Genomic DNA, 121,896 nt, shown 5'->3' on the forward strand with positions numbered 1-121,896 from the left:
ACAAAAACCAACCCATCTCGTAGCAGCAAAGCTTAATATTTCATTCAATAAAATTAGAAGAGAAGGAGCATTAAAAAAAAGGAGCACTAACGCCACAAGTCTTATGTTGACAACGTGAATGCAGATATAGGAAACTCCGAAGGCAGTCGTAATATTTACCTAGCAGGCTAGGCTAACGCTGTTGCGCTAACGTTAGCAAACGTCGCCGTAGCATTAGCTAGCTGTTTAAACTTGTGAAAAGCCAAATGACATCCCCGTCCAAGCTGTGTTTCACTTTCCCTCCAATATTATTATAAACATAATAAAGACACCTGGACTCGGTCGAAACCAAAAGCCATATGACTATGGCAAGATCACAAGCATTTAGGTACATGGAGTGCTAGCAAAAAAGCTAACACTAGCATAGGGCATGGCTAACTTCAAACTTCATTCATTTCTAAAGCAGGGTTAGAACTGTTTTGACAGAATGGTACACATTAACGATGGTATTACTATATTTGTCCTATGTAATTTGTTATCATAAGTCAAAGAGAGAAATTTACATTTACCTCCCACAATAATGAAAAGTCACTTAGCCTCCAGTTTGCTCTTTTCACCTTCAGCTCCCATACTTTTCGCCTTTTTGGTTTACGGGGGACTTGGCATTTTTTCAGTGATTTGTCATTTTTTAAATAATTTATTACATTTTTCCACTATTCCCTGCACTACGTCAATGGGAATCAGATGAATGTTGGTATCCAACATGGAGTCCACAAAACACGTGACCACCTCGGAACCAATCGCATAACGGGAGAGCTCAGAACATTCGATTCCCTAGTTGGCTAAACTCTCTCTAATATACGGCACTGTTCTAGGCTAATGATGGAAGCCCTCTAGTGGACAGAACGTTCACCAACCACATGTTGGTAGTGGCATTGGCAATGCATGACCCTGACTTGTGTAGTAAATATTAATCATAGGCTGAATTTGAGCATTTCATATTTGAACATAATTTGAATATCTGACTATAAATCAAGGACTCTTTGTGTGTGCGTATATGTGTGTCTTTCAAACGATTCTGCTTTTATAAAAGGTGTCACACGCAGCACGCTGTTGCGAGGCTGTGTACAGCAGTGGGGGCGGGGAGTTGCTACATCTCTAGACAAGTCTCGCATTGCCAGATCTTCCTCCTGGACGGGAAAAAAATGTGCTCTGGTTTATTGGCATTTCTTTAAACCAATCACAATCGTCTTGGGTGGTGGTAAGCGCCGGACAGAGCCACGGTGCCTCTGCAAAATAGCCTCGGGAAGGAACTTGTTTTGGTGGAACATGTGTACGTTCAAAAGTAGTTTTAGTCGTGCAACAGAAAACTCAGATTGGACAGATAGTCTAGCTAGCTGTCTGGATTTACCCTGCAGAGATCTGAGGAGCAGTTAACCATAGTCCTCATAAATCCACCGGAGTTTAGAACGCCAACACAAAGAAAGAGGAAGGGGACAGACATCTGGCTGAAAATGAGGGACATCCAGCTAAATTTCCTGCAGCAACTGAACAATCCCGTAAATGAAACGTTGTGGATATAGACTACCTCGTAGATCAGACCGGAGATGTGCTTCACTCCACTGCGGTGAGACAGACAGAGGATAGCGGGTTTGGTGATCCCCTGGATTTTATCACAGAGGACTTTACGGTTTCTGCTCGCCATCCACAACGTTACTACTGCATCGCTTCCCGATTTCCTTAACTAAGGTGCAGCTGAGTTAATCGCCATCCCTAGAAAATACTGTAGGTATGATCGCAATTGCTGCAGAAGAGGTTAAATTATCCTGACTTTTAGGCCATAATATGGGTCACAGTTACTAAAATGCACCTTAATAGCATATTTTTATTAGACCCTCAACACTGTGTATATGCCCACATCCTTTAAATTCCACACAAAGTTTTTAACCACCTGATGACATCATCAGGGTTATTTTCTCAGACTTGGCAAAGCTCCTCCAGAGCCACAGAAAACATCATACTACTGTTTTCACAGGCTGAGCAGTAGAGTTTAGATTATCTGCCCAAGCCTGAGCCTGAACCGGACCGGACCCGACCCACGGAATGGGCCGGGCCGATTTTTTCCGCCGCTATCCTCGGGCTAATCATTACTTTATTAGCCTTATTCGGAGGGGAGAAAGCTCTGCCTCTCTAGCTTCTCCCATAGCTTTGGGTATATGTCCTGCACTGACTTGAGTGTGAGGTAAACTGTGCTTAAATCGTGTCTCCCCAATCTGCAGCACTGTTGTCGGCCAGTGCATCAGCATGCAGACCGTGGTGAAGGACAGTATTAATTAGGTGATCGAGACAAGAAAGTCTCCTATATGGTTCCAGGGCTTTGATTATGTTGCTGCCTTGATCTGTTACCCACATTATTCGGCTGAGGGAGCCAGGGTCCAGTTCCTTTTTACGTTTCTTCATTCGGATCCATTCCATTCTGAATAAACAATCCTTGTTGCATTACCGGTATAAAAAAATTGTTGGGTTTAAATCAGGCTCGGGCTCATAATTATAGTTAATGTGTCGGGCTGGGCCGGGCTCGGACGCAACGTGCACGGGTAGGGTCGGGCTTGATTTTTTGGGCCCGATCTAAGCTCTACTGAGCAGTACTCCTAATTGACATTACATAAAAGATCTGTGGAGGTTCCCTTTAAATATTGATTTTTGTTTCACTATGTCCATCTAACAGTAGCTCAACATTATTAAACGCTCCCTCCCAGTTTCCTCCCAGTAAGAGAGGGAGCTACCGACTTTGAGTAGTGTTGGGTGAAGGGTGTTATTTTGGGTCTCGTGAGGCATTCAAGGACAGGGTGGCTGTTAAGAAGTCCAGCCAGTAGTCTGACCTGCATTAATGCATTAATATACCGTAGACCCTGGTGAGGAGACAGAGGAAGTGATATAAGGTCCAGATGATGCCTCTCCTTTTGATTTTATATTAATTTTTTGTTCCACTGTTTGGGAGGCAACATCTGTGTGTATGTGTGTGTGTGTGTGTGTGTGTGTGTGTGTGTGTGTGTGTGTTTTTACAGTATATAAACAGTATTCCATGAAGGCAGGGAGACAAATGATGTTGGTAAAAGAATAGTGGGATCCAACAGTTTGAAACAGTGATCAACGATGTGTGCACATAGTTGTGTATATTGTGTAATACAGTGAACACCCACACAGAAAAACAGCTGTGTATGAGGCATAGCTGGAAAAATGTGATGACTAAATGTAAATCTAACACCTTCGATATCTATTTGCCTTTTAGATTCTGACTTTAGCCTGACATGCAATGGAGCAACACAGATGAGCAGAATCTTCACTCCAAAGACCTCCAAATGGACTCAACAGATACAAATCTATATATTACTGTAGTCCACTCAGGCCTAGTCCACGTGTACACAGTAGGGCTATGCCTATCGTGATGGCTGGCTGCCCACCCTGTCAGACACACGCTAATCCTATTCACGGCCGCTGGACGGGAAATTGACAACTGTGTCGGTCTTAAACTAGCAAAGAGACTTGCGTCGAGCTTTGCGCTGTGCTGCGCAGGGTGCAAGATAGGGCCCCTTAAGTGGAAGCTACTTTTTTTCCCCCTTAAGTGCAACCTATTTGTGAAAAAGACCATCGCTTTCAGCAGACTGGATTGGTTCTTAGTGATACAGTCTCTCTCTCTCTCCCTGTCAGTAGTAGCTCGCTATACCTGGACTATTAACGTATCAGCATGCGGTAGTTGAGAGAGAAAAGGCTATGAAACGCTATCACACTTTCCTTTCTCCCCTCATTGGACTAAGTTTATGGACACTGCTGTGCATCAATAAGTAAGTCTGAGGTCCTGTGGGTACGGACGATGTTATGTAGGATTCATGAATGTACGTTAGCAACAGTAGGCTAATTCACGAGGGTGCTATTTTACGTGTGAGCAAATATTGCGCATTGGTTCATGTGCGCTGCAAAAGTTATGTTTCTGTTTATTGAATGCATTATTCAGTGCAAATATAACGGAGAATGTAGTTTAATCTTAGTAATGATGATTTATTAGGTTATTACTGTTGCTCTGTTAAAGGCAAACGTTCCACTGTACTGTTGTTACGCAAATCACGGACATCTGATTGAGTCTAGACTTTACAGTGCAGTAAAGTGAAAGTGGGTCAAGTTGTAATTTACTGCCCCTACCAGCAGGCAGCAGCATAGCCATGTAATACTGTCTATTTACAGAGGGCATTTCAATGTATGTCTGATTGGTTCTATGTTAACTGTTAGCCCATAGTAGTAGAAAAATAGTTATGTAAAGAGATATAGTAAAATAAAAAGTGCCTAAAAAGTCCCCCCCCCCCAACGATATCATCGTCCATCACGATGTTTTACTGTAAACATCGTCAACTGCCAATTTGGGGGACATCGCCCAACCCTAGTACACAGGTATTTTTAACGTAGCTTTTTCTAAGCGTTTAGGCCTTTCGTCCACACAAACTTCATTTTATGTCACTGAAAACAGATCTTTTGGAAGAATCCTGCCAGGGTGAAGATCTTCAGAAACGTTTTCCGTGCTGTCGTTTAGACAGGGAAAACTGAGTTTTTGGCTTGTAACGTCAGAGTGTGCCATTATCTTTTTTGTGAGGCATCACAAATGAGGCAGCATGTTGTGCAATGGTGGACATCACCAAAACAGTGCTAGTTCTAGCCTACAGTTTTTAAAGATTCTTTTGGCATGTTAGGTCTTTATTTTTTACAGGACAGCTTACACATATGGGGGAAAGAGAGGGGGAATGACATGCAGCAAAGGGCCGCAGGTCGGAACCAAACCCGCTGCCGCTGCGTTGAGGACTGAGTCTCTGTATATGGGCACGCATTCTACCAGTTCAGCTACCCAGGCACCCAGTAACAGAATTTTTACATGTTTACACAATGTACATGTTCAGTTCTTCCGCTATATTGAGGAACAGAGGCGTCAGACTGCGCTACAGCGATCGGGCCAGGTAGCCTTCTGTTAGTGCCGGTAGTTTTGTTTTTCAGGCTTCTCATTGGTCAATATCTTCTTATTCTTCTTTGCGTGATTGGCCATGGGTTATGGTTATTACATACAAAGTCAATGCAAAGACGCTGATTAAACGTGGTGGCAGGGTGCAGCATGGGCCATGGACGAACCCAGTACATTTTGTAGGTTTAGACAAAATGTAAACCTGTAAAAATGTACTGGGTTCGTCCATGGAGCATTATGCCACTCCACTATGCAAGATAGGACATTTGTGCTGCATTTATGTGGTGTTGGAATAATCAGTAAAATTATGAGTAAAATTCACACCGCATTACCATTGTGAGTGAGGGCATGCCTTGGCAAAAGTCTGCGCTTTAGATATTGCGAGTGCCCTTGTAGTTTACCATGGTATTACCACAGGAAAACCTCAAGTTAGGGCCAACAACTGCACAAACAGACATTATCTCAGTTAAGGTCACAGAGAAAGGATCAAATCCCCATACTGATGGGCTAAAATGTTGTTAGACTTCCAAGATGGCACAGGTCTAAGCACAGTATACAGTTTTTGACTTAGCCTAGCATCTGTGAACTATTTAGCTAACTGCAGCTAGCTTTTAACAGGAGCTGAGTGCCTCATTCAGATACTACTGAATTACTACTCGCATTACACTGCTCCCTCAAGGTAAGTGAGGTTGAAGCTCCATCCACTTCTCTTTAAATGCATCTACTTTGGACCAAACCCAAGCCACACCACTTTGGTTTTCCTTGGATGTGCCTGAGGGGCTAATGACGCATCGCTCTTTCATCCCTCTATCTCCATCTCCTCATACCTCACTAGCAATCGCTACCAGGTGGGGGATGCTTGGTGGTCAGGTCTGTGGAGTGTGTGTGTGTGTGTGTGTGTGTGTGTGTGTGTGTGTGTGTGTGTGTGTGTGTGTGTGTGTGTGTGTGTGTGTGTGCATGGAGTAGACCAGATTTTCTCGCGTCATCACTTATTGCCCTTGTATCTACTTCTGAGGAACACAAAGAGCAGGAGAACACTTGGAAATGAGACATTAGACCAGCGTCCGTCAATTGGCGGCCCACAGGCTACATCCGGCCCGTCAAAGCTTTCAGTTCAGCCCGCAGAATGATAATGAATACAGAAAATGTGAAGAGGAAAAAATGCGTTCTGGTATACAGTATTATGAGCATTCACAGCAGGTAACATTCCACAGGGACAGCGCAAACCCAGCCCCCTGTATTTGCATCTCTATTCACATACCGATTAGTTTCGGCATTGCGGATCTAAGTCATACTGGACAACACCCAGGTAAACCAGACAAAATGCCATGCAGATTCAAGCACAATTCATTTGGATACAAGCGCTGATTCTGAACAGCGATGCTGCACACACAGCAGAGCCGAGAGGTGTGTGGGACAGCATGCAGCACCTGTACCCACGCTCGTTACTATAAGTACAATAAAACCTTTGTGAGTAAAAAGTCAATACTTATCAATACCCACTTACCTGTCTACAGGCATAAACATGTTGGAAGCGATATTTCAATCTGCTCTGTCTGCGCAGTCCACTCTCATCTCGCGTTTTACACAAAAAGCACGCTACTCGAAAAACGAAAGCTGTCGGTTTGTAGTCCAACTGTTTATCATAGTTTGACACGAATCTTGAAATTTGGACAAATCCTTGTAAACTCAGCTGCTGGCTAAACAAACTATCTTCTCCGCTGGAGTGGTGAATCTATGGATGTATTATAAGACCACAACAAATGCATGTGGCTACTTAATGTGCACATAATGACGTTATCGTCATTTTCGATGAAAATTTCGTCAAGATTTCGTCATTCTTGATGATGATGCCGGTTGTATTCTTTTGCAACAGCATCGTTTCATTACAGATGAGGCACACAGGTTTAGTGTTACTGAAAGTCAGCAAAACGAATGCTTAGCCTACTTATCAGGCCATTCTTCATTAAAGCTGGGGTTTTCCACATCAACTTTTCACTTCAGGCTCTTTCACAGTGACATTTTTACCTGACAACAGGCCTTTCTTCCTGCAAGCGTTTTCCACCAATCACAACACTGTATTCGACAACGACGTTTATATATATATATAAAATACTATATACTATACTTCGGGACCTTCGGTACCTTGCAACTGCCTCCGGAGTCGTCTGGGATAACATATCCCGGAAAGACATCAGTCGGACGGCTTCCCTGACCACCGGTGTCCACCACGGTGTTCGTGGGTTATCGCCCCCTTGAGGCACCTAAGACCCTAAGACCACAGCTCCTCACCGCAGCTTCAGCAATGGAAACTTTGAACATTGTCCACTCGGGTTCAATGCCCCCAGCCTCCACAGGGATGCACGAAAAGCTCCGCCGGAGGTGTGAGTTGAAAGTCTGTCAGACAGGGGCCTCTTCCAGACGTTCCCAATTTACCCGCACTACCCGTTTGGGCTTACCAGGTCTGTCCAGAGTCTTCTCCCACCCCCTGACCCAACTCACCACCAGATGGTGATCGGTTGACACAATCAAGACGATCCCAGACGACAACGGTGTCTCTTCACCCGAGTGTCCAAAACATACGGCCTCAGATCAGATGAAACGATTATAAAATCGATCATTGACCTTTGGCCTAGGGTGCTCTGGTACCAAGTACACTTATGAGCATCCCTATGTTTGAACATGGTGTTCGTTATAGACAATCCATGACTAGCACAGAAGTCCAACAACAAACAACCACTCTGGTTTATATCAGGGAGGGATGGATGTCCCTCCCTGATGGAGAGATGTCCGCCACGTAGCTTTTTCGGGCTGTGCCCGGCCGGGCTCCGTGGCAAACCCGGCCACCAGACGCTCGCTGACGAGCCCTCCATCTGGGCCTGGCTCCAGACGGGGGCCCCAGGCTTCCTCCGGGCAGGGTCACTTTATCCCTTCCTCGATGTTTCATAGGATTTTTGAACCATTCTTTGTCTGGCCCCTCACCTGAGACCACTTTGCCATGGGAGACCCTACCAGGAGCACAAAGCTCCAGACAACACAGCCCTCAGGTTCACAGGGACACACAAACCTCTCCACCACGATAAGGTGATGGTTCCCGGAGAACATTATGTTGTTAATAAATGTTTTAAATTTCACAATGTGGCTGTCTAAATTATAAATCTAACATTAATGCAGTGCATGAAATCTGAAAACAAATTTCCACACTGGAGTGTCCACAGTTCCCCTATTTTTTTACAACAAGCACTGTCAGAGAGAGCTGGCAATCATAGAACGTTATCACACGTCAGCAGTCCTAACTCTAGTTGTGAAAATGAAACATGACTTCTGACTATGAGAGCCCTCACCTGCAGGCAAACACCTGGACCTGTGACGGTAGAGAGAGGTCTGCACACAGTCAGAGAGGGAGAGAGAGGAGATGGACTGGAGACAGACAGCAGGCTGGGAATGTTGGCCTGAAGCAAGGAACTGTGGGATACAAATACTGTATAAAGGGAAGAAAAAAACGGCGAGACAAAAGGAAAGCTGAAGAGTAAAGAAGAGCGGGTGAATGAGGAAAGCCAAAGTGGAGCAGACAAAGGGAGGAGAGGAACAAGAGGGAGAACAAAGGGAAAGAGTGGATAGATGGTAAAGGGAAGAGAGAAGCAAACAAATCCAGCAGCTAAATGTTAAGAGTGAAAATAGAAATGCTCAGTCACACCAATTATTTATGTTGTGACTTTTACAATAACTCCTAGTGTCATAAAAAAAAAATCCCTCTTTATGGATGAGGTAACTCATAATTAGAATATTTTGGGCGGCACACGAAGGCAGCAGCTGTAGTGCTGGTAACAGGAGGGCTGCGTATCAAATCTCAGCTCTGATAGTTACTATGGCATTTCAACACACACACAAACTGGACCCAGATGTCCAATAGTGATGATGTCATCAGCAGGACCGTCAGTATTGACAGGGCTAGAATAATGGAGCCAGCTGCTCAGAAAACTAAGTGCTTCATTGAGTCAAAGCCTGTGTGTTTAAATACAGTGTTATGAAGTACCAAATATTTCATTTTGAAAATGTTATTACCTTCACTAAGGAAGTTATGCTTTTGGTTTAGGTTGTATGTTTGTCTGTCAACAGGATCACAGAAAAACTACAGGCCCGATTATCATTAGCTTGGTGGAAGGGTGAAGCATTAGCCAAGAAACAACCCATTACATGTTTGAGCCGATCTGAATCACGAGGCATTAACAACGATTACTACCTACCGTAATATTTTTTCCCTCGCTGCTAATCGTTCAAAAACAACATGTCCCACAATTCCACAAGTTGCAATGCATCAATCACAATCAAGTGAGAGAAAGTCCCCTTCCTCTTTCTTTGTGTTGGCTTTCTAAACTCTGGTGGATTTGTGAGGACTATGGTTAACTGCTCCTCAGATCTCTGCAGGGTAAATCCAGACAGCTAGCTAGACTATCTGTCCAATCTGAGTTTTCTGTTGCACGACTAAAACTACTTTTGAACGTACACGTTCCACCAAAACAAGTTCTAGGCTATTTAGCAGAGTCACCGTGGCTCTGTCGGGCGCTAAACACCGCCCAAGTCGATTGTGATTGGTTTAAAAGGAATGCCAATAAACCAGAGCACCTTTTTCTCCTATCCCAGAATGCTGTGTGGACTCGCCAGACCTTCCTTCGCAGTGCTGTGGAGGAAGGTCTGGACATGCGAGACAAACAATCATGTAACCGGAGATCAGACTCCATATCGCGGCATGAGAGTCCTGGTAACGTTACAGAAAAACAGTAAACATCACTGGCTATCGCTGCCACAAAAAAGTTTTAGACACTATGAAGGTAAAAAACGTAACATGAGCACTGAACTGCCCGGGAGTTTGGGTAACAATAGGTGATCGATTCCTGCAACAATAAAGCAATGTCGCTTCATCTCTCGCTTCATGTCTTTTCTTTCTCTCTTTTTCTCCGGTGTCCCCTCAACCCTCTTTCTTGTGATGCATTGTTGGTCCCGTTTGATTCACAGTAAATAAGCAGGTTTAGATATTTGATTAGTTTTTGGATGGAAAAACGCTAGATTTAGTTGTGCCCGTTTAACAATATTGCCTTACCTGAGTCAGCATTCCCACAATCATTTTTGTAATATATCGCAATATGTTTATAATCGCAATTGTATTGTATTGTGACAAAAGTACTGGGATAACATTGTTTCGTGGGGCCTCTGGTAATTCCCAGCCCTAGGTAATTGGCTTTTCCTGCCGTGATATCAACAGTAACAATACAGTAACCTTCTTGACCATCAGTACTTTAGTATTGTTTAGGCTATCTTGTGCAAAACCGAAGTTCTCAAGGAAAATATTCCAGCGTTGGCTAGAAACTATTCAACGTGATCTATGTGAGGTGTGTGTACACAGTGTAAAAATAGAGTACTGTAGATTATGGATAGACCGATTATTTGCCTGATAACCGATAAAGTTAATAAATTAACTTAAAGCCTACAGCTCTGTGTCTGTCCCTCTGCTTCGGTTTCACTCACCACTGAGTCTGACTTCATGTCCCCCCCACAACACTATCTGACTCTCTGTTACTGGGTATTATGTTGAAAGTTGCTCATTTATTAAATAATTGCTTAAAGCATTTCAACAAAGTTTTGTGTTGGAATTTGTAACATTCCAAAATCTTAATTTTGACTATAAGATTTTCATTTTCACTATAAATGCATATCGGTTCCAAATATCGGTTATCAGCTTCATTAACTACTAATAATCGGTATCGGCCTTGAAAAGCCTGTATCAGTCAATCCCTACTGTATATCACTAAATTCATTTTCTTGCAGTTGAGGATGGAACAAACCATCAAAGTCTGCATTGAAACTAGCTGGCTTGTCTTGGCTCCAATCTCCTCTGTGTCTGCAGGTTACTTTGGTGGCTCAGAGCGCCATTCTTTCTACAAGCCAACAGGATGTATACCATTTGTCTGCCTGCCATTGTCCATTGTCACGTAGACTGGCTGTGGTGAAGCAGGCCTGGCCTTCCATGCAACCAAAGAAATCACACACACACACACACACACACACACACACACACACACACACACACACACACACACACACACACACACACACACACACACACACAGCAATATAAATATAAAGAGTTCTTGGAATTCAGGGCAGAGCCAGGTCAGCTAAGGTAAGAGAAGTGGAGACAATGGTACAAAAGTGGTCCAAATCATATTCTACACAAACTCAGAGGGGAATGTCTTTTTGGCAATGACTGAAATATGTCCGTAGCACCGAGTATCCAAAACAGTCAAGTTCTTGTACAGGTGCAACATTTATTGTAACATATTTCATGAAAAAAAGGTTTTCTCTAAAGTAAAAAAAAAGAAATAAAAAAAATGCTATTGGTAACAAAACTCAGGTATCGTATCAGCTAGGACCGTAACAGTATGTGTAATGGTCCCGAACCCTTTCTGTACAGGAGGTTTGGTCCGGTGTGCAACATTGGTTCGGTATGTCCTGTGACACAAACACATCAGAGCAGTCTGTTCATGTCGACTACACGCACACACGGAACACACTTCAAATTCTGGAGCATGAGTTTTACTCATAGACTGTAGCCTATAACAATAGTGGACGTAGCATCCGTGAAGACACCATTGGTTTGTGGACTGCTGTTTTGAGGCCTCGAGCTTGGCGACACGGGCGTTGCCATCTCGTTTTTTTGCAACCGGATGTTATGATTTTTGACGAGCTGGTGGAGCTGGGGAGGAGCTAGTGTTGTTTATGTTTGCTATGATGCCGTGCTAAGCTAAATGCTAAAGAGGGAAAGTTGCCAATTTTCAACCCTTCTGAAGCGAGTCATCCAATAGGAGTTTTACCGGTGGATACACACAGACCTCCGGGTACTGAATAAATGAATGAATGAATAATTTGTATTATTGGGTCATGCATACAATAAAATATGCCCAGCCCACACAGACTTACAAGACACCATTACGTAGGACAAAGGACCTGATGCCAAAGTAACCACATACCCTAAACAAATAAACCTTGTAGTCTTTTTTGCCAAGCTTTAGAAACAAAAGTCGGCAACTTATAAATATTAAATTTAAACAACCACTCCAGTTGGTTATCAACCATGCACCAGAACATTTCAGGATTTTGGGCAGACATTTCATGTAAGATGGTAAGGTACAAGGTAAGGTGTTCTTAACTCATCATAATATGGACAATAAAAAAAAAAAAAAAGGTGATTCGTTCTCAACTTCTCCTAGTTCACATAGTTCGCACAACCTTTTATCTTCTTGGATGTTTTTGAATCTACCTACTTCAAGGGCAAGGGGAAGGATTCCTGTTCTCAACTGAGCCACCAACGACCTCTGACTTCTCGATAACTTTGCTGTAACATATAGTTCAGGACCATAATAATGTTTGATTTGAATATATGTTCGTAGTTTTGGTTTTAGCAGAATGTCTTTTGACCATATTTCTTCAAATCTTGTAAGTACCTTACTTCTGATTGTGTACATGCTGCAAGTTAAAACATATATGTCATTAGTCCACGTGGAATTGTGTGCTTTGGCCCAGAGAAACACCTATTATCAGACATGTTAAGCAAACGATTCCATAGCCTTATCATTTCACATTTTCTCATTATTGAACCAGGAATCCAACCCATATGACCTTGAACAGCCGAAATAGGAGCAAACTTATGAACTCCTAAAAAATAGTGAGCAGTCTGCTGTTTTAGATCCTTCAAACCCTAAATCCCAGGTGCATAAGTTAATAAGTTACTGGAGACATTCATCTGCATGTACGGTATAACAGAAAATAGGAAAACGTTCCCTCAAGTTACCAGCTAACGCTAGCGGTAGCTAGCTACCTTGGTTGGCAGAATGCCAACACATTTCTCGACCAAAACCTTCCAATGAACTTTGATGAAGTGAAAACATTTGAGATGAAAACACGAACAACACCCAAAAACAAGTTGAGGTCTATTTTAATGTCCACAGTGTTAGCATGGTTAGCATTGCTAAGCCTCTGTCCTGGTTGACAGGTCCTAAAGCATCCCCTTCTTTATCCTCTATTTTAAAATAAATGGGACCCTCATTTACTAAATGAACATCATGCTGTTTTTTCCCCCTCGAGATCATTAAAAGTATGTCTTCTTTCTTTCTTCTTTGAAGAAGACTTAAAACTAGCGATAAGACCATAAACTCATTATGCAAATGATTTAGTTAATACAGTTTTTGCTGATTGCTTACACACTGAAAGTGCATGCTTAGACTAAAGCATATAACCTTAGCTTTTGTAACCATGCCTTAAACAGAGGCACAAAAAGTACAAACACGTTTTCTGCTTTGCTTTTTTTGCAGTTCTGCAACAAACTTCTTGCAAAACACTACACACCGTTTCTTACATTAGACACTTTGTTCAAGAATGAAAAATCTCGCAATTATTGAGAAAACACTTCTCTTCAAAATACAAAACACTATCGGAAATTGGGGAAATATCACCTTGTGTGCCGCCATTAGTCTACAAGTTCTCCATCACCGTGCCACTCTAGGTCCCTACTTGACCCCTTACTCCCCATTTCTCAATCCGATTGAGAAATTCTTCTCACCGTGGCGTTGGAAAGTGTATGACCGCCAACCACAAGGCCTCTTCTGCAAGTAATGGAAGAGGCATGCAGAGTCCAGAGTTGGATATTTTGGGTGATATTTCCCCCGTTGCCTGGCCAGGGATGATATTGCTTGTGATGTGAATGAGGTGATGTTTCCAGACCCTAACACAAGGGGGGGCTCCATAAACCATCCACCATCCTTTACAAAACATTTTTCTTTACCATTGTAATTTTACTGCAATTATTTTTTTGTTTGTTTGTTTTCAGTAATATATTTATTACTGTACGGTAACTGTACTTTTTTTGTTGTAAAAACCTGCAATGGGAAAAAAGAAAATGTATACTTTTTTCTGATGCCATTCTATTTTTACATTCATTGAAATGTAACTAGTTGTTCTGTACTGGAACAATTTTTCACAGAAGCCTGTATAAGAAAATAGGTATACAAAGTGCTAAAGAGAGCAGTGTTTTGTATGAAGCACATCAGTGTGTTGTTGTTGCTTTGAAAGAGTAATTCAAGTGTTGCATGTGTGTATCAATTTGTTTCATCTTGACAGAGAGGTGAGATATTTATCTCCAAGAAGCTGTGTGTTATTTGGCTTGTGTAAAGAGTTTTGACACAATGAGCCACATTCCGCAACACGTGTGTAAGCAATCGGCAAAAACTGTACTTTCTGCACTTGTTTTGTATTTGTTGTACCGAGGTACATACTGAACCGTGAATTTTTTGTACTGGTATGGACGCTGTTTATCACTGCACTGAGATTTATTACTGGTGATAATTAAAAAAAGAATCATCATTGGCTTTTTTACTGAGCTAGGAAAATCCAGTTTCTCTCATTGTGCACCTGCAATCTGGAACAACATGCCAAAACAGCCATTTGTGTTGAACTGTCTCGGCTACCATAATTAACTGTATACTCAAGATACTAATTTCCAACAACACTTAGATATAAAAAGAGACTAAATGCTGTAGGCTAGCCTAAATGTATATTTAAATAGAGGGCTAATGATGGTGGCTAATGCTTTATCTGAAGTCATTTTCACTGACACATTTTGATAATATTACCAAGTCCAGCGTAATTACATCTCATGCTTTGTCTGTTGGGTTGCTCTGTTGTATTTGACTAATTGGATTTTTCCTACAGCATTGAGCTGCTGGAACACCCTCCTCCATCCACAGTCTGTAGCATGAAATCAGGAAGGGGCGGGATTCCACTTCAAAGACTTGGCGGGGGCAGGGGCAGCTCCAGGGCGGACTGGAAGACCTTTGGTCTGTCCCCGACAGATCAGCCAACTTTCTGTTATTGCCATTAGCACCCAGTGCTGGGGTTTGTGCTGGCTGGGTTGGGGTTGCTGTAGTCGCTAACTGGGGGCTAGCTGTGGCTGTGTCCTTGCAACACATTCTCACTCACATTACGTCAAAATGTGACGCTTGGGCAGGTGCCTTTCGCGCCATCCACCACCCCAACCTGCCTCAGTCTTTCATACTACTCTCTACTGTTGTCTCTCTACATACTACTCTCTACTGTTGTCTCTCTACATACTCTCTACTGTTGTCTCTCTACATACTACTCTCTACTGTTGTCTCTCTACATACTCTCTACTGTTGTCTCTCTACATACTACTCTCTACTGTTGTCTCTCTACATACTCTCTACTGTTGTCTCTCTACATACTACTCTCTACTGTTGTCTCTCTACATACTCTCTACTGTTGTCTCTCTACATACTACTCTCTACTGTTGTCTCTCTACATACTACTCTCTACTGTTGTCTCTCTGCATACTACTCTCTACTGTTGTCTCTCTAGCTCTGAGCAGCACTAAGGACTACTATGGCGATTTAGAGGACCCGCCAGCCTCTTTAAGATAGCAAGTTTAGGAAAACTTCGGTTTCCCAGTCAGTTACAGTAGTACAGGCGAGAGAGTGGTGGATAAGACGAGGACTGTGTGTCGGCGTTGTTCAGCAGTTGTTGGGTATGTGAGTGGAAATACATCTAACATGCTAACGCATATCCGACACCATCACCCAGAGAACAAGCCACAAACTGTATCCAAGAACAGTTAAATCAGTGTAAATTACGTTATATTAGACACAGACTGCTGTTGTAGATTAGTGTTGCGTTTCCAGTGTCGCGGCTCCGAACCGTAACGTTAGTTGGGACAGACGCCTTGTTTCTTCAGGCTAACTACAGTGGGGCAAAAAAGTATTTAGTCAGCCACCAATTGTGCAAGTTCTCCCACTTAAAAAGATGAGAGAGGCCTGTAATTTTCATCATAGGTACACTTCAACTATGAGAGACAAAATGAGAAAAAAATCCAGAAAATCACATTGTAGGATTTTTAATGAATTTATTTGCAAATTATGGTGGAAAATAAGTATTTGGTCAATAACAAAAGTTCATCTCAATACTTTGTTATATACCCTTTGCTGGTATTTTGGCCCATTCTTCCATGCAGATCTCCTCTAGAGCAGTGATGTTTTGGGGCTGTCGCTGGGCAACACAGACTTTCAACTCCCTCCAAAGATTTTCTATGGGGTTGAGATCTGGAGACTGGCTAGGCCACTCCAGGACCTTGAAATGCTTCTTACGAAGCCACTCCTTCATTGCCCGGGCGGTGTGTTTGGGATCATTGTCATGCTGAAAGACCCAGCCACGTTTCATCTTCAATGCCCTTGCTGATGGAAGGAGGTTTTCACTCAAAATCTCACGATACATGGCCCCATTCATTCTTTCTTTCCTTTACACGGATCAGTCGTCCTGGTCCCTTTGCATAAAAAAAGCCCCAAAGCATGATGTTTCCACCCCAATGCTTCACAGTAGGTATGGTGTTCTTTGGATGCAACTCAGCATTCTTTCCCCTCCAAACACGACGAGTTGAGTTTTTACCAAAAAGTTCTATTTTGGTTTCATCTGACCATATGACATTCTCCCAATCCTCTTCTGGATCATCCAGATGCTCTCTAGCAAACTCCAGACGGGCCTGGACATGTACTGGCTTAAGCAGGGGGACACATCTGGCACTGCAGGATTTGAGTCCCTGGTGGCGTAGTGTGTTACTGATGGTAGCCTTTGTTACTTTGGTCCCAGCTCTCTGCAGGTCATTCACTAGGTCCCCCCGTGTGGTTCTGGGATTTTTGCTCACCGTTCTTGTGATCATTTTGACCCCACGGGGTGAGATCTTGCGTGGAGCCCCGGATCGAGGGAGATTATTAGTGGTCTTTGCAGTGGTCTTTCATTTTCTTATAATTGCTCCCACAGTTGATTTCTTCACACCAAGCTGCTTACCTATTGCAGATTCAGTCTTCCCAGCCTGGTGTAGGTCTACAATTTTGTTTCTGGTGTCCTTTGACAGCTCTTTGGTCTTGGCCATAGTGGAGTTTGGAGTGTGACTGTTTGAGGTTGTGGACAGGTGTCTTTTATACTGATAACAAGTTCAAACAGGTGGCATTAATACTTATAATGAGTGGAGGACAGAGGAGCCTCTTAAAGAAGAAGTTAAGGTCTGTGAGAGCCAGAAATCTTGCTTGTTTGTAGGTGACCAAATACTTATTTTTCCGAGGAATTTGCAAATAAATTCATAAAAAATCCTACAATGTGATTTTCTGGATTTTCTTTCCCTCATTTTGTCTCTCATAGTTGAAGTGTACCTATGATGAAAATTACAGGCCTCTCTCATCTTTTTAAGTGGGAGAACTTGCACAATTGGTGGCTGACTAAATACTTTTTTGCCCCACTGTATATTAGCTTTAGCCAGGCAGGTAGCAGCTTTCTGGGGTGAAAAATGGCAGGGAGACGTTGTGATAATGTTGCATTAATCAGGTAATTTAGTTCGTCTTTGCAGAGAACAGAGATGCTGTATTTTCATATATAGCTGATTGTCTTATTTTGTTTACAAGTTACAGATGGAGTCTGGAGATGATGTGGGGTACTTATTGTTTACCGTTTACATCTTACTTTACAGCTAGCTCAGGGAGACTGTATGGCACTAGGTGGTACAGCCTGAGACATGCACAATAAAAAAAATTGCCTTCTGCATTTTTTTTTGCTTTTCCCTCCATTGTACCAAACTGAACCGTGATGTCTGAACCGAGGTATGAACCGAACCATGACTTCTGTGTACCGTTCCACCCCTATTGTTTACATACTACCCTCTACCGTTGTCTCTCTACATACTACTCTCTACCGTTGTCTCTCTACATACTACTCTCTACCGTTGTCTCTCTACATACTAATCTCTACCGTTGTCTCTCTACATACTATTCCCTATCGTTGTCTCTACATACTACTCTCTACCGTTGTCTCTCTACATCCTACTCTCTACTGATATGATACTAATGATATTTTGTTTTAGCATGTGCGCATGCGTAATAGTCACATCGCTGGAACATGCGATGTGAAGAAGGGTAGCACACAGTTTACACGAGTTTGTTGTATGGCAAAAAGGGTACTTTGTCAGGAGTGTTATAAAGTTGTGGCCACAAAACAAGGAAACACCACCAATTTGTCTGATCACTAAATTGGCACCACAAAGCTCTTTACGATGAATACAAAGTCAAATCTGGATGTCAACCAAAACAAAAAACTATTTGCAGTGCCTTTGCCAGTGTGACACCTTACCAGAAAGGCTCTCAATAACAGAAATAAATAACAGACGCAATAACGTTGCCAATACACACCCTTGCCAAAGAGGGATTTAAGAACATGATCCGAACGCTTGACAAGCGGTATGTTATACCATCCCGCACATATTTTTCCCCAAGTTGCGATAAAAGAGCTGTATGAAAAATGCGAATCCAAGATTGAGGCTGAGCTGTCACAAGTGGAATACTATGCAGCTACAACAGACTTGTGGTCCAGCAGGACAACAGAGCCCTACATAAGTCTGACAGTCCATTTCCTCACAGAGGACTTGCTGTTTGCAGACAGCATTTTTCCAAGATACAGGATACATACTGCTAAGTAATACTCTGTTTAGGAGATTTAATACAAAGTTTTATTTCAACTTTATTTGTTTAGCCATGATGATGACCAACACTGTTTTACTTTGGCACTTTGGCTAAGAAAAGTTGACTTAAAAACAAGATTGTGAACCAAATTGCTTATAAGTTGTTTTATAAAAAAATATTTATTTTAAGTTATATTTTTATAAACCAATCAGGGGGTTGGTGTAAAGCTGCTGTTTTATTTAAAAATGTGTACTGCTTATTTTGTTTACAGAAATATGTTCTAATTTTGGAATAAAATATTAAGTGACCTTTTTGTCACTTGTAATGAAGCTTGTTTATTAGTGAAATTATTAATATAATGAAATGGTAATTATTGACTGGATTGATGGCTCGCAATATATATCAAAATATTTGCAATGTAATTTTTTTCCAATATCGTGCAGCCCTACTCTCTACTGTTGTCTCTCTACATACTACTCTGTACCGTTGTCTCTCTGCATACGGTCGAGGTGCTGCTCTTTGGGATAATTCACAGTAAGTACAGAAACTAAACTAAAAAAATATATAACATACATAGGTATACTCTTTTTTAGACATTTTAATGCAGAAATATTACATATTATATATTTAACATCCTCAAAATTCAATTCACAAATTATTAAATTGATAAATAAATAAATACATTTAGTTTGCCCTTTTCCTCTCAAAGTGGGAGCTCTCTGGAGGTCCCAGCATCAGCAGTCGACAGAGATCCAGGCTCCCAGCTGCCACTTTTGAGCAAAACCTGTGCCTTTTCTGCATCAAGTTATGGTGCAAATGTCTTTAATCATGTAAAGGAAATTATATATTATAAAAGGTTTTTGGTGTGGGTTGCACTGACCAGTTTTGATGGTTGTACCCCCTGTAAATTACGCCTATGCTGATGATGCTGATGGCCTGCAGTCTCCAGCCCGCAGCCTGCCAATTAATCACACTCCTCCTCCTCCTTCTCCTCCTCCTCCTCCTCCTGCTGTTCACTCCTATCCTTCCACATGGTCCTTTGTACCCCTTACAGCCACATTCACAACACTGACACTCCCGTATTTTCTACTGATTTATCTGTATACTTCAATTTATTTATTTTATTTAACAATTCTTTATATAGGCTATCATATAATTGCATTAACATTTTTATTATTATTAGGGGTAAGTAACCAGATAGAGGTTATTAAAATATGGTTTATGACAATGAGTTCACTGCATATACTGTGTATAAAGGTTCACTGTAAAAGTCACGAATAAATCCCACAAAGACCATCTAAAGAGCTACTGTTAAGGAAACTAATAAAAATAGCAAAGTAACCTAACTTACACAAAGTGAAATATGAATATAAACCACTGTACCTATTAAGATACAAGTCCCCATAGGGATTATATGTCAATACTAGGCAAAATTCGCCTTAAAAAAAAATGTTGACAAGAAATATACCAGCATCTATAGGCTACATCCTGTCCCATCACTCCTCTGAATGAACCAGTGAAGACAGCGCCGCGGGCCAAACTAACAGCTCCCTAAAACAAACCAACAACTTGTGACTGAAAGCAGAGCGGTACAAAGTGTTTTAAAGCAGCGAACTGCCTACCTTTGTCGTGTTTCTCCTTTTCCATCTTCAAAATAAATATCCCTCTCGCACCGGTGACAATAGAGGCAGGGCGGGTGCGCTGCCTGCTGTCAACCCCCAGCAGTGAGCCAATTGTAGGCAACGTCACAAGAGGCGGGGCTTGTGCATCATCGCCATGTGGGAGCTGGCTCGTTAAGTGAATGGAGAAAATAAAGAAAAGAGAAATTACATTACAGTACAGATGTATCTCCAGCAAAATACACGTGAAGAATCCAAACTAAAAGTAGGCCTATTCACTAGACAAAAGTGTTATTTATTTTTAATGTTTTTTATTAACATGTAAGCAGAATTTTAATGTTGAAGCTGGTTGAGGTAGAGCTAATTGAATCTACTTTATATGCTGTTGGGAAGTTTGATCTATATAAAAAAAACTTTCAGACAAATGTTGCAAAATAAAATGTACAATGTTTCCCAGTGAATTGAAGTGCAGAAGTATAAAATACAAGCGTAGCCAGGAAAGGCTTTCTGGCAGAAAGCCCTGAAGGCTAACTTCTCCCGTGTGAGGGATTTAATGCTCTTTGGTGTCTGAATATTTTGGCATACATTTACTGTAAGCGCCACAGCTAAGCAAGTGGATGTTTGTGCTGTAAAATGAGTATGGCTATATTAGGGGGTGCGTGTAGGAGCAGCGCTGTCTGTGGTACTGAAAACAGAGCTATCGACAGACAGACAGACAGACAGACAGACACACAAATAGACTGACAGACACACACACACACACAAACATACAGACAGAGAGAGAGACGGCAGACAGACAGACAGGCAAACAGACACACAAACAGACAGACAGACAGGCACACAAATAGACAGACACTCACACAAATATATAGACAGAGAGACAGACGGGTAGACAGACAGACAGACACACAGACAGACAGACATGCAAACAAACAGACACAGACAGACAGACAGACAGACACACACACACACAGACACAAATAGACAGACAGAGAGACAGACAGACACACAGAGACACAAATAGACAGACAGACACACACGCACACACACACAGACACACAAATAGACAGACAGACAGACACACACACACACACAGAGAGACAGACAGACACACACACAAACAGACAGAGAGACAGACAGCAGATAGACAGACAGACAGAGTGCTTTTTAGCAGCCTGGGGCGGCTTTTTGTAGTTTTCAATGAGAGTGAAGCATTTTGCTTGCTGCTTTGCGTTGCTGAGCGCCCCACGTTTTTCTGCTCTACGCGCCTTAAGTTTTTGCAGGAGCGCCCTAAACGCCTCAAGTTGAAAAAAACTAGAATTCATGGTGGAAGTGTGTGTTGTGCCACGCATTTTGCTCTGAGCATGCTTGCTTTCGGTGGTTGAAAATAGAACTTCCAGCTTTAATTCCATTTCATCCACAGACAGAAGGGAAGGACAGGAAGGTGAAGGGATTCTGCTTTTCTTCAGTGGTTCTTCTCCAGCTTAAGATGAGTTTTCCATCTTTCACTATTGGAACAACATGATGACGTCAGAGGTCATACACTCAATTCTCCATCTTAAAAAACATCCACACACGTTACACACTTTCTTATGTTTCTTATACTTAAATGTATAATCACAAACTCAAGCACTCCAGCCCATAGGGACACTGTAGTTTGGATAAAGCACTTTAATAGCAGATGAATATTAGAAAGGACATGACGCTTTATAACAACAGTTAGTGTGTTACTTACAGGAGCAACATTGATTTGACACTCAGATTAAACTCAACATTTGATATGTTTTTCTTCAAAAATCTCTCTTCTCTGATGCTATTCATTCAACACTACACCCTTAAGATTTCAAAATAAAATCCCTTTCTCAATACAATTAAATAAATACCTAACACAGGCTAATGTAAGCAGCTGACCCGGGCATTTCAGTTTAACCAGAAAATAACAAATCACTCAAACCACATTGATGATAATGTTTTCATACATTTCAAACCCCATTACCTATCCTCATGCACGGCTGAAGAGTTATACACAATGGCTTGTACATGGTATATGTCCACTATATGTTCACATACATCTTGCAGTATGTAAGTTGGCGAGTTGATCGATTTACGGTTCAGAAATCATCAAGCAAAGCTGCTGGACTTCAGCTTAAATGTGGAGCTTTTACTGTACGCAACAATGCTCGCAAACAACATACATCCAAAGAGTTAAATCTCTATCTGAGAAGATATAACACAGCTAGAGTATTGAGTTTTAAATCAAGCAAGACCCCACTTGTTATGCATAAGTGCTGCTGCAGGTCTGTGAAGCTTAACAAAGTCAGCATGGGCTTTTTTTCTGGTAACAAAGTCATGATTTCTCTCAGCTGCATCTCATGATTTAATGACAAGTCAAAAATAGCTTATAAAAATAATTTCAATTGTTTGTGTGATGTGAGGGCATGCGTCTCGGCAATACTGCATGTTTGACACCTTTACATACCCTGAAGCCCTGAAACTGTACTGTACTGTGTGTTCCCCCCCCCCCACCCCATCTGTGATTCACTGCCATGTTGTGGCCACTTTCCAGCCTGGGCTCTGCTATCCGTGCTGATTTACCAGATGTTTATGTAAGATATGGGATGGCATATTGAAACTACCTGGCCAGACTTTCTCAACTTCACTGATAGAAAAAAAAAACATGAAGGAAAATTGAAAACAAAATTGGATGACAAGGTGCTTTTGACAGTTTTTGAAGAAAGAGATCCCAGAAGTTGGAGTCGTTTCTTATCTCCGTCTTTGGCCTTGACATGCTTGCACAGTGACTGTGCAGTCTCTTCACTGTCCCTGAAGTAATAGCGGGGGTGTAAAAATGAACTGCCTCGACAATGTAAAAGTCACTCAGTGGAGGGAGAAAACTTAAAACGATGGAGAGACAGCAAGAGAGAAAAGGCAGAGCAGCAAACAAATGATGTGTAGAGACAGATAAGACGATGAAAAACAAACGAGTTACTGATGAAAAACCCGAGATAGAAACAGGTAAGGTGTAAGAATCTCCTCCAAGTTGTATATTCTCTGTATCGTGTGTTGAAAAAAAAAAAAGAAAGAAAAAAAAACAGTTAAAAAAAAAAGAAAAGAAACCAGTGGTAAGGTGAAGTAAAAGAAGGTGCACATATAACAGTCCGGGCCACAGCAACCAAGGGGAAGGCCTGCACGACAACTAGTTTGTAATGTGTAAGTCATTATTTTGCCAGGGTGTATGAAAGCATCCAGATCAGCCGGGGAGCACGCATAAACCACATGGGAGGCGAGGAGCATCAACACAGGCCATGCAAACGCAGCTCCTCGCCCTCTTCTGTGAGGCTGTTGGTCAAACATTGGCACCACATAGCATACAAAAAGCTCTAGTTGCTGCCTCAACACCGTGGAAATGTTCGGGCACGGAGCGCCTCCCCGTGGCGTCACAGGCAGATGGCAGATGACAGATGGCAGATGGCAGATGACAGATGGCGTGGTGGTTTACAGGTGGAAGTAGGGTTATCATGGCGGTGCATATGTAGGGATTTCAAATGGGTTGGCTTTCTTTTGTGCTTCCTCCCACACAGGATGGATGCGTGATGAGATGCTTTTCCTTCGGTCTAAAAAAGGCGCGCCCTCTTCTTCAGGTCGTTCTTCTTCCAGAGGGCCAGGCGGTCAAACTGCTCCAGGGTCATGCCGAAAACCTGCTGGAAGTCCTCAGGAGACAGGTGTCTCTGGAAAAGCAACAAGAAACATATACTTAGCACAACAGACTTGTATTGTACATGAAGCAGGTCATCATTTTAAGAAACTGTCCTCACTACTCATTTGATGTTTTGAAGATGAAGATGGTTTATACCACTATGGATGGATGGATGGGTGGGTGGTCTAACTTTTAGCCTTCCACCTCAACATTGGTGTCTTTTTTACCACAAAGGGGATCCCAAAGTTGTAGTTGCATAAACTTAAAAAAAGGCACTGCCACGGTGTCTTTTCCCGACTTAAGGGGGTGCCAGATCAACCAAATGCTCACATTGGTCATTGTGAATGTATTGGCAAGCAGCTATTATCCAGAGACCTTAACACATATCAGTCCTTTAGTTCTCATTTGAAACAAGGGCTCATTGATAACTTCACCTGCCAGCACTAAACCTGATCCCCCTGCTGTGTCCTCCTGGTGTCACGGTGTCTGTAGTCTATATCCACAACGTTTTATATCGTGGATTGCTCCGTTGCCGTGGGAAATTTCGCCAGATTTTTGGCCGGATGTCCATCACCTTCCCCTTTCTTTGTGTTGGCATTCTAAACTCCGGTGGATTTGTGAGGACTATGGTTAACTCCTCAGATCTCTGCAGGGTAAATCCAGACAGCTAGCTAGACTATCTGTCCAATCTGAGTTTTCTGTTGCACGACTAAAACTACTTTTGAACGTACACATGTTCCACCAAAACAAGTTCCTTCCTGAGGCTATTTTACAGAGGCACCGTGGCTCTGTCCGGTGCTTAGCGCCGCCCAAGACGATTGTGATTGGTTTAAAGAAATGCCAATAAACCAGAGCACATTTTTCTCCCATCCCGGGAATACTGTGTGGACTAGCCAGAACCTCCTCCACAGTGCTGTGAAGGAAGGTCTGGCAATGCGAGACTAGTGTGTCTGTGCCTTGCATCTTATTATGCTTGCTTGGGTGTGCTTCTGATAGAGCTCGTTCAATGTCTCTCATGTGCTGCTTCATATGTGTTGTATGCATTGTTGTTTCTGCTTCTTTGTTTTGTTTTTCGGGTTTTTTTGTGTGTGATTGATAGACCTGTTAGCTGCTAGAGTTTGTCTAGTTTATTTAGTGCTGTATGCTTTAACTAACATATAACTGTCGAACACTGCTTAATGTGCTGATGCAAGCCTCACTGTATGTGCTATATGCTATTGCTATGCTAACTCCTGACTTCATGCTGCTGCCTCTTGTTTGTATTGCATGCTTCATGTACAACATGTTTTGGACTACTGACTTTTCTTTATGCACATTTTATTAATGTTTTATAGCAAAGTGTTGCTTTTTGCTTGGTTAATGTGTATTTTTTTCAACCCCTCTTGTTTTTTTTATTTGCTTTTTTGTCATCCTATATCTGGCTAGGGACTGCAGATGAAAACTAGCCTTTTGGCTACATCTGGCATAGTTACAGAAATATTTAGTAATATGCACTGTCCCTGTCAAATAAACTAAAGATAAAGATAAACATGGGTAGTATGAACTAAGAGGCTCAGCTAGGCTAACTTAATAACCTAGATAACTTGGTATGGCTAGAATCACAAAGATGAACAGGTGCGTATGTTAAGAAAAAGTTATGCACAACAATTTGTATGATATCCTACGGTTGTTGAAGTTTCACTGGGCTTCTCTCTGTGAACCACATGTTCTTCTGTGGTTTTTGGCTCAGTCAATCAAACACTTTCACTTAAACTCACTTCTGCTGTGTGATAAATCAGTAGCAGGTTACTCTCCGATTGGAGTCACATAGAAGAAATTCATCCGATCTAACATCATGTTTGTGTTCACCACATCAGCAGGCGTTATTAGGCCTTCTGTAGTGAGGTTTAACACGCCAAATTCTGTGCCTGAGAAGTTAGTCCAAACTAAACTATCCAAAACCCAGCTCAGAACAAAAACTTGGCATGGTATTGATTTAGACCCAGAACAAAAGCCCACGGAACTTTATTGTAAAACTTTGGCAGCACTGTGTCAACTGTGCGTCTTCATGATGATAGTGATCAAAATAAAGGCAGGCTATTGCTGTGTGGAAGCCAATCACCTGGTTGCCATAGCAACCAGCAGAGGGATGAATGTAGAGTGATTTTTGGTTTTCACCCTGAGGGAAAAACATTGAGATCCCTTTAAATCTGCACCTGCCATGCTGACAGCATAATAACATGACAGGGAAATGACAGAGAAGACAATCTCTATTATCAAGAAACTTTGATTTTCAAAGTGTTACACAATAAGGTTACCATTACTAGTATCATTTTATAGTTTTCTGTCTTAGATGATGGAAGCTAGTTTTCTATCCCATCACCTTTCTTTTGTGCATTAATAATTTAATAATAATAAATAATAATTTCATATTGTAGGTTATACTAACTCATTGTTATTGACAGAAAAGGGGAGAGAGAGGGGGGACAACATGCAGCAAAGGGCCGCAGGTCGGATTCGAACCCACGGCCGCTGCCAAGGACTCAGCTGACGTGGAACGCACACTCTACTGGATAAGCTAAAGGTCGCCCCTGAGTCCAGTGTTGGTGTAGTTTGGGCCATAGGTCTGGCCCACAACAGAGTCCTGCCCCTGAGCTCATACTTTGTGATGACCTAGGAACTATTGGGGTGGAGTCTGCAGTACTGTACAGCATGCGGACTGTAAGCTGGCTCTTGTAGCTGCTAGTATCAATTCAGGACTTGGGATAGGAATTTCTATTGACATCATTAACATTTATTTGTCAGCTATGTAGCTGACTTCCCATCTAGTCATGAAGGTGAAAGAAACGAGGGATGAGAAATGAGCTAAGCCTAACTTTGAATTTCTGATTTAGCTCAGTTTTTACGTTTAAGTTTAAAACTTTATGGCAACATTTTTTAATCTTTGGCATGAGAATGGCTAGTTAAGTCAAATCGATGGAAAATATGTGCAACAACTCAGCTATTGACGACTTCATCAAAAAGTGCATTATCAACAAGGATATTGGATCAAGACACACACACACACACACACACGCACACACACACACACACACACACACACACACGCACGCACGCACACACAAATTAGAAGGGTATTTCCAAAAATGTTGAACTGTTCCTTTAAGTTATGCCTCTGCACTAAAGCTTGCCAGCTGATATTTGTGTGTGTCTCCTCACACAGCAGCCATCAGTAATGGGTTGTATTGCCACATGGGGAAGTGTCCCCGTCTGGGCTCTGAGTTGAGTTCTGATATGTATTTAGCTGCTGATTACTTTAGGTAAACCAACAGCACTTTGGGGTCGAGGTTCAGGGTAGATGGGTAAAACAGAAGGCACACAGAGAGTTCTCATGTTAGGCTTACTGAAGGTTTCAATATTTTAAAGGGAGTGTTTGGGGGGAAAAAAACTATGTTTTCAGTGCTGCACCGCAAGACCACAATTTAAAGTTTTTTAATGATGTTTTAATCCTATGTGGAACTTTACTTGAAACTATGACTAACCAAAATATGTCCTGTTTTCAAACTGAAGAAACGTAATGAAAGTTGTGAATGTGTAAATGTGTGGCGTAAGAATAACAGCTGCAGGAAATTAGTTATTACAGGACATTAAGTCCAATCGTGCTTTGTTTTTTTATTTCAAGACTTAAAACTTGGCATTACCCAAAGGAACCAATACTACTGCCAATTATATTCACATTCAATAAAATCCCACAATTTATTGACTTTATTTAGCATGTCACAGCTAGAACTCACAGAGTTTTCTCCACACTGCCAAAAGCATTACACCTAAGGGCATAACTTTGGGTTCAACATTGGGGGGGTTTGAGATCTCCAACTATCTAGGGAGGTCCCGAGACATGTATGCATGTACTAAAAAAAAGAATAAGAACATAAGAACAAAAATATTTATTAATTTATCTTATTTTTTAAAAGTAAGTGCTGTAGTACAACTAGCAGGAGACAAGTTATAATTGAGGTAAGTTTGGAGACACTACCTTATTTAATTATTAAATTAATACATATTTTTGTTGTATCTCTTTTCAGTGTTGTAATTTGTAGACGTCCCTAAGCACTCTTGCTGCCCGGTAGCAGTAGCAGCAGAGAGCAGAAGCCAGCAGGCAAGTGTTATTTAAATAAACTCCTGGTGTACTTACAAACTTTCCAGTCCATCGTTTTATGAGTACATAACCTATTTGTACTACTGTAGAAGTTTGGTATCATTTCGGGCATTATTAGTGGGGTAATTTACGAGATACAAACCTGGATCCGTTAGCGCCTGCACTAAGCTAACCAGCTGATAACACTAACTCGCCCAATGTTCGATACAGGTGAAAAAAGCTTCTGGGGGGTTGTTTGGCTCGAGGTCATGGTGCAAAGGACCCTAGGGTGAAATTACTCCGAACCATCACTTTAAACGACGTGGGCGCTGGATGGGAAATTCCTGTGTCAGTCTTAAACTAGCAAAGACACTTGCGTCGGGTCTTGCACTGCGTTGCGCTGCGCCGGGTGCGAGCTAGGGCCCAGTCTATAAACATAATTTGTGCATAAGTGTAGAATAAATGTAGAATGTGAAAGAGAAGTAGCTGATAGCTATGAATCCTCATCTTGTGGAAAGATATCAAACTTTTCCCTTAGTGTCTACTATAATTATATTTTTTGTCTGGATTCCCTTTTGACTCAGAGCTGATTGGACTCTGACCTCCTGTTTGAAGCACACTGAGGCATTCAAATCCTGAAAAACAGCTCGGGACAAACATTGCACAAAAGCCCCTGTCCACACATTTTGGCCATGCAGTATATCTATTTCTTAAAAATAAAAAAAGCAGCAGATGCAATCATTTACCCACCTTTACAAAGATTGGAGACTGGACTTCTCCAAGCTTTGGCTTAGCTGTCTGGCTGCTTTACCCAAACTGCATGCAAGTCATTCTTTAAACCACAATTGAACATTTTCTCAGGCTTTTTAATGAGCATGGGAGAAGAAGATTAGAGCTCACCTCCAGTCTGGTGCGATCTACTTCTCTGGGAAGCTTCACCTTCACTCTATGCGTCACTGCCAGAATCTCATAAGGGTAGATCTGGCACACACAAAGTAAGCATTGTGGGAGATTTATTAGACAAAGCTGCCAAGAATAATATTCGTAAAGTATCAACAAATGAGGGATATTTACCTTGTATTCTGAGAGGGACGAAAAGAGAGAAAGAAAAGAATTAATCTGGCGGAACAATGAGTTTTATTTCAATAGCAGACCCATTATGAAAACTACCATTTTAAAACCTGAAAGAACACCTCGTGGACTCAAATCTCAGAAATATTGTGTACACACACACACACACACACACACACACACACACACACACACACACACACACACACACACACACACACACACACACACAACTCTGCAGCTGGAAATAAAATGACATCACCTCTCTGTGCTGTTACCTTAGTAACTGATCTAGAGCCAGGGCTGCAGGCTCTACATGCTTGGTCACAATGTAATCAGGGATTGTAAACTGACCTTAAATGACGCGGGTCTTTCACATTTTATGGTTTAAGATTTTAGCTGATACTATCATCTGGAGGGAACGGTTCTCTTTTGATGATTCGCAACAATGCAGTTGGGAAGTTACTTTGGGAGTTGGAAGTTTTTGTTGGAAGGACATGAAACTCTCCCAGTTCACTCATCAGTACAAAATATGAGTAACTGTGTTAAAACAGAACCGGTTCTTTGATTCAAAAAGCCAGAGGGACTGTACACGATGGTGCATATTAAAACTAGATTAGCATAGCTTTAACTCCTACGTAGCATATCTATCTAAGATATGCTGTCTTGCATGATTTGGCCAAGAGAGAGCACATACTGGTTGAATAGTACGGTAGAGGCTTAATCAAACCCTGGGGCTCTCAGGTCAACACATTCTCATGGGTTCGTTTGTTATCCTACGAAAACTTATGCGGAACAATTCGTCTGATATTCTACGGAATTACGAGCGCCGGCCGGTCAAGTGACGATCGGCCATGTCACAATTTAGTTGAGAAAAGGTGACTGTGAGCCGGGTAAAGAGTACCGTGAGGTACAGTCGTTTCAGAGGTCGTTGCAGTTAAATTTAGCAGACAAAAGGTGACTGTCCTGCTGCGACGACCAAAACGACTAGTTAAGATTAGAAAAAAGATTGTGGTTTGGATTCTTTGTGTGGAACACCGATGCCCTTAAAGCTATAGTGCGTAGTTTCCGTCGCCCCCATGAGGAATTCTAAGTAATGACAACAAAACTGTTGGCACGTCCACATGACACAAACCTTCCGTGATTCCCCCCCCTCCTCCATGCAGTTGCTAGTAGCCAAAGAGGACAAAGAGGATTAAAAAAACATGATGTACTCTTCAGAAGATGTCATTATCTTCACTCGAGTTTCTGCGTGTCACCGGACGCCACTATCTTCTGAACATAGTCATGCTGAGAAATCCAGAGAGAGTTGTGTGGAGCTGGTAGTCTTCATTAGCTTTGTAGCTACTCATTTGGTAATGGCTTGAATGTAACAGATATTCATTAATATCAAAAAGTTACGCACTAAAGCTTTAAGTAGTACTCCAGGGACATGAACACTCGTTTCCTAGGTGAAAGTCTTATGTTTTCTCCTTAACTTCTTCCGGGACATGAACTCCGCTCCCCCGATTGAAAGCCCTGTGTTTTAGGACCCAAATATCCACCCCCACTTCCTCCCTACAGGGACCAGAGCGCTCTTATACAGCAGCAGTTAATGCAATGCATACAATAATGAATATGTGGAATACATAGGAATTACAGTGCATTACTTTTCGTAGCTAGAGATAGTAGATAATGGCACACGCTTGCAAACCGCTGACATTAAGAACAGAACAAAGATCAGGAGATTAACATCGTTAATTCATTTTCCCTCTCACCTCTCATGACTCCCCAGCTCTCAGAGTGTGGGTCCACTTCATCCTCCACCATCTCAGCAGCCTATAGGAACATACACACATGTAAACATAGACCCATTACACCAGTCTTTCTCAAACCTTTTACACCACATCTGTCAAACTCAAGGTCAAACTCAGGTGAAGCATCTCTTTTTGACAACTGATGTTCACAAAGTGATCAGGAGCAGTTTTGGGTGTAACGCGTTACAAAAGTGACGCGTTACAGTAACGTAACTACTTTTTCGGGTAAAAAGTAGAGTAACGCGCTACTACTGAAAATTTGGTAACGAAACGTAGTTCCTTTTTTCAATTCGGCGCAACCTTACTTTTCCCAGGTACAGATTTGACAGCGACACTGCCTTCTCAGCTGTGCGCTCACAAGCTCCACACGGGACGTGACAGAGGCTGGTAGCAGAGTAATCATGGCAAGCGATAAGCAGCCAAAGCTTATTTTTGAGTGTTTTAAGTTCTGTGGCTTTTTGCTGGACGGCGCTCTGAGCCAGGCAGACACAAAGCTGACAACCTCACAGATGGATGCAGCGGACCGCTGTGGACTTGTGTCGGTTGAACTGACACACAAGGATTTCCAGAAAAGAGGCTGCATGTGTCTACGACAATGCACAGACCATCGTGGCTGCGCGACCGGTACAAGACGATACAGACATTACATTATATATGTATACGCTAACACTGTGTAACGCCGATGACCTGCTGATGTGCATTCAACCTGCGCTGGACTTGTTCATAATGAATCAGCCGTCACTCTGTGAGGAGAGAATCCAGTCTGCAATGTAGTTCAGACACTTCACTGATAAATCATAGATTGGCTTTATGGTCAAAGATAGTTTTTGTATAATTAACTTCAGTCTCTGTCAGAGACACCTGCTTTTAAAAGTAACGTAAAAGTAACGAGTAAAGTAAAAAGTTACTTTCCATAGGGGGTAACTAAGTAAAGTAATGGATTACTTTCTTAAGAAGTAACGAGTAACGAGCAAACACTACTTTTAAAAAGTAACTTCCCAAACACTGATCAGGAGATATTCATTGTTTTGCTTAATTTGCTAAATTCTATGATGGCTAAGGAACTTTTTAGCTGACTTTTGTAGCGTAAAACATGTTGGAAAAAAGAGACACATTTTAAAAAAGTGACAAAAACGTCTGAGAAAGCCACAAAAAGTCGGCAAAAACTACAAAAAATGTTACAAAAGTGTAGAAAAAAAGCAACATGCAGTAATAAAGTCAACATATTTGACTTTTTAAATGAAACAAAAGCATATCAATACACTTTACATGTCTGGCCCTGACATGTCTGTCTCTTTTTACAGTGTGGCCCTAAGTAAAAATGAGTTTGACAGCCCTGTTTTACATCATGTACCACTTCAGAAAATATTAGGCTCTCTAAGTACCAACATTATGGCCCATGCTGCCATGCTGCACTTTCTCAATCCCGCTCCAACTGAATCCAAATTTGAGGTAACTCGGGTCATATCTCTGTACTATTTTGCACCTAGTTTGCTGCTAGTAGGTGTTGTTGAGACTTCACCACTGCTGCTTCAGTAGCACTAGCTCGTCCACTATAGTTTCAACAACTTGAAATATTCTCTACTCATCCCAACTTCTCTTCTTAATAGTTCCTGTTTGGAGCCACGATTGCAGTGTTTTTGAACCATTAATTTTACCTCTGCTTACTATCTTGGATCACAGCATAACTAATCATGGATGTATGTGCACTCCGTCCATGAACGTAACTGCATAGCAAGCTGATATCGAAACAAAAATATAACACTTAAACAAACACTTATTTGAAATTACTTTTAACTGATTATTATTGAAAATGTTGTAGTAGTTCATTGTATTATTTTTGAATTCATTTATTTCATTTTTGTTTTTAATATATCAGAGATTCCATCCGCGTACCACTAGAGGGAGCTTGCGTACCACCCGTGGTACTGGTACCACAGCTTGAGAACCGGCGCATTAGACCATCATTGAGATGTCCTGACCTGCTCCATGCAGCCAAGAACATTGCTGGTGTTAACCAAAGTCGGGGTTCATCTGAAAGCCTTTTGGTCACTGCTTTTGCCTTTGATTTGCTCCCATTCTTTCAGAATGACCAATAGGAAGTGAGTGTGACACATTCTCTTAAAAGTGAGCTTACATCACTTGGTTTGGACAGACTGAAAGAGAGTGAAGAACTGATGTTAGACAGTGTTTGATTTGTGTCAACTCAAAGAGCTAATCGGGCTAGAGGCCAGCTATTCAAACCAATCTAAAAATCATATTTAAAATTCTATGCTATGCTATGGATTGCGTTAAAGTGTTAAAGTCTGACTTAAATCACAATCGGCCATCCCATTTCCCAGTAAAAAAATAATGTACTTTTTTTATTATCATCAAAAGAAAGAAAAGAGAGCTTTGCAGAAACATCAGCAATACTTTCCATGTAATTGTTTGATTGACAGTTGAACTGATAGTGGCTAGATAGTGGATAGTTGCTCTAGCAAACCAAGGACAGAGACCATTTCCAGATAACTTTTTAAGCTATGTTTTGTGCTACAGCTGATTAGCTAGTTAGCGACCTAGCCTGCAAACTGTGCACTTTTCTGCTGGCGGTGTCACCAAGCGCCAATCACCAAGGCAGCGCCACCTTTTAACGGAAAGACTCACGCTGTCACATAAGGAGAGAAACAGGAAAATGCTAAAAAGCTGTTGTTTAAGCATCCAGATCTGACATAAGGCACATATGATATGTGACTATTCACTGTCAGTGTGGTAAATGGCTAAAAGATGCTGGTGACAGTTACTACTGACGGATAGCTACAGTAGCTTGGATGGGAGGCTGCAGTACAGTCATACGGTACAGCAGCATCAGACGTTGTCTCCAACTAAATCTCAGCGTAGCCTGGATCACAAAGATGGCTATTTACAGGTTGGTTATTTAGAGAAAACACTTAGCCTAAAAATATCTGATGATTCAATGAAATATGTATCGATGTCCAGATATGTCATATCCGGCCACAGAAGGTACAGTATTGTGAATGCTCAAGCAAGGTTGCAAAATAAATATTAGACTAGATGTCTATAAAACAAATGTATGTTTAACAACAAACATGCATACAAACTTATCAAAATTATAGTCCAAACACACGTCAAATTGCATTGACATCTATAGGCTCTTCAGTTTTCTATCTCCCAAAAAGGGCCATGGTCTTGACGTTTTGCAAAGTATGTGTCGGTCTGGTCTATGCTTGTAGATAGGAAGTCTTACTGTACTGCTTTATACAAATACAGTTTGAAATGAAATGATTCATCGGCTTAATGTACAGAAGCTCTGTCTCTACATAGACAGAAAATCAGGTAAAATGATGTTGGTTAAAATGTGTATTCTTGACAAAACAGTGGCAAACCTTGTGGGATTCCCATCAGCCTCAGCTGCATTTTGTGTTCCGTGCTAATTAGCTAACAAACTAAGATGGTGAACATGGTTACTTGTGAAACAGCAGCATAATGCATGTTAGCACACTCACTGATGTTAGCATTTGGCTCAAAGCACTACTGTGGCTGAGACCAGCATCACAGAACCGGTGTGTCTGAAGACACAAGGCATGTAATGTAGTACATGTGTAGTACTTGTGTGTGACTGATGACAATCTTTGAAATTGGTCCATTATTAAGCGTGAACGATGTAACCGGCAGCCACAGAACGGGCTGCTATGTAACCCTATGGGGCAAATGTTCAGTGTCAGTTTGCGTCCACTAAAAGTTCTGTTTTTGCTGCTGACAGGCTCAGATTATTATTCTAAGTGTCTGACAACATTATGGAAATGATCCCTACAGAGAAAGACCTTTTTGGATTAGGATGGGACCAAGATCTTGGTTGTAGCTGTCGCCGTGGTCCTGCTGCACTCCCTGCTACACCCTGCTACGCTCTGCGGTGCCCTGCAGTGTCCTGCTGAACCCTGCTGCGTCCTGCTACGTTCAGCTATGCTCTGCTGTGCCACGCTACATCCTGTAACGCCCTGCAGTGCCCTGCTATGACATTAACTACCACGACTACCATTTGTAGTCACTGTTCCATTATCTTTATTGTGACTATTATTGCCACTGTTCATCACACCCCCAACCGGCACCTTCAGAGCGAGGTTTCTTCCTAAAAGGGAGTTTTTCCTCACCACTGCCGCACTAAATGCTTGCTCTTGGGGGAATTACTGGAATTGTTGGGTCTTTGTAAATTATAGAGTGTGGTCTAGACCTATTCTATCTGTAAAGTGTCTCGAGATAACTCTTGTTATGATTTGATACTATAAATTAAATTTAATTGAATTGAATTTTAAAGGGAAGTTTGGGGTCCCGACCCCGGATAAGCGGATGAAGATGGATGGATGGAATTTTAAAACCTCTTTGAGCCCATTCTGTTTAACCAGAAACAGCTCTTAGATCGCTAGCGCTAAACCCACCAGACTCTATTTAAAAAAACAGTACTTTTAGCGTGTATAGAGCCAACATATTTTCTCATGTAAATCGGTAAACTATGTGTTTTATTTCAACAAAAACTAGAGTTGTGATGGTTGGAAAAGTGGAAAGACGATCCAAATCGGCTTTTTATAGTTTTATTTTGTTTCTGTCGACTTTGAATGAAGTGTATTTTACGATGCTAAAATTACTGATTACTTACATGGAGTCTGGTGAGTTTAGCGAACGCAATTTTGCAGATGTTTTTATGTTTAAAAAAACTCTTTCTCTCTTTAACAGAAACGTCGACCTCCTCAGATCTCCTTTCCATAATGTTGTCAGACACTTAGAATATTAATCTGAGCCTGTCAGAACAAGCGGCAAAACAAGCACTTTTGTGAAGGTAAATACATGCTGGATAATTGCCGTATTAACTTTCATTGTAGCTTGTTTCGCCGCTGCCGACTGCAGTGATCTTGCTTAATCAGTCCTTCCAGAAAAATGTTTGTATGTCATTTTTTTGTGATTGTTGTGGGAAAAAATCCTTGATTATGTGGCACGTTTTCTTAAAAAATGCGATGGAATATGCGGGATATTTATGCAATTTTATGCGATGAAATTGCGGGAACTTGTGCAAAAATTGTGGTTGTGTAATTACGTCACTTCCCATGGCAACAGGGGAAAATGGCTGCTCTCGTGTGAAGTAAACGCAAAATTTTTCAACTTTCTGCTAAGATATATGTGCAACGAAAATGCGGGGATTATGAAATCATGCAAGCCCCGCATTTTTTGCGCGGAAATCGGCAATTTATGCGGCGAAAATGCACCGTATTTTAAAAAATGCGCCCCCCGCATAAATATGCGGACTTTAGCTGATTATGCATTGAATTATGCAATTGCATAATCACGTTTTTCTGGAGGGACTGCTTAATACTGGACCAATGTCAGAGTTTGTTGTTCCCATCAGTCACTTAGACACAGACACATAGGAAAATAGGGTCCAGGTTGAAAAAAACGGTTACCCTTTAACTTGAGATTGAGCCCTATGTCATTCTGTATACGAGCAATGTGCTTTCACAAAAAGATACCGTAGATATTGCAAATATGTTATATAACCCCACATTTAATAGAAACAACAAACCTCCCTTCATTCTTCAACACACTAAATCAACAACACTAACCAGTAATGCCAGCAAGTGAAAAATAGTTTCATATAATTGAATCTGTCGTAGCTCTTGAGCTTTCATTTCCTTCTCTGTTCTGTTTTGTCTGCCTGTCCTCTATCCATCAACAAACACAGAGGGAGAGCAGCAATATTACATCAGTGGATGATAGACTAAATACCCCCCAATATAAACCAGAGCCCTGTCTGTGTGGAGTGAAGGACACAGACTGACCTCTGTGTAATCTGATACTAAAGCTGTGAGAGAAAAGCTTGGCAAAGTTGCAAAACTTTTTAAATGGTCTTAAATGCTACTCTGAGCTTTCCTGTGTTGATAAGTAACGGTGCTGGTCCATTTTTGCAACACGACTGAAGTGTGGTGTCGCGATGTAGTACATCCATGGTTGATGCTTCACGCCCCTGACCGGCAGCTGATTGGATGTCACGTGGGTCTGGCTACTCCCGAATTTCAAAACGACCATCATGGCAGCTCGTTCAGAATAAGATCTCATATTTTACGAAAATAGTTCACCGAAACGTGTTTCTGAAAACATTTTAAGCAAGAAATAGGCCATACCGTTGCTGAATCTGTCTTTATTTTCGTCTACTTCTACTGGATAGTCGCATCGTGTTCAACAGATTCATTTGCATAAAGATGGGCATTGGCCAGCAGGCGGGAGAGTGTGGTGTAAACATATACTGTAAAGATGACGGCCTATTTGACTACTGTAAAAACAGCTGGTAAGAGCCTGGATAAGAAACAGCTGTTATAGTAACATTATTTCCCAAACTGTGTGTTGTAAATATCCTACAAAGTTAAACCACTTCAGACTTCTCTACTTTTCATGGTTGTAAGCACACTTTTCCTGTACAATGAGGAATAATAAGGAACATTTCATGTGCATTTGCTTTAGGTTTTACCTCCAAATAAAATGGTTTAGATAACGTGGGACCAATTATCTGGTTGCTTGTGTTTTTAGCAATATCTAGGTACTTTTGTGACTGCAATGTTAACATAAATTATAGAACTGGTGGGCAGAGCTACCAAAACAAAACTCAAGTTTTAATAAACTGCAGTTGTCCGTAAAATATATAATCCTTAGGTTTTTCATGAAAACAATTTTTTTCTCAAATAAGATCAAATCAAACTTTCTATAGTTTTCTATAGTCTACCATCTTTTTAGCAATATCCATTCAATCCATTTACATTCTATAATTAGTAGATTCAAATTGCCTTCATAGGAAACGATGCAGCATGTAATCTAGTGTTATCGTTTGTAGTTTTCATCTCGTTGACATCAGCCTCACTGTTTACTGGTCACTCTTCTACAGCCATATCACGGCTGTACTGTAACATTTCTAACAGCTGTCGCTTCCCATTAAAAGTGTTTGACTGATGAAACACAGCGTGGCTCTTATTGTAAAGCAGTTAGGAAATGCAATGTCACCGCTGACCTCCATCCTTCATCGAGGTCTACAAACACACAGTGATCAAAAAGTCATTTTTGGCTTTTTTGTTCTTTTCATTTTTAAACAGCATATCAGTTTTAAACATTGCATGGAGCAATGGTTGCTGCACAACTATTTTGATAGTACCACTGGGGGGCAGCCAATGTTGGAAATGTGAAAATAACATAATGGCTTTAAATGTGTGATTTCTGATTTTATATCCATCCACATCACATTTATTTCTTCACCTTTTTAAACAACCAAAAAGTCATGTTTCAATCAATACCAATCAATTCTTTTTTTTTTTTTCTTTTTTTTGGCTTTTTTTTTTCATTTTATTAGACAGTGATAGTGATAGACAGGAAAGGGGGGACAGATAGAGGGGGGATGACATGCAGCAAAGGGTTGCAGGTGGGTTTCAAACCTGGGCCCCTGCCAAGGACTCAGCCTACATGGGGCGCACGCTCTACTGAGTTAGCTAGAGGTCACCCCAACAGCAATCAATTCTTGACTTTTTGCATTGTGTGCAATCCTCTGTTTGTTCCTTAGGGAGCCTGTTCTTAGCCTACTAAGTCACATTTCTTACTTTCAATATTTTAAAGCAATTTTGAAATTTCACAATAGTGGCTCTAACTCTTACTAAAACAATAACTTGTCTTTGGCTGATCTGTTGAAGTCACAGGAAGCACCATGGACTGTGAGATTGTGGGTTATTTGGCAGCTCACCTTGTAGATGCCGTTCCTTCCATAGCCAGGTAAGGATGCAGACTTATTGTAGGGGAAATCTGCCAAGATAAAAAACAATATTTTAAAATTCCCATTTCATGCTTGAGCTACCCGTCAATATCTATATTGTTTGTTTGATTCATTCATTCATTCACCAGACTGAACCTGAGATTAGCTACTCACTAGGCTGGGAGGTGTCAGTGGGCAGACTGCAGGTCGATTTGCGGGGGTCCAGGTCTTCGGGACCAATCTGTCCATCAATCTCACTCTTCAAGATCATCCAACTGGTCCTCTACACAAAGAGAGAGAGAGAGCGAGAGAGGGGGAGAGAGAGAGAGAGAGAGAGAGAGAGAGAGAGAGAGAGAGAGAATGACTGACAGATGATGGCAAAGTATGAGTTAGTAAATTAGTGAATGTATGTACAATATTTGCAAAGACAATTACTTTAAAAGAGAGAGATAAATGCACACACACACAAACACCCACACAGACCCACCTTGCCATCCTCCCCATCCTGCCAGGATGTTCTAGAAGCTGTAAAACAGTCAGATGTTAATGTTCTCTGTACTGCACTATTAACTCTACAGTCAACCCCCCCTAGACCATGACATAATCTGCTGGGGACGCCATCTACAGGCAGCTAGGTGGATAGCACTGACATTTTGGTAGTCTGATATTGGACCCATTGGTCACCAGAGCAAGATATCTTAACAACTAAAGTCCAGATTACAATTAAAGTTGGTCACGGTATCTATAGTACCATTAGGGTCATTGCAACTAATGAAAAACCCTGGCCTTGGTCAAAACTTTCCCTTGACTTTGATCTATGACTCCTTGTCTTGATAAAAAATGACTGGATTTCCATGACATTTGAATGATGGTTGTCAGAGGATAAAATCCATTTGTTGGTGACCTCTTGCCCTTTACTTCCTCTTGCCCTTTACTTCTTTGTCACCATCAACCCAAGGTCAGACATTGTCAGAATGTTGTTTGTTTTGTCTTATATTGTGGGGTGTAATAAGCATGGCAGCCTCTAGGGACTGCTAGTGAGCCAATATAGTTTTAGCCTTGTGACTTTATGTCCTGTAGCTTTAAGTCCATTACTAGTCCAGCAGGTGTCATGGAGAAAAATGTAGTCATTCAGGCAGGCTAATCTTGTTTTCTTGGGCACAGGAATGACGGTGGACTTCTTGAAGCACGTGGGAATGGCAGACTGAGCCAGTAACAGGTTTAATATCATTGTGAACACTGGCACTAGTTGGCCAGCACACAGTGCCGAGGACCCTTCCACTGAAAACATCAGGTCCTGCTGCTTTCTTAGTGTTCCCATGCTTGAAAGCCCTCCTGACATCATGTTCAGAAAGGGAGATGGGTGTGAGAGGTGCACCCACCCATCCATAAACCTCTGCTTCTGCTGTTTCTACTCGTTGGCTGCCGATGGCCTCAAAGCAAACATTAAAGGTATTTAGCTCACTTGTTTTAGACGCATCATCATCATGATGCTAGGTGGGATATTCAAGGGTTTAGGTTACTATTTATGTAAATTTATGGGTTAAGGAACAACTATGGTTTATTACCATTTGGGTTTTATAATCGTAGCTCTGGCCAGTGTTTTTATCAGTTCTGATAACCACCCAAAGTACTTCCTTAACAATCCGAGAGAACACATTAATTGGGCAGCAGTGCCTTTACTTTCTTTTGGACAATGTTAAAGACATAAGATAACATAACATCAGAGAACTTGACCAATGGGCAAAACTCCCACAATCATAACTTTATACAGCTCCAAGGCTAAACCATTAGGACCAGTCTTTACTTGGAACAAAGTAGATAAAGATTTCTTTCTCTTTTTTTGGCAGACGGCACGCACCTTGTCAGTGACCTCATGTCTGCTTGTGTGCATACAATCAAGATACTGATAGCTGGTTCATACATCTGTAGGACTATGCCATATGCAGCTGATTCACTTGTCATATCTAATACAGATGAATATTTCCTTGGGGGATAGAGATGATTAGAGCTCCTTGGACTCCTATGCCAATATGTTATGAATGACTCTGTCATGTGCACATATATCTTCAGCTACATAGAAAACTGTAAATCATAAATTAGAACACACAAACAATGATTAGGGGAGAGACACCGAGATTGAAACAGTGATCAGTACAACACTAATGCCACCATACAAAATGAATCATGTGCCCAACCACTCACAGTAGGAAACACAGTCAAAACAACAAATGAGCAAGTGAGATGAGTGCAGACATGCATGAACAGGGTGAACAAATTAACACCCAAGAGCCCCAATTCCAACAATCAGCCCCAAATGGGTTGGATTATAAAAATGACTAATGCTAATTGCAAAGGCAGATCAGCTACTGGAGCCATGTTTAAAGCTATAGTGCGTAGTTTCTGTCGCTCCCATGAGGATTCTAAGGAATGACAACAAAACTGTCGGCGCGTCCACATGATACAAGACTTCCATGATCGCGCACCATCCCCACCCCTCCTCCACACAGTTACTAGTAACCAAGGAGGACATGGAGGATTAAAAAAACATGATGTACTCTTCAGAAGACGTCATTATCTTCACTGGAGTTTCTGCGAGGGAAAGTCTCCGGACGCAACAATCTTCTGAACATAGTCAAACTGAGAAATACAGTGGAGCTGATAGTCTTGAATAGCTTTGTAGCAACTCATTTGGCAATGGCTTGAATGTAACGGACGTTAATTAATTAATAAAAAGGTTTCGCACTAATGCTTTAAAGTCTGCCCAAGACAGCCCAATCAGTGATGTCACAGAAGGTGTTTCGCATTTGCCACCTAATGAAAAACATCTCCTGTGACATCACTGATTAGAGGTAGTTAAAAATGCAACATACATAAATGTGTTAACATGTAGAGGCCAGGGTCAATGGTCTGCTTTCTTTCATAGAAACCTTAGGGCTGCAAAATTGTTTTTTGGTTTGTTTAATCATTTAATCTAAATTGCCTGCAATCCTAATGTTCAACCTTGATAGATTCTGCACTTGGCTAAGTTGCTTTTACTACATAGAATGGGTGCAGTACTCTTACACCAGCCCTATGCATATAGATCCATGGAGCCATGGAATCTACTAAATGAGGCCAGGCCATAGAGAAAAGGGAGGAGCACTGGGATAAACAGATGACGAGATGACTGGCAGGCGACATGCAACACATCGTGCAGAGACCAGACCAGAGAAGGAAGTGTTAAAAGGAAGTAGACTGTACCATGCTGTTTGTAGATGGGGGGTTTTCTATAAAGATTATCTTTGACCAGAGTCTCTGAAGATGTGAACAGACGCAGAGGAAAGAAAATGGAAGAAGCCAACATGGAAGGGAGAGAGAATGAAGAAAAAAGAAGCATGAGTTAGCAGTTATTGAGTGATGAGATATTTTAAAGAAGCAAAAGGGGGCCGCAGTACAGCTTGATTCAACACATGACGTTTGTCATTTTTCAGAAACATCAGCACTTTTAATATTATTCATGCAAGATATTCAAAATAATATATAATAATAACAATACATTGGTCTTGTAATGGGACGTTATTTGATGCAGAACAGTTTAATTACACTCAAAGAATAATATCAGAAACCACACATGGTCCCCAGGCATCAAACAGTCTACTTGTATTAGCATTCTTTAGAGATTTCCAGTTAAAATTAATAATATAAGCAGAGAAAAAGTTGAAAGATAATAAGTCTTAGTAAGTAAGATAAGTATTGTTGCATTAACTGTACTGCCTGTTGAAGTTCCTCTGGGGGATAATGTGGACAGTCTGTTTTTCCCTGAGGCAGATCTTATCCATCTCATGCCATGTTTCCACTACGTGGTATGGCTCTGCTCCACTTCACTCGCTTCTCCCTATTTGGTTTTGCACAGTGGATAGTAACCACGGCATTCTCAGCTGATCGCCATAGCACCCCGACACTTGCTGAATCCTTTCATCGGCAACCAAACAGAGGAACATCTGCACTCCATCAAATGTACGCCGTAGTGTATGGTGTAGTTTTGCTGGGCTGGCAATTTCTTTTGTGAAATGAATACAAATTTGCGCCCGCTATTGACGGTAGCTTGGCTATTTAAAAGCGGCGTGTTTGTGCAGACGATTCTCCCTGACCAATCAGTGGCCTGCAGTGTTTTTTACTTTTATTCCAGCATCGGTTCAGCTTGCTGGAACCTTGACCGAGGTAGTACTCAAAAAGTACCAGGTACCAGGTACTATCCATAACTTTTGCTAATGGAAAACCAAAAAAGAGCGAGTCAAGTTGAGTAGAGTAGAGCTGTACCATGCAGTGGAAACACAACTATAGTGTCAGTGGACCCAGACAAGCCTCTGACAGAGATGCTTAGTAACAACTGTCACACATCAAGCTGCAGAAGAAACATGACTCACAATAAAACAACCCATGTAGGTCATTTCCCTGGCTTATTTCAGTGCCTGCCAGTATCTGAAACAATATCCATATAAAAGCAATAAGGACAATGACTATGAAAGCCATTAAGTGGATAATCGTTGGCAGTTTTTTCCACTTAACTTGCTTCCAACATGGGAGGGTTTTTTCCCTCTACATGACTGACAGTGTAATAGTCAATGAGAACAATATGTTGGATCAAACAGATTTTCCTCTGTTAGACACTGGAAGCAATGAAGGATATACTGTTTGTCAACTCCTGTCCAAATGTTAAGTAAAATGAATTCTAAATGATGAAATCTCATGTCAGATCATTGCTGTGAAAAAAAAAATTGCTTTAAAATGAGCAGACAGTAGGGACATTGGGAATTAAAGAGTCCTCAGATATACAGAATATAATCCATAAACCAAAGGCAAGAAGTCAACTGTTATAGAGTTTACTATAGAGTACAAAGACATGGGGCATAATGCAAGAACCGCTCATACCGACAGATCCAATCTAAGGAGGCTCAAATGAGTGATTTTAAGGGATATTTTGCTGATTTAAAACCAGCAGCAGATGTCCACCGTTTTACGTCATCCAGCCATTACACAGAGCTGGATTTAATTCAGCAAAATATTTCTCTAAGGGAACTTGGCATTCAAAATGTTTACTCATACTTATAATTTTGTCTTAGGTACAAACTGACTGACAGTGCAAGTCATGTACTGGACGTCTTAAAAGTTGTAATTGGTCTTTGCACAGAGTGCATCATGAATAAATGGCATGCAAATGCAAAAGGTTTAGGAGAAGAATACGAAAATGTTCTGGCATGATGACCCATATCCAACAACTGGTGATAGCTTCACAAGACTTATCTGAATGTACCTGGAGAGAAAGGGGTCCAATGCACTGGAAAATAAGTCTTATCCGGTTATTTGTTAAACATTTTTAATATTAATGTGTTGAAGTTTTAACAATGCTGCAGTAATGTAGACATGTAGTGTGGGCAGTACACCCAGCACACTTTTGATCTCATTAAGAAAATTACTGAATTACTTTACTGATTACTTCCACCAAAAAGTAATGCCTTCCTGTGATAAGTAACATTTTAGTTACTTTTCAAATGTCTACTTTGTAATGCTTCCATTGGTAATGTGTCTCTAGGTTTCATTTCAGTAGCATACTGATGTTATCTCTGCCGGGATCATCAGTCAGTTGTGAATCTGTTTGTCCACAGCTAGTCTTGCATACTACTAAACCCATCAGCCCAATATCTTTGGTGCACATTTATTACTGTGTGCTCAAGGACCTCTCATGCTGAAAAGTCTTTGTCGGTTAACTCATCTAATAGTGGCGATACACTGAGCGACTTTGTGGTTAACATGCCAGGGCAATGTGCTTGCCAACAGGAGTTAACGTACACTGTGGGGTACTTTGTAAGGTGTTACAATAACTACTGTTGGGTGAGTTAGAAATGCAACTGATATAAACTTTCAGCTACAGGAGCTTTTCAGCTTGGTGTTAAGGTATTGGTTTATCATCTTACCTAAACCTTGGTGCCAAATCAGTTAATAACACCTACATTTATAAAAGAGATTCTAAAAGTTAATGTAACAGTTGGCACCAATTATTTTAGGAAAGCTTGTTGTTTACTGTAATTGGTTACAATCTCATAGTTGTAATTCACCTCTGTGTCACTAATGACAACCTACTCTATAGAATATGTAAAGATTTAGGAAAACTGTAAAGTTGAGTTACGTTACGTTAAGTGGTGCGGTTATGGCCTACCTGGTACGTGGAAATGCCGGGGAGCAGCCACATATGTAGAAGTAGAGGAAGGAGATTTGCCATCAGAATAGGTGGATAAGCTGGGGGTACTCCGACCACTTTCACTTCCTCCAGTTGGGGATGGAGTTGGTTGGGCATTGGATATGAAAAGGCACAAGGGAAAGGGTTTGGGAGAAAACAAAGGGTGTTGTGGGGGCAAAAAGGCAGCGTTATGGTAGGCATATTGATAGCGCTCCAATACGAAGCAGTGATTATTATATTGATGCTGATGACTCCATAACCCAGCCATTTACTGTATTAAATTTATTGTACTGGAAAAAATGTCTTGAAAAAATTCACTGAATCTTTGGTAGAGAATCCTACTGGCCTGTTAAGTGATAAGACACAAAAATCATCCTGTAGAATTTGGAATGCTACCACTTTTGCATTGATGTTATGCTATTTTGTCCCTCAGCCCAAATCTTTTTTCCCAGTGACGTCCTGTGTCTCTGCAGAGGATCCGCAGTTTGTCCTGGGGTCTCCTACCAACCTGTCACATCTGGAACACCACCACAGGAAGGCATGCTAGGTGCCTGAGCCACCTTGTGTGGCTCCTCTCATTGCCACGCAGCAGCACTTTAGATTGAGACCACCCATCCTTCACAGAAGCTTTACTTACACCTCCAATTCTATTTTGTTTTACCCAAAGCCTATGACTAAAGGTGAGGGTTGGAATGAAGACTGGTCAGCAAATTGATATCTTTGCTTTATAGCCAAGCTCTTGTTCACAACCACAGTCCAATTACTTCTGCTGATGCTTCTAAATTGCAGTAATGTCAACATTTTACCCCCATGACAGCTCCACTTGAGAGGAGTTAGGATCTGCAAGTGCTACCCTTCAGCTGGATTGAGCAACCCACCTTTTGAGGTGCCAAACAGGGTAAGAAACTTGGAGATGCAGATCTGGGCTGCATGACACTTATGTGGACATGTAAATGGCAGAGGGATTCTAATTGTAGGGTAAGAGACAATGCATTCACAATGATACAAAAAACTGTCATTGGAAACTGTTTGAAAAAGGGCAGGCACTTTCAAAAACAATACCTGGCAGGTGAGGGACATCACGAGAATCCAGCTGCCGTGCAAGGTAAAAGCAGGACTGCTTTACAGTACAAACTGCTTTACACTGCATTGAAGCGGCTGAAGTGACTCATTCAGAAGTTGTCCTGAAACCCAGCCCATTTTCATACCTATAGCAGACGATAGGACTGCTGCTTTTGGAAAGTCCCTAGAAATGTTGGGAAACAGCAGTCGAAGAGGAGCTGTTGTTGTTTGGAACAGCTCTTCATTTGAATTGTAAAACAGCTCTCAGCTCTATTCCTGTATTCAACAATGACCTCCCACTTAGCTTTAGAGCTAAATGCTTAAGTTCTTCCAAACACAATGGGCAATGGGCCTGTTAGTGGTAGCACTAGCACCAGAGCAATTATTTACCTGGAAGGGATGGATGATCCTGGAGACTTTGTTCTCATCACTTAAAGGTTTACACTACAAAATCACATTTCTGAGTAACATTATGATTATTAAGTTTAGGTGCCAAAATAATGCCACTGAAAGTAACCCTATGGGTTATATTACATTTGTCCACTTTGTATGTGTTTGTGTAATGGTGAGAGTGTAACGCACGTTCACATTTAGTGTGTTGTGTATCTATGATCACAACCAGGGTTCACCCCATTGTGTTAGATCACAGGCAGGCTGGGGGATGGAGTCACTGACACCCTTTAGGCCAAAAGTAATAAACACACTACATCCAGAGTTTCAAGGAACAAACAGAGGTTGAGATTGAGATTGTGCATGAGAGAGAGTGAACGCTGATTGAACACACACTCTTCTCCCCTCAGACAGAGAGGAACCAGCAGCAGCCATCTGGATGCAAGTGGATAAGATCACAGCATACACAGCAGTGCTATCATTGCTGGTCTGAGTGATCTCCTACACATACACACAATCACACACACATGCCCATAAACACACACACACACACACACACACACACACACACACACACACACACACACACACACACACACACACACACACACACCAAAGTACTATTAGTGCAGGTCTAAAAGTAGGGCAGATCCTCCCTAAAAACATCTGGAGCTAAAGTGTTGGAGGCTTGATGTTTAAGGAGGGGATGCATTATAATTTATGTGAACAGATTACACATTTGACAAAAAAAGGTGGAGGCCATTCATTAATCAAAAACGTATAATCCAATAACAAGATATACAAGACAGTTTTGAGATAATTAACAAGAAATCAGGGAAATAAAAACAAAAACATGCATTATTCGTCCTTGCAACGTATTTTACTAAACTCTTCCTCAATTTACATTGACAAACAACACATCTAAATAGAGTGTCGCTTACGTCTTTCTATGACAGTAACTTCTATGGGGAAACCTGGTAGCTCATTTAAGCAGGAAAACAAATAGCCCTTTTTCACGGCGTGTTAGCAGCCATTAGGCCCTGAACAAGTCCAGCGGCGCACTGTGCTTCATGCCACTGGCAACCAGACCCCCAAATTATCACTCGGCCCGCTCTGGCTTTTTCATTCATCCGTTCCCCCTTCTCTTTTTCATCTTCCCCATTGGAGAACTCTCCTCTCAGCCTCTCCACCCTGTCATGGAAAAACCGGCAAACCCCTGGACTGCATGTTCATGATTTTCTGTGCAAATGTTCGAGTGGAAGCTCATGCTGTTTCCCACTCTACCTCCTCCTTTTAATCAGCTAAGGTCCAAGCAAGCATATGTCAGAAAAATGTATTCTTACTGGAAGGGTTCTGTATAGTACAGAAATGACATGCCTTTTGAGGCAAAAGTTCTCACCCTACATAAGAACTTCTTGGTGCTGTAGCATCATTTCCTGAAAATGTAATAACGCCTGAAAAAGTAATCAAATTTGCATTTAACTTGATCGAAAGCAAAATAAAAGCCAATAATGTCATAATTTGACCAATAATGTGATTAATGTCCTGACTGATATTGTAATAACATTTTTACCAATAATGTAATACCTTTCAGGTGGGTAACTTGTTTTCAAAACTGATGATGTAATAACTTTGACGGATAATGTAGTGATGTAAAAAGAAATGTAAAGTGTGAAAGTATACAAAATGAATAACACTGTTAGTGTCATGTTAACCTACACTGACATCTGACACTGATTTCATGTTCGGAAATGTAAACTGTAGTAACTAACTACAGATGCTAATTGGTACGTTGTTATCAGGTAAAGATGCATTAAACTAAAGTCCCTATCAATGGGAAATGAACCAGCCCATCCTCATGCGGATTGGTCATTGTGGATGGTCCATTAGACCAGAGTGGATCGTAGACTAGACGCCATCAGAAGATGACAAAAGCTGCAGAAGATGGCTCAATTCACACAAGCAAGCAATAAAGGCAAACAGTTGATTCAATCTCCATGAAATGTTCGTTTTCATCTGAGTCAACAGTGATTCTTATTGAATGAAGTGTCTCCTTTGTTTGCCTTGATTTTATGAAATGTCTGCATTCAAAAGATGTTTCAAATTGAATTTGAAAATAAAAATAAAATGACCTTAATACTTAAGTACATTTAAAGCTATAGTGTGTAGTTTCTTTCGCCCCCGTAAATTCTAATAGTACGTGTCCATATACACATGGTTTTCACGGCAGGGATCGCCCCGCTTCCCAGCATTGTACGCTAGTGGGCTCAGTGGTGACGTAAAACGCTTCACTCCAGCTGCTGCGCGCAAAAGTCTCCGGGCTACACCATCTAGTAAACAAAGTCGTACTGAGAAATACAGAGAGAGCTGTGTGGAGCTGATAGTCTTAATTACCTTTGTAGCAACTCATTTGGCAATGGCTTGAATGTAACGGACGTTCATTTAGATAAAATAGTTGCGCACTATAGCTTTAAAAGTAGAATAAAAATGACCCACCTGTAATTTTAATAAATTCCCATTAATGTAATAAGGTATTACATCATCAGTAAAAATGTTATTACAATATGTCAGTACATTTCATTACATTATTGGTCAAGTTATTACATTATTAGGTTTTATTACATTTTCAGGATTTTTTATATGACTATTGGGTACTACGAACCTCAAAGTGTCTTTTTCTTAGTCACCAAAACACAAAGCCTGCACTCTCCTTAAGATTTGTCATGTAAGGAAAAAAACCAAAGGGATAATGTTGACATAACAACAAAGAAGTTTTCATTCAGGGAAAACAACAGGGTGGATTAGAAGTCAAAGGCAGGCAAACAATTAGCTCAACAATTTGAACAGACAAGCACAGGAATTAAATCACCCTTAACCTTCCTCCTAATGTCAAATGTACCAGGGTCAAATTAAACCATGCACGACAACAACCACTTCCACAAACACAAGTGAACAGGGCAAGCAGAATGAGAACTGTGAGTGGTCCTATCAGTGTACCTTGATACACCTCCATGAAACTCGACAACACCACCATATTGGACAACAACATCACAAAACCTGCTGACCATTCCACTGGGGGAGGGGAGACACAGAGAAGAGAAAGACTAGTGGTGTTTTTACCGTCAGGAGGAGGTAAACTGAGATGCAGGGATGTCCTAGGTTTAGGGTCAGGTAGGGGGTCCTGTTTGAACCCTGAGGGGTGAGGGAGATCAGGGGATGGTGAGAAGATGAAGCAAAGGGATGTGGTTGGATAAGCCTTTCTGCAGATGTTACAGTGTGCACAGGGAATGTGTACAGTACTGGTTTGTGATGTTGATTTCAGGGACGTGTGGTATCCTATGAATAGCATTAGCAGTTTCATGGCTATGGCTCAGCAATTAAGGAAAACAAATCTTCAGAGATCAGTGGTTACAGACCCAAATGTGTCACACAGCAGGTCAGACGTTCTGTTTCACATTATGACTCATCATTCTATGGTGAACTGAAAGCCCCAGAGGGTGAGTTTCCAACACATGGTTAATTTGGTGCTTAACCACAACCCATGCCAAGTGAGGTCAACTCAGTGGTCGTATCACAGCACTCCATTCTTTAGGACCTTGATCACAGTCAAATACAGACAGGACTGGCACTTTGCTGCTGTAGGGAAACCCGTTTCATAGTTTAATGTTTTTGATCCGAAATCTAAGGTTTGCATGCTTCTGTTCTGGTTGGGGAACACATTGGAAACCCTGCTCTAGGGGATCTAAAATTAGCTTTTTGGTAGATTCTGTTTCTGTCTGAGGTTTGACAACAGCAATGATTCCAACAAGTTGTCCATTGTCTGTATTGGACCAGGTCTGGGTCTCAGCGTGCTTTGATACCTCTGAAGTAAGGGATGTAGTTGTGCTGCTGCAGCATGGCCAGGGTGGTCGGGTTCAGGTGAAAAGACAAGCCTGCACTGCCACCTACTGGTGTGGGCGAGAACTTGCCACCACCACTACCACTCCCTTCAGCCCCAGCAGAACAGTGCACAGGGAGGGAAGATGAGTCCCTGGCCCAGTTGGAGGGGTACTTAATGGCACCCAGGAGGTTTGGAGGCAAATCGAGAGAGCTGGAGTCACAGGCCTGGCTGCTGTGTCTACCACCAAGGTACACCTCTGGCCCTGAACGTCCAATCATATCACAGGAAACAGGAATGTTGCATCAATGGATAACATTGTGAAGGTACTCTGGGCCAGATGTACGTACATTTGCGAATGTAGTGTTAGCAGCACCATGGCCAACCCGCAAAAAGTGCACGCTGTGATACTTCAATTCACGTCGTAATTACCAAACCTGCAGTTCATCGGGTAATCAGCACCTTTCTCCGCCCACTATACTGTAAATTGCGTGCATCTTTCTATCATGGATCAGCCACCAAGTCAGTCAAAACAGCGAAAACAAAGATTTTGCGATAACAAAGTTGATCTGCTTGTTTATTAGGTAACAGCTTGATGCGTGTTATTTCGGCATTATTGGTAGGGAAATTTATGTATTGACTAGTGCGCTGTAGCAAAGCGTTAAGTACTGGTGCTATGATACGGCTGAGTGCAGACTGCCATCTTCCCACTGCTGATGCTATGACTGTTTAAAATGATCCTGATGCAAATATTTGTAATGTAGCGAGGAGTTTAACAACTGCTGGAGTGGAATTCAAACGTTGAGTCAGAGATTCAATGTCATCTTTGACAGTAACTGTAATATTGCATGGCTGCTTAATCTGTAACGCTTAATGATTTTGTGTTCACTCAAATGAAAAAGTGTGATCCTTGTGGCAAAAATCTTTTCAGCTCATCTCCTTGGCCTATGTCTTCGTCTTGCTCGGATTACTGCTGCCATTTCACCAGGAGGCATATGCGAGGAAACCCGCATGCGGCTGGTTTACACCTGCTTTTAAGAGACAGAGAATTTTCACCGAAAAAAAGAGGCGCGCTGTCACAGGCGTTTTTTGTACATACATTTGAATACATAATTAGGCGCACTTTACGTTTCTCCTCCCATCTCTTTATGGGAAACTCCCACTTTCCCCTTGACCCTCCCGTGAATGCATATACATGACACGGAAAAGCGCAATTTGCCATTTTAAGTCCCCGCGACCGACAGTCTGCACTTCTACCTCAGTGCGGCCTGTTTGTACATACCTCGCCATGCTTTTACGCGCACGTTGCGAAACAAATACACCTGAAGTGGGCACAAAAGCGTTAGTACATCTGGCCCTCAGTGTCTTCATAGGTAAGATTTTTTTGCAATAGGGCATAGTACATATTCGGGGGGATACATTTGTGGTCCATTAACAAAAAGCTCAACAACACATAGTGACGACTTTTATATTTAGATCTAATGTAAATTTGAGAACATTTCGCAATCATGATATTTTGGTTATGTACAAATGAGAGGCCCAATTCCTATTTAATAAAGCAAGCCCTATCATCATCTTCCAAATAAAATTGAAGAATTGACACAAGGCACTGGCATACGTTCTGATATGAACGACTGATGAACTATGACTGAAATGAACCTCCCCCAGGAAACACTTCATTTCCTGCATTCTGGCAAATTTGCACTGCATCCATTTCTGTTGGAAATGTCTTTACTTATGTGAAATATTTTAGGAGTTTTGGGACTTTTAGGCTAAAAAGACTTGACACTTTTTATTAAGGAAAACACACACAAAATTCACCAGCCTGGTCACACACTGCTGTGAGATGGCATCCCATTCTTCAACCAGCATTTGTCGCAAGTCAGCCAACGTGGTTGTGTTGGTCACTCTGGCACGAACAGCACGCCCAAGCTGATCCCATAAGTGTTCAATGGGGTTGAGGTCAGGACTGCTGGTTGAAGAATGGGATGCCATCCCACAGCAGTGTGTGACCAGGCTGGTGACCAGCATGAGGAGGAGGTGCCAGGCTGTTGTGGCTGTTTATGGTTCTTCCACACGCTACTGAGGCTCCTGTTTGTGAAATGAATCAATTGTTAAATTGCCAGTATGTCTTGTTTCTTCAAACTTCAATCATCCAATCCACCAAACACCAAACGAGTCAATGGCAGAATAAGCTGTTTGGCATTGGCAGAGAAGATTTGGCAAATTTTTCATAGGCGCAACCCCCATACTCAGCTCTGCTGCTCATCCCACAAATGCATGTTCCTTACAAATGGGACACCATTTGAAAGGGAACTAAACAGGCTTTCCAACGGTATAAGATTTATTGCCAAAAAGCATTGTTACCACAGAGAAATAATCTACCAAACACAAATTTCCTTACTTTTTGTGCTATCTCACTTTTCTTCTGATGGTCTGAAGTTGATAAATTTGTCGCTAGTCGCTTTTTAGAAATAAAGTCGCTAAATCTAGCGAGAAAGTCACCAAGTTGGCAACAGTGCTCGCACAGCAGCCATCAGTGGTGTTGACTGGCTATTATTCGTGAAGTGTAACCAATCAGATGGTGCTGTGAGTGGGAAATTGAGAGAGTGGTGACCAGAGGCAGAGAGGCGTCAGCATACCAGGCCTCCAGGAAGTGCGTGATTACACATTAATGCTGCATTCACTGTAGAGGGAATTATTTCCACTGGACATTTTGACCAGAGAGATTAAAATATGTCGGACTATCCTGGTAGAACAATAATTGGGGCAACACTGCTATGAGGATTTCTGGAAAATATGTGTCATTGTTTTGTGGTGTTAATTGATTTCCAGTAGTAAATATAGGCCTACATACATATGCATTAAGCAAGCATTTCTGTCCAGTGCCATGTTGATAAGAGTAATTCAATACATGCGCCCCCTCCAAAACCCAATTCTATGATCATGAGTAATGTGATCCTTCATAGATTCAGAAATACAAACTCATATGTGGAGGATTTCACATAACAGCAGCAACACATGGATAATGCTCTGTGTGATACCTGGTCGGCTGTAATTGGTGGGGGAACGACACGGGGTGTACCGTCCGTAGCCCCCCAGGGAGCTGTTGGAGCTGGGGCTGGAAGGCCTCCTCTGACGGGGGGACTTCTCCCCATCGCCCTGGACGCACAAACACATCAAGTAAAAAAAGTCAGTGCTTTCAGAACATTACCTCACTCACTCTGTAATCACATTCCTGCCTGCCGGACCTCCTGTTTCATTTGGACTTTTTAAAGTTTATTTCGTCAATAAATCATTGAACTCTTCCTGCTGCCTCCTCGTGCGTTTGCGTCCAACCCTGCATCTCTGAGTATTGACAGTGTGTGCCAAACAAAAGTTAAAGCATGTGACTTTGGATTATCCACATATTGCAAATTCTTCGCAGTAGTATCAACATATTAGTATACTTTTATTTTTTGTAATTTAGATAGATTCCCCTGTAAACATCGAACCTCATTTTAAAAAGGGGCCCTATCTTGCACCCAGCGCAGCGCAAAGCCCGACGCAAGTGTCTTTGCTAGTTTAAGCCCGACGCAGTTGTCGATTTCCCGTCCAGCGGCCACGTCGTTTAAATAGCAAACGCACCTGCGCCTATCTGTGGCCCATGGGCATGCAGGTCTTACAGGGAGGTGTGTTCAGGTGCATTCTGGGCGTATTGCTATCTTGAGGCAGCGGAAAGTGATCGCGCCATTGACCAACAAAAACCTGGTCTAAAGTCAATAACGCAGCATTTCATTGTTATTTTAACAGCGCATTAGTTAAATGTGCCTAGGCTCGTGTGCAGCGTGCACACACTATGCTTGTTACACACACAGGGACGCGCAGCAGCACACATACATGCAAAAGATTAAAAATAAAAATATTAAGCGGCAAATGTGCCATCATAATAGCAATGTGCCAAGGTACAAACGCGCCTGGCTTTTAAAGGGAATGGGAGATGACACTCTGATTGGTTACGCCCAAAACACACCTATGAATTAATGAAGACACAAAGTACAACCCTTTTGAATCATGCGCCTGGCGCATGGACCCTTTTTTCCGCCGTCAAACTAGCAAAAGTGGATTCGTACACGCGCCCTACACACACCTGCGCCAGGTGCTTCACGCCATGTGCTTAGATAGTTAAAATAGGGCCGAAGAACCTTTAGGCAAAGCTTTACCCTGTGATAGTTCTCTGTGACATTTATCAGACTAAACTACTTTTATGGGAAAGTTAATCTCTTGTTTTTTGATTTCACACGTTTTGATTGTTTTTATTTATTTAGGGTGTGTGACATCCCCAGTGAGTCCAAAGGCCCATCCCAATTCCAAGTTTGTACATCACTCGTTTACTGCGTTTACATGCACAGCACTAACTGGGGTATGATCTTATCCGGTTAGTGAATAACAGGGTTATGCCAGTTCTTACCGTATACATGAGCAGGAAGAATGGGGAGAATGACAGAAGTAACTCTACCTCCAGTACAGTGGGTGGCACTCTGCTAATGCACAACTAGCTTCTTATTGTGGTTGACCGATGTCAAAATTACGCTCGATAGTGTTTTAAGCCCCCAACATCTCCTTCAAGGCAGCACTGCGACCGTTGACTTCAAGGCACCTAACCCTAACCTTAAGCCTAACCATAACCATAACCATAACCCTAACCCTAACCCTAACCATTGCCTAATCCTAGTGCCTTCCAGGCAGCGCTGCCTGGAAGGAGACGTTGGGGGCTTAAAACACCGATAAACCAAAATTACATGACCAGCCACTAAATTAGTAAAATTTAACAACTTTATCTTTCCTTCACACACTCCTGTTACACTCTTGAGGAGTCGAGCCAACGGGCATTTAACAGAATAAGACTTGGGGCCTTTTCCAGTTCCCAAATTTGTATGTAAACAAAGAGGCGTGGCAGAGTGACAGAGAGGAAAAGACGGAGACAGAGCAAGGGGGTAAAGAGAGATAATTAATCCGCGGCCCGATGGTTAATCTACGGATCGGGCCGGTTGGATCATATAAATTAACACAGTGAAATAATACATAATTAACGAGGAAAGTATTAACGTTCTCTAAAATGTGAACATTGCAGAGCTGCTGTCAGACGGTTAATATGTTAGTGCGTCTGGAGAGACGCTCGAGAATGTCCGATGATATCAGCTGTAGTGACATTACTGCGCGCATGGAAACGTTTACAATTACTGAAAGCAGCCTCTCTAATCATTAAAGTAAATTATTTATATAGAAAACACTCATACAATGATACAATACATAATTTAAAAAGCAACACAGCCAGCAGAGACTGCTGAGGGACAGTGAAGTGTCCATGTGGGTCTCTAAATCAGAGAAAATCTTTCATTCAGGTGGAGGCAGGGTGGATGGTTTTAAGCCTACGGAGTCTATTCTTTCATGATTTACTTTAGTGATGAGAGAAGCTGCTTTCCGTGATTCAATGCGTGCAGTAATATCACTGCAGCAAATGTCACATTTAAGCAGCAAAACTAAGAACTAAGTATAAACTTGACAGAGGAAACAGAACTAAACCTTTAGCTTCTGAAATAATCAATCAAGTTAGGCCTGCTGTTCCTCGTGTGTAAATGTACACAGCGTCTCTCATAATGGGGACGCACTTGTATGACAACAAACAGCTGTTCTCTGTTCACGTTAGAGAATGTCATTCATATTTTAATTAATTATGTATTATTTCACCCACCCATCTACTGTTAATCAGAATGTCTTATGAGCAGACATCCAAGTATTAACCACGGGCCCGCGGATATCAACGCAAATGATATTTTAAGAATTGGGACATCCTGGCCCGCTGAGATGGATTTCCTGGGCACAAGCCTGATTATAGTGCAGACAATGAGGCAAAATGCGGGAGAATTGGGATAGGGCTATCTTGCATTATATTACCTCAGTAGGAGTAGGAGAAAGCAGCTGGGGGGTCTGCAAATGAAGAGGGGGAGAAAGCCAATGATTAGGACAAACTCATATGTGATGTTATATGACTTAACCATCCACCATGAGAGTAATCATTCAATGTCAGTGAGTCAGCACGTCCACAGTCAGGACATTCCCAATGGACGGATGAGCTGAATGAAGTGGGTCTAAGGTAAAGATGGTTTACTTCACACGCTCAGTACTATGGAACTGGGACTGCACTGCAAAGCAGGGCTGGGTACCCAATTCAATTCTTTTTAGGCACAGACTGAATTGCCCCTAAAGTATCGAGTATTGAAAAATGCCTTGTCATTCAATACCAAATTTCAATACCTAAGGAGCAAATCTCATCAGAGTCAGCGAGCCAAAAAGCATGCAGCATGCTTCAACCAATATCTAATAATGTCTGTGATTGGCTGTCTAACGTTAGACAGGAAAAACTCTACGTTACACAGAGACGGGGCTCATGTAGTAGGAGCTGTAAAAACGAATAAAAAGATTTGTGCCATTATGTGTAATGTTGTAATTTCTTTTTGTTTTATAAAATTGGTATAAAAAAAAATGTAGGAACCGGTATCAAAGTCACGGTATTGGTATTGGTACTGGTATCGAACATTTTTTAACGATACCCAGCCCTACTGAAAAGAATGATGTTTGTGGGAGAAGCAAGCATGGTGTTGATAAATGACCCTGACTGACTCCACTGTCAGAATGGGGGACGATGATTGAGGGATAGCAAAGCAAAAAAGGAAGAAAGAAAACTACTGACAAAAGGAAGTTTACTCAATCAAGTCAGGTTTTCATCTGTGTGAGATAGAAAAGCAATGAAACCTGAGAAATATCTTTTCATCAATGAAATGGCTTGGAAAAACACCATGCCATTGGCAGTACTCCTTAACCCAACGCACCAGCTGGTTTGTTACACAGGACATGCAAGAAGCCGTCATTGGAAACTGTTTGGAAAAGGACAGGCACTTTGAAAGAATACTTGGCAGGTGATTGGATGAACCATCTGTCTATCATTGTTTTGAAGGAACAGTGGCAGCCGTCACATGGTCTTTGGTGTTTTTTGCCCATTTTCTTGTGAGCTTGTGATCGTCGCATGTTCTCAAGATATCGCGAGAATTTACTTAATAGAATGAAATATAAAAGTACTTGAAATGTACCTTAGGGATTGGTAATATATCGATATTGTGATATTAGATTTTGTATATCGTAATATGACATGTCTTAATATGTCTTTTCCTGGTTTTTAAGGCTGCATTACATTTTAATTTTTTGATGTCATTTTCTGAACTTACCAGACTCTTCTAACTGTTCTAGTTTTTGTCTTTAACCACTTAGTCATTATATCCACATTATGAATGTGATGAATATGCATCTAAAATCTAATCTAAATAAAAATATGTTCTGATAGCACCAATAGTCAAACCTACAATATTGTTGCAATATTGGCATCAAGGTGTTTGGTCAATAATATCGAGATATCTGATTTTCTTCATATTGCCCAGCTCTAATGTACCTAGTTAATTCCCACCACTGGATTAGAGAGGTGTAAAGCTAGCTAGCTGTGATAGCCAGAGAGGTGTGGGGCTGGTCTACCTCTCCATAGTGCCTTTCTTCAGACGGGTAGCTGACGTATGGAGAGTAGGACAGCATGTCCGGCCTGTCTATGTTATAGATGGCCTTGGTCTTTGGAAGAGCCGCCAGGTCCTTGTAGTCCAGCATCTCCTCTCCTAGTTTGGCCTGGCAGCAGAGGGAAGAAAACATTAATCTATTCATCATGTACGGATATTAATATTAATATTAATTTTCTTGAGTAACTACAGATCATTAGTATACAGAATGCTGTTGGAAAAAAGATTAACTATGTGTCTTACATAGATGACTCTGCTGGGAGAGCCTGAGGCGCTGGATGCTGGGACTGAAGTAATGCTCTCAGATGAAGTCCGGGTCACCTGAAACACACACACACATACACAATTAGGGCTGCCCCCTGAAAGTCGAAGGGCCCTATTTTAATCATTAATTTTAATGATCTAAGCACACGGCATGAAGTGCCTGGCGCATGAGCGTTTAGGGCGTGCACAAATCCAGTTTTGCTAGTTTGAAGGCGGAAAAAAGGGTTGTACTTAGTGTCTTAACGTACAATATGTAACTTTCTGCCGCTAGGGGTCTCTCAACCAAAACAATGGATTGTAAACACAGACGTTTGATGACGTAGGGAAGTTGCGTGGAATTATGGGAGTTTTTATTGCTAAACGCTATCATTGATTAGAATGCTGTTCACGGACGAGTTTACCCATTCAAGTTTATTCATGTTATGTTTAGTAACGTTTATTCATATCATGCTAATAAAATGGCTGCAGTTTCCCCAACATAATTACGTTTTTCTTGATTCAATCTGTATTGGTAGCTGACCAGTTAGCTAATGAGCCAGCAAGCTAACAATAGTCGCTAATGTTAGCAGGTTTTACCACACTATCACAGTCTATTTCACATGCCAATGTCACCTTTTGGATTTTACCGGGCGGACGGGGTTTGTTGTAACGCTAGCTAGCTACTCAACGAGGCTGAGAGACGGGTGTGGGTGGAGATTCTCCGCGATGGCGATGATGTTCGATGCCTGTTGTGCAGCAGCAGAACATCTCCCAGCTGCCCGATCTCCCAATTCACTTTTCGTTTTGGTGCTTAACACACCTTTGTCGGGTTAATTTAGCTAGCTAACTGTAAAGACAGCTAAACGCGAAGGGGGAAGAAATTCGGCAGGGAGGAGATTTTCGGTACAAACACCGTTAGCGTTTACGGAGACGTAGCTAGCTAGCTAACATTATGGATGGCCGATGTTGTGACTAGGATGCCTGGGTCTGTTATTCTCTGTTTCCCGACGCTTCATTAAACTAGCGTTAGCGTTGTAAGCACCGGCTGGGGTTAACGGTAACTACAGTCAGGTCCATAAATATTGGGACATCGACACAATTCTAATCTTTTTGGCTCTATACACCACCACAATGGAGTTGAAATGAAACGAACAAGATGTGCTTTAACTGCAGACTTTCAGCTTTAATTTGAGGGTATTTACATCCAAATCAGGTGAACGGTGTAGGAATTACAACAGTTTGTATATGTGCCTCCCACTTTTTAAGGGATGTTGTAATTCCTACACCGTTCACCTGATTTGGATGTAAATACCCTCAAATTAAAGCTGAAAGTCTGCAGTTAAAGCACATCTTGTTCGTTTCATTTCAACTCCATTGTGGTGGTGTATAGAGCCAAAAAGATTAGAATTGTGTCGATGTCCCAATATTTATGGACCTGACTGTAGCTATTGCTACATGTTCCGGCTGTGTTGGCAGCTATCATACCGAATGATGTCTCTTTGTGCCGGGGGAGTGAGGCAGGCAGAGTGGAGTGTGCTAGCTGGCTAAATTAGCATTAGATTAATTGTCTATCTATACATCTAACGTTAACGTTACTAATGAACTTATTCGTGGGTTAGCGCAGTGCTACTAATAACTTGATGAGCGTGTTGAACGATGTTGTAACCATATAGAGGGTTTTCACCGACGTCACATTCTGGGCGGTAACCTGGATGCGCAGTGTGTAAGCAACTGAATGGAGTAATGGAGTATTGTGCACTTTGGATACTTTAATACTTTATGTCTAAACAACAGAAAAGCTCATCAAAACGCCTCCAAGATGCAAAGGCATGGAAGGACTTGGACCACAAAAAAGGCGCGATATTTTGAGAAATTACAGTTTACTGGCGGTGCAGATCCCTACATCCATGGCGACCCGGTGATTCTTCCTTCAGTTGCATATCCCGATATAGTCAACTACCTGGTTTTTCTCGCCGAGCCCATACACAGTGGAAGACCTTAAATCCTACAAAAGTTTGGAGGCTTATAACCAGATGGTGTGTGGATGGGTGAGGGAGACGCAGTACCAAGTCATTAACGACCAATGTGTTGTGAAGGCCAAAGTAAGTAATGCAATAACGTCTTTAATCAACCTAACCTTAACTGTATGATATCATTGCGATACTCAAGGTGTAGCCAAGTGACTCTCAATAGTTTTTTTTTTCATTTCAAAGACCGAACAAGACAGATTTTTCCCTCGTAGATCCTGGTTGAGCTTTGCCAACCACGAGCGCCTCCTTTCCTCTGATAACTTCTGGCATTCTCCCTGGTTTTTAATAACTTTTGGAAGTCGATAATATTCCAAATGTTTTTCTCGGTCTGACCTATTGGTACAACCTAAAACACGGCAATAATTAACCATTTTCCTTGACGCCGTTCGGGATCTACTTCAGTGCCTGTGCTTTGTTGTGATGCAGAGTACCTCCAACATGGTGACTTTGGGTCTGAAAACCCTCTATGATGTTATCCACCAAGCATTAGCTAGCATTAATGTTAGCTACTTGTCAACCAGCACATACACTGTAGTAACATTAAGCTGGATATTGATATGTATCAATGAATAAGGTTTCTGCTGTATTACTGTGTGTGTACAGTGTTAACAGTATTTTTTTTCTGTGACATTGTATAATTTACTTACTTACTTAGCGACTAGCTAAATGAAACGTGACGTGTCTGAAAATAAAATAACAGATTTCTCTGGGTTTGCCATTTGATGGAAACATTTGGGATAGTGTAACTACACAACTCAAAAAACTATATAACATAGGTATGGTCGTTTTTAGACATTTTAATGCAGAAAATGTACATATTGTACCTTTACTTAATTCATAGGTGTGTTTTGGGCGTAACATGCAATAAACCAATCAGAGTGTTATCTCCCATTCCCTTTAAAAGCCAGGCGCGTTTGTTCCTTGGTGCATTGGTATATTTTTAATCTTTTACATGTTTGTAACACACATAGTGTGCACGCTGTGCACGAGCCTAAGCACATTTTACTAATGCACTGTTAAAATAACAATGAAAATGCTGCGTTATTGACGTTTGACCAGGTTTTTGTTGGTCAATGGCGCGATCACTTTCCGCTGCCTCAAGATAGCAATACGCCAAGAATGCAGCTGAACATACCTCCCTGTAAGACCTGCACGCCCATGGGAGCAGGTGCATTTGCTATTCAAACGACGTGGCCGCTGGACGGGAAATTGACAACTGCGTCGGTCTTAATCTAGCAAAGACTCTAATCATCAGTTGGATACCCCTAAGTCGACTGAGATTCTTCAAGTCAACCATTTTTTTTATTTTTTATTTTTTGGACATTTTGGCCTTTAATGGATAGGACAGTTGTAGACAAGAAAGTTGGGAGAGATAGGGAAGACATACAGCAAAGAGCCACGGTCGGATTCTAACCTGGGCCGCTGCGGTAAGGACTGAACCTTGGTACATAGGGTGCATGCTCTACCAGGTGAGCTACCAATCAGTTGTTTTTTTTGTTCTGTCAGTCAGTGTGCAGTGTACTTCTGCGGACATTTAGGCCAGTTTAAGCTCTGAGATAACGTTATCTGCTTTCTGCTTAGGAGTAATAAATATACAGCTCACAGCAACTTAATATTATATAGTCTCTGGCTTTTGTTTGATATATAGTGTCAGCAAAAAACTTTGTTGCACATTTCCGATCCGTAGCGTAGCAAATTAGCATGAATTAGCTCGGAGGGCAAGCTTAGCTTGTTTACATAAGTAAACGTGGCTGTCATCCTGAATGTCCCACCAAAGCCCCTTTATTAAGTCTGGCATTTCAATAAAACATTACTTGATAGTCTATATGAAAAAAACTTCTAATGTGTTTACACTAAAACTAAATCTGTTTAATAAAAGAGAGAGGAGGCGGTGGTCTGTGCATCTGGCTGTTGCCATTATTTAGGACTACATGCCGTAATGCTGTCTAACAAGCCGTGCACCGTGCAAACTGTCAAAAAGAAGAGGCGAACCATTAGTCCAAGATTCATATTATACAGCCAAATCGGATTCGGCTGACAAATTTCTGAGTCAGGTACAGCCCTAACAATTATGTTTTAATATATTGGATGCACACAGGTTTAGGGAGGTGACAGAGAGCGATATTACATATATTTATTGTTCATCCAATTAAAGGGGTCATGGCATGAAAAACTCACTTTGTCAGTGCTTGTGCACATACATGTGGAGTCCTTACCAACCCACAAACATCAAAATAAGACAACCCAATAGGTTTTTTGTGGGCTCCCTAGAGCAGTGGTTCCCAACCTTTTTTCCTTGGCGCCCCCCCCTACTTATGTCTAAGAAAAGCTGAGCCCCCCCCGAAACCGAAGTTGAGGTAACTCTCGAGATACAGCCTTACTTTCTTTTTTGATACAGAGGAGCTATCAGCAATTTTACGTTTCTCCGCCATGTTTCATTCATAAAAAAGTGATGACGTGGCGGCAGGAAAAATGAGGATGATAGCAGCTAGCAGCTGACCTGATGACAGCAAGGGCCACAGGTTAAGAGGTCCCGGAGGTTTGGCCTACTAAGTAGCCTGCCTACAATTTTAAGCGAGAACATAAAAAAAATATATATATATATATATATATATATATATATATATATAGTTTTTATACAGACTTTTGTATACGTTTAAGAAATTATGTTAAACGTATACAAAAGTTTTTTTTTACCTCAACCTCAAACCAGATAAAGACTTGCGCACCCCCTGTGATCTTTGCCGCCCCCCTGAGGGGTGCCCGGAGCCCAGGTTGGGAACCACTGCCCTAGATAATAAAACATGGGATTCAACAAGCCATTCAGATTCAGCTCTGTCACATGCAGCCTCATTAGAATGTATACCGCCCCCCATCTGAGTATCTACCGTTGCAAAGGTGCGCCATATTTTTCTTGCAAGCCAATCAGAGCAGACTGGGCTTTTTCAGGAGGGGGGCTTAAAGAAACAGGCGCTAAAATGAAGCATTTCAGATGAATCTGAAAATGAGCTTAATTTCTCTCATTCAAGGTCTTTGTGTAAGAGATATTTGATTCTGATTTTCAATTCAAATCTGCCTTGTTCTTTTCCTTTAAGGAACCACATTAAACTCTGTTCAGTGCTGCATGTGCAGTATTACAGTAGTTAGTTATTGTTTTGTTCATGAATTAATCCCTTGGCTATTTTTTAATTAACCGATTTTTTTGTCTGCAAAATGTCAGAAAAGATTCAAATTCAAACACCCATCACAAGTCTCCAGAACCCGTGGTGACTTCTTTAAACTACTTGTTAACAACAAATTAGTCCAACCAACCATTCAATACCAAAAGATATTCCATTTACAATTATATAAAAAGATAAATAAGAAAACTTAACCACATGTATATTCAAAAATGTTAAAGTATTCCTTTAAACTATACGCCTAAATATAAACTATTGACATTTTTATTATTGTTGGTGCACTTTGTTCACCAAAGAGCAAATTTGTATTTCATTATGTTCAAACAGCACACAAGTATCACACAGTGGTGCTTTTAGTGAAGCTGTGGCTGACATGGCGATCAGCACCAATCACAGTTATTGTTAAAGCACACAAGTTGAAGACAGAGGCAGCAGAGTCAGAACAAATTAAATATTGGTAGTTTGATCTTTATCATCTTGCATGATCATCAGATATAGCCTCTGTCTGTCAAGTTGTGAGAGTGTCTCTTCAGATACAGATGATATCTCCTACAGCTGCAGGTACTGACATACATCATCAGACACTCATCTCCACTTGCTCATGAAAGCATCCCTGTACATGCACAGAGTGATCAGATCGACATGTTACAGCATCATCAGGTGGCCTGTGGGTGTAGCTGCTGCTCAACATGAAGCAACTAAAGTAGTATGGGGTCAACAGTTATGATCAACCCATGCAGCGGATGGGAGTGGGGTTTGGGTGGGTGCAGCGACGTACAGGAGCACCAACCTGTTGCTCAGTGATGTCATTGAGCTGTATCCGGACCTGCTTCTGGGAAGGAGAAGGGTTATGATGAGGAATGAGGATGGGAGATGGAGGAATGGTAGATACTGGATGTGAGGCTGCAGGGCGGCTGATGCAACGCTAAAACAATGGTAATTTGTCCTGAACTGCCCACTGTATTGTGACTGGTTAGTCACATACTCATGGTACGTACTGATTTGTCTTGAGGTTGAAAGGTTGAACTTGTCATAGTCACTACATTTACACTTTTATTTTAAATTTTGAACACAGGTCTTATTATTTTTCACAATACCAAACACCACATACCTCTGTATGCAGATGATATACTGTTTCAGAAGGATATCTGGAAACAAAATTAATTTGGGAAAATCTGCACTATCCCCCCTGAATACCTCTATGAGACATTTGGCTACCCCATTAAACTCAGAACCTTACATAATTGGGAAAGGCAGGGCATCTTTATTTGTATAGCACATTTCAGCAACAAGGCAATTCCAAGTGCTTTAAATAAAACATTAAAGAGCAGCAAAAACAATTAAAAACATCAGTTAAAGTGAATATAAAAACAGCTAAAATAGAATAAGACAGGTGGGAAATAGAATAATAGAGGTCTCCATCCACCCCTCAGTTACAAGCCCTGTGTCAATTAACTACAGCAAGGTGCTTGTGAAGTTAAAGACTGAACTACAAAGATGGAGCACATCTCACCTCTCATTCCATGTTCGTATTTCATTTTTTTAAATTAATGTTTTCCTACGAATCAACTTTTTCAGCTCTATGCATCACTCAGTGGAATTAATTATATTCTGCTACCTCCAAATTTATATGGGGTAAAAAGAAACACAGACTCTAACTTTCAACCCTCCAGAGACCAAAATGTGACGGTGGACTGGGATTTACAAACTTCCAATGATACTATTGGCCATTTGTGTTGCGTCCTTTTTCCAAATGGTTGGATTCCATTGCCTATGTGTCCTGGTACTCTATAGAGCAAAACCTTGTTCTCCCTCATAGACTACAAGCTCTAATCTATTTCAACATTTTGACTAAACATTCTAAAACTAAATCTGGCTCCATTTCTGAACTAATTTCTGTTTGGCAATTTACTAATACATTTAGAAAATTTTCATCTAATTGGTACCGCCATTCTATCTTATTCCATAACTGTGGTCTCCATTTGGGAGGACGTCCAATATCATTCCCCCAGTGGAGTAATAATGGTGTACACACTCTGGAAGATGTTTTTAGAGCAATGGGTCTCTGCTCATTCCAAGACATTCAGAAGCTCTTTCATTTACCTGGACTAGACTTTTGTCTATCCAAAACAACAATGCTGAGCAACGACATGTGTTTTAGTACTTATCAGAGAGGTCTAGGACAACATCGGAAAGTAATTCAACTACTATTTCATTTTTAGCCTTCAATTTAACCAATTCCATCTCCCTATTTACAGTTGTACAATTAAGAAACAACATCTTACATCTTCCCAAATGACATCCAAGTAACAATGTTTAGTAAAACAAAATGGGCTCTGTGTTCTAATTTCGATCTATTTTGGTTCCAATGAGGATTTGTGACAAAAAGCCTCATGCATCTTATTTTATCTTGACGAGTATACAGTTGTGGCTCAGCAGTCTTTCCACCCACCTTACTCTTCTCCTCCAGCTTGGCTGCTTGTCTGCATGGAGGATGCCAGATGGTAGATCCTGAAGACAGAGACAGGAGCTGTCAGATTGGGATTGTTTCCATTTACTTCCAAGAGTAAACTTAAAACTCTCCTCTTTGATAAAGCTTATAGTTAGGGAGTGAGGAGTTGCAGGGTTTGTCTTGGCCCAGGTTTGCCTTGACCAGCTCTTAGTTATGCTGTTATAGTTTTAGACAGCCGGGGGACTTCCTTTGACACTTTGAGCTCCCCTCTCCTCTATCTTTCCATCGTGTGCATCTATGGCCCAGAAATGCTTGTTAATAACTTAGCTCTGGGGAGCTTATTCCCCAGAGTCCTTATGTTTTCTCGCCCCGCAGTTTTCATTAGGGTGGCACCTAAATCATGGATGCAGCTGTCGACGTGGTCCTGCTCGGCGCCCTGCTTTGCCCTGCAGTGCCCTGTTACACCCTGCTATGTCCTACAGTGCCCTGCTATGTTCTGCTATGCCCTGCAACGTCCTGCTATGCCCTGCAGTGCTCTGCTACGCCATGAACTACTACAACTACTATTTCTAGTCATAGTTCCATTATCTTTATTGTGACTATAATTGTCACTGTTCATCACACCACCAACTGGCACCGTCAGACACAGCCTACCAAGAGCCTGGGTCTGTCCGAGGTTTCTCCCTAAAAGGAAGTTTTCTTCACCACTCAAGGTTTCCTGCTCTTGGGGGAACTATTGGAATTGTTGGGTCTTTGTACATTATAGAATGTGGTCTATCTGTAAAGTGTCTTGAGAAAACTATTGTTATGATTTGATACTATAAATAAAATTTAATTGAATTGTTTCATCCAACATTGCACGTGTCAATTCACATTGTTGCTAAGGATCGCAATGGTGGTTGGTCGATCAGTCGGTCCACCAATTTGCTCCAGACTGAACTGTCTCAGCAACTCCACATGATCATCCCACCCAGGTGCACAATGGAACGCTTCAGGCGCTCATTTGTGTCCTCAGACAGTACAACAGTAGTAGACCCATAGACTGTCCTATTCACTCTGACCAGCCAGCCACAATCACATCACAACCATGGTCGTGAGTATCATATACTGCTTGCATGTAATGTTTAGTCTAATTGCTCTTTTATAGTTTACAATTTTTGTCCGATTCTTATTTTTGTTTTATATACAGTGCTTTAATTTATTCTACCTTTCTCTATGTACCTGAACTTATTTCTGTCCTCGTGCCTGATCAATAAGGAATTATTTCATAAACTTGGTGATTCCCTGAATTTTTACACGGCGCCATCTTTACTGTTAAAATTTCACTTTTTCGACACAGCATAGTATAGTAATATTTTGCGTGGCAATACTTTATAGATACATGGAAACCAAGTATCAATCTTTTATCATTGCATATCAGAATTTAACTTTTTGCTACTAATTGCTTTTTTCAGTCCACTAGATGTTTGAAGTGAGATGAACAAACAAAGTTTTCCTTTGGGGACAACTTTTAAAGTTGGAAAACAGGCAATAAATTGCAATATATCCCAGAATATCGCAATATGTTTAAAATCGCAATAATACCATATAGTGACATAGGTATGATGATAATATCGTATCGTGGGGCCTCTGTGGATTCCCACTCCTATGAAATACCTACTGATGACTAAATACCCCACAACTAATGACATTCTCTGTGTCCTCAGCTATACTTTGTGTTTAGGAAAAATAAGTTATTACGTATTATCAATTAGTATAATGAATTAGTAAATGTTAGAAAACATGCTAATTCAGATGGTGGTGATACATGACCATGGTGAACATCAGGGGCTAAACATCAGCATGGTAACATGGTCCGTGTCAAACAAGAGAAAACTTTGTCAACAACTGTTTTATATATATATATATATATAATTTCTGTTTGTTCATCTCACTTCAAACATCTAGTGACTGACTTTGTATTACTCTTGTACTAAAAAGTTAAATTCTCACGTGCAATTTATATAATAAAAGGTCGATACTTGGCAATATCAATAAAGTATTGCCAGGCAAAATATTACTGTTAAATATAAATGGGTCCAGGCTAAACCCCGAACCTCCTCAAGTCCTAGAAACGCCCTTGGCTGCTAGCATGGCTGCAGACTCTACACAAAGTATGCTACAACTTGGTTATTTGGTATATTTCGGACACATTTAAAAAACTACAGTTGGTATTTGTTTGTGTAATACTTCGTACTTCATTGTTTTTGCCTGCTGTATATTAGCTTGTACTGTATGTTCTGTTTTTAGCAACTTTACAGGGTTCCTGATGCTAGCTTTATACAACTATTTTTTTCCTGCAAAAAACAAATGTACATTCTGACATTAATTGCTGATTGCTGACAGCAATATTGATTCAAGATAAAGCAAAAAAAAAATTCCAACATCATTTTTTACCAAGGTGCCCTTGAGCAAGGCCCTTAACCCCAACCGCTCCAGTGGAGCTGCTCAGTGGCCAGCAGATCAGACTGCGGTTGTGCTAGTCAGCTTCCAGGTGTGAATGTGTGCAGCTGTGTGAATGTGATCAGGGCGTTCCTGCAAAAGAGAGGCTGCCTCTCAGTGAAACTCCCCTGAATAAATAAAGGTTAAATAAAAAAATAAAAAAATGTTCATGGCTAGGCTTTCAGGAAGCTTTTTTCACCACTAAATCAATCTACCCTAGAGTGACAAGTAGCAGTTCAATGCGAGTTTAGATAAATGGAGCAGCAATGGCAAAGCACCAGCTGCTACTTTGTGTTAGTGCCACAGCAGCAGTAAATAACAACTGTAACCCAGGCCATTAGGAGCAAGGAGAGCCACAATACACTGGGTTCATACTGCTGATGGTGAGTAATAGGATATAGAGACTCGCGCAGCCTTGCACTCAGCTGCAATATGAGATGCATGTTGGTCTCATTTGTAGTCGTAATGCAGCCAATTATATTTGGAGTAGGGAAAGAAAGAACTACAACTAGGGCTGGACGATTAATCGAAAATGTATCGACATTGAAATTCTGAAGCTGTTGTTGACGTATTTTTCCCATGGCGATAATTTCGATAATTTATTCCTGTTGATAGGCCTACTTTCTCCCTAAAAACATCCTAATGCGTGTGTAGTCACGTGACTTTGCCCGGACCAGTCAGCTGCATGGAAATCATAATGGAGGATAACTCAAACACTGAGTCCGAGTCAGCTGAGCAACTTGTGCCCCAAAAAACCATGGTGTCCGTTGTCTGGAAACATTTTGGCTTCAGAAAAGATTATTTCGAACAACGTGATTAATTATCATTCATTTATCGAGGTAAAATGTGGATTTAATCACGCTGCGGGAGCATTTCATTAAGACCTGTTTAAAATTAATTAAGACCTAGAACACAATTCTTCAGCGAATTTAAGACTTTTTAAGGCCTAAAAGTTTTATTTAGAAATTTTAGACTTTTTAAGACCCTGTGGAAACACTGTTGTGTGTTAGCACTGAATCCTTTGTGGTCAGGCAGATACAGTACCTATCCTGAGGTTTGGAGCTATAGATCTTAAAGATAGATAACATATGTCCCAAAAACAGCTTATTTACCTTGCAGGTACATTTCTTCTCCCTCTGCAAACATCTGCTCACAGCGGGCACAGCGGGCACATGCAGGGTGGTAGTGCTTCTCTCCAGCCTGTTGAGCATTAAACAAAAGGACAGGTTACGGTATCACACATTGTTGGGTTGGGTGTCTTTAGGGGTACTAAAGAAATTAAGTATTGCAATTCAATAAAGTTTGGGGACTTGAGACATTTAATAAGTATTCAGGATCAGAATTGAAACAAAAAAGCCCAGATATGATGACTTTTAGTCCGTATGAAAAACAGTGTCCTACACTTCCCACAATGCAACTCAAGTCCAAACTCAGATAACCCTCATAAAAATCAGTGGAGTGGCTCTTTATACTGCAGTCATATCCTTTAAAAGCAGACCTAGAAAGCCATTGCCATTAGGAAAAGAAAAACAATAGATGAAATGTTAGCAATTACAAAAAACTGTTAAGTTATGAGATACACTTGTATCTCATAACTTTTACATTAGTCAATAGAACTTGTACTTAATAATTCATCATTTTTGACTTAAAAACTTAACAACTTAACTTAACCACTCCTAGTGCAGTGGATGAATAGTTAAACAAGAAAACAGTGGTAGTGAATTTCATAGCTGAGTGCTTTTATGGAGGAGTATGTCTAATGTTTTGTCTGTTGTACTCAGAGTTCATAATGGTGTTGGAACACCTACTACCTCAACCATAGAATGATGCAAAGACATGAGTGTTTTCATGGGCATTACATGCACTACCATACTCTCTGTGTGTCTGAATTCACACTTTAATAGAAAGGTCATAATTAGCGTATTAAAATGCTGATGCAGCATAAACAATCAGTCCCGGAAGTGTTGCTGAGCTAATTTTAATGTGCAATTAGCATTACATGATTGTGTAGTGTGCCACTAGCTACAAATGACCAGCAATGGAAGAAGTATTCAGATCCTTCACTGTAGTAAAAGTACTAATACCACACTGTAAAAATACTCTCTTACAAGTAAAAGTCCTGCATTGAAAATGTTCCTTAAGTAAAATTATGTAAGTACTTAATGCAGAAAAATCCTCCCATTTTAGAAAGTGTAAAGGATCCAAACAGTTGTGTGTTTAATGGTCTAATCATTTCAGCTGGACTTGTCGGCCGTTATATTTTTGGCTAATTTCATGTAACACATCAGATTTTATAAACTACATGTGTTTTGTGTGCAGATATTTTAATGTGTAAAGTAACTAGTAACTAAAGCTGTCAGATGAATGTAGTGGAGTAAAAAGTACAACATTTCTCTCTGAAATGTAGCGGAGTAGAAGTAGAAAGTGGCATAAAAGAAAAGACTCAAATGAAGTACCTCAACATTTGTACTTAAGTACAGTACTGGAGTAAATGTACTTTGTTACATTCCACCACTGCAAATGACAACAAAGAAAAGGGTGTGTTTTATTATTTAGCCACAAGGTGGGGCACTTGTGTTGAGTAAGGAGCACTGCATTTCCAGAGAAAGGTACAAGAGTAACATGGGCGTTAAAGCATTCCAATCAACTTAACGTTAGCATTCCACTTGACTTTAAAGACTTGTGTGAATTGTCACATTATTTTACACTTCAACTCAAACTGTCCAAAGCTTACTACACATTTCCCAATAACCCTAAACAGTGAGTAGGCAGTGGCAGACCATTTATCTTGACTTGTGTGTTTAGCATGGAGTTTATATTTCATGGCTTGACATTTAGAAGCTAATGGGGGAGATATGTTATCCAGAGCTTGAGTAAGGGGAGAGGTCATGGTGAGGATGGCTGTGTCTGTAATACTGCTTTGCAGTTATCATGTGAATTGTTTCTGGGCTTGTGAGACCACAGGGCCACTGGGGGAAGAGGTCTTCAGGTGGCCCTCTAAGGACCCAACCCATTGGGAACTTTTTGGGGTCATATTATCCTTGGGTTTCTCTGGATCGAGTTTCTTTGTTTTGGAAAAGTTATTTACTGTATGCATGTCGGGTTTGGGTAGGTTTTCCATGGGTCCATATCAGCTTGGGTCCAGCACTTTGGACCCATGAAGACCTCTACATTTAGAGCAAAACATCCCAGTAGTTAGGCAGTTTCAGTGCCTTGTTAGAGGGCACCTTGGTAGTCGTTGTTGCAGTTGAGTCCAGGGATTAAAATAAAACGTATTTAGTCCAAATCCTGATATTCTCCCCAAAACCACCTCCTTTTAACAAGTCATCCAGTCTGTTTGGTAATCCAAATACCATTTCACTTGTGTAGTGGTGATTTTCTCAATACTAGTGCCTTATTCTGTCTTGTATTGTGTTGTCACAACAAAAACCATAATTTGAATTAAGCAGAATTATCTCACTCTGTTGTCAGATTTTCTTGTTAAAAACACGTATGATTTACTGACTCAATAATAAACTAAACGACTCAAGATGGATAGTTTTTGTGTTTTCTTCTTCATGCCAAACAGTCATCTGATGTCTGCTGATCCCTGCCTCCCCAAAGGCATCCCATCTTGCTTTAACAGCGGCCTGATTACGCACCATCCCCTCTGAGGTCCCTCCATTTTGCTGCATCATTTCAATGGAATCATACCAGAAAACAGGATGCCGACACCCTCTTTCTTGGAAACACCCTGCAGAACGCTCATTGCTCAATGCTATGGACCGAATGGGCAGCAGAAAGAGAGATGAAGCAACCAGAGACATGTAGATCTGACCAATGAACAGGGAGACTCCAGGTCCAGGTATTATTGGGAGAAAAACAAAGGTCAGGTGCTTGAAAACTGGCAGCATGTTGTGGCCGCCTTGCCAAAAGCTCATATTTTGAATACGATAAGAAAGACCTAGAGAAAAGAGGAAGTTGACTTTGAAACATTGAAGCCCAGAGATAAAAGGCCTGGAACTGGATTGAAATTCAAACATGGAAAGCATGAGAGGGCCGGAAAAGAGATAGCCCAGCAATCAAATCCTTTCTTTGTCAGAATCCAAGGCTGCATGAGGGGAAAATGATCATATTCAATGTCCTGTGGGACTGATAAGTCAAGGAGGAGGAGGGGTTGAGGATGGTTTGTAGGGGGGATGAACTTGATAGCTGACCATTGGATGTTTTACTGAGGAATGACAGCCCTGGTTAAGCAGCTGTAGCCGGCTGAGGTGTGTGGCTGAGACTCCTGCATGAGTTTTGGATTTGTGAAACAGCTGTGGTAAAGAATTGGGAGCGATCATGACAGCCAAATGGTGAAAGGGCAGGTGAGGTTGCAAAGAGCTGCTGCGCCCTTTCTACTTCTTTATTTACCCAATTACATAAAGACCATCTGCTTTCTCTATCTAATGTCCTGTCCAATTTCAGAAACGGGCCAGAGAGGTGATCCATTCAGAAGATTGGAATGGATTTTGGTGTATCGGGCATTTGGTGATGCTTTTCGTGGACCAGGTCAGTGTCATCAAGTCAAGTATAAACATCTGTTTGACAAACTTAAATGTCTTGCATTCTGATTTACAAAAGAAAAGTAACAGAAATAGTTTTGTGAAGAAGGAAAAACGAGAGCTTGAGAGATGAGATCTGGCCAATCACTGCATATCGGCGTATGTTTTAAGCATACTAAAACCCTGCCTTACAGACTCTATTCACAGGGTGGAAAAGAAAATGTTCAACTTCCTGGCTGAAAACTGAACTGACAAGCAGCTACCAACAGACATGCCCACAAACAGGGGATTCTGAGAGTTCCCTAGATTAATTGTTACTCTTGGAAAGGCTTTTTGGAAAATCTGCAAAGCACCTAAAGAATACTGAAGCCTTTTCTCACATTCAGGGTGATGAGTTTAACACTTCCAGCTTGTTTGGAACTAACACAAGAATTAAGTAGAGAGACAAAGTAAACCGATCTACCTACACATGATCAGCTTTGCAAAGCGAAGACACTGAGCCTCACAACAGCGCTTTCTTGGGTCTTACATCATGGACTTGTGTTTACTGCCTTGTCTGCTTTAAAGTTCAATACGTTTCAACTTTGACCTCATTTGTCAGTGGCCCATCAATGTGCACACAATGAGTTGACACCTGTCTGTCACCTAAGATAACGGGACCAGTGATGGACGATGCCCCGAATCTTTGTTCATAGTTGGGTTCTTACTTATCTTATTCTCCAAAGGACAATGATTTCCAGTGCATTGTTTTGTGGAAATACAGTCTTTGCTTGGCTTGTTGTTTAAATTTCCCGGCACTCATTGCTGACGTAAACCTCTGTGCTCCACCTCCACAGAGGGCCTGACAGCAAATCCAAGGAAAGAGACATCCCAGTACTACTCACACTACGTGACTGAGGGGTGATTTCTGGGAAGAGCAAAAAATAAACGCCACAGCAATGAGCCGCTGAGCAACAAAAATGTAGGTTTCAAGACAAACCTGCTTCACCGCTACCACCTCCAGTTATTGACTCTATACATCCACACAAAGCACACTCTTTGATCTCAACCAAATGTCAGGACATTTTGAACGCTCTGTCTCTCTGTTACTGCTTCAAAGTGCAGCCAAGCACAGGCAGAGTGGGTGGAAATGGCTTCCATACTCACAAACAGAGGCATTTGATTTAATAAAAGTGCTGGGCCTGTATTTCTTAATTTATTCTGAATCTCTCAGAGGAATTACACTGTAGGAAGTTTGATTTCATGATTTTATTAGGTTGCATGTAGTGTAATCTTTATTATCATACAATATTAACTTGAAACATTCCTTTCCATTTGTTTTAAGAGGTGAGGTAATGAAAGGAGAGGACAAGGCAGATAAAACCTGCCTGGAGCTGATAAAAACAGGACCACTCTGCTACACACACACACACACACACACACACACACACACACACACACACACACACACACACACACACACACACACTTTTTAGGAACAGGTGCTTTCCATCCGTCTTGGGCTCCATTAAAGTGCCAAATAATTAAGAACACACATGATGGCCTGACACAATACTGTAGAAACTGGAAGTGTATGATGTCATTTACACACACACACACACACACACACACACACACACACACACACACACACACACACACACACACACACACACACACACACACTGAGAGAAACCCAGCAACATGCTCTCATCTCACTTCTTTTGTTCCCAGACTCTGGAACCTGAGAGGTGTTTATGAAAGGAGAGAAAGGGAGAGATCGCCATGATGAAAGAAAAGAGAGAAAGTGTTGTTTGTCCCTATAATGCTGCTCTGTTGCTGCGAGGTCACAGCCAGAGCTTCCAAGACCCCCTGTCTAAAAGCTTTCTCCTCCTCCTCCCTCTCTTCGTCCAAGGAGAGTATCCCATGTCCCATCTCTCCATCCATCCATCACTGCACAACAACAGACTGCTTCACTAACACCACATTCCCCTGCACTCATTTTTACCTCTCAAATGGACTCTCTCGTCGAATCGTGTTAATCCCTCTCTCCCTCGTTCCAATTGTGCATGTTCTGCTGTCTTTTCGTAACCACTCAACTTGCAGGCTCGGATGCATGGACATACCTGACTGGCTTTAGATTCATTTCACAATCCCATACGTTGAACTGATGGGGGATTACTTGAATTGTAGTCTATATGGACGAGGTTTCATTTACGGGATTGCTCCGGTGTCGCCGGAAATTCCGCCGGATGTTCCTCTTTTTCCACTAGATGTCCCGTCCCCTTCCTCTTTCTTTGTGTTGGCGTTCTAAATTCCGGTGGATTTATGAGGACTATGGTTAACTGCTCCTCAGATCTCTGCAGGGTTAATCCAGACAGCTAGCTAGACTATCTGTCCAATCTGAGTTTGCTGTTGCTCGACTAAAACCACTTTTGAACGTACACGTTCCACCAAAACAAGTTCCTTCCCGACGTTATTTTGTAGAGGTGCCGTTGCTCCGTGCGGAGCTTAGCACCACCAAAGACGATTGTGATTGGTTTAAAGAAATGCCATAAACCAGAGCACATTTTTCTCCCACCCGAGAATGCTAGGTAGGTAGAGCTGGTAATGTGAGACTACTTGAATGGTTAATATTAATAAATAAGTGGTTACACCAAAAGTCTCCATTACAAAGCAAGATTAGCTATATTTGGCCCTCAGCTCACTTAAAGTCATCATTCCTACAGGACCACAACATGGACACAAGTACTGAGTTTCCAACAAAGTGACAACTAGAGCAATATAGCAATAGTGCTGGGCAATATATCGATATTATATCGATATCGTAATACAGGACTTGATATCGTCTTAGATTTTGGATACCGTGATATGGTAATTTGAAACAAGTGTTGTCTTTTCCTGGTTTTAAAGGCTGCATTACAGTAAAGTGATGCCCTTTTCTGAACTTACCAGACTGTTCTAGCTGTACTGTCATTTGTCTTTAACCACTTAGTCATTATATTCACATTACTGCTGATTATTTATCTAAAATCTCATTGTGTAAATGTTTTATGAAAGCACCAATAGTGGTGATATGTGATATTGATATTGAGGTATTTGGTCAAAAATATCGTGATTTTTGATTTTCTCCATATAGCCCTAATAGCAACATTTGTATAGATCACAAGAATCATTTATCACTAGCATGTGTCCACTCTGGTGTAGAACAGGGTCTCTAACTAACACAGGGATTATAGTTAACCACACATATAACACAAGACAACCATTGCTGCATATGACCATAATTGCACTCATTTCGACAAGATTTGTGACAATGTTTGGTTCAGTGCACACTAATATCACTGCAGCTCAGGATAACATATTAATTTGAATGCTTTTGACAACACATCCCCATAACTCAAGTCAAGATTGTGCTACAGCCAATAGCCAAGCATATCCTGTATGGCTGGTTATTCCCTGCAGACTGACACACAGCCGGCTGCAGAGGGACGAGTGCAGAGCTCACCCTGAGTATTAGCCTCTCCAAACTGCCCTGTGCACTGCTCCTTCTCATACTCACAGGGAACATAGGGATAATCAGTGCTGAAAAGTGGTCTCAAATCTGTGCATATACATTTAGCTATTCCAGAAGCATTACTCATGTATCTGCATTAGCAGTGCATAAGATCTGATGAAATTTTAATGATCGCTTTGGGGAAATGGGGTCATCGCTGGAATCTGTTGACTGGAAATATGAGAATAAGAAGTATGAGGAATTTAAAATAACAGGATACATTATGGAAATGAATTACAGTAGAACACAGAAAGAACAACATGGTGAGCAATGTCATTTAAAGGGGCACACCAAAGATTTAGTGTTGCACTTGTATACAGTTAGGGGACTCACAAGAGACAGTTTGAAAGAGAAAATCAAGGCTGATGATGATGATGCTCAAGATGATATATCCTGACCTTTAGACCTTCGTATGGGTAAAGCTCCAAAATAGCTGGATCCTACACTTCTCATGATACAACTCTTTGTGTATTTCTCTTCTTTAGACCCTCCCTGCCTGGTATACGCCTGGTATATATGGTCTTTTCAACCTAATGTGCTTAGTTAGTAAGGCAGGCTGGCTGTTATATATTTGTAGTCTCTCCAACTCCTCTGCTCACATTGTTGGATCTATACAATACACAATTGTTTTCAATCATTTTCATTAGAGCATTGGAAGTCCCCTCCCACTTTCCAAATGTGTTATCTCAGAAATGTTACTGTCCGTTTATAAAGAGGGGCAGTATTTCCCCCCATAACTAGTTAGTTGACTTTGACATGTAAAATTGGTGTAAGGCCCCTTCGTGTATTGATCCTGCAGCCATCATGCTCTCACTGCTATTTGTTGAATATTACACAGTAATATCTAAAGTATATATTTGTCTTTAACAACTGTGCAACCTAAGGCTATGTGGGTTGCATTCAAGTACATTTGTTTTCTGAAAAAGTGACGGCTTAATGTCTGTGTATCTCTCTTAATGTCTGTGTATCTCTCTCGTCATCTAGGTACAGTAACTAGCAGGCTAGATAGCGACCAGCTGTCTTTGTACATTAAGTCCCCCACTCATCTGTAGATGGATACTACAGTCAGAATGCCATTCCAAGAAAAGAAATGCGATCTTTCACTCATGTTTTCAGTTTGGTTTGTTTGCCTGTCAGCAGGTTTACAGAAACACTACAGGTCTGATTTCCATGAAACCTGGTAGAAGCATGTAACACGGGCCGAGGAAGTACCCATATCATTTTGGAGCGTATCCAAATCACTTCGCAGATACACAAAGTATTTTCACTTCCGTTGTGAGACAGTCCATGGGCTTGGCGGAGGACTACACTCTCTAAGTGCTTATCTATGTATTCTATTCAATTCATCAGTCCATTAATCCATTATTCTATCTATCTATTCACTTATTTCCTCATTTCTTTTACCATACTGACCTAATCAGACAACGAATCAGCAGAAATGAGGCTCTGTCTCTGGTGGACTGGTGTCATCACCATAATCTTGATCTGAACATCTCTAAGACTAAGGAGCTGGTAGTGGACTTTCGGAGGAACAGAAAGGCTCTAATACCACCGACCCTAAACAGAGTGGAGGTGGAAAGAGTTGACAGCTTTAAGTTCTTAGGCACAACAATCTCCTCCACTGTGAAATGGGGTGACAAAATTTTACGCACTGCCTCAAGGATCACTAACTGTGAACTCACCCCAATTTCAGAAATGTATTTAATCCGCATTCAGTGGAAGGGACTGATAATCCTCCAAGATCAACGGATCCTCAACACTGCAACAACCTCACGGATAAAATGCACTTTATAACTTTTGGAATTTTTGTTTATTATAAATGTATCTGCATCTGTATTTATTTATTTTTTTGTTAACATTAATGAAACAGGGCATGTGGCCTTGGCGAAGGTCTGCACTCTCTGAGAGCCTTCTAGTTTAAGAAGTGTTTAAGGGACAGGTGGAGGTTGATCATATACTCCATGCACACAGCTACGGCAGAGTGTTTCTTCTACATGTAATCAGTGCTGTAATGTTACCTCCAGGACTTTTCCAGTGATGTACTTCTTGCAGCTCTCACACTGGATGCCGAACATGGCGTGGTAGTCCATCTCACAGTAGGGGATTCCATCCCTAGCAGAACAGAACAACACAGGACAGGGCAGCAGGTCAGCGACAGCAAAGAGCAGCAGGTACACTTCACAGAGCCTCAGAATCCACGCTGACAGCACCCTGTCTGCGCTAACAGCACCCTGTCTGAGCCCACAGCACCCTGTCTGCGCTAACAGCACCCTGTCTGAGCCCACAGCACCCTATCTGAGCCCACAGCACCCTGTCTGAGTGGACAGCACCCTGTCTGCGCTAACAGCACCCTGTCTGAGCCCACAGCACCCTGTCTGCGCTAACAGCACCCTGTCTGAGCCCACAGCACCCTATCTGAGCCCACAGCACCCCACGTCAGCAGTGCTGTAGTCAAGTCGACCTTTCTCGAGTCCAAGACAAGTCCAAGACCAGGACTAGTCAAGACCGAGACAGAAAAAAAAAAATCCTTTTCAAGACCACTTCCTTACCTATGATGTGAGGGACAGTATATCTTCAATATTAAGAGGACCATTTTGTATTATTACTGGTAATGATCACAAAGCAGGTGCAGAGTAACAACACTGGAGGATCAAATTAGGCCATTTTATTTACTTTAAGTAGAGCAATCTCACATAAAGCTGAAGTGCAACTTCACATTTTAGATGTTGAGTCTTTTTATTCTGGTGGAAGAAGAACATTCTGGACTGCCAATGGAAAATGGAATAAATAGTAGCCACACAGGTGTCACTAAAACAATTAATATCTTCCCATTTTTAAACTACTTACTTGTCCTGAAGAATCCAGAGTACAAAGTGCTCCCTGACATTGTGTCTATGGCCAATATGAAAGGTATATAACGCAGCCAGGCAACTTTATTATAGTATAGTATTAACTTTACTGGATATAGGTCACGCAAACAGGAAGTGGGATGTTGCGATCACAGTATATGGTGAGCATCTTAGCCACTAGGCCACCGGGGGCCACTGTGGATTTTGTTTAGGTGTATCACAAATAAAAAAGACATAATTTCAATTGAAATTTCTGGAGAAAGCTAGAGAAATGAGAAAATATAATCCATACATCCACAGGTTTAGATCAGTGCAGTATTTGTTTATTAAATGCCAAGTCTTAATGACCTCCAAGACTCTTGGTCTGACCCAAAACTTGTTAAAAGGACATTACACAGATCAGCGTGTGGTTACATTAGATCTCAACTCTGGCACCTCCAACGAGCCTCTATCTGGTAAGCAGCAGTCTTTATATATCGGGCACTATTAAGTCAACTGACAATCACAGTAACAGTCATAGTCAATGGAAATGCAGACAAAGATGGAATTTATTGACCAAATAAAAAGATAACTAGTGATAGGAAGTATATTGACATCCAACACTAACCATGCCATAACATAGCAGTAATATTATTGATGAAGTAGTGTAGTTATAGCACAGGATCAAATTACAGCACTTAAAATCGACTCACTTTTGTCTCTTGCAATTTAGAAATCTAGTTCTAAACCTGCATACTTCTACTCACATAATTGTATTTTCTTTTGCATCTCTATTATCCTAATTTATTTATCATGTTTTTCCAATTCTGAATGTTTTATTGCCTTTCTATATTTTTTTTATGATTGTACTTTCTGTGTTGTTGTTCTGTATTTCTCTTTGTAATGTGATTCGGTGACATTGAAAATGAGGGTCACCCTCAATGATCTCTCGAGGAAAAATAAATGATGAATGAATTAATAAAGCAGCCATACTGACTTACTTGCTGATGTACTCGGCATTGAGCACCTTGTTGCAGACTTTACATTTGAAGCAGCCCAGGTGCCAGTGCTTGTCCAGCGCTACAAGAGACTGTTCATTCTTAAACTCCTTCCCACAGCCGCAGCAGTCTGCACACAGACGACAAGTTAGTTCAGATGGAATGAGAACTGGCACTATAGTGGACTTCCTCTGCGTAGAAGAGTTCTCTCTACAGTACCTTTTTCTTTCATTAAACAAAAGGATGAAATGAACATTGGACATTTTGGTGGAATTCCTTAACACAATTTAAGAGAGCGCCAATTTAAGTGATGGAACAGAACATTAACATGATTGTTTCTTAGGAGAGACAGTCACAGAAAGACAGACACAAACAAAGTACTGACTGTGGACAGCCTGTATGGGTGCAGGGCTGTTGGCAGGGAGAGGCTGGGTACATTTTTGGCAGATACACTCCTTCCCATTAAATGTCACCCGGTCGCCGGCCGGGAAAGGTTGTCTGCAAACAGAAAACAGATCAGCACATCAGAAGAGGGCTTTGACTGATACAGATTGTGCCTCTGAAACAACATTTAGACAAGATTTATGTATTTTATTTGTATTTCATTTTAATTGATTAGTTGTGAATTTATTAGTTTGTGTTTTAATTTATTGTTATTTTGAATCAGACACTTTTAGAAATATTGAGTTTCTGAGAATAAGCCTTAAATTACCCATCGTGTGTAAGTTGTTAACTTCAGTTTTGTGTGGAAGAGCATGAATGGGCTGCACAGAGCCCTGCCCTCAACCCCATCCAGCACGCCTGGGATTATTATCAGTGTTAGACCTCACTATATGGCTAAATAGGAGCAAATATCTGCAGCCAAGTTCCAACATCTGGAGGAAAGGCTTTTCAGAAGAGTGGAGTGTGTTCAGGGTTTCTCCCTAGAAAAGTTTTAAGGTTGATATTGTATATTAGTAAACACCAAATCCCCTAGAAACTAAAGAAACACTGTCACATTCATAAAATGTTAAATCAATCTTAAATAAATTTGGCACAGAGCAGGACCATGCTTCATTCCAGATCCATATTCTATTTTTTTGTTATAATTCTATCATTTCTTGAAACTGAGCTAAGTTAGATGGATTGTTTTTGTGATATCTCAGTGTATCCGTGTTGATGAATATGTGACCTGACCCCTTATGATGGGTCCTTATGGAGCTGCATGCAGACGGACTGTGAGAGTGAAAAACAGAGCTGGATGACTCTGTTTTTCATGAATGATGAATTATTAATGATCAATAGCCTGACCATCACACACACACACACACACACACACACACACACACACACACACACACATACACACACACACACACACACACACACACACACACACACACACACACACAGTATTTGCCCTATTTCTATATTCCGCAGAATAAGCCTGTGTGTTTTGCCACCACAAAAGCAATACTTGTTAGAAGAGGAGCCCATGAGTTTGATGATCACATTGCAAACCTCAAATGCCACACTGGAACATTCTGATTCAGGTTCAGGTTGGGGGTCACAGAGGGATGATAGCAAACTTTGAGGGCCAGCTACAGCAAAACTGAATGGAACATCACAAATCCGAGAAAGTAATGTTTTCCAGCTTGGTCCAAAGATGTGCTGTACCAAACTTTGTGATGATTGCTCAAAATGTGTAGGAGAAGTAATGAAAAAACAAATAAACTGGTGGAAAATTGATCTTTACATAAATGGGCATGGTTTATATGGATAGATCTTGACCCCCAGAATCCAGAATTTTTTTTTTTTTTGAGACTTATGGTTCAAAAGTTACAGGCCGAAACGTCAAGTTCATTAACTGCACCAAATTCGACACAAAGCAAGTCATTGAGAACCCAGCAGTACACACACACACACACACACACACACACACACACACACACACACACACACACACACACACACACACACACCTATACCTACAGTATACATGACTGTGAATTATAGTTTTATGTACTTGTAAATGATGAAGTGTGTAGAAAACACACAACTGGTGCAGTATGTTCCTCTGAGAAAATGTTCTGTATTTCAGTTTTGAACATTTAGTCATGGGGGAGGAGCGAGCAGGGGTCAGCCAACCAGCTGATGATGATACAGAAGTTTTGCGTTACAATAAAACTATTTCAATTCTGAAACAGAATCTGTCTCTAGGGTACGTCACATATAATGTGGCATTTTAATGTGTTCAAGACCTTGTATTGCTGTAATGGTTTAAGACATGCAGACCTGTAAGGACCTAAAGAAACTCTGGACACTGTGGAAAAAAGTGCTCTGACCAACAAAAAGTACCATAAGTGGTTTAGGGTTAGAATTATAATACTTGAATAAAAATATTTTTCTACACCTCAGTTCCGGTGTTTTTTAATGTAAATTTGGATGAAAGCTAAACAGGTTGAAGTAGAGAGGGGATGTTTAATGCTTTAAAGAGAAGTTGTTTCTTTTTTCCACTGCTAGCGAGTCACTGTGTGAAGTGGGCGTGGTTATCAGATTGTCAAACACAGCCCTTGCAATTCCAATGTCGGATATGGCTTTCAAAAGCTCTTCGACGAAAAACTGAAGAAGCAGCTAAATGATACGTGAAGTACATATGGTTTTGGACCCTGCTTCCCACATCCGTGTTTCTTACTTGCAGGAGGCGCAGACGAAGCAGCGGGGGTGGTAGGTCTTCCCCAGGGCCGACACCACCTCCCCCTCTATGAAGTCCTGGCAGCTGAAGCAGCGAGTCCCGTACAGCCGCTGGTAGTCCAGAGTACAGATGTATTCACCCTGCCGCACGAAGAAACCTCCCTGGGCCAGTTCAGTTCCACATACTGCCATAAGGGAGGGAGGGAGGGAGGGGTATAGGAAGGAGAGAGGAAAAGGGAAGGGTGCACGGAAGAAGGAAAGAAGAAGAGTGAGACAGGTTAGACAATATTGATAACTGAACACATTTTCTTTTGAGGCAGTTAAAGGTAAGGAAGGTAAGCAGGTAAAGATGAAAAGTTTCTTATTTCTGTCTTGGTGTTTGATACTTTGTTTTAACTCTGTGTTCTGAGTGACAGCGTGTGTTATCTCAGTGAGGATTGTTCTGCGTGTTTGGCTGCACTGAGCCTGTTTAGAGATGTATGTGTGAAAAGTTGTGTTGTTTAGAATGTGTTTTGCAGGTGATGTCAACTGTTTAGCTCAGGTGACTGTTGGTAATGCAGACTGTAGTTAGAGTTTTGCACATGTGGCTCCAGTTGTGCCAGTTGTGTCGTTTAGTAATCGAAAAAAACTAATTGAATTTTTTTAGATATAGTTAATGAAGAAACAATTTAGTCAAAGATTGCTCTTGACTATTTTTACCCCCCAATACATACAATTATGATGGTGATGGGTTTTATATAAAGGAAATGGCACCATTTTTAATTTATCTTCTTTGAACTTTGGTGTTTTTTCAAGGTGACAATCTGAATCACTCACAAGGGCCCGTTCCCTGCCACACACACTGTTGGAGGGCCCATACTGCCTTCACCCCTGAGCCAAGGCAGCGCAGTGGGAGTGGGAGGATGAGCCCTTCTCAAGAAAGTTGCAAGACAGGAGGCTGAGCAATCGGCCCGTTCCCAAAGGCACGTTTTGAACGGGCACTGCACTAGTAAAATGTTAAAAGGCAAATCCAGAAAGAAACTTTTTATGTACATTAATTTGAAAAGTAAGGAGTGGCAGAGCGGGGTGGTGGTTCCCCTGTTCAAAAAGGGGGACCAGAGGGTGTGTGCCAATTACAGGGGTATCACACTTTACCCGGTAAAGTCTACTCCAAGGTGCTGGAAAGGAGGGTTCGGCCAATAGTCGAATCTCAGGTTGAAGAGGAACAATGCGGATTCCGTCCTGGTCGTGGAACAACGGACCAGATCTTTACTCTCGCAAGGATCCTGGAGTTCTCAGCAGTAAGTCGGACTCGTTTCAGGCGAGAGTTGGCCTCCGCCAGGGCTGCAGCTTTGTCACCAATCCTGTTTGTAGTATTTATGGACAGGATATCGAGCGTAGTCGGGGTGGAGAGGGGTTGCAGTTCGGTGGGCTGGGGATCTCATCGCTGCTTTTTGCAGATGATGTGGTCCTGATGGCATCATCGGCCTGTGACCTTCAGCACTCACTGGATCGGTTCGCAGCCGAGTGTGAAGCGGCTGGGATGAGGATCAGCACCTCTAAATCGGAGGCCATGGTTCTCAGCAGGAAACCGATGGAGTGCCTTCTCCAGGTAGGGAATGAGTCCTTACCCCAAGTGAAGGAGTTCAAGTACCTTGGGGTCTTGTGTGCGAGTGAGGGGACAATGGAGCGGGAGATTGGTCTGAGAATCGGCACAGCGGGTGCGGTATTACATTCAATTTATCGCACCGTTGTGACGAAAAGAGAGCTGAGCCAGAAGGCAAAGCTCTCAATCTACCGGTCAGTTTTTGTTCCTACCCTCACCTATGGTCATGAAGGCTGGGTCATGACCGAAAGAACGAGATCCAGGGTACAAGCGGCCGAAATGGGTTTCCTCAGGAGGGTAGCTGGCGTCTCCCTTAGAGATAGGGTGAGAAGCTCAGTTATCCGTGAGGAGCTCGGAGTAGAGCCGCTGTTCCTTCGCGTCGAAAGGAGCCAGTTGAGGTGGTTCGGGCATCTGGTAAGGATGCCCCCTGGGCGCCTCCCTAGGGAGGTGTTCCAGGCACGTCCAGCTGGGAGGAGGCCTCGGGGGAGACCCAGGACTAGGTGGAGGGATGATATCTCTAACCTGGCCTGGGAATGCCTCGGGATCCCCCAGTCGGAGCTGGTTAATGTGGCTCGGGAAAGGGAAGTTTGGGGTCCCCTGCTGGAGCTGCTCCCCCCATGACCCGATACCGGATAAGCGGACGAAGATCGATGGATGGATGGATGGTGTGTGTGTGTGTGTGTCCTCTCATGAACACCCAATGATAACACACAGTAACCATGGCAAACGCATGACATCACAAAGCAGCCACACCCTCAGGGGAAATCTAGCTCTATTTTTCCATTTCCAAAAACATAACCACTCCTTTCTTTTCCCTTCATTCTTTCTTTCTGGAAAAACGATAGCAGACAGCAGAGATGTTTGCATTAGTTGGTGTGGCTCGCGCACGCACGTGCGCACACACACACACACACACACACACACACACACACACACACACACACACACACACACACAAAGGGCCACTCCTTGGAATAATAAGGCAGCCTGTTTTTTACACTTCTATAGTCTTAGTTATGTCAGAGAACAACACAAGAAAAATGTATAAGAAAGACAGACATATTTGCAGATTCTAAGAATTATAGATGTTAGATTAAAAAGTAATCTATCAACTAGAATCATTTAAAAAGAAAACATTTTCATATGATAATTTAAATGAATAAAACTGAATTACATCTGCCTTTTTACTTTGAAGGAAGCCCAAATCCTACAGTTGGGATAGATTGTGGGATTTTCTAGCTTTCCATTTTCTCTCGTGGTAGAGGCACTTTCTTGCTTTGACACACACCTGCTAAATACGTGTGATGTGACATCAACCGTGTGGCTACAGGGACAAATTCAAAAGTGAGTGACAACATCCACTGACATACAGTATACTGATGTACAAGCAAGATTTGTGATGTTATTCTTCTGTCTTCCCACACACTAAACTAAAACTTCAACATTTTCCCACTAGTTGTGCAACATTCCAATTCTCCCACACTTTTATCCCCTTGTAAAAACTTAAACCGACATGTTACACAACCTTTGTCCAGTATTTGCATCATTTCACTTTTATTATTAAGCCCTCAAAGGGGTTACGGCACTCTAATAAAACAACCACAACAATACGAGCAGGAATGTTTTTCTCAGGAAGTGGACAACATAGTTTCCAGCGGCTGCTACCGGCTCACTTCCATCCGGTTCACATGTCTGGCAACCTGTCTAGAATGAGATAATGCTCTGGGCTGATGGAGAGAACACCAGCACAGTGGAAAGCTGGATGGATGAGATACAAAAAGGAGACATTTTCCATTGTCTGATATAACATAAAAAAAGGAAAGGTTAAATTCAGGAAGCACTCTGTACAACACAAGGAACAATTTGAGTGTAGTTCTTTTGAGAACCTTTCTAGGTCAAATACCCACAGAGAAGCAGACTGGACTAGAATGATACCAGGATAAGCTTTTTAGGTTTAAACAGGTGTGTAATTAAACTGGCCTATATAGCAGAGCCATAGCCTGAAGACTTGGATTTGAGTCAAACTCAAACAAATGGACTTTAGAATTTACTTGGATTTCTGTGAGACTTGATTTACTTTAGAAATAAAAGCCGCATCAAGCTTTGACTCGGTAGAACCCCACAACAATGAAGAATAAATACTGTATGACGATGACAGACTGAATTGAAACATGTTTCGAAAGACTTCAGACTCACTCCGACAGACTTGATACTGGATTTGGACTTTCACTTGAGACTTGAGACTTGTCATGACGGACTTGGGGCTTGACTTAGACTTGGCTCAGACAAGTTGAGACTTGACTTGAGACTTGCTCTGACAGACCTGAGACCTTAGACTTGACCTGCGTTCCTCTCAGATTATCTGAAACTAATCTAGACTTGTTACTTAGACTTGTTTTGAATGACTTCAGTTGTCTTCAGACTTGCTCTGATAGAATAGAGACTTTACTTGAGACTTACTTGAAAGACGTGATAATAGATTTCTGATTGTCTTGAATGACTTGAGACTTACTTTGACTATTGTATATCAATGAAATTTCATTTTGTGGGATCTCTCCGGTGCCGCCGGAAATTCCGCCAGATGTCCCTAATTTTCGGCCGGACGTCCATCACCTTCCTCTTTCTTTGTGTTGGCGTTCTAACCTCTGGTGGATTTGTGAGGACTATGGTTAACTGCTCCTCAGATCTCTGCAGGGTAAATCCAGACAGCTAGCTAGACTATCTGTCCAATCGGAGTTTTCTGTTGCACAACTAAAACAATTTTTGAACGTTCACATGATCCACCAGAACAAGTTCCTTCCTGAGGCTATTTAGCAGAGGCACCGTTGCTCTGTCCGGCGCTTAGCACCGCCCAAGACGATTGTGATTGGTTTAAAGAAATGCCAATAAACCACAGCATGTTTTTCTCCTAGGAATCTAGGAATGCTGTGTGGACTAGCCAGACCCTCCTCCGCAGCGCTGTGGAGGAAGGTTTGGCAATGCAAGACTATACTTTGACAGACTTTAGACTTGACTTGTCTAAAAGGACTTGAAACTTGACTTGGACTTGCCCCTAAAGAATTAAAAACAGCTCTGCTACATAGGAATAGAGATTTAGGGCTAGAAGAGATGGAGACAGAAATCCACACTCAGTGTGCAGCTGCCTGCCAGCTCATCTTCTAACCCTGGTTTATTCATACCTGCACTGCCAATTGGCACATAGACTCCTCTTTTTACTCCATTATACCTTCAGCAGCTGAGCCCATACGAGCTAAGGTCGGTGCACATTCATCATGTATAGAGCCAGGAGCACCAGAAAGCATTACATCCTTATAAAGGTGACAGCTAACCCAACTATTTTATATTAGTGTTTTCATCTGCAGGACAGCAGCATGGTGCATATTCTGCACAGGAAGACAAAGTTACTGGCAAACCAGCCTCTAATTCAGATCAAAAACTCTTTCTGAGTGCATTACATAAGTGAGAGGAAGACAAAAGATGCTCTTTCAGTTTGGTCCCTCATCGCTAATGGAAACCTTCAAAGCTGTCTTCCTCTCATCCCTTTCTCATTCCTCCCATCCGTCATTCCCTAATCCCTCATACACGTGGAACATGTTCTAAAGCAGGCAGAGGTTGAAGAAGTGAAACAGAGCCGGATGTGGAAGTCAGTAAATCAGGGTTAATCCAGGGAGGACTGATGTTCACTTTCAAGTTTGCAGCAACAGACGGAAACCAAAGAAAATCATACATTCTTTACTAATAATCAATTTTTTCTTAACTCATAGTAATGTATCCTAGCTTCTACTTGCTAAGAAATCATTAGTGTTCTCCAATTTCAGTTCTGACTGACTGTACTGTACTGATACTGTAATATCTTTTCAATTCCAATGGCCACAAAGGCATCAAACTAGCTTGGGGCCGATGAGTACATTTATGAGTGTGCCATACATTTATTACTCTCCGAGGGAAATACAAACTTCACAGAACTCAAATGTAAACACTTATAAAGGGACAGTGGTACACAATCAACGCTATGTGGCCTAAGGGAAAATGTATCAATGTTTGTGGGCTACAGTATACAGAACTATTGCATGCTCCAGTCAATAGCAAAAACATACTGATAGATGCCATCTCAGACCTTCATTAAAGGAACTGGCATTGAGTTTGTTAAAAGATATAATATCTGGGAACCGTCATCGATATAAACCTGAAGTTTGATGCCAATTGTGATGCAGTCTGTAAGAAGGGACAGCAACGTGTGTACTTCCTCAGGAAGTTAAACTACTTTTTTTTAGTTTAAGATAATTTTTTGGGCATTTTAGGCCTTTAATTCGACAGGACAGATGAAGACATGAAAGGGGAGAGAGAAGGGGAATGACATGCAGCAAAGGGCCACAGGTCGGAGTGGAATCCGCAGCGGCTGCGTCGAGGATTAAATCTCTATATGTGTGCGCCTGCTCTACCAACTGAGCTAACCTGGCCACAGGAAGTAAACTACTTTAAATGTAGATAGGAACATTATTTGAACTTTTTGGAATATGTTCTTACTTTAACCACCACTCTGAGTTCATACTACTCCCCTCAGGCCATAGCTTTAGAGTACCCCGGTTCAAGAGCAATAGAAGTAAAAACTAATTTGTTCCATTTGTAATAACTCAGCTTAATTTGCACGTGTTTGCAATTGTGTTGTATATGTAACCCATTCCCTCTGCGCGTCTGCCGCCTGGAGATACCCCTCGGCATTGTTGCGGTACTCTACGTTTTGTTAGATGTTTGGGGTGAAGTGCGGAGAGAAGGGGCACGGGACGCTGGGTTGAAGATTGTGGCTTAGACCATCAGGTTTTATTGTCACAGAGAAGGCTGGTTTCATCATTTCTTAACGGAGTACATGCAGTTTTAAACAAGCATGGCGACCTACACAGACCGAGTGTAAACTACGGTGTCTTTCAGTCCGTTCAATTGCTGAACTTCATCTGTTATAGGAATGGCAACAGTGCTGCCTAGTGGACTACTCAAGGCTACTACCTTACATATATATTTCGTACAGGAAACATTTTTGTACTTCATGTCTTTGCATTGTTGTTTTTCTTTTTTTTTTTTACCATTTTGGATAATAAAAGTGACTTTCTACAAAGATAAGATCCTCAGAGGAAAAGTGAACACTTTTACAATTCCACAAAGAAATGGTAGAATTACAGAAACAGTATCTGTATTAGCCACACAATACAAAAGTATTAAAGTAAAGTCTGCCTTGAACCCCACTAAAGATTAATTTGAATGCTATGTCCAAGCAGCGATTTCATCAGTTTGAAACCATTTCATCTCCACGACAACCAAGGGTTTGTGTGCTCAGCTGGCACTCGGGCCGTCGGTGGAGGAGGTCATGATGTGGCTAATTAGCCGTTTTGTCCTGAGACTCGGCTCAGGATAACAGAACGTGTCGGCTACACGTCTGCAGAGTGATATAACTTCCACGGATTCCAACAGGGTCTGACCTTTTAACTCTGGGAGTGGTGCTAGGGAGTACTGTGTGTAACTGAATAAATCGGTGTGTGTTTGGGTGGGGCTCTTTGAGGGCAGCATACCTAATGGGTTCCTGTACAACCCAGTAGTATAGAGATCTAACTTCAGAACCAGGAAAATCTTAAAAAAAAGAAAGCATTACAGCTCTACTCTAATTCTACAGAAATTACAAGCAATTACAGGAGTATTAGGGCTTCTCAGGTGACCATTGTTAAGTAGATATAAAGGTAACACTACAGTGGGAACTTGATCACAACATTTTCTAAGGCTGAAAGGCAGATTACTTCACAGGAAACCGATGACTTCCATCTCTGAAGGCTTATCATTTGCACTATGAAGCCACTTACATAATGTGAACGCACTTGGAAGAATTCAATGTGCTGTTTAATCTGCTTCCTCCACACCAGAGGATCTCAGAATCTTCTTTTTAATTCAGCATGGAGAATTGGCGGGGGAGTTACATGCTTGGATGGATGGATGGATGTGCAACAAATGTGCCCTGGTGTGATTTGTAAATAAAATATGGTGTGTCTCTTTTACTCGTGTACAAACAAGGTCTAAGGAGGAAAAGAAAAAAGGGTTCAGTGGTTTGGACATAATGCAAGTAATCTAGATGAAACTAGAGCTGGGTAACACACCTAAATACTCATGTTAGGAACCTAAATGTGTGTCTGACAAGCAACAAGTTTAGTGAAAGCTAGCATTGAATGGCTGGTTTGTTTTTTGATTAGATTAATTTCTGATTTAAAGCTGCATTAAAGGACAATTCCGGCGCAAAATAAACCTAGGGCTTAATAACATATGTGTACCGAGTTGATCATTCTCTGGGACATGTTTTCATGCTAGCTAACGCTAGCTTTCGGGGCATTTGGTAAATCGCTATTTTATACCACTAACAAGGCTCAAAATAGCACCACACTTCAACGGTAGCATAATGAGGGTTCCTACATGTAAAGCGAAGCATTGAGAACTTTGTAAGTGTACAGACAGTTTATTAAAAAGATATATTATAAAGACAGTAGCGTACATGTTTACATGCGGGCGCCATCTTGGAATGAGCAGTCGAACAACGAACGCCGTGCAACCAGTAACCAGTGTTGGGGAGTAACGGAATACATGTACCGGCGTTACGTATTCAGAATACAAATTATGAATAACTGTATTCCGTTACAGTTAAAATTTAAATAGTTGGTATTTAGAATATAGTTACATTGTTGAAATCAATGGATTACATGACGATACTTTCACGGGTTTATTCACTCTCGCAACTCCATGCATTTCCCAGAAGTCCCAATATGAAAACAAAAAAATGAGCTATTTGCGTGATCACTGATAGAGGTAAAGATGGAGCAGGAACCGGCACAACAGAGCCAGGGCAGGAATGGTTTCCATCTTGGAAATTCAAACAGCATTTCACATTAAAGAAAGAGACGAGAGAACGAAATATAACTGTGGACTGCAGTGAAACTTCTGCTTGCCAGCAACCAACTTCCTTTCAGCGTCCAAATGACTCCACCTCCAACCTGAAGAAGCATCTTAAAGTAAGTTGTTTTTAGCCAAGGGTAGTCGTCTGCTGTAGTTTTACTGGTCACCTTGCTATTTTATAGTTGACGTGCGACTTTACATTCTCCTACATGCTGATTTACTAGCCCCAGAGCCATTGAAAGACTAGCCCCGTTGACATGTTAGCTAACGTTAGCTAAAATTAGCTCATGGTAGCTTAGACTGCGGTTAGATTTTTGTAGTATGCAGTTCGGGACTACAAATACAAAAATCTATCTGCTTGTTTAGGTACACATTAGGTAGGTACACACTGTTTAGTAAGCTGTATGTGATGGCCGCATTCCTACTTATAAAATGCAATTCAATGTGGAAGTAATCCAAGTATTCAGAATACATTACTCAGATTGAGTAATGTAACGGAATACGTTACAAATTACATTTTTGGGCATGTATTCTGTACTCCGTAACGGAATACGTTTTGAAAGTATCCTTCCCAACACTGCCAGTAACCAGTAACATAGCTCAAACACAGCGTTCGTGGTTCAACTGCTCATGTTGTTCATGACTGTTTTTCAAGATGGTGCCCGCATGTAAACATGACCCTCATTATGCTACCGTTGAAGTGTGGTGCTATTTTGAGCCATGTTAGTGGTATAAAATAGCGATTTACCAAATGCCCCAAAAGCTAGCATTAGCAGCTAATAACCGGTTTACGCTAGCTTGTTGCAAGCTAGAGACACATTCGATTAGCACATATAAACATATCCCAGAGAACAATGGACTAGGTACACATATGTTATTAACCCCTAGGTTCATTTTGCGCCGGAATTGTCCTTTAATAGCAACAATTAATCAAATGGCTATGTGTAATGTGAAAAGAGTAATTTCTGGTGTCAAATGATTTCTCCCTATGTGTCTACTAGATGTGTAAACGGGCAACAGTTTGCTGACACTGCAGCTATATCAACTGTCACGATGGTGGGTTTCTGTTGTAGTTTTTTTCCTGTTTTGTTGTGTTTATTTGTTCTGATTCATTTTTGTTTCACATCTCATGTTTTATGTCTTCTGTGTTTTTACTTGTGTGTTTGTTTCATGGTAAGTTTCCTGTTTATTTTGTAGTCTCTCTGTTCTCCCATGTTAAGTCTTGTTTTACTTCCTGTCTTCTGCTGTGTGATTACCTTTCCCCGCCCTTGTGTGTTGCACTTGTCTCCCTTGTCTTTTTGTATTTAAGTTCACTTGTACCTCACCTCTGTGCGTGATCGTCTGTTCCGTTGTGTCAGCTTTTGAGCGTTTCCAGTATTCCTTGTGTTGCTGTTTTTCTGATTCCCTGTGTTTTTGAACCTTTGTCTGTTTTTGGACTTCCCCTTGCCTGTCGTTTTGGAAACTGTTGCCTGTGAGTTTTGTTTGTGCTTCAAATAAAACTTTTGGAATTCCACTTACCAGAGTCGTGCATTGTGGGTCCACTGCCTCTGTGAGCATGATATCAACTTAATGTCAGATCTGTGATGTTTGGCTTCTGCCCTCAATTGACTACAAAAAAGAGATTAAAGCTTTAAATAAAAAAGAAATACAGTTTTAGTCCATTCTATTTATGATTTGTGTAAGACTGCTTGCATTGAGACACTGAACATTTGAGAACTTTTGCTATTTTTGGTAAATTTAGAAAAGGGTTCTGTAGAAATTGTTTGGAAGTTTAGATCACTCAAGTAAAAGTATAAAACATTTTATTTAAGTATTAAATAAATATAAAAAACCCAGCCCTGTCTGACACACAGATATGCCTTTTTTTCTATTAAGTGTGTGTAGATTGATCCGTCTAGCCCTCTACCAGAGCTTGTGAGTGGAGGATTACGATCACGGAAGGCTTGTATCATGTGGACACACCACTTAGAACCACTTGTCATTACTTAGAATTCCTGATGGATGGAATCATTCACACCCCGTCCAGTTAGAGTGAAAGTTCCACAGCAGCAGCAGAGTCACAGCGCAGAACAGCAGGAGTCAGGAGAGTTTACCGACAAGATGATGGCTGAGGATTTGGTGTCAAAGTGAAAAGCAAAAGAAGCGCATGTTTGCCAGTATTTCAGATATAAACCCAATGCTAATATGGAACCTGATAATGTTAATAAGGCAATCTGTAAACTCCGGCGGCTGCCTTGCAGCCAGAACGCAGTGCAGCTGTGACAGCTCCGTGGTAGCCATGGCATTGGTAGACGATATCGCTACATGTCACGGTAGAGTGTCCCGAGTTTCTGTATAAAGCCCAATATTTGGGATGGCACAATGGGCGCAGTGTTTTTAGTGGGGGCGCAGTGTTTTTAGTGGCCTCCGCTGTCACTGCGGGAATTTTTACAACCATCTCTGTTAAAATGACGGACAACCAGGAAGTCTAACACAACCTCTGCTATGTCCTTACACGAGTGAGACCTTGACTTTAGCTCATGTTTCACAATGACTGTCTCTGTGCATGTGTGTGTGTGCGTGAGCATGGTTAAATATACATGTGCTATGTGCCTTCTGCTCTGAATGTGCAACCTTGACAGTACCTTAGGTTTTACAATGACTCACTATCTGTGTGTGTGTGTGTGTGTGTGTGTGTGTGTGTGTGTGTGTGTGTGTGTGTGTGTGTGTGTGTGTGTGTTTGTGTTTGTGTGTGTCTGTTGGGGTGGGGTCTGTTGACTGCACAGCCTGCTGGCATTGATCTATGGGACTGTACTTGAAAGAAAGAAATTGAAGGTTGATATTTGTGACAGGTCAAACAGGCTCACGGTGACCCAGACTCCTGCTACGATGGCCTAAATTGCAAGCAGGCGTCTAATGAGGCAAGAGGCAGGGGAGCTCTGTCTATTGTCTAAATCACTGGGCTACACTTGATCTCATAAGCAGCATGGGGATTTTCAGCAAAAAGTGAGTTTTGTGCGAATTAATGTTCTTCATTTCTGTGTTCTTTTTCCTTAGAGACTAGATTGAGACAGGTTTCAAACAGGCTGTACAAACAAAAGAACTGGCATGCTCTACTCCATAGTCTTTCGAGTCTAATGGGTGCTGACCAAAAAATCATACCATGATGTCATCAGCACTCAGGCGCGTTTCAGCCCTAGTCTTTCCTCACATGTCTGTTTCCTCTGCTGCTTTGTTATTTAAAGTATCATACACTTACATGTGAGTGCTGACGACTTCATTTGTCAGTTGTAGACAGGTCGTAAACAGGCTGACAGTTTAGCCAGATTATTGATCTTATTTGGAGGTAAACCTGAAAATGAGCTAATAATCCTTTAGGAGGGAGGCCATCCAGTCACACCTGCTAGTAAACTATCAAAGATGGCACTGTAGACTAATTTCCATTGTGGTTCTAGATTATAGCCAGTTGTCTTGGTGGCTTTGTTTTTTGTAAAATATCTGACAATGTTTCTTACCCTGTCAACATCACTGTTGCAAGTTAGTACTGTGGTAGTAAATGCTAAAGAAATGATGGCCAAACTATGAAAATATGATCCAAGTTGTATGCAAGCATATGTTACCATGTTGGATCTCTTTCAGGTAATGTAGTTTTTTCCATGTACATGAAGATCTGATACTCACCTGGCCAAAACAAGCTACTAAACTGTGCAAAGGATAACAGTCTGACAATTCCATAAACTTTCAAAAATAAAATATTTTGCACACGATACATGATACATGCCCTTTTAAGTGTGTGTGTGTGTGTGTGTGTGTGTGTGTGTGTGTGTGTGTGTGTGTGTGTGTGTGTGTGTGTATACTTTTCTTTCCCTACAAATGTGTGTGAGGTCAGCACCCCTGGCCCAATGACGAACACACACAATCCCTCCTGGCGCTGTTCTGGTCAGCCTGCTTCCAAGAAGAAGACAATCCAAAGCCAACACCCTACTGAGAACATCACAGCCATCTGCTATTCTAACACCACTGATCCACCAGCAGGATCAACATGTGGCCAGCAGTGGCTATTTACCAAGCTGACTTCCAGGAAGAAAAACATTCAGGCTGGGTAAAAAACAATGCAATCCATAAATCTGTCAAAACCTCAAAGGAACACTGAGTGTATAATATATACTGTATGATATGATTAATATATTTTTTTATATATATATTATATATATATATATATATATAGACAAGTCAAACCTGTAATGTCACACGACTCAGTAAACATTCTTAGGTTTACTCCCTCCATGTCTGATTTCTTACAGTTCTACAATTCTAATCCTTTCAGGTAAATTGTCAGCGTTACTCTGTAGGTAAGTAAACATTGCTCTGTCAATAATATTCTAAAATTCCTTCTGTTCGAAGGCTGAGCCAACCCGGGGTGGGACTTTGGAAAATCATTGGCAATAATGTTGTTTTGGAGCTAAAATGACTTCAAAATGTATTGCATGTGTTGTATATTATACAGTTAAACATTCAACAAAGACATGGCAGATGAAAGCCGATAAACTGGATCAAATAAGTTAGCTGCTACACTGGACAACCTGGTTAAATCCAGTGTGGCCAACTTGGATGTCAGATGTGATATCAGAAATCAGGAATTCAGTCAAAACTGGACATCCTGAGATCCTAAGTAACATTCACTGTCTCGAGGCAGAGATGAACTAGTGAATCTAAGAGCAGAAAGCTTATGTTCACTTTGCAGAATGATATGCATGTGGCATTGAGAAGCAATCTAGCCTGGCAGACTACACCCACTTCATGAATAAAACTGTTTTCAGCTTTATGGGGAAGCAAGTACTGTGCAATAAAATATGCCCCTCCTGTGTTTGTGAGGGAGTGTTGTGAATGTGGTAAGAGAGTGTGTCTGATATAAAGGAGTCTTTCCGTATCACCATTCCAACTCTTATACGCTACATTTACTGCTTTCATGTAGGCTTGCCGACATTAGGGTGTGGACACATATTTTCACATTGAGTATTCCAATGTTATGTGGATGATGTGATGGCCCTTCATATAGCCAAAGCAGAAACAGATTGGGGATGAAAGTGTGTCTGAGTGGTTTTGCGTGGTCGTTGTGTCTGAAGCTCTATACTGGTGATGATGTCAGCTTGAAGCAGATATAACAGGATATATAAAGCCAGCCACAGTGGGTACCAAAATAAATAACACAGCCTGCTGTTGACAGCAGCTACCATGAAAACAGCAATTAGTGCTCATCATATGCACCAAAGCTTAAAGCTGCAATTTGGGATTTTACTCAAGTATATCACATGTTGGCAGCGGCATAACAGTAAACTGAACATGAATCAATTACACTTTCAGTTATAAAAAAAATGAGTTTGAAGATCTACAATTCCATGAGAATGGGCATACTCTGTCTGATAAAGACCATGTGATATAATCAAAAGTTCCAGAACAGCTACTAAATGGACCTTGGGGTGAGATCGTCTTTTCAACAACATATTAAACAGTTTTATGTTGCGTTGACACTACCTAGGTTAAGCACGAATTGGGTGGCGCGAATACATAGAAAAGTCAATGCAAAGACGCAAATTCGTGGCGGGCGGTGTGAATGAAGCAAATGACTTGCTTCTGTTGTTGTACAAACTAAATCACTACAGACTCCATGTGTCATGACTAAATCTATTGATGTCTTGGAACATGCTCCAGACTGAGTTGTATAGTGCAGACTGTAGGGTGGCCTATGATTGGCCTTAACATTTCCTGACCTCTAGTGTCATTGGGGGCATGTGTTGTAGTTGGTTTACATACTTTGACCTCAGTAAGATGACCGTATGGACCCTGAATGGTCCCTGAATGCAGGTAGCAATTTTTCTCTGTTGCCATTTGTGAATGGCGTGTAGCAGTGATCCTACAGTGTTTATTCCTGGCGTAGAAATGCAGGAACTTTGTTTTAAATGACAATGTCTTTTGGAACAATCCATGCCATTTCTCCTCTACTCTTCCAACTGTAACTCATGCACACACAGACACACACACGCACACACACACACACACACACACACACACACACACACACACACACACACACACACACACACACACACATGCATTTGTTTTGTTAGGCTGTTATGTTACAAAGACTTTTACACATTCACACATATTAGGTTTTTTGTCAAACTTCAGATAGTCTTACATTACAGAAGGATTAAGACAAAATAACCTGGCAAACACCGATTCCCGTGACCATAGAGAGGAGCGGGAGAGCCGCTAACTGTGATTACTCTGAGCAGCAAGTGGCTAAAAGCTTCTGAAAAGTTCATTAAACATTAGGGGCTGTAGCCTCGGACAGCCAGGCCTAACGACGCCGATGTCTCCCATCTCGTTGTTTTGGCACTGTATGTTGGGTATTGCATTTTTACATGTTTTACTGTTTTTACCTACACCTTGATAATTTGTGGTTTAAATGATTACAAGCAGAGAGTCAATGGGGGTCCTCATCTTATTTTGGCCCTGGGTTAATCCAGCCATGTTTAAACAGTACACTAAACAGTCCAGAGACACTGAGGCTGTGTTTACTATTAGCAGCTACTTTGATATCAGGCCAGTGCTAAAGAGGCTACCATTAACTCCCATTATTCCAGTCCTCTCTGCCTGGTGTTAATTACACATGGCTAGCTGAGCGTTGACGGTTCCTTACTTTAGACCTGGCACTGTTAGCCTGCTGGCAGGGGTCACTGGCTGGATTCTCTTCCAGGTCGCCCGTGATATATTTGATAGAGTGCAGTGGGGCAGAGGTGAGGTAGACCTTGATAGAGTGTGTGGGTTTATGGTCTGTCAATGAAAGACTAAAAGAAGAAGATATTTCACCTGATTTAATTATCATCTGACATCTATAAAGAAAATGCTGAAAGAACTTCTAAGTAAACATTACACTCTGTTGAACTTGGCTGCTATCTTATGTTTCTAATCTCATTGATGTTCAGGTTTGAATTGCCCCACTCAGCCTGCTGTGCTTTGTTTCATTTCCAGCCATGGCTTTCAGATTCTTGTGACTCCACATCTGGAGGTTTTAATAGCAAACTGCCTAGGCACCCAACCCTTGGATAATAAGCAAATTTAATAACCTAAATTAGTTGGATATTCCATTAATGCGGCCATGCTTTGGATTTATGGATAATAGGAATGGCCCGGCATTTGCTGTGTGAACTGGGTGGAGTAGCTCTTCTGGCTGTTGCATCTCCATGGTATTAATACATCTCCTGAATGCCTGACATCAGGCTGAAATCCAGCCTCACACTTCCTCACTAAGCTCTTTAGAAAGCCAACCAAACAACTTTCCCCAGTGAAGTAAACATGCTCTGTGTTTAATCATGACCCCCAGTAAGTGCCACATGATGACTTCCAACTATTACTATTGGGTTAATATGCATGAGTAATTAGTATGTTTGACCCGAGGCGTGTAGTTATTCAATTAGCAATTAGTTCATTTCTTTTTAAGTCAAAGATAAAGGCTTGGCATGAAGGAACAAACGCAGCTCAATTAGTAAGACATGAGAGTCTAACTCCTTAATAGCTGCACAATATTAAACCACAACACACTGTGGTGTAAGTCATTTTCTACTAATCAGAACTATTTAACAAGCCACAGTAAATCAATAAAAAGTAGTAAAAGTTGTGTTATTGTGAATTATGAATCAATGAATATTAAAACAAAGTAATTGCATGCATTGATGTCTGCCACAGTTGTTTTTTGAAACTACTATTAAAAATGCTAACGACAGAGATTTTAAATTCTACCTTTGTGGCTTTAAGTACAATCAGCAGCACAATTCAAAAGCTAGTTGTGACTCTTTATATACTGTTGGCTAGTTTAATCTACAATCATGCAGAAGAGAATTTGAGTTTTTTTGTGTAAAATCTTAATCTGTAAAGTAACTAGTAACTTTAACTGTGAAATTAATGAAGAGTAAAACTGTATTTGCCTCTGAAATGCATCAGAGTGAAGTTCTGCAACAAATACTGCAACAAATCTTTGAAGGAAATTACACTCTGCCTACTTGTGTTTTCATAGTAAGAGCCTATGGGATATATATATATATATATATATATATATATATATATATATATATATATATATAACTCAGTTGTTCCTAACAATTCCAACAATACTAAAGGTATTTCATCTATTTGGCACTTTCTCTGAGTACAAAATAAACTGGAACAAAAGTGAGCTACTACCTACAGTGGTGTGAAAAAAGTGTTTGCCCCCTTCCTCATTTCCTGTTCCTTTGCATGTTTGTCACACTTAAGTGTTTCGGAACATCAAACCAATTTAAACAAAAGTCAAGGACAACACAAGTAAACACAAAATGCAATTTGTAAATGAAGGTGTTTATTATTAAAGGAGAAAAAAAATCCAAACCATCATGGCCCTGTGTGAAAAAAGTGATTGCCCCCCTTGTTAAAACATACTATAACTGTGGTTGTCCACACCTGAGTTCAATTTCTCTAGCCACACCCAGGCCTGATTATTGCCACACCTGTTCACAATCAAGGCATCACTTAAATAGGAGCTGCTTGACACAGTAAGGTCCACCAGAAGATCCTTAAAAGCTACACATCATGCCGAGACCCAAAGAAATTCAGGAACAATTGAGAAAGAAAGTAATTGAGATCTATCAGTCTGGAAAGGGTTATAAAGCCATTTCCAAAGCTTTGGGAATCCAGCGAACCACAGTGAGAGCCATTATCCACAAATGGCGAAGACATGGAACAGTGGTGAACCTTCCCAGGAGTGGCGGCCGCCCAAAATTACCCCAAGAGCGCAGCGCCGACTCATCAAGAGGTCACAAAAGACCCCCACAACAACGTCCAAAGAACTGCAGGCCTCACTTGCCTCAGTTAAGGTCAGCGTTCATGCCTCCACCATCAGGAAAAGACTGGGCAAAAATGGCCTGCATGGCAGAGTTCCAAGGAGAAAACCACTGCTGAGCAAAAAGAACATCAAAGCTTGTCTCAATTTCTCCAGAACACATCTTGATGATCCCCAAGACTTTTGGGACAACATTCTGTGGACCGATGAGACAAAAGTGGAACTCTTTGGAAGGTGTGTGTCCAAGTATATCTGGCGTAGAAGGAACACTGCATTTCATAAAAAAGAACATTATACCAACTGTAAAATATGGTGGTGGTAGTGTGATGGTCTGGGGCTGTTTTGCTGCTTCAGGACCTGGAAGACTTGCCGTGATAAAAGGAACTATGAATTCTGCTGTCTACCAAGAGATCCTGAAGGAGAATGTCCGACCATCTGTTCGTGTACTCAAGCTGAAAGCGAACTTGGGTTCTGCAGCAGGACAATGATCCTAAACACACCAGCAAGTCCACCACCCGAATGGCTGAAGAAAAAACTAAATGAAGACTTTGGAGTGGCCCTAGCCAAAGTCCTGACCTGAATCCTATTGAGATGTTGTGGTATGACCTTAAAGGCCGTTCATGCTCGAAAACCCTCTAATGTAACTGAATTAGGACAATTCTGCAAAGATGAGTGGGCCAAAAATTCCTCCAGGACACTGTAAAAGCCTCATTGCACGTTATCGCAAACGCTTGGTTGCAGTTGTTGCTGCTAAGGGTGGCCCAACCAGTTATTAGGTTTAGGGGGGCAATCACTTTTTCACACAGGGCCATGATGGTTTGGATTTTTTTCACCTTTAATAATTAACACCTTCATTTACAAATTGCATTTTGTGTTTACTTGTGTTGTCCTTGACTATTGTTTAAATTGGTTTGATGTTCGAAACACTTAAGTGTGACAAACATGCAAAGGAACAGGAAATGAGGAAGGGGGCAAACACTTTTTCACACCACTGTATATGAGTTGAAGCTCAGTCAGCTTCCCTTCCGAGTCACATCAGACAACTTAACTTACCTGGGGATAGTGGTCACCAAGAAGTACAGTGACTTTATGAAGCTAACTTCCCTATCTTGTTAGACAAGCTTCAATGCAATATCCAATTCTGGAAAACACTCCCAATTTCTCTGATGGGTAGAATCAATGCCATCAAAATGTTTTTTTCTGCCTCAAATTCTTTATCTTTTCCAAAATCTACCTATATAGCTTGCTAAATCCTTTTTCAGGAAACTGGACACTGTCATTCTTCCCTTCATATGGAATTCTAAATCTCACAGAATTAAAAAGGACCATCTCTGCAAGCACAAGGCCAAGGGGGGGCTTGCACTCCCTGACTTTATATTGTACTATTGGGCCACTGGAGTATGCTCGGTTGCTCATTGGTTAGATGACTCCCAGTCGCCATATGATGGGCTAGAGATGGAACGTGAGGACTGCCTACCATATTCTATCAGGGCAGTTATATTGTCACCTGTGCCACTCAACAGAACATGCTTTAAGCATAATCCTATCATGTATGACACAATAAGGATATGGAAACAACTTAGAAAGCATTTCAAGCAATTGCAGCAAATCCCTCCTTTACCCCCTCCACCCTGGATGGGACCTTTAATCTCTGGAAGCCAATGGGGATTGGGAATGTTGGCGACCTACAGTGGGGCAAAAAAGTATTTAGTCAGCCACCAATTGTGCAAGTTCTCCCACTTAAAAAGATGAGAGAGGCCTGTAATTTTCATCATAGGTACACTTCAACTATGAGAGACAAAATCCAGAAAATCACATTGTAGGATTTTTAATGAATTTATTTGGAAATAAGTATTTGGTCACCTACAAACAAGCAAGATTTCTGGCTCTCACAGACCTGTAACTTCTTCTTTAAGAGGCTCCTCTGTCCTCCACTCGTTGCCTGTATTATTGGCACCTGTTTGAACTTGTTATCAGTATAAAAGACACCTGTCCACAACCTCAAACAGTCACACTCCAAACTCCACTATGGCCAAGACCAAAGAGCTGTCAAAGGACACCAGAAACAAAATTGTAGACCTGCACCAGGCTGGGAAGACTGAATCTGCAATAGGTAAGCAACTTAGTGTGAAGAAATCAACTGTGGGAGCAATTATAAGAAAATGAAAGACATACAAGACCACTAATAATCTCCCTCGATCCGGGGCTTCACGCAAGATCTCACCCCGTGGGGTCAAAATGATCACAAGAACGGTGAGCAAAAATCCCAGAACCACACGGGGGGACCTAGTGAATGACCTGCAGAGAGCTGGGACCAAAGTAACAAAGGCTACCATCAGTAACACACTACACCGCCAGGGACTCAAATAGTGCAGTGCCAGACGTGTCCCCCTGCTTAAGCCAGTACATGTCCAGGCCCGTCTAGAGTTTGCTAGAGAGCATTTGGATGATCCAGAAGAGGATTGGGAGAATGTCATATGGTCAGATGAGACCAAAATAGAACTTTTTGCTAAAAACTCAACTTGTCGTGTTTGGAGGGGAAAGAATGCTGAGTTGCATCCAAAGAACACCATACCTACTGTGAAGCATGGGGGTAGAAACATCATGCTTTGGGGCTGTTTTTCTGCAAAGGGACCAGGACGACTGATCCGTGTAAAGGAAAGAATGAATGGGGCCATGTATCGTGAGATTTTGAGTGAAAACCTCCTTCCATCAGCAAGGGCATTGACGATGAAACGTGGCTGGGTCTTTCAGCATGACAATGATCCCAAACACACCGCCCGGGCAATGAAGGAGTGGCTTCGTAAGAAGCATTTCAAGGTCCTGGAGTGGCCTAGCCAGTCTCCAGATCTCAACCCCATAGAAAATCTTTGGAGGGAGTTGAAAGTCCGTGTTGCCCAGCGACAGCCCCAAAACATCACTGCTCTAGAGGAGATCTGCATGGAGGAATGGGCCAAAATACCAGCAACAGTGTGTGAAAACCTTGTGAAGACTTACAGAAAACATTTGACCTCTGTCATTGCCAACAAAGGGTATATAACAAAGTATTGAGATGAACTTTTGTTATTGACCAAATACTTATTTTCCACCATAATTTGCAAATAAATAAATTAAAAATCATACAATGTGATTTTCGGGGTTTTTTTTCTCATTTTGTCTCTCATAGTTGAAGTGTACCTATGATGAAAATTACAGGCCTCTCTCATCTTTTTAAGTGGGAGAACTTGCACAATTGGTGGCTGACTAAATATTTTTTTGCCCCACTGTATATGTGGGAGGAACGTTTGCATCTTTCCAACAACTTCGGGAGAAACATAACCTGCCTAAGAATAATTTTTTCAGATATCTTCAGATTAGAGACTATGTCAGAGCTCATCTTCCCAATTTCGACAATGCAAAGCCAGATAAGTCAGAGACCTGCTTACAACTGTTTGCTAAGTCACGTTACATAATTTCTCAAATATATGAGACTTTACAAGGCATATGTCTTCCAGATATGGACCGTTTAAAAGAAGAATGGGTGTCTCAATACTACCAAATGTTTGGGAGGGGAGCTTGGACTATATCCACGACTGCTCCATTAATGCTCGACACTGCTTAATACAGTTTAAAATTCTTCACAGACTTCACTATTCTAAAGCAAAATTGCATAAAATATTTCCAGAAGTGTCACCCCTCTGTGAGAAATGTGAATGCATGCTTCATAGCTACGCTTTATGTCCCAAATTGCAAGAGTTCTGGTGCGACATATTTAATTTTCTCTCTATGATCTTGGAGGATCCAGGAGCCTGACCCTGTTTTAATAGTTCTGGGTATATCTGAGGAGTTAAGGAAGTTAAGAGTAGCACAACAGTGTCTTCTGGCATATGGTGCTATAATCGCAAACAAACTTATCTTACTTTTTTGGAAAAAGAAAGAGGTGCCCTCCTTCAAGCACTGGCTGACAGAACTGACCGATACTCTACACTTGGAGAGAATTAGATTCATCCTGAAGGACAAGCTTAGGGATTTTGAGAAAGTTTGGCTTCCCTTGCACTCTTACCTTGGCAGAGAAGGCCTTTATGACATAAGTAAGAATACACTCCTGGGGTGGGTAACTGAAGAAAGGGATCCTTAGAGAGTTAAAGGGAGAGGGTGGTAAGCTATGTCAGGTTTTTATTTGTATATATATTTTCAATTTGTATTACGTCTGTCACTGTCTCTGTTACTATTTGTATGATGTCTGTTACTGTTTTTGTTGTTTTGATTATTCTTAAGGAAACATGTAAATGCCATGCAAACTCCTTTGTTGAATTAAATGTTTCACAATAAATATATTTGGAACAAATTACTAGAAACTGACTCGTGACTTTGATTTTGCACAAACAATATCATCAGCCCGAAGGGGCCAGCAACTGGCCAATCAACTTGCCCGACATACTTTTTTAATGGCCCCAGGCCATTGCTTATGTCGAACCCTGGGGTGACCATAGGACAAGATCTTATCAAATGGGGGAGTATACAAGGCTCAAATTGTGTCAAGGTACAAATTGTACCACGTCCGTGGTACAATTTGCTTAATTTGAAGCATGTCAAGCTTGAGCTACCACCTACGAGCAAATTAACGTGACTCTGGTTGATGCTACCCACTAGCATGCTACTCACTCAGGAAAAGCACTATTTTGGAGAGTGCTACTTGCCGACCTGTGGATGAAACCAAATCCCCAAAAATTACTACAGCTCTTGCGAAATGGGTGGCAACTAACTGCAGACCTGTCAGCATCGTAGAGTACTCGGGTCTTAAAGACGTACTACGGTTGGCATGTTCTGACCTGTCTCGTTGCCGTCGAGGGGGGGCAGTAGTTTCACCATACACAGCCTGTACAACACGGAGAAAGCAGCCAAACTGGAACAGCTGCAAGGTGCTGCAAACGCTGTCTCATTCTTCTCAAATCTTAAAATCAAGTTCATAAAGTCACTTTCTTTGCATTAATTTGATTCCCAATCAAGATCCACTGGTAAGAATTGCTTTCCATTATTAATATGTACTTAAAAACAGTTCTGAAACGCAAAATAATAGAATTTTAATCATGTGATAAAATAAGCGATTAACTATAGAAATTCAGCGATTAATCGCGATTAAAATTTTTTTATTGTTTGACAGCCCTAGTTTTTATGATAATGCTGCTCTTGGGGTAGGCATGATGGACTATTGACCAAGGTTATAATTGTTAACGAAAATGAACAAAATAACGAAAACTGTAATGACTGTTTGCAAAACTAACTAAAATAAAATAAATGTATCGAGTAAATGTCCTTAGTTTTGTTCTTTGTCAATGTCTTTCATAGAGCAAATAACGTTATATCTTTCAGAGTTGACATTTCCGACCATAGACCTGTTTTATACAGTCTATGCCATAGACATATATATAGTTTCTGACTGGGAACACAGAAATTCCGACATTCCATGTTAAATTGAACACAACATTGTCCATGCCCCTCGCCTGGCATCATGGCGGTACCGAAAGTCGGAAGAAAGCGGCAGAGTCCTATTTGATTATGACTGTGTCAGATAAGAGTAAGTGTCTTGCACAAATTTGAAAGTACATTTGAGAAGCGCGCACAAGGAGGCTAACCTAGCTTACCTTAACAAGGTAAAGGAGAACGCTAAGCTCCCTTTCCCCGAAAGAGAAGCTAACCCCGGTACAGGGCAAGGCAGCATGACCGAGACAACCGTAGGACAGAGAACACTACAGGAAGGCTTTCACCGGAGACCCGATAGCTGCTGGTTAGTAAATACCCAGGAACACCAAAAGCGGGAGGAAGCATGGGTTAATATGTGTATTGATACTGGGACGTCTACAAACTGTGTGAGTCGATTGATTTCAATAAGTTAGACACAACCAAAGTTCAAAATACCTGTTCATGTACGTCTTCTTTAGTTTATTGGCTATTTAGTTTTTGTCCTGACAAACATCATTTAAACATTTTGCACTTACTGCAGCGTCTTGTGTAGACTGTTTACATATTTGTGCTCATTATATGTACATGTTATGTACTGGTGTTATTGTTGAGTACATTGTGAATACATATTTCTAAAATTGGATTATGTTCAATGTTTTTGTTGAGATATTATTACACAATACTTTTTCTGACCTTTTTTTGCCCCAGACCCATATTACAAAAAAGAATAAAACTAATAAAAACTAAAATAAAACTAAGCATTTTCAAAATATTTAAACTAAACTAAACTAGCAAACCCGCTTTAAAAACTAATTAAAACTAAACTGAATTTGAAAACAAAAAGTCAAAACGAAATAAAAATAAAAACTAATAAAAAATGCGAAATTATAATTGCTATGGACTGAGCGGATCATTAGTCGCAGTTGATTTCTGCCATCACCACAAATACATCATGAGTCTACACGCTCTTTCATCCCGTTTTTCATAGCGTTAAAGATGGAGGAGGAGAAGGAGAGGGGGGTGGAGAGTGTACAGACACGGAGTCTGCTGGTCACTGTAAGATTAAAGGTGATACACTCAGAGACTGCCAACATTGTAGTGACACCAACGGTTGCCTAGCAACCACAGTATGTGTTGACAACAACTGCAGTCTGACACAAAGCTCATGCTGAGAGCCTGGGTGGGGAGGGGCGCAAACACACACACGCACACGCACACACACACCTATAAATTACAGTCAATACCCACATCCACGCACACAGAGAACACATGCGTTCCAAGTATCTGACGCTTGCAGCCACCCAACCCGAAACACGCACACCCACACACACACGCCAACCCCCTCTCTCATACACACTCATTCATACACAGGAATATACACATCTCTGTAGCTGATTAGTCCTGACTGACCCATCAGTAATAACTTTCTTAGCTAATTCCCTCTTATTGCCAAACTATCAATAACAATATCATTAGAAATGACTTTACAAGAATGGAGAGCACTATCTGCTGCAGAGCACTACTTTGGACTCTCCAGCTCTCTGTCCCCTCAAAGGTGACAACATTGGCCAACGGTGTGACAAAAATCACAAACATTTAACCTAATGCAAAGATTGTGCAGGTTTACTTCGCGCGGCCACCTCTGCCACCAATTGCAGCAAGTCTAAAGGACCGTCTACACCAAGAACAATAACTATAAATATATAGTTTTTAAAATCGTTCTAACTACAGTGGATGGTGGAGTCCACACCACAACTATAACTGTAAGGGCAGTGGCAGACAATATCGTTGGGATCACTTTCAGAGCGATTTGCTGAACGATAGAGACACTGACAGCCAATCAAAATCCATCTGAGTTTAAAACATGACACAGCAGATGGTACTGCAGAAGAGATTTGTTCCACACAGGTGGTCAGTAGCGTGACTTTACACGCTACTGTCCTTTAGGCAGCTCAACATTACATTGAAAGTATTTCTCATGTCACAGAAACCACTGAGAGTGAATATTGTGTTCTGGATGTTAATATATACTGTGGGTGATTTTGTTCTGGGGCTCTGAACCGATCTGACACTGCCCGCCTGCTCTGACCCCTGGCTCTGTTACCATCTGTTCTATGTATCCATAAAAACTACAGATTTCCCCTAGATGCTATGTTTGAGAATTGTGGGCTGTGGGGTGACTGTGCACAGGTGATCGGGGATAGCTGGCTGTTACATACCTTTACAGGCGAAGCACTTGATGTGGAAGTGTTTGTTCTGGACGCGGAGAGCCTCCCCTTTGCATGGCTTCCCACAGTTCTGACAGGGGATAGGTCTTCCTCCGCCCTGATTTGCTTTCTGCTTCTGCTGCTCCAGAGGGCTGTGGACAGCCTGCTGCTGAAACACTGCAGGAGACAGACAGAGACAGACAGGAGACCATTTCAGATCTTATTCTAGCATATACAGGACTATGTGTACACAGAGACACACAAACAATGATGAGAATCTCCAAACTGACATTAGCAATTGTTGAATTTGGTGATAAAGCTGACAGGTATCTACCAGACAGTGTGGTGTAAGTTTAAGTCTTATTCCCATTTCCCCAGTTCGTCATCCATCACACATATCTTAGTTTTTGTGTCATATTTCATTATTGCAAAGTTGTTTCTTTTTTCCATTACCTAAGGAGACATTGCAGTTTCTTACATTCGTTCCCTGGAGACTAACCATAAAAATGATAACAGCAGCAAAGAAAAAAATGATAACAGAGCACTACAACATGGCTGAGGTGAAGTCATACACACAGAGCCAGCATCTTCAGCACACCTCACCCTTTTCCCCTTTCATCAGAACCCATAATATGCTCCCATACTGATCGGCCTCTCAACAGTGTCTGCGGCATCAGCTGAATAAAAGGCCCTTTGTGTCCTCAGGAAACATTTGTGTCATCAGGCCGGCTTCATCAGGCCTCCATGGTTACCGGTAATTGGGCTTGGAAAGGGGAGTTCATCAAATGATTTGATTTAAAGAGAGAGAGAGAGAGAGAGAGAGAGAGAGAGAGAGAGAGAGAGGGAAGCGTTGGGATAATAGCTATGAGCCAAACAGAGCTGCTCGCTGAAAACTCACTAAGAACGATTTTCTGTTGAACATCCTTCTTTCAGGTTCACTCAAATCTTTGGATGTTAATTGGGGTTTTTATTGGCACAATGTTTTGACTTAGATTAAGTTAAAGCTACAATTCTTTAGCTTTAGCCGATATTTCCCAACACTATCCTCGGGCCGGGCCGGGCTGGGCCCTTGATCAAGCATTTGTGTTTTTTTAATCATTACTTTATCAGCCTAAATGGGTGGGGAGAAAGCTATGCCATTATCAGAAATATTATATATATTTTTAGGCAACAAATGTGTACAAAGTTGCACAAGTTAGGCTACAAAGTTACAGTCAGAAGATGTAAAGAAAAACACATGATGCAGGCTTGCCCTGGCAGAAGAGATGATAGTCAGCCTTCAATGGCCTCTTTTGTTACTTCTCCAATCATACTCCTGAGGGCGAGGCAAGCCCTCACAGAGAAATGCAGTTTTTTTTTACGTTTCTTCATTCGGATCTATTTGCGATCCATTCCATTCTGAATAAACAAACAGCGCAGTTTACATCCTTCGTCTTCGTTGCATTATTCATTAAGATAATTCTAAACAGATTTCTGTAGTTCAAACAACTCAGAATTGTAGTTGAGAACATCAGTTATAACGGCCCACGTATTAAAAAATTGTCGGCTTTAAATCGGGCTCTGGCTCATAATTCCAGTTAATGTGTCGGGCCAGGCCGGGCTCGGACACAACGTGCACGGGCTCGGGTAGGGTCGGGCTTGATTTTTTGGGCCCGATCTAAGCTTTAGACTGAAGAGACTGTTGAAGTAGTGCTGGCTCTTACTTATTTAATCAAAGTAAGTCACTTCTGGTCAGACTGCCCACTCCACCCATTTTAGTTGGATTTGAAACGCATACTGTGATGATAAAAAAAAAACCCAGCAGAGATAAAAAAATAAATACAATTGTCATAATGGTCTATTTATAGAAGATATGAAAGTTATACTAGGATTATGGAACCTTTCACCCTCACTATGATGTCAAGACAGTCAAGACCTGTCCTGCATCACCCTGTCGGCGTTCTTATCACAATCATCACAAAAATCAATCATTTGACACACTGCTTTAATGCATGGATATGGGTAAAACATGGTACTAATTAAAAGACAGAAGTCGCAAGATGTGGGATGTTTTTGACTGTGTAGTATTAAATATGGAATTAGGTTGGATATTGTAATTGTAATGTATGGATCTACACATTCAAAGAAGCACTTGCTCATTTGTGATCTGCTTAGCTGGGGGCTACTTGAAAGGAGAGTAAAAACAGCCGGCAGTATATTCAGACCTACAGGAACCACACATTCTTCAGCAAGTTTTACAAGGACCTTTCATCCAGTGTATGGAACAAAGCTATTATAATTATGTCCAACACAAACATAGCTTCCCAAACCTCCTAAGATCTCTTAAGAATGTTTATTCAAAAAGAAAATGAAGAAATGCACCTGATGATACTGGACATTCTTGAGGTCAGCAGATATAATTAAAATATATATTCATGAAGTTTTCTTTGGACAATGCTAAAATCCACAGAGCTGCTTTCATTCAATCCACATAGATTTCAATCTGATCTCTGACTTGAAAATGTGCTTTGAAATGAAATCAAGACAAGAATAGGGATTTTGGACATGGTTGCCTAGATTCTATTGTCGGTAGGTGGTGAAGCTAACCAATAAAGACAAGAATTTAGAAGGGGAAAGTCTTGAGTCCTTGTAAAAAAAAAAAAAGGTCTGAGGCCGAGTTGATTGCAACCATCTGGAAAAAACAAATGTCCAAAAGCGAGAAAGGGTTGCGAGGGTTAGGGTTAGGGGGTAGGCAGCAGGGATTGGTAGTCTCAGGGGAGCCATACTGCTGTACCCTTGCACCTGTTGAGGGGGGGGATCCAATTCAGTCGGGCTGCCAGTAACCATGACAGTTGTAGCGGTCTGTGATTAGGGTAATACAGTTAGTTGACAAAATGAATAATAAGTGGTCCGCTCAATCCATGTTGAATTCCAGTCATAATTCCAAGTAATCAGGGCAACAGTATATCAATCTTTTTGAGTAAAGAATAATTAGTCTGAAGAGGGTGGAACCATTTTTCCCTGCTGTGTCACCAAGTCCATAATTTCCTTAGTTTTGCCCTGGTGTTTATCCTCACTGGGTGGTGCCACCATGTTTCCCTGCTTCAGGCAGGATAGTCTCTTATTGCATTGTCACTTATTCACAAATGTATCTCCCAGCATGCCCTTGAATCACCTGGTCATCATACATGGAGGAACAAATCAATTATGAAACTGTGGAATGGAAATAATTCAGTTGGACGTGGGCGATGTAAGGAAGTAATGACTTTCCTTTCTACAGGTGTTTTCTCATATGAACTCTGGACAATGTCCGTCAAATCAACGGGTACCGACCGAATTACGCCAGTACTATCGTGGACTGAATCACGCTAAATTAGACGGTGCCAAATTTCGGTACCTGAGAGCGCATAAACACGAGATTATCGGTCCTCTCTGCATGATGACAGAGAGCGGCTCCAACACACACACACACACACACACACACACACACACACACACACACACACACACACACACACACACACACACACACACACACACATACACAGACGCGCAGAGGTGCAGACAGAGCAAACTCGAGCAAACTAACCCTTGTCATTACAGAGGGAAAGTACCAAAAAAAGGTACCGTTGGTTACCGGAACCGAATTTCAGGTACAGGTACCGGTACCGATAAAAAACTGAACGGAACCCATCCCATTGTATGAAGTTGCCCTTTCACACATGCAGAGATAGTCCGTCCAGATAATCGTTTTCACTCCATTTGGTTTACGCGATGGGTGGTGCCTGGGTAGAGCGTGCAGGAGGCAGGACATGATGCGTATTACAACTCTGTTACGTAGCAGCTTTGCAATTTGGTCATAAAAAAACGAGTCCCATGGCATTCCTTTATTTGTCTAATGATTTCGTACCGTTGGGCGCTGGCCGCATGATAGAAACGTCATCAACACGCCTACTTGGACAATTGGACATTACACAGACTTTATACTCAGGAGCTGGCAGGGTAAAGATCGTTTATTGTGCGATCCAACTGATTTAGACATTCGTTCTCAAATACAGCTCCTCCAGGTAATGTCGATGTAGATATGTTCAGGGTTGCAGTGCATGTGTGAAAGGGGTTATGATTGAGAAAAGAGAGTGACTGTGTCCTGTGCGGCAGCGTATAGAGTCCGTCCCCCTCCCTGCCACCCCTACCCGTGCCCTTTCTTCTCCAGGACCAGTTGTCCATATCATCAATCAGCCTTTCTGGTGTCTGTTCCCTGGCTGACAGCCACTCCTGATTTCGCTGTCCCAAAGGTCGCAGCCAGGCAGGCAGCTATCTGAGCAATGCAACACTAGTTGGCTGTGCTGCATACAGTCACACCACTGGAAGCCTCTGGAAACACACACTGACCTCTCATTAGCAGCTTACCACTAGCACACATATACCATACCACTGCTCAAACAGAGGCATGGGGCTACTAGATTGATTTTGCAAATGGACCTGCAGGTGGACACTTAGGCTGTCACTTTGTTTTTCAAAATCATCAGTTTGGATAGTTGTTATTGCATATTGCCTATGGACCAGAGAGAGCGAGACAGAGAGAGAGAAAAACAGTGAGTCTGTGTGTGTAAGAGAGAGAGAGAGAGAAAGAGAGAGAGAGAGAAAGAGATATTGGTACAATTACGAACACACTTATTTTTACAGTCTATGGAATGCACTTATTTCTGGCAAAAGAACGTCACGATTGATAAGATGACAGATATCCTCTAACTCTTAATGGTGGTGGATACAGCTCCTGTAGCAGGTTTTTTGCCCATATGATTTTGGTTTCAGTTTCAGTTTGGATGAAGCAGCGCAGCTCGCATTCGCAGTCCGAGCGTCAGTCAAGCAGCGCAGCAGAGAAGAGACAGATACAGGCCAATACAGACGAGCAACGCGGCAACACTGGGAGCATGATGCATGAATATGACTTCATATCAATTAACTCCACCAAACGCCTGACAATAAGGTCATCGTCCACTGAGATGTTTCACTGGACATCGTCATAGGCCAATTCGGTGGACATCGCCCAACAATAGTGGCTACACAATATAGATAATAGCATCTCTCTCTGATGCATCATGAAGAAGAACCCATACAATTATCTAATAAGGTCACCAACAACATATCAGAAAGAAGACATTCTGTGTCTTGCTCAAAGACACATAAACAGAACACATTTGCTGCTGGGACTGAAATTAAGTACCTCCCAAAAACCTCCATAGTTCACTTGACACCTAAACAGCAGACAAAAAACATTCTACTGTATCTCTTGCACCAACCTATTTCATAACTCCAACATGAAAAGGCTTTTAATGTACATATGCATGGAATAAGGAAGGGTAGGCACACAGTGGACCGCACAAGCAGTAATATCTCAAATGCCTTTCCGAGAAGCCATGCTCCAACACCACCTAAAAATAGAGTGTTCCCTCAACTCACGGGGATCCCATGGTTCTCTGCAACATTCCTGGTGTGAACCTTCTGCAGAGGCACGCAGGGGATCCACATGTTCACAGCACCAGTACATGGTGGTGGCCAAGCTGGTGACCTTGGGGATTTTCCCTTTTCCCTTATGAGGAAACGCATGAACATGTTTTCAAAAATGAGATTACATGTTATTCTTATGTGTATGGAAAAGCCAGGTAGTATTCGCAATAATACCGTATGACCTAAATGACGGTAAATATGAATAACCAAATGGTATTTTCTTGCCCATTTGAAAACTTAAGTAACTTAATAAACTACAATTGCACCATCTTAGAATAGAATGAAAATGATTGCATATATAAAACATATTATTACATAATTAAACACCCAAAACACCAAAGTACGAAGACATAGTGGACCAGACACAAGCTTTTGGTTTGAAAAGTAGAAGCCCGAGTCACCAGACGGGAGGCTCCAGGCTGCAGCCGTACAGTCTTGCTTATTTTTGTCAAACTAGTGTGAAACACCAGAAATTTTTTTCTTTTTTCCAGCGGCCCAGATCAACCAAAGAGTGCATCGGCCAGATTGTAATCTGTGATCTGTAAAGTGTCTTGAGATAACTTCTGTTGTAATTTGACACTATAAATGAATTTAAACAATAAAATTGGCATAGATTAGCATAACGATAAGCTTATTTGCAAACAACAACAACTAATCAAATACTGCTGCCAGTTGTGAAAGCACTGGTTGGTAATGTTAATAATACCAAAATATGCCTCTTAAGCTTTTTTCAACATTCATCTTGCTAGCTTACTTACTACCATGTTGTATGCTCTGCTGTATGTTGTCTTTCTCGCAATGTTTTGGGGAGAAAGCCTTTGTGAAAGTCACATCAGCCATGAGTAGCTCTTGGACTACATAGAAAAACATGAAAGGACAGCTATATTTGCAGAATATTGAATTATTTATTATTTAGTAAGGGACAAGTACAGAGAAACATTGACACAGGTATATTGCTAAAGCTAATTTCGAACACCAGTTTCTATGCCCAATAAAACCTCAGGTCAACCTGCCTCCAAAATCTAGGTAATCCACTTCCTTTCTTTGATTTCTAAATTATGAAAAACCAGGTTTTCTGTGGCAGTGAAATGATAAAACAAAATAAATATGCTAAATTCCATATTGATTTGAAAAATTAGCTACAACGTTGCTTATGCTTATATCTGAAATCAACATTGGTCATCTACGTTAGCATTAATATTGGACTTTTATGAAGAGATATCCTTCTGATTTATGTTGTATCTGCAACACAAATCAAGTTTTAAGGATCCTTAAAGCAACACTATGTAACTTTTCCCGCTATGGTCCCCCTACAGGTTGGAAGCGGAATTGTCCATTACATTACATTGTCCAGTTCATCCGAACTACAGATCCACTACCTGATCTGGCAAACTTGCATAATGTAATGTAATGGACAATTCCGCTTCCAACCTGTAGGGGGACCGAAGTGGGAAAAGTTACCTAGTGTTGTTTAAATTCAAGTCACTATAGTGTCAAAGTTATGACCAAAGTGACAACAGAAAAAAGTGCACGAATGGCAGATTTTAGTCCAGGAACACAACACACTGAGAATGTGCAACATTTTAAAAACCTGTTGCGCCTAGATAAAATGATTAACAACATGTGAAGAGTTTTTAAGAGCCTGCTGACACATAGGCTAACCTAGGCATTACTTCACTGCTTAAGAGTTTCCTGTCTGTCATCGCAACAGAAAACTCACTCTGTTATCTCACTCTTTCTAGAAGCCAGGAAAAAGACATGAACAGAGCCTAATAGACCAAGTCAGGGAAAAGGAGCCGAGATATCACTAGTAGCTAGATATACAAGTATAGATCCACACAGAATAGACATTAGGAGTTATGACAGGTGGATTCTGACATCCACCTATGTGCTTACGCCTGCAACCTGACCCCAACAGCATTTGATCTCTGATCCTGAGGTCAAGCACGACAGAGAGCTGACCTCTGACCTCCTGGCAAATGACACCAGTGTGTCCTTGTTGGCTCAGCCCTTATAAAGACAAGGACATGTCATATGAACAGAGAGGTGTAGGAAATGAACCAAGGTAACTCATTTCCTGGTAGACATTAATAATTTTTTGATCCTGGATACATTCATATTGCTGGTGCTACTGCTACCAAAACTACTACTTATAAGAATACTTTTTAGAAAGCTGCAATCGCTGGTTCAAACCCATTATTTCCATTATGACTCACTGTATATCCATCATTACTCAGCCACAATCAAATATTTGCACTTTACTTTATGTTAACGTAAGAAGGGCCACTAGGACAGAGGCTTCTATTCTCAAAAAATAAAGCCAAGTTTCAAAATAAAAGCCCCAGAAAGATATTTTACTGTAAGCCCATATGGAAAATATTGTGGTGTCCCCTATTAGCCAACTTTCATTTGTTAGTTAGTTGAACATAAATATCTACCAGGTCTTTATGGCACCATTTGCGACATGGCCACCACCCTTGTTCAGTCACGCTGTCAACCCCTATTTGACAATTTCAAAAAATTTTGGGGACATGTTTCAACAGCTTTATTAAACATATCAACCCAGTTCGGTGATGATTGGACAAACTGTTGTTGATTTATGGCCAAATTTGCACTTGGCCCATGCACATGGTGTGGTGTCCTCTATTTGAGCATAATAGTTTAACACACGTGGTTCATAATTGTTATGAATAATATCCAGCACGTTTTGTAATGTTTGGACAATTTCTGATTATTAGTCTGATTTGTGTTATGCCATATACATTGTTTGCATTTGTAGCCCACCCTAGTGGTGCATATGTGGATATTTCCTGTACGTTTTGTGATGTTTGGAGCAATGGTTGTTGAGTTAGGTCTATTCATGTGTTGAGCCACAGCTAGTCTATATCCACGATGTTCCACTTCCGGGATTGCTCCACTGCGGACGGAAATTCCGGATTTCCTTTTTCTTGGCCGGATGTTCGTCCCCTTCCTCTTTCTTTGTGTTGGCGTTCTAACCTCCGGTGGATTTCTGAGGACTATGGTTAACTGCTCCTCAGATCTCTGCAGGGTAAATCCAGACAGCTAGCTAGACTATCTGTCCAATCGGAGTTTTTCTTTTGAACGTTCACATGTTCCACCAAAACAAGGTCCTTCCTGAGACTGTTTTGCAGAGGCACCGTGGCCCAAGACAATTGTGATTGGTTTAAAGAAATACCAATGAACTAGAGCACATTTTTCTCCCACCTGGAAATGCTGTGTGGACTAGCCAGACCTTCCTTCGCAGTGCTGTGGAGGAAGGTCTTGTAATGCTAGACTAAGCCACGCCCTTTTAAAGTTCATTGATCAATATCTTTAAAACAATGAAAAAATAATAATAAGAAAAATAGAAGAAGAATGAGAACAAAAACAACAGGGCTCCAGCAGCGAGCTTCACTGCTTGGACCCCTACTAATAAACCGGCATAAACACAATATCACTGTTATTAGGGTTCTACCCCTTTGGGGTTTGAACTCTAATAACATTAAGGAGAACATTGTTAAATCAGTCATCATTTTTTAACTGTGGCCTAAAGTGAAGCAAGCCATGGCAACTAATGTGTTTTCTACTGAATATGATCTCTGTGTGAAAACATATAGTTCCTGCCATTCCTGTTGTGACAGATGACTCAGTGAATATTTCTTCCACGTGGATGACAGACACCGCCTCCAAATATGATCCCACGTGTTACTGCAGCTGGCTCTACTGGAACATTTGCATGTAGTTGCCTCATGTCAAAAAACTATGAGGTCCGATCAACATGGAGCCCATATTATTCCTCTCTTGATTTCAGATAGTTAAAGAATTGGATCAGCATCTCTGCTATGTCAAAACTCCAATAGAATCCTGCACTAAAACATGGATGTACTGTTCACATTCTTTGTGTACTTTGTGTGTGGTGTGGGGCTGTTTACATGAACTGGACTGCTGGACAGCAGACTGAGAGCCAGGCCACATCCCCAACCCCTCAACCCATACTTGTAGTGTACTTATTGGACATTTGTGTCCCGTAGCAAAAAGGCTACGTTCTTATAGGGCTGCAATTTATATATGTACATGTATATAATATGAATACATTCTTTAATATACTGTACATACAGTACATATATAAGAGGAAAAGTACCTCAGACTGAACCTGGGGACTGAAGTCATTTAGACAAAGCTAAAGATAGAGACGACGAGATGGCAAAACAGAAAAACAGAAGAGAAAAAGGAAAGACAAAGCTCATACAATTCTCTCCTCATTAACCTGTGTGGTGAAGGTGCTGTCTAACAGCGAGGATCATGTGACTGTAATACAGACACTGTGATGCAGCAGAAAATCAGTGAACAGCTAAGCATGTTGTATATATGTATATGTATAACGTGTATATAAATGTATGTCTAAAGGATGCTCTGCTTATCTAATAACTGTTTATCAGCATGCAGCTGATTGTGAGGAACACAAAGGTAGTGTGGAAGGGAATGGAAGAGTTGTAGGAAAAAGACAGTGAGGGATTGGAGCTGCGTGTGTTGCAGAACCATTCACTTCCACCCAGAGGGAAACAGCATGACTCATGAATAGAGCCTCTCTGTAGAAAGCACTGGGTCAGCTGTTTGAGCAGACCTGGTGCAAAAACACTGGCATATGCCAAGCAGGTTTAGCACTGCAGCTTCAAACACAGTATACAAAAAACAGTTTATATCCGCAGGATATCACTACCTTAAAGTTCACAATGCGCAGTCACTACGTGGGCACAGAGTGACCCCAACTACTCAGACTGCTGGATGTTTCACCTGCTACTTGAGAAATAGTAGTAAGTTAATGTAATATAAATGCATTATTTGCCACAGTTTATTATGCAGTGACAAATACTGTAGTGTTCTTCAAATCTGCCTACTCTTTCACAGCAATTTTATTTATGGAGTGAATTAAAATCATGACTAACAATAAAGACACAATGCAATACTTGATTTAAATTGTAAGAAAGATAAAATGTCAGCGGGGTAATGCTAGTAAAGGGACAGTCATGAAGATGGTTTGTTTACTGGCAGGTCCAGAATAGTGACGGGCGTCGCTGTGACTGCTGACAAGCAGCCAGCCATTACATCACACAGCCAGGATACACTGTCCTTGGCTGAGACTGAGACAAGGCCTACTGCCTCAAGTGGTGTGTGTGTGTGTGTGTGTGTGTGTGTGTGTGTGTGTGTGCATGTGTCTAATGTCAAACATAGCTGTAAGTGTGTGTCCATGCATGTGTACGTGCATAACAGCTTGTCCATTTTAATGAATTTTTGCTGTTGGTCATTAGTTAGAATTTAATCAGAACAAGACTTAATACCTAAATATAAAACAATTGAGGATCCTTCTTGAGCAAACATCATCATTGGCTTTAACAAGGCTGTTGAGGACAAGACACTGGAGAAAAGAGAACATATGTGTGGTGTGCTTATGAGGACCAACAGTGAGGCTACCTTTTACAAGCAACTGGGTAGGGGTCAGTAGTGGAAAGTACTTAAATGGGCTGTACTTGACATTCAGAACATTAATATAGCAGTAAACAAATGTTTGCTAAGTAAAGATATGTTGGAGTAATGCAGGCTGTTCTCCTGACTCATTCGTACATATAGCTACAAATAGTAATGCACTGTAAGTCGAATGTATTCCACGTATTTATTACTGTCAGCACCACGTTGATGTTGACCGCAAACATCCACATAGAGAGGAGGTCAGGGTGGATGTTTGGGTCCTCAATCACAGGACTTTTAAACAGGGGAGCGGAGTTCATGTCCGAAAAGAAGTTAAGGGGGAAAAACACAACTTACTACTTAGGTACTACTTAAGAGGACCAGTGATTTAACTCCAAACCACAACCTTTTTTTCTAATCTTATGTAGTCATTTTGGTGTCTAAACTTCCGCAGGACGGTCACCTTTTGTCGGCTAAATGTAAACTAAGGGATGTTAAGCTTAACTGTCATGTGGCAGGTACAGCGGTGGCCGTAATTTCGCAGGATATCATACAAACCCGTTAGGGAACGGTCTGTGAGAGCTGTGTGGAGGCAATCCTAGCCCACTTTTAGCCAGTATTGTGAGTACAGCACCGTTAAGCTTTGAGTTTTAAGGAACTCCACTAACTTTCAGAAAAAAACACAGTATTTACTACATCTACCTCACAGCTAACAGTCATCTTTTATTTCACGATATAACGAATTCTCGAGATCTCGTCAACCTCTACTAGTAAGCCAACATAAATCCTGATATGGGTTATGTTTTTAGTTCAATATTGCTAAAAACTGAAAGGTTACTGTTGATAAACAATAACCTATTTCCATCCAAATTGAATGAACTGTTTTTTTTGTTTATTTTTAGCAATTAGCGTTATCATAAATATAATTTGATTCGGGTTTCTTACTTCTGGATCAGACCCCGTTGTTGTCACATAAGCTCTGTATAGAATTCTATTAATACAAATACCAAACACTATGGTTAATGTGGTAATAAACACTCTGTATTGGCCATTCATACATTTTACATTTGAAACTTAAGTACATTTTGATGTAATACTTCTATACTGCTACTTAAGTCAACTTTTGAATGCAACACTTTTACTTGTAATTGAGTATTTTGTTTTCTGTACATGCTAGTATTACTTCTAAATACTTCCAACACTGGTGGGTTGATGATTGGAACATGTTGGGACATCTGTGAATAGTGCAAGCCAAACTGTGCATGGATTTCTTTCTCAAATGACAGTTCTGTTCTCTGTTTCTCTAAATACACAATCTTACACAAAATTTTTTACTTCTAATCTCATCCTCTACTTCAAAGCTTATTTTTCACTGCAAACAAGTCACCATAGAAATATTATGGAAAGTTTGTGGAAACATTAAGTCTATATTAGACGCAGAGAAAATTAAAATGTGCTAAAACCCTTAAAAGGTCACTACAATCGTATTATGCAGTACTAAAGACACACTGTAAATCATTATAGAAATATCATAGTGATTCCTTCTGAGCAATTGGCCCTCGCCCCTTTGTAAGCAGCCCAAGTGGCTGAGCTCCCAGTGTCAGAGATGCAGGCAGGGGACCAAGACAACACTGTTGTTGCCAGGGATGTTGCAGTCAGGCAGGCAGCATATCAACCTGCAGCAGAAGTATTCAGCCTGCTACCACAGGCTTGTTTGTTGTCATTCACAAAGTGCTATTCCTTACATAATAGGAGGCCTGTTTAGCTGTAGGTAAAGAACTACTTCCATAGAACACACATACATGATGCTGTACACACAAACACACTCGTACGACCTAGAACTTCTGAATGATTTCCATAAGTTGTAGGAATATTATAGTTTATTGTAGTTTATGGTAAACACTGTCTACTTAGGTAATATGTAAAATTCGGGTTAATACAAGCAAATCGTTAGCTACCCTTTAACAGGCAGGTGAACACACCACAGATAGCTTATTAAAGGTCATCATTACCTTTCTCCTCTGGCATTGTCACTCAGCTGTTTTCCCAAATGTGAGATCTTGTCACGTCCTTTAGTGATAGTTATATAGACAATATCCCAAAAATCTGTTCAGAGTCCTCTGGTGGTGTTGCAAGACATCGTCCGCATGCTCTGCAGCTCTGGTGTAATAATAGTGAGCGCTCTGTCCCCCACTATCTCTGGAATGAGCTGTAGATCATATGAGTCCCTGTGTCTCTCTCTCTCTCTCTCTCTCTCTCTCTCTCTCTCTCTCTCTCTCTCTCTCTCTCTCTGAGTTATGCAGCTATCTGTTATAAATAGAAGCATGTGCAGCTCAAAGAGAATGACACCTCCTCCTGGTATCTATCACTGGGTGTGTCCCAGTCTCCCACGTCCACAACAAACTCAACCTTAACATCTCAGTGATAACCAAACTATCCAGGTTCAGAATGTCTAAAATGGTGTAAAACCTTCATTTTTGTTATGTATCATCAGAGAAATGGGCCTGATTCACCAACCATCCCTAAGAAGAAAGGTCTACTTACAGTAAAATCCCACTTAGGCAGTTTACACATAGATTCCGACATTCATCAATGTTTTCTGATTTTGGGTTTTCTGATTTGTTCTTAGGTAAGAACAGAATGTACCCACACTCAAGAGAATGCTTACGCACATTTGAGTGCAGACATGTTTTTGGAAAATAATTGGTTATTGCATTTTCTTCAATTCTAAAGTTGTATCCTTTATATTTCTTAATAATTATTATCATTATAGCGAAAGCATTATGGTCTTTAAATATGACACTTTAATTCACATCAATTATGTTAATTGAGAACCACACCATCCAATAATAAGTGATTGATCAAGCTATTCATAGGCTCAAAGTAGGCCTTCAGGATTCTTTTTTTGGCTTTTGCCTTCATTAGATAGCACATCTGAAGATAGACAGGAAAAAGAGGAGTAAGAGAGAGAGTGGACCAAATGCAGCAAGCAGCCCAGGACCGAACCGTGCCGCACAACCAAAGTACATAGGGCGCACGTTATAATTAAAGAAATGGGTCTTACTAATCTGATACCAGTGACTATATTCTGACCTTGGGTCATCAGTGTTTTTCATTAAGTTTGTGGAAGACTTTCACATAATTTTGGACCATTATTATCACCATATCTGTGTCTAAAACGTTGGAAACACTAGAGCA

The 121,896-nt window shown here is 41.2% G+C and overlaps 1 protein-coding gene across 1 annotated transcript; it reads right to left on the reverse strand.

The window, feature by feature from the left end:
• Positions 1-22,218: 22,218 nt before the first annotated feature.
• On the reverse strand, positions 22,219-120,884 carry ablim2 (actin binding LIM protein family, member 2). Its single transcript, XM_078276154.1, has 21 exons — positions 120,711-120,884; positions 107,755-107,919; positions 82,726-82,909; positions 80,437-80,549; positions 80,055-80,181; positions 78,244-78,337; positions 69,277-69,364; positions 65,684-65,742; positions 58,023-58,100; positions 57,745-57,888; positions 56,116-56,148; positions 53,223-53,340; positions 50,162-50,443; positions 44,829-44,936; positions 39,117-39,154; positions 38,804-38,912; positions 38,621-38,679; positions 30,814-30,874; positions 29,060-29,067; positions 28,886-28,966; positions 22,219-23,899 (listed from the first exon to the last, which is right to left on the reverse strand). Exons 1-21 carry the CDS (start codon positions 120,724-120,726, stop codon positions 23,786-23,788), a joined length of 2,079 nt encoding a protein of 692 aa, XP_078132280.1. The 5' UTR covers positions 120,727-120,884; the 3' UTR covers positions 22,219-23,785.
• Between the last annotated feature and the right edge of the window lie 1,012 nt (positions 120,885-121,896).

This window comes from Sander vitreus, chromosome 19 (assembly GCF_031162955.1).
Source record: "Sander vitreus isolate 19-12246 chromosome 19, sanVit1, whole genome shotgun sequence".
Lineage (NCBI taxonomy): Eukaryota > Metazoa > Chordata > Actinopteri > Perciformes > Percidae > Sander > Sander vitreus.

Coding starts and splice junctions, on each gene's coding strand:
- ablim2 (XM_078276154.1), bottom strand. Junction 44,937..50,161: donor CTACATCCCTTACTTCAGAG/GTATCAAAGCAC, acceptor CCCCAACTGGAG/GAAGTGAAAGTGGTCGGAGT. Junction 30,875..38,620: donor GAAGGAACGGCATCTACAAG/GTGAGCTGCCAA, acceptor ATGTTCCTATAG/GCTGCTGAGATGGTGGAGGA.